The sequence below is a fragment of the Rana temporaria genome, chromosome 9, assembly GCF_905171775.1.
Source record: "Rana temporaria chromosome 9, aRanTem1.1, whole genome shotgun sequence".
NCBI lineage: Eukaryota > Metazoa > Chordata > Amphibia > Anura > Ranidae > Rana > Rana temporaria.
In genome coordinates, this window is record NC_053497.1 from 55,056,426 (window position 1) to 55,200,604 (window position 144,179).

The window sequence follows — 144,179 nt, forward strand, 5'->3', positions numbered from 1 at the left end:
GGATCAGACAGCTTGCAAGATAAGTGAGTGAAGGAAGGTTAAAGGGGTTTTCCACCCTTTTTTTACGTTTATTAAAAGTCAGCAGCTACAAAAAGTGTAGCTGCTGGCTTTTAATAAACTGACACTTACCTGCTCCGCGGCTCCAGCGACGCGCCGGCCGGGGCTCCGCTCCTCGCCCCCCTTCATTCCTAGTGTGGGCACCCGGCAGTGATAGCTTTCGGCTTCACGGCCGGGCACCCACTGCGCATGCGCGAGCGGCAGTGCGCATGCGCGAGCGGCGCGGCGCCGTCCGATTGGACATGCGCTCGCCTACAGGGAGGGGCTGTGAAAAGGCGATTAAGCTAATCGCCTTTCCAGCCCCTCGGCGGAAGGAGGAAGTGGGACAGGGAGTCCCCTTCTCCTGAAGCCCCCACTCCCCCCCCAAAAAAAATTACATGCCAAATGTGGCATGTAAGGGGGCGAGGAGTGGGTTAAGAGGAAGTTCCAATTTTAGGTGGAACTCCTCTTTAAGGTACAAGAGGTTGACTGAGACATCTAGTGAAGGGGCGAAACGCGTCAAACAGGGAAGAACTAAACGAGACCTAGTGATGGCTGAGAGCACGCCAAGGCAGCGTTTTTTACTTATATGCCCTTTCTTTGATGTAAGTGCATCCGGTTTAGATTTTTCAGTAAACCCAAGCAATATTACGCTATACATCTCTCTCTTCATTGGTATATTACACACCCATATCTTTCAATGGAAGCCTGATCCCTGCAGGAGCAGGAAGGGGGAAGGAGGAAGAAAACATCCGAGCCATTGAAGCAGGATAAAGATCATGCGTTTTTAAAGCTTACTGCTGGAGTGGTGACCCAGGAGGGAGCACAGAGTGGCACTGGAATCCTCACCGGCAGGAATTGAAGACGCTTGACACTTTATGTATATGGATAGACTTTTCACCCATGCTTGCACTACTATGTTAATTTCACAAGCACTTTATATATAGTTATGTGATGTATATGAGCAGCACAAAGTTTAATATTTTGTATTACAAGAGGTTACCTACTACACAGCAGGGGAGTTGGGGTGGTCTTTTTTCAAAATGTGTTTCTTAAAGGGGTTGTAAAGGTTCATGTTTTTCACCTTAATGCATCCTATGCATTAAGGTGAAAAAACATCTGACGTTTACCAGCCCCCCCCCCCCCCGTTTAATTACCTGAGCCCTGGAATGTCACACGTCGCAAATGCGCTGGATCTTTGTCCGGGCTTCTCGGCTCTTCATTGGATAGATTGATAGCAGTGCAGCCATTGGCTTGTGCTGCTGTCAATCAAATCCAATGATGCGGGCGCCGGGGCGGGGCCGAGTCCGGCATTCGGCTGCTATGGACGCTGAATGCAGGACTCGGGAGCGCACCCGCAAGGTAACCCCCTTGGGAGAGCGCTTCCCAGAGGGGGTTATCTGAGGCGGGGAGGAGCCAAGAGAGACCAGTTTTAGGGGGTGCTCCCAGGAGGGCTCCATGGCGCATTCGGGGCCACTCTGTGCAAAACAAGCTGCACAGTGGAGGCAAGTATGATATGTGTTATTTAAAAAAAATTAAATGCGAACCTTTAGTATCACTTTAAGAACTGATTTAGTATTATATATCTGTTTTGTTTTGAACCATTCTAATAGGAAGGTCTGTTCTTTCCCAGTGATACACCTATGCTTCACCTATTGTTAGCAAAAAAGACTTAATGCTTGTTTGGTAGGGTGGGCCAAGGGAAAGTTTCATTGTAATTTAAGAAACCCTATTCATTGTAACTTACAATACATTTCAATTCCACCTGGCCATTGCGTAATATCACAAGATAAAAAACAGCAGGCTTCACTTGAGCAGCAGCAGCTTTGTTTTCATGTGACCCTTAGGCCCATTGCACACTAGGCATTTAGCCTCTGTGTGCGTCCAAATCATTGGATTTATTGCACCCAGGAGGCACAGGTGTAGCGTCTAGCCCTGCTGTCTGCAGCCTTTCAAAATCTATGGCAGGCTGAAATATACTGTGGATGAACCAAGTGATACTCCCATTTAGCACAGAATAGTTGTGTTCCAAGCATAGGACCCTGAGCGCATACGGCGCTAAACACAAGTATCACACGGTACAGGGTTCAGCCCCATTCAGCCAGAGTGTATTTCAGCCTGCCATATACTTTGACAGGCTGCAGGGAGCAGGGCTGCACTGTGCATCTAAGCATCCAAAGCACACACAGGCTAGGCTGCAAGGGGCATAAACCTCTCATGCAGATAATAGGACCAGTAAATCAAACATTGTGCAAAGCTACAAAGCAGGGCCGATCCACCCTATAGGCTTACTAAGCAAGCCGCTTAGGGCCCCGCAAAGCTGCAAAGGGCCCCCTAAATTACTAGAGGCCCCGTCTGGTGAGAAGTCATTTTAGGCCCCTCATCCCGCTTCTCAACTCGCTGGCTGCATGGGAGAAGAGGTAAGAAGTCAGCACCCCCCACCTCTCACTTTATTGTAAGATGTCATTTCCGACAGCAGAACACCCCCTCCCCCTGCTTTTCAACTTTAATCTTTAACCACTTCCATACAGGGCAGTTATACACACATCCATACCAGGCCTATTCTGGCACTTCTTTCCTACATGTACAAATCATATTTTTTTTGCTAGAAAATTACACAGAACCCCCAAACATTATATATGTTTTTTTAGCAGACACCCTAGGGAATAAAACGACGGTCATTGAAACGTTTTATCTTGCACGCCATTTGCGCAATAATTTTTCAAACGCCTTTTTTTTGAAAAAAAATAGTTTCATGAATTAAAAAAATAACAAAACAGTAAAGTTAGCCCAATTATTTTGTAAAATATGAAAGATGATGTTACACCGAGTAAATAGATACCTAACATGTCACGCTTTAAAATTGCGCACACTCATGGAATGGCGCCAAACTTCAGTACTTAAAAATCTCCATAGGCAACGCTTTGAAATTTTTTACAGGTTACCAGTTAAGATTTACAGAGGAGATCTAGTGCTAGAATTGTTGCTGGCACTCTAACGCACGCGGCGATACCTCACATATGTGGTTTTAACGGCGTTTACATATGTCGGCGGGACTTGCGTGTGCGTTCGCTTCTGCGCGCGAGCTACTGGGGACAGGGCCGTTAAAAAAAAAAAATTTTATTTCTTTTTTTTTTTTTACATATTTATTTATTTTTTTACACGTTTTTTTTTTTATTTTATTTTTTTATTATCACTTTTATTCCTATTACAAGGAATGTAAACATCCCTTGTAATAGGAATGTGTGTGACAGGTACTCTTTATGGAGAGAGGCGGGGTCAATAAGACCCCACATCTCTCCTCCAGGCTGGAAAGCATGAAATCGGTGAAAAAAAATTCACCGATCTCATGCTTGCTGTTGCTTAGCAGCCGCAATTGCGGCTTTGTTTACTTACGGGGACCCGGGCGTGACGTCATCACATCGCGCCCGGGTCCTCCGACGGTCATAGAGATGACTGGTGACCATCTGGTCACCAGTCATCTCTATGCTTCCTGCGAGCGCCGGACGATTCGTTCTCCGGGCCCCCGATGGCACGGGAGAGCCCGGAGAAGCACCGGATGGCGGCGGGAGGGGGGGGATGTCCCCTCCCACCGCCTGTAAGAACGATCTAGCGGTGGAATCGCCGCTATGATCGTTCTTACGTTGTGCAGAATCGCCGTCAGGAGAGAAGGATATCTGAATGATGCCTCTAGCTGCAGGCATCATTCAGATATCCACCCGGAAAGCCCAGGACGTCACATGACGTCCTCCTGGATCGAGGAGGGGTTCCTGCCGCCGTCATTTCACAATGACGCGGTAAGGAAGTGGTTAATGTGACATTTCACTGCCGGCAGCGTACCCCCCCCCCCCGCTTCTCAACGTTAATGTGACATGTTATTTTGCTTAGGGCCCCAGGGAGGTCAGGATCGGCACTGGTAACAAGCATATATTACTGCCCACATATACAGACATACATATACAGACATACAGCGATCGTTCCCTGCAGTGACAGAACGGGGATCTGCCGGTGTAAAGAAGGCAAACCTCCGTTCTGGCCGGGGAGATCACACAGATCCTGTCTTTCTGCTATGCAGGAGGACGGATCTGTGTGTTTCCCCAGTCACACAGTCCCCCATACACTAAACCAGGGATCTCCAAACTGCGGCCCCAGGGCCGGATGTGGCCCTTTGCTAGCCTTCATCTGGCCCTTGGGGCAGTATTGCTCCCAACGATATTAGGCACTATTCCTCCCAATGGCACCAAGAATAGGACAACATTTCTTAGACTAACACCAATGATGGAGCACTATTCCTCCTCCTACTGCCCACCAACACTGGGGCTGTGTTTATTCTCACTGATGCTCGGCCCTGGGGCATTTTCTACCCCAACAGGTCAGAATCCGGCCCCCCTGAAGTCTGAAAGACCGTAAACTGGCCCTCTGCTTGAAAAGTATGGAGACCCCTGCACTAAACGAACAGTGAGGGAACACATTTAACACCTTGATCGCCTCTGATGTTAAGCCCTTGCCAGTGTGAGTACAATAACTGTAATGCCGCGTACACACGATCGGAGTATCCGATGGTCTAAAATCCGATGGATTTTTTCATCGGAATTCCGTTCAAGCATACACACTATCAGACTAAATTCCGGCCGTCCAAAACACGGTGACGTAAAACACTAATGCCACGTACAGATGATCATTTTTCGGCATGAAAAAAACTTTATTTTTTCAAAAACGTCATTTAAAATGATCGTGTGTGGGCTACACATCATTTTTCAGGTTCTGAAAAAACAACAAAAAATTAATTCGAACATGCCGTATTTTTTAACGTCGTTTTAAACAATGTCGTTTTTCGGGTTGTAAAAAATGATCATCTGTGCGTTAAAACGACGTAAAAAAAACCCGCGCATGCTCAGAAGCAAGTTATGAGATGGGAGCGTTCGTTCTGGTAAAACTACCGTTCATAATGGAGTAAGCACATTCATCACGCTGTAACAGACAGAAAAGCGCGAATCGTCTTTTACTAACACGGAATCAGCTAAAGCAGCCCAAAGGCGAATGGAACTTCCCCTTTATAGTGCCGTCGTACGTGTCGTACGTTACCGCACTTTGCTAGATAATTTTTTTTAAAAAGGTGGTGTGTAGGCAACATCATTTTAATGATGAAGTTGGGAAAACTTTGTTTTTTGGCATGCTGAAAAACAACGTTTTTTTTTTCATGCTGAAAAATGATCGTGTGTACGCAGCATTAGACGAGCCAAGAAAAATTAAGTTCAATGCTTCCGAGCATGCGTCGACTTGATTCTGAGAATGCGTGGATTTTTCTCAGACGGAATTCCACACAGACGATCGGAATTTCCCATCAGATTTTTTTCCGATGGGGCCCACACACGATCGGAAATTCCGGTGAAACAAGTCCATCTGACTTTTTTCATTGGAAAATCCGATCGCGTGTACGCGGCCAAATAATGTCACCGGTTCCCAAAAAAAGTGTCAAATATGTCAGTTAGGTGTCCAATCTCTCAGCTTCAATTTCGCAGTTCTGCTAAAAATGCCATAAATCTTTTGTAGATTCTATAACATTTGCGCAAACCAATCAATATACGCTTATTGCTATTTTTTACCAAAAATATTTAGAAGAATACATATCGGCCTAAACTAATGAAGACATTTTTTTTTTTTTTTTTTTTTTTACATTTTTTGGGGGGATATTGCTTTTTTTTCCAAATTGACGCTCTTTTTTTGTTTATAGTGCAAAAAATAAAAACAATTTTGTTTGGGTACAGCGTCACACGACCACACAATTGTCAGTTAAAGCGACGCAGTGTCTTATCACAAAAAATGGCCTGGTAATAAAGGGGGAAAATCCTCTGGTCCTTAACCTCCCGGCGGTATGATTCTGTCTGGAATTACGTACCAAAAGCGGTACAATTATTTTGCAAGGAAATTTGGCGTTTTATACTGTAGGCCTGCAATTCTTAGGAATAACTCATTTAAATCGGACCAAACAAGAGTCTAGTAGGCATCCCGGGTATGAATTTTTTTAAAAAACAAAATGATAAATTATAATATAATAAATAATTATAACAAATAATAATTTAATTATAATAAAAATTATTCAATAATGTAATCAACTAAAAATCACTGAAATTTGCTCAGTTGCAGAATTGTCGCTGTCATTACTTTAATTTTTTTATACCGAATTTCCCCACAAATCGCTATCGCTCAATTCTGCAAGTGATTATAATTTATTATCGCTTCACGCCAGGAACCCAACTGCACATGCGCGAGGCCCCGCTCCTCTCTCCTATTGGCCCGGCGGAAGGAGGAGAGAGCCCCACCCCAATTGTGGCACCGGAGGGGGGGGGGGGAATCAGATGAGCAGAGGTTACACTTTTGGGTGGAACTTCGCTTTAAGTGGTTAAAGGTAACCTCCTTTTCATTGCACGCAGGGTCATTCTGTCACTAATACACTGAAACCTAGTGCAATGTACATCACTTTTACTTTATGTTCAAAAGGTTTTTTAAGTAAAAAGTGTTATTAGGTAGGTTAGCATATGAATGCAGTATATTAGACATGCACATAATGCTCTTAGAATTAATACTAGGGATAGGTCACTATCCTGATGTAGGTCACAATGTTACTTCACTGTAATAATACATAAAGAATGTGACTAATTCAACGTGTCTTACAAGATTAAACCATAGCAGAGAAAATAATAGAGATGACACTGGTCAGAATCTGATTATCTATGTCTTTTATACGGTTATCTGTCAGGAATAGCCTGTATTGGTGGTAAGTGCCCCAGGCAGATATGTTACATGTTTCAAGACAATATTCTACAAAAGCCTAGATACTTACACACAGGGGTAGATCCATATACATACGCTGCGCCCGGCACAGATGTCAAATATGCTACGCCGCTGTAACTTACTTTGAGTTGGTTTGAATCCTCAACGAATTTGCGCCGTAAGTTACGGCGGCGTAGTGTATCTCTCGCGGCGGAATTCAAATTGGGCGGGTAGGGGGCGTGTTTCATTTAAATGAAGCGCGTCCCTGCGCCGAACGAACTGCGCATGCGCCGTCCGTAAAAACTCCCAGGGTGCATTGCTCCAAATGACGTCGCAAGGACGTCATTGTTTTCAACGTGAACGTAAATGGCGTCCAGCCCCATTCACGGACGACTTACGCAAACAACGTAAAATTTCCAAAATTAGACGCGGAAACGACGGCCATACTTAACATTGAGTACGCCACGAGATAGCAGCTTTAACTATATGCCGGAAAAAGCCGAACAGAAACGACATAAAAAAATGCGACGGCCGGTCGTACGTTCGTGGATCGTTGGAAATAGCTAATTTGCATACTCGACGCGGATTACGACTGAAAGCCACCTAGCGGAAGCCGAAAAATTGCATCTAAGATCCGACGGCGTACGAAGACGTACGCCTGTCGGATCTAACACAGATGCCGTCGTATCTTGTTTTGTGGATACCAAAACAAAGATACGACGCGCCAAATTTGAAATTACGCGGCGTATCAAGAGATACGCCGGCGTAATTTCTTTGAGGATCTGCCCCTAAAACATCAGTCAAAAATAAATATAATGGCTGTTAACTGTCTATACAGTATGTAGAAAACATGACCAACAATCGTGAGAGCCAAGCCCCCAATGCGTCTCCAATCTTTTAGCAATCACTTCCTGTCTGTTACAAGATGGCGGACCGGGATACGTTCCACGCCTCGGTCTGAATATGTGTATTGAATTCCAAGCCTCGTTGTGACAACAGTCAGCGCATGGCGGCTTTCCTGCGCTCCAAGCCTCAATGTAAAAAGGCCGATTGCACTCCACGCCACGCTGTAGCGGAACACACTACAATGGAGACCGCCCATCGTGCTGAGAGCCGTCAATACCCTGTGGAGTCATGCTGCTCGAACTGACAGAACGGCATGTGCTCCACGTATAACAGGAAGAGCGTGCTCTAAGTAGGTGTGCAGAAAGAGTGTGTTTCAAATATTTATATGGTCCAGCACGGATTGTACTGCACAGTTTATTAAAAGGCCATATGGGGGATTGAATGTGGAGCAAGAGGAGACCTTAAAAGATATAGTATACATATAATAACAAGTCCCACTCCTCTTAAAGAGAAAGGAAAAAAAGAGAGGGATCCTTCTAAATCTAGAACGTAAGTCACATTATATTATATGTGAACAATAATAATAATTAAAACTAAGATAAATAAAAAAGAAATGACTAACAAAATACTAGGTAATTAAATGTATAAAGACTCCTGGACTGATAAATAAAAGATATGACATCTTTAAAAAAGGGGTGTATCGAAACCCACAGTTTCACTGGATCTTCCCGCAGATATGAGGGGTTAAAAAATACACATAGTTGTAATGTAGGCTTAATGTTATAACTCCCGTGAGTTGGACTCTCATATGGGGTCATATACTGTATGCAAAAGCTTAAAGCGGGGGGTTCACCCTATGAACGGAAATTTTTTATTTTTTTTTCTACTACCATAAAATCAGGCATTGTAGCGCGAGCTACAGTATGCCTGTCCCGATTTTTTTACCCCCGTACTCACCTTGTAATCGTTCATCGAAGATACCGGGGAATGGGCGTGCCTATGGAGACGGAGGATGATTGACGGCCGGCTCTGGCGCGTCACGCTTCTCCGGAAATAGCCGAAATAGGCTTGGCTCTTCACGGCGCCTGCGCATAGCCTGTGCGCAGGCGCCGTGAAGAGCCGAGACCTACTCCGGCTGTCTTCGGGGAGAGTGACGTGCCAGGGCCGGCCGTCAATCATCCTCCCTCTCCATAGGCACGCCCATTCCCCGCGGGAGCCGAAATCTACGATGTCCGATTACAAGGTGAGTCCGGGGTTAAAAAAATCGGGACAGGCATACTGTAGCTCGCGCTACAATGCCTGTCTCTATGGTAAAAACATGTGGGTGAGGGTGAACTACCGCTTTAAAATGATACCACAATATAGAACAATGACAAGAAGAGCATAAATAAAATAAAACAAATATATAAAAAAAAACTGGAGCACAAAGGACACCCAATTGCCTCTATGATTTATAAATAAAAGAGTTGATGTCCCATTCCACATTTATTCCGAACAAAGAATAGGACTGCAACTCGTAAATCCAGAAGGTCTCTAACCTTGAGACACCCCTGGTTATCGTACCTCTCCTCCAAGAAGGATGAACCGGTCGATCACCACAAACTGTGTCCCCTTGGGATTACAATTATGATGTAATTTGTAGTGTCTGGGTACGGTGTGTTTTGTGTCTCTGCTTTTAATCAGAGCAATATCTTCACCCACTCTGACTGAAAAGGTGCGGATGGTTCGGCCCACATACTGTTTGCCACAGGGGCAAGTGATCAAATACACAATATATTTAGTCCACATGTCCAAAATTGTTTAATGGGATATTTTTTGTGGGTAATAGAAGATGTAACCGTCTTACCTTTCCCTGATGCACTGTGCTGACACACAATACACTTTTTTGCATGGGGAAAAAAACACCAGGTTGTGAAAAAGGATGAATGGACAGGAGGGTTAATGATGTTTGGTGCTATTCTACTCTGTAGAGTGGGAGCTCTCCTGAAAATGACTTTAGCCTGATCGGGTAGAGTAAAGGACACGGTCATTTTTGAGAATGTTCCAATACTTGGTCATGATTGCTTTAATTTTTCTGTGCTGGGTTGAAAAAGAAGTCAGCATGGCCCACTTAAGCCATCATCGGAGTCTTGTTTAGATTTAACTTCCAATAGGGACTCTCTATCCACCTCCAAGGTGTTTTGTAGTTCACGGTCAATATCAACAGGGTTATAACCTTAATCTAGAAAACTCTGTTTGAGGACATTAGCCTGCACTTAAAATATTTGTAGTTTCCTGCAAGAGGTGTGTACAAGGGACTCAGAATAAAGGCCATACCTAGGAACTGACTCAAAGCAATGACTCAGGCAACCAGACCTGTACAAGAAACTGGTTCGACCAGCTCTGGAATGAAAGACACTCCTGAAGAATAGTGATGGCATGTTAATATACTGTTAACCATATGACTGCTCATTGACTTGCCCTGATTACTGTTGTTGCACTGTAAAGAGAAAAAAAGGAAGGTATTACTGATGGAACAATCCAAGAAACAATTCAAAGAACCAATAGAAACTGGGAACTGCTTTGGCCATCTAGAAATCATTACACCTATGCTAATGTCAGAAAGTTTTCTCAGCTTACCTTTAACAGATTTTCTATATATTCTGTTGCGTGACTCAGCAAGCTTTTCACAGTACTTCTGGGTAAAAATGCATTCTTTTGTCACATGTTTTTTTCAATGCGTCCTCTGTCTCTGAAAGCTATAGATTGTATGTTGCAATAATTGCAACCCCTAAAGTGCCCCCGAAATTCCTTTAAAAAAAAAATGTTATATGATTGCATTACTTACAGTTTTGGTGTCTTCCCAGCGTCCATCGTCCGGTCCGGCGTCCGTCTGCGGCCTCGATGGTGTCCTCACGGCTTCTCCAGCGCGCGCCTCACGTCGAGTCCCCGCTTCCCGCGCTCAGTTCGAACGCCTCCGCCGACATATACCGAGTGCAGTACACTCGGGTACATTCGGCAAGGCTCAGCGTCGCTCGCGCTCTGTGACGTTTATGCGTGAGCTTGAGCGAAGCCGAGCCTGGCCGAATGGCAGAGGATCCTTCAACAGTTACTATCACTACCAAGTCTGTGACAGAGACCTATTTTCTTTTCTTTTTTTTTTTTGTGTCCGTTCATCATCCCGGCTGCTAGGCCGGTGAGAGAGGCCTATCCAGGTGAGCAAGATCCAGTGACAGCAAGTGTACCTGTCCCCAGGATCTCAAGTTCTTCAGTCATCTCCTGTAGGTTGGGGCGGCGGAGTGTAAATGGCTTATGCGCCGCCCGCGGGAAATATACGAGAATATGGCCCTAACAATATTGTAATTTGTATATTGAGCTGGAACAGCAAAGATAACCTTGGAGACAGCCAAAAGCAGAGGTTTGTCTTGGAAAACCTTGGTAAAGCTTGTAAATGGACAGGAAAAGCCACTAACACTGGAGAGCGGAGCCAGGGAAGGCCTGGTATGAGCGTAAATGTGGCTTCCTTGGATTCTCAAAATTCGGAATCTACAGCTGAAACAGAATAATTATTCCTACCACTCGCATCCTGGTTCAGGGTTCTGCTATTCCCCCGGGCAAGTCTCTAGTACCTCAGAGGCTCAGAACTAAAGTCCTGCATTGCCTCCAGCGACCCCAGTGTCTTCAGAGATCCCAGTGCTCCTATTGCTTTAGTTAGCTTGTGACGGGTTGCGGGTTTGCCCGCATCCAATTTGCATAGCAGGAGATTGTGACAGACTCTCTCCGCAGGGGCTCTGGTGTGAATTGCACAGGAGCCCTGTGCATGTTTTGGTCCGTTTCAGGTCCGAATTCAGCCCATAATTCAGGCTGAAATCGGACCTGAAACAGTGAATGGAGACCCACCGGACACCTACTGTGAGCGGCAGCCATCTACAGTGTGAATCCAGCCTAAAGGGATATATCATAGAAGAGTTGGGACTTACTTAAAACACCCTGCAAGGCAAAGGCATAATGAGCTAGTATGCATAGCATACTAGCTCATCATGAAGTACTTACCTGAGATCGAAGCCCACGCTGCGGTGCTCGGTCACCTCCTCCATTGGCACCATCTCCACGAGTCTCTTCCGTATATCGCAGTTCCGGCGCTGTGACTGGCCGGAGCCGCGATGACATCACTCCCGCGCATGCGTGCTGGTGCCGTAGACATCAGTGCCTTTCTTTTGCAAATATCTCCTAAACCGTGTAGGTTTAGGAGATCTTTGTTGCACCTACAGGTAAGCCTTAATCTAGGCTTACATGTAGGTTAAAGTGGTCTGTAAGGGTTTATAACCACTTTAATAGAGAATAGTAAAGGGAAAGAAGACACTTATTTAAAATACTCACTGAATCAGGTTAGGCGACTCACATGCAACCAGGGCTACCTTCCAATGGGTACCCTGGAACATCACCCATAGCCTGAACCAAAATAAGCAGTACCAGACCAAATTTATAAAGGCATGCAAAGAGCTTTAATGATGCACAAAATATCCAACATTATTTGGGTGCAAAATATGATAAGCAAGCCGCTGTTCCAGGTCTACCCACACTACAAAACTCAGTAAACTGGCATAAGGTAGCTCAGCTCGTAACTGTTTCAGGTGAGAACAAAGACTTTCCTCTTTACTTTTCAGATAAAAATTAAAGGGTGTCTTTGTTTCACATAAACCTAAAAAAAGCAATAAAATCACAGTGGGGGGGGGGGGGGGGGAAACACAATAACGTCTCAAAACAGAAGAATAAATAAAATCTACTTAGACAAATGAAAAAGCCTGGTACACATGGGGCGAATGTCGGGCGGCATCGGCTGGTTCAGTAGAAACCGGCAAACATTCGGCTGTGTGTACGGCAGCTGGTCTGTTCAGCCGGCTTTGGTTGAAGGGCCATGACCGAAAAAGGCCAATGGCTGAGAGTGTTGACTGGATTGTTCTGGCAGGGGGGCCGTTCTAACATCGGATTTTTAGTACAGTGTCTCCGACCTGAGCTGTCAGTTTTTTTACGTTCAACCCATCCACCCAACCCCAAAACTAGTAGCGTGTACAAGGCTTTACACCAAACTTGGTATAATGTTTTTCCAAAATAACATACCGAATGAAAAACAAAAGCAATCATGTGATTATTCACAATTTTAGTTTTTGACAATTGTTTTTAATTGCACCTTCCACAATTTGTTTTGTTGTCACTAAATCATCTCATATTATTATATGAGATGATTTAGTGACAACAAAACAAATTGTGGAAGGTGCAATTAAAAACAATTGTCAAAAACTAAAATTGTGAATAATCCTTTGCAGTCCTCCTTGCACCAAGCCCACGTTGAAAACAATACATAGCAGAGGTAATAATCCTAAATTACTCATAATGATATATAACGGGATGTAATTATGCTGGGCTTCTCATAATAATGGGTTAAATCCCATTTATGCATTAAGCTTTCCAGAATCCTTGTTTTTAAATGAAATATCCGGGATACTTTCCTTTTACATAATAAAGTCATCTCCCCCTCTCCTTAGGACTATCATTTTGTCAATGCCCTGAATTTGCAAGGCTCAGGGATCGCTCCATGCAAGCCATTAAAATGATTGGCCACATTTGTGGAATGGTTCTTCTCTATATCATACCTGTATATGTGAACATAGAGGTATCCCCACAGCCTCCTGGTGGTACTCTCCACATATTGGATGGAGGAAATTTTACATGTTAACAAATGAACAACATACCGGTTATTACAACTGATAAAAGTATTTATTATATACAGTGCATCTGGAAAGTATTACTAGCTTTTCACCTTTTTCCACTTTTTGTTATGTTACAGCCTTATTCCAAAATGGATTAAATTCATTATTTTCCTCAAAATTCTACAAACAATACCCCATAATGACAGTGTGAAAGAAGTTTGTTTGAAATCATTAAAAATGTATTAAAACAAACAATAATAATAATAATAATAATAATAATAAAAAAAAAAATCACATAAGTATTCACAGCCTTTGCTCAATACTTTGGTGAAGCACCTTTGGCACCAATTACAGCCTCAAATCTTTTTGCGTATGATGCTACAAGCTTGGCACACCTATTTTTGGGCAGTTTCTCCTATTCTTCTTTGTAGGACCTCTCAAGCTCCATCAGATTGGATGGGGAGTGTCGGTGCACATACATTTTCAGATCTCTCCAGAGATGTTCAATTGGGTTCAATTCCGAGCTCTGGCTGGCTGTGTGCTTAGGGTCGTTGTCCTGTTGGAAGATGAACCTTCACCCCAGTCTGAGGTCCAGAGCGCTCTGGAGCAGGTTTTTATCAAGGATGTCTCTGTACATTGCTGCATTCATCTTTCCCTCGATCCTGACTAGTCTCCTAGTGCTTGCCACTGAAAAACATCCCCACAGCATGATGCTCCCACCACCATGCTTCACTGTAGGGATGGTGTTGGCCAGGTGATGAGCGCCACCTGGTTTCCTCCAGACATTACGCTTGCCATTCAGGCCAAAGAGTTCAATCTATGTTTCATCAGACCAGAGAATTTTGTTTCTCATGGTCTCTGAGTCCTTCAGGTGCCTTTTGGCAAACTCCAAGTGGGCTGTCATGTGCCTTTTACTGAGGAGTGGCTTCTGTCTGCCCACTCTACCATACAGTTCTGATTGGTAGAGTGCTAACATCAGGGGCGATCAAAGGGTTAAGTGTGTCCTAGGAGGTGCGTTCTAATTGTGTGGGGGATGCTCAGACTGGATGAAGACAGAGATCTCTAGCTTCTTCCCTGTCGGAATGGTGATCTGCCTTGTTTACATAGGCAGATCGCCGTTCTGCCTCTCTGGGGAGCGATCGTGGGTTGGCCGGTAGACATCAGGATTGCCGGACCCGCTGATTGCCTCCCTCTATGTCCAATCGGCGCCTGTAACACGAAATGACATACAAGTATGTAGTTTTGTGCAATAGAGCCGCCCTGCCACAGTATATCTACGGTAGGCAGTCTTTAAGTGGTTAATAAACACACACTCACCTGTCCCAGAATACAGGGATACGCTCACCCGAGCCATCCCTACCTTCGGTTCTTCTCTGTGATGACTGTGGAGTGGGAGAGGAGAACTTCCACTTGGATTGCCTAGGCAATCTGAGCATATGTGAGAGCGGGTATCTGTTCAAAACCAAGTACCCGCTCCCCATTCCCCTCCAAAAAAAGTGACCTTATAGCAGAATGTCCCCTTTTGGGTGGAGCTCTGCTTTAAAAATAGCTAACTTTTTAATATAAGTGATAGTAGTCCCATTAAAATCTGTTTTTAATATCCACAAAGTGGCCCTAAATGGTGTTTATTGGCTTCAATACATTTTGACAAGCTGGGTGAAAGTTGTGCAAATGCTCACTTTGCATACTGCTTTTCAGACTACCATTTATAGGCCTATGTGCATACCTCCCAACTTTTTGAGCTGGGAATGAGGGACACCTATCAGCAAAAGTATGCAGGTATAGGACCCACCCCTTGCCACGCCCCCTTAAAGGAGAATTGTACAAAAAAACAAGATTGGTTAAACCCACAAGTGCTTGTTTTACCACTACTATTCCTTTATATTGGCTTTTGGAATTTACAAATGTAACAATTTAGAAATCAGATGGCAGGTTTAGGGCTGGAAAACACTTTTTGATAGATAAAAGGTGCATTTTATACACAACTCTAAAGATCAGACCAAAATGAAGGACAAATGAGGAGGAATAAGTGACAGAGGGACATTGCTCCAAATCAGGGACAGTTGGGAGCTATGTATGTGTACTGAGCCCTAGGGTGCCCGAGTGTAACTATTATTGTAGTAACATAAAGGATTATACTCAGTATCGTAGAGAACTCATTAGTCGCAGTTGTAACTGACGAGCTCCATGGGGTAGTAGCTTTAGCAGCAGAGGACATTAGTGGCAGCCTCCATACTTCTTTCAGCACAGGCTTACTTTAAAACACAAAAGACCAGCATTGTCCTTATAATGGTAGTCCACCAATATCTAATTAATTTTCTTTTACAAAGTAAAATAACTTCCTACATTGTTAGCGCCACTGATTAATTTTTAACACATGAGAACAGCTCCATCTATTGTCCACTCCCTGGTATGTTAATTATTTACTCATTTCATTGTTTCTGTCTACAATCTTGCCACAAAGTAATAGTATGTAAACCAGCATACAAGAAAATGCTAATAATAATGTCATATTGTAATAATAATAATAATAATAATGAAAGTATGCACTCTGTGGATACAGACTTTACTTTCACTAAAGGTTCAATAGAAACTTCTCACCAGCCAGTCTGAAACTGTCAGATAGATTAGAGTCAATGATTGACCAATATCCATTCACTGGAAATTACTACAACAATACACTTTTGTTTTGGGAGTTTGGGATTAGGTCACCTTTCAGTACCTAAAGGACAATGTAACAGGCCATCAGCACAGCTTTTTCTTATCAATTCTTGTTTAAAGTGGAACTTCATTCTCCCAATCAACATTGATTATTTTTATTCCTTATGCTGCTAACATTAGTAAATATATAGGAAAGTACAGTATATCATATTTACTTATTTTAAACTTTTTTTATTTCTACAGTTACTTCCTGGCTTCTTGCCTAGGCAAATCACATAATTATTAATATTATGTAGTAAATGTTACATGAATCGTTTGCCCTTACTCAAGATGGCCACAGCCAGAAATGCTAGAAGGTTGTTTTTCAATGTGATTTTTCATCTAAATCAGGGGTGTCCAAACTTTTTTCAAAGAGGGCCAGATTTGATGAAGTGAACATGCGTGAGGGCCGACCATTTTGCTGACATTCTTTGAACCATTAAAATTCAGTGTAAGTGTGTTTGGCCGAGCACTAATACACGGCCTAACAAGAATTCTCCTGCCTTTGTGGGTGTGTGTGGTAAAGAGATGAGCTTGGGCGTGTTATTTGGATATACCGTATTGATCGACGTATAACACACACCTTCACTTTAGGAGGAAAGTTTCAGAAAAAAAATGTAAATATAGAACTGTGAAGCAAAATAAGGGTCATTGCCCATCAATGCAGCCCAATCAGTGCCCATCTGTAGGCTTGCCATTGCCATGAATGTAGCCTTGCCATTGCCATGAATGCAGCCTCTCCATTCCCATGAATGCGGCCTATTCATTGCCATGAATGCAGCCTGATCGATGCCCATCTGCAGCCTCGGAGGGGAGGGGGCGGGACGAGCGCCAACAGATTACATACAGGAGAATCTCCTGTTTACACAGCAGCCTCCTATGATAGACAGAGGAGTCATCCAATGGCAGCCCAGGAGACAAAACTTCCTATTACAGATGCCGCTGGGTAAACAGGAGATTCTCCTGTATGTAATTTGACAGCACTCGTTCCCCGCCCCTCCCTGTCCCCTCCGAGACAGCACCGATAAATACAGTATATATCCAAATTACCAGGGGGGCCACATTAAACTGGAACGGGGGCCGCAATTGGCCCCCGGGCCGGACTTTGGACATGCCTGAACTAAATAAAGCATGGAGACATGGGTGGATGGAGGAATTTGCTTTGGTGCTCAGATACAGTGAAGATCCACTTTAAGGTACTTTAGGTCTTACATATTTATTTTACCGTTACATATACAGTATTTGTTTTATTTATTAGGGGGTAAAGCAGATAAACATGTTCTTTTTCCAGAATTTTCCCTTCTTAAAGTATAGCCCCTTTCACCCCTTTCCAAATAACACATGTAAGTTATCACCACGATTGATAGAGCGAGAGCAATAATTCTAGCCCTCCTCTGTTACTCAAAACATGCAACCTGTAGAATTTTTTAAACGCTGCAAATGGAGATTTTTAAGGGTAAAAGTTTGTCACCATTCCACGAGCGGGCGCAATTTTGAAGCGTGACATGTTGGGTATCAATTTACTCGGCGTAACATTATATTTCACAATATAAAAAAATTGGGCTAACTTTACTGTTGTCTTATTTTTTAACTCAAAAAAGTGTATTTTTTCCCAAAAAAGTGCGCTTGTAGGACCGCTGCACAAATACGGTGTGATATAAAGTATTGCCATTTTATTATCTAGGGTATTAGAAAAAAATGTATAATGCTTGGGGGTTTTAACCACTTAAGATCCGGACCAATATGCAGGTTAATGACCTGGCCCCTTTTTGCGATTCGGCACTGCGTCGCTTTAACTGACAATTGCGCGGTCGTGCGACGTGGCTCCCAAACAAAATTGGCGTCCTTTTTTCCCCAAAAATAGAGCTTTGTTTTGGTGGTATTTGATCACCTCTGCAGGTTTTATTTTTTTGCACTATAAACAAAAATAGAGTGACAATTTTGAAAAAAAATCTATATTTTTTACTTTTTGCTATAATAAATATCCCCCAAAAAATATAAAAAAAACATATTTTTTCCTCAGTTTAGGCCGATACATGTTCTTCTACCTATTTTTGGTAAAAAAATTATCGCAATAAGCGTTTATCGATTGGTTTGCGCAAAATTTATAGCGTTTACAAAATAGGGGATAGTTTTATGGCATTTTTATTAATATTTTTTTTTTACTACTAATGGCAGCGATCAGCTATTTTTTTCGTGACTGAGACATTATGGCGGACACATCGGACACTTTTAACACATTTTTGGGACCATTGTCATTTTCACAGCGAAAAGTGCTATAAAAATTCACTGATTACCGTGAAAATGACAATGGCAGTGATGGGGTTAACCACTAGGGGGCGCTAAGGGGTTAGGAGTGCCCTAAGGGAGTGATTCTTACTGTAGGGGGGCGTGGCTGGACGTGTGACGTAACAGGGAACAGACGATCAGTGACACTGCTACAGAGAAGAACGGGGAAGGTGTGTTTACACTCACCCCTCCCCGTTCTTCAGCTCCTGTGACTGATTGCGGGACACCGGCGGCGATCGGGTCCCACGGGCGCGGTCACGGAGCTTTGGACCAGATCGCGAGCGTGCCGCTGGGGCACGGGACCCACGACTGGGCTCTTAAAGGCGACGTACCTGTACGTGCCTGTGCCCAGCTGTGCCATTCTGCCGACATATATCGGCGTTAGGCGCTCCTTAAGTGGTTAAGTAATTTTCTAGCAAAAAAAAAAATGTTTTAACTTGTAAACAACAAATCTCAGAAAGAGGCTCACTCCTTAAGTGGTTAATGGATCCTAAATGATAACAGGCAATGTATATTATATTGATACATGACCACAAGATGGCAACACAGAGCAATTTATTAGACTGCATCTTCAGCAAAAAAAAAGCTTTTTTTCCTGTGATGTGTGTTTGTAGAAGTGAAGGATTACAATCTCTGTTACGCCGCTGTAACTTTGGGCGCAAGTTCTGTATTCAGAAAGAACTTGCGCCCTTATTTACGGCGGCGTAACGTATGTGTTGCGGCGTAAGGCCTCGTAATTCAAATTGGGTTGTTGGGGGCATGTTGTATTTAAAATTTGACTTGACCCCGCGTTTTAAAAAAAAAATTTGAATGGCGCATGCGCGGTCCGTAAAATATCCCAGTGTGCATTGCGCCAAAGTACGCCGCAAGGACGTATTGGAATCGACGTGAACGTAAATGACGTCCAGCCCTATTCGCGAACGACTTACGCAAACAACGTAAAATTTTCAAAATTAGACGCGGGAACGACGGCCATACTTAACATAGGATACGCCGCACATACCCCTCATATAGCAGGGGTAACTTTACGCCGGGAAAAGCCGAACGCAAACGACGTAAAAAAAAAAACTCCGGGCGGTCGTTAGTTTCTGAATCGGCGTAAATACTAATTTGCATATTCCTCGCGTAAACATATACGGAAGTGCCACCTAGCGGCCAGCCAGAAAATGTCCAAGGCTCGCCCACTGCCAACCTATCTATCTTCGGATACTAGGGCCTCCTGGTCCAGGCCAGAGCTACCAGGATGACAGAGATCATCTTCTCATGGATTCTGCGCAAGAGATGTGGCAGGAGAGGAATCGGGGGGAATGCATAGATTAGGGAGAAGCGGGTCCAGGAAACCACTAGCGCATCCACCCCGATCGCGAGGGGATCCCTTGCTCTGGAAACAAACTGCTGAATCTTGCAGTTGAACCTGGATGGCAACAGATCTACATCCAGGATGCTCCATCGCTGACAAAGCTGCATAAACACCTCGGGGTGTAGAGACCCCCCCCGGTAAAAAGCTTCCACGGTTTGTGCAGCACCATGTGAAACACAGAACAGCAACCCATGCCTTCTAGAGGGCAAAATAAGCATAGCAAGGAAAAGCTCCCGCAGGACTATGACCTAAGCCAGAGGTCCAGCCTTCACCCATCACAGCAGGGATTGCCAGGCACAGACCTTCAAGGACTTGAAACTGGGTACCCTTTCATGTTTTAGGGTCCACTCCCCTGGACCTGTACAGCACCCTGCAGGAATGCCTTAGCACTGTGGTGTCCACGATTCCGCTATGCAGTCTACAGGACCTGGAGGTTGCATTACAGGCAAAATCTTGTAGTTGCTTTGAATCTTTTTTACGAGGCTCGGGTACCATTTATCTTAGCATAGTAGCTTTTTCGAAATGGATCCGATTTGGAAAAGCCATCCCTTGATTCACAGGAACCTGTTTGGGATTATAGCATGGAAGCTCACAGAGAGCTTTAAAGCGGGAGTTGACCCATAACATTTTTTTTACCCTTAGATTGATGCTCATTTTGTCTAGGGGAATCGGCTAGTTGTTTTAAAATCGAAGCTGTACTTACCGTTGTAGAGAGCGATCTTCTCCACCCCTTCCGGGTATGGTGTTCGGGACTGGGCGTTCCTATTTTGATTGACAGTCTTCCGACAGGCTTCTGATGGTCGCATCCATCGCGTCACGGGTAGCCGAAAGAAGCCGAACGTCGGTGCGGCTCTATACTGCTCCTGCGCACCGACGTTCGGCTACTTTCTTAAAATCGTGACGCGATGGATGCGACCGTCGGAAGCCTGTCGGAAGACTGTCAATCAAAATAGGAACGCCCAGTCCCGCAGCCCATACCCGGAAGCGGCGGAGAAGATCGCTCTCTACAACGGTAAGTACAGCTTCGATTTTAAAACAACTAGCCGATTCCCCTAGACAAAATGAGCAGGAATCTAAGGTTAAAAAATGTTATTTCCGGGTGAACCTCCACTTTAAGAGTGACCATCTACCTCCAATACACTGGTAAAAAAACTGAAGTACTTCCTGTATGTGAGGGGTTATATAGAGGGGGACTTCCTGTCTTTTGTTTTTCCAGTGTCCATTCACCTATAGGTGGCGTATAACCCAGGTAGTAATGTATATGGCTGCTCTGTGTCCCGTGATGTTTGAGAAAGAAATTTATATTTGAAACAATTATACAACTTTGCTATGTCAGTTCATTCATGTCAACTACCATTTAAGGTTATCAGTGGCTCGAGAGTCTCAGCTGGCAGTACTCTCCTGTAGAATCCAGGCAATCAGACATGACCTGACTGCCAAAAGAACCTTCCTTGCTTGCATGTTTCTACCTTGGGATGAAGTAGGTGGAGAGCAGCCAGAAGCTCTTGTGTTTTGCTTAATTGTTTTAATTAAAAAAAAACAATAGCTGTACAATGACATAATCCAAGTCAGCCTTTTGTATCACCTCAGCCAGCTGTCATTATATGCTGCCGTCTCCTCTGGTACCTACTGTATAAAAACTGTCAGCCAGTCTGACTGTAATCTGATGGATTAAGCAAGGATATCTCTTTTTACTTTTGACCCAATAGTGATCATTTGTGGTGTGTTGCCCTGGGGCAGGACATTAACCACTTGCTTACTGGGCACTTAAACCCCCCTCTTGCCCAGACCAATTTTCAGCTTTCAGCGCTGTCACACTTTGAATGACAAACAAATTTTCATAATTTTTTTCACACAAATAGAGCTTTCTTTTGGTGATGAAACAAGTGGTGATATCTGCGCTGTGTGACAAAGGGGACAGTGTGACTAATAGGCACACTCTTAGCTAGATTCAGGTAGGGCGGCGCATCTTTCAGGCGGCGTAGCGTATCTTATTTACGGTACGCCGCCGTAAGTCAGAGAGGCAAGTACTGTATTCACAAAGCACGGCCATACTTAACATTGACTAGGCCAGCTATTTGTTCGACTAACTTTACGCCGGAAAAAGCCGAACATAAACGACGTAAAAAAAATGCGCCGGGCGCACGTATGTTTCTGAATCTGTGTATCTAGTCATTTGCATATTCTACGCCGAACTCAACGGAAGCGCCACCTAGCGGCCAGCGTAAAAATTGCACCCTAAGATAAGACGGCTTAGGAGACTTACGCCGCTCGTATCTTAGCCTAATTTAAGTGTATCTGGTTTCCAGAATACGCTTAAATTTAGGACGGCGTAGATTAAGAGTTACGTCGGCGTATCTACTGATACGCCGGCGTAAAGCTATCTGAATCCAGCTATGAGTGTGTTAGAATACAAGGGCAGTATAAATCACACTGGGGTGGATTCAGGTAGGGGCGCGCACTACTACGGAGGCGCAGCGTACCGTTTTTACGCCACGCCTCCGTAAATTACTTGAGCTACGCTTCATTCACGAAGCATTTGCTCCGTAATTTGCGGGGCGTTGCGTAAAAGTGGCGCGCGTAATTTAAACGTTCCCGCGCCGAACGTAGTGCGCATGCTCCGTCGGGAAACTTTCCCGACGTGCATTGCGGTAAATGACGTCGCAAGGACGTCATTTGCTTCGAGGGGAACGTAAATGGCGTCCAGCGCCATTCACGATCCACTTCCGCAATTGACGCAAATTTCACAGTGGGAACGACGTCCATACTTAGCATTGGCTGCGCCTACTAATAGCAGGAGCAGCCTCACGACGGAAGCGCCGTACGCAAACGACGTAAAACTCTAACGCCGGGCGCGCGTACGTTTGTGAATCGGCGTGAGTATGCAATTTGCATACTCTACGCTGATCACTACGGGAACGCCACCTAGTGGCCAGCGTCAGAATGCAGCCTAAGATACGACGGCATAAGAGCCTTATGCCAGTCATATCTTAGGCTACAGTCGGCGTATCAAGCTTTCTGAATACAGAAAGTCGATACGCCGGCGCTACTTAGCAATTACGCTGCGTATCTATGGATACGCAAGCATAATTGCTACTTGAATCTACCCCACTATAAACAGTAGGTGATCCAAATACATCAAATCTTCAGCAAACATACGTAAGTGAATTAAAAGCATGAAACAAACGTGAGTCAAAATGAAAACCAATATACAAATATATATATATATATATATATATATATATATATATATATATATATATATAAAAGAGCCAAAGAATTTGCATGAAAAGCACACAAAGTGTAAATGAAATAAATAAAGAGTCTCTAAATGGTCAACCCAAAGCCAAACGCAGGTGCTGAAAGGTAGGAAACTTCAGTGTGCAGACACCTCTTGTGACTCCTAGCAGCTCACCTCACGGCTGTTGCACTAACAGCCTAACAATCCTCATATATATATATATATATATACACAGCAGATGATACGATAAGCCTATGTGCGGCTAGAGGACCGGATCCCAGATGGTCGCATGTAGAAAGATAACAGAGGAATATATAGCGTAACTCTGTAAATCAATATTGGGCGCAAATGGATCACACACTAAGAGCAAAAGTATGATGGACATATCTCCACGAGCGCCAAGCTCGCAAAAATTCCTCCATATCCTCACTTATTACATACATTCACACTTGTGTGTTGCGGAAATTTGTGCAAAATTACGTGCTTTTCCACAGCGCAAAAAACTGCTGCCCTTTTTTGGGCATGCGGCAACGACATTAAAGTGTTTGTTACCCCAGCATTTCATGATATGTGCCTGCTGTACCATGTACTTGTATGTTCTCCTTGTATTGCTTCCTTTGTGTGGAATACCTGGTGTTCCTGCCAGTCCCTCTGCTTTCCAATTGAAAACTGACCACACTAAGCAGGAAAACACAATTCTCTGGCTATGCTGGGAACTTAGCCTGCTCTCCTCCAATGATCAGACTTGTCCTCCTGATCCCCCTGCACTGCCTTTCACTCCCTAGCTCTTATGCAGCTGAGAACAGAGGGAATGTGATCACTTATATAAAAAGGTATTTAAAAAAAATATATATTTTATATATATTTACAAAAAATGTTTTGCCTTTACATTTTAAACTGAATGGTTAGTTTTATAAGGTCATTGTTCACTTAAATTACTAATGGCACCCCCACACATCTGCTTACGTGCACGTTTTCACACACGCCAAAATGCATGGTGCCGCAATAGAGCGCAATTTCTCTTTTGAACGTTTCTAGTTTGATTGATGAATTGTTTTGCCTCCTGTGTTTGAAACTTCTTTCTTGCCTAAAAACTGCATTTGAGCTTGCTTAGTACGCTGCACATGTCTTCCATATATGGCCTCATCTGACAAGCTCCACTAAAGCCCTACAGAGCATGGCGTGTAAACTAGTCCTGACACCTGAATAAATTAATCAGCCCCCGCTAAGGAATACTGCTGAAGATATCTGTGTACAGCAGGCATTTCATGAAATACACTGTAAGTGGGTGCTACTTTATTCTTTTTCATTTTTGTTTTATGTCAAGCACTTATTATATCAATATGGAATGTTAAAAAAAACAGGTGAGACAATTGGGGTTTTCATAAACTGTCCTAGACAGCCTTTAGAACTCTGTGGGCCTCTGCGCTGAAACTTCTGGTACTTATGCCAGGAGTCTGTTGGGGGCCAGACTCTTCTTTCTCGGATTGCTCTCTTCCTAGTCACTGTGACATCACACAGACAGGCAAATGGTAGTTTTGTAGCAGAGCAGTGAGCTGATATTGAATCCGCAGCGATGGAATCTGCCCACTGTCATGCACTGTCAATCAAATGCAGGACAGACGGGACTTAGAGACGGATTTTCCCCCTACCCAATTGTCCTCTCTTTATCAACTTACTCGCTCTAGCTCTACAGTATTGATTCTAAGATGCAGGAATTGAACTACAAAATATTGATGCGCTGGTACCGGGTACCGGCAGACCTAGCCAGAATTTACCCAACCATTGTTGCTGGAGGGGGTGTGGTCTCAGGGGCACCCTTCTGCATATTTGGTGGGAATGCCCGGCGAATTAGACCCTACTGGGAGGACATTAAGTCCCAGATTAAAGAGATTATGGGCATAGACATCCCTCTCTCTCCGGTCCACTTCCTGCTGCACATTCCTCCCATGCCAGTGAGCCAGTACAAGAAAAGTGTGCTGCCTCACCTGTTGAACGCAGCTAAACGGCTACTTCCCATATATTGGAAGTGTCAGCAAACTCCAGGTCGGGAGGAGTGGCGCCGCAAGGTGGGTGACATCAGGGATGCGGAGGACTGGATTGCCACCTGTAGGGGTGCCCAGTACTGCTTCTCTGCCACTTGGTCGACCTGGGATGCACATGTCTCGGATCGAGGCCATGTGTCCTCCAGCTTCGATGTGGCCCTGTTGGAGCTCGCGGAGCCGTCCTTTAAGGGGCGGCCTCGGGGTCCTCAGGCGGGAGCTGAGGGCTGATGCCCAGGGATATCACGCAGTTGTTTAGCTGATAGTGGGAGTTGGGACGAGTGATCCTTTTTTCTTTTAGCTACCGAGTATGTGTCGATATGCTGACGGGGTTTGGAGTGGTGGCGGAGCTGGACGCGGGATTTCAGGTATGTTCTAACCTTTCCTTTCCCTCTTCCTCTCTCTCCCCCCCTATTTTTTTTTGTATGTGTTTCTATCTGCCGTGGCCGTCTGTCCCAGCGGAAGTCCACCTGCTGGGTGACGGGGGTTATGCGGGCTGGCCGGCTGGCTCGGTGGACTTAGGCAATAGGCCATCATGGAATTTATGGGTCAGTTCCGGGGTCTGACACTTTTGTGTCACCGTGGTGTGGGGGCCTTGGCCTGGGGGGATCTGGGTGGGTTGCGGGGGGAGATCAGCTGGAGGCTTGTAGTCGCCCCCCTCACATACATGACAGCTTCCCAGCACAGACATGACCAACTCTGAGCACTGCCATCTCTCTGTATTTCATCTCAGAGCTTAAAGCGGAAGTAAACCCATCTGTAAAACAGTTTTATTTGTAGCTCGTGCCGGAAATGTAACATTCCCATTGGTTGCAGTGGCGGCTGGTGCTCAAAATCTTTGGGGGGGGGGGGCACAAACAAACTGAAAAAAAAACACATCAATTGCAGCCACTGTGCCATCAAACGCTGCCAGTGTGCTCCATCAAATGCTGCCAGTGTGCCCATCAATTGCCGCTACTGTGCCCCATCAGATGCTGCCAGTGTGCCCATCAATTGCCGCTACAGTGCCCCATCAGATGCTGCCAGGGTGCCCATCAATTGCCACTACTGTGCCCCATCAGATGCTGTCATTGTGCCCATCAATTGCCGCTACTGTGCCCTATCAGATGCTGCCTGCACTTACCTGTCTTGGAGTGGGTCAGCGGCAGTCTCCTGCATGTCCTCCATGTCTTTTTCCATCCTCATCCAGGCGTCCAATGACAGCGCCTGACGTTTCAGCCAATCGGGTGACCGGTAACAGACCCAGCAACCTGATTGGCAAAGAGGCAGATTCAGTTTTAGCAAAGCAAATTCCTAACACAGCATGGCGCCCACTGGTCACATTTTTGGGTGCCTATTAGAGCCTACGCCTCTAATCAGGAGCTTCCAAAAAACACCCCCACCACTGTAATTCAGGTGCCTGAAAAGGGGCCAGACATCTGAATAGGGGATTGTCAGCAGCGACCATAGATAGATTCATGCAATGCATAAATCTATATATGGTGATTAGAGCGGTTCCAGGAGAGAGGGGCGGCGCTCCTGCACCCTTTATGGACGCACTGTCACTGATTGGTTGTGCTCTCAACCAAACTGTCAAACCATCCAATGGCTGGTGTCATAACTGATCACATGTGCAGCATCATGGCAGTAAACAGAGGCAAAGATGGCAGCTTCCATGACTGAAAATGAAAGGGTGGTTTACTTACAATTTAATTACTGCCACTTTCCTAATCTGCACACAGCCAGTAATTTTTTTTAAAGCCATAGAGAGAGTTTTTTTTTAAATGGTGGTAGTTAGAACTACCTGAAATCGTCACACGCGTTGGTACTGTTTTAGGGCTCATTTACACTTGCTTTGATTTTAACACACAAGCGCCTACTGCTTCAACATCCATTTTTAATGCCTCCATGATGCTTTTTTGAAGCTTTAATGAAGACTGGCAAATGCCCTGTGTGTGTGTTGATTTTTATCTGCTTCATCGACTCAGTAGAACCCCAACTCAGTTATATCCTCCACTCATTAGAACCCCCATTTAACAGGTCCCCAGATCATTAGTACCTTCGCTCAGCAGATCCCCAGCTCTTTAGTACCCATGTTTAGCAGATCCCTGGCTCAGTAGTAACCCTAGCTCTTCTAATGCCCCATTCTGTAATACTCCCAGCTCTGCTGATCCCCCACTCAGTAGTAACTCCCAGCTCTGCTGATCCCCCACTCAGTAGTAACTCCCAGCTCTGCTGATCCCCCACTCAGTAGTAATCTGAAACTCTGCTGATCCTCTAGTGTGTTGATCAGGGGCGGATCCAGAGTCTAGTCTCGGGAGGGGCACTGCCAGAAAATTTTGCAGGCAATTTGTCGGGGCAATGGCTGGTGTTGGCGCTTAAATCATCACGGCGCCATGGTTGTTATGGTGTCAGGATGATTGAAGCGCATTATTTGTATTATTACATTGTAATATAAAATGTAATAGTTCAACTCAACATAATGTAAAATCATTGGGAGCCCTGAGCGTGTCACTTGCTACCGTTGCCTGCCACGAAATGCGGATTGTCACTTGCCACATCCCCTGCCACCAGATGTGAATTGTCACTTGCCAGTGGCTGTGTCCCAGAGTGAGTGGGCAGGCGGTGAGAGATGATGTCAGAAAGCTGCTACCCATCAGTTAATGCAACCAAAGTGATGTTGCATTGCGGCCATCTTGGTACACCCACATGCAGTAAACCTAGAGTTAGAAGTCGGCAAGCGGACATCTTTATACACCCTGTGCTTTTCACAGTTATTTTTAACAGTAAACTCAGCTTATATAGTGAAATATAAGTTGGGTTTACTGTTAAAAAAACCTGTGAAAAGCAAGCAAGAACGCTTGTTTGCTCGGTCACCAGCCTCACCGGCACGGCGGCGTGATTCCTCACTCGCCAGCCTGCCTGTCCGCTTGCTCACCCGCTGGCCTGCTCAGTCACCTGCCGGATAACACGCTCATTATTTTCTCGGGGGGGGGGGGATTTCCCCATTGCCCCCCCCTGGATCCGCCCCTGGTGTTGATCTGCCTCTCTCTCTCTCCAGTCCTTGGTTAACTCCCACTATATTGCTCCCATGCTGCACACAATGCGTGACATCTACTAGTTTCTCCCACCCTTGTCCTCCAGCTCTGCTGATTCTCCACCACTCAGTCCTCTCTCTCCATCCTTTGCACACCTCCCCCCACACTCCATTGCTCCCATGCTGCTCACCACCTGGGACTTTCTCCTCACCTGGTGCCCCAGCTCTGCTGATTCTCTGCAGCTCAGTTTTCTCTCTCCAGCCCCTGCTTACCTTCCACAATAGCATTCCCATGTTGCACACCACGTGTGCCATCTGCTCGTTCCTCCGCTCCAGACTCCACTTACTTTCCTCCTGCTCCCCACTGCACACCAGATGGGACATCTGCACCAGACACTCCTAAAATATATACACACGAAGTAGAGGTGACTACTGATTATATCTTTCTGGTTCACTTTTTGGTTTCCCAGTGCATCCTGGGATATCTCATACCTCCAATTCCTCCAAAACAAAGTGCAGCTAACGCTAAATAAATGCCCCTCAAATGCTGTAGGTGCTGTTGTGATAGTCTTTTATGGAGGCTTTGAAGATGCTGTGAAGCACCAAGAAATCGGCATGGGTTCTAATTTTTGAAGCAAAGCAAACACAACAGTGTGAATAGGACTGTAAGGTAACCATTTATAATTAGTGATTGTCATTCATAATGCTTTAAAAAAGTGAGTCAAATGACACATTTTGAAGAAATTATTAACAAGCCGTTACCAAAACTGGTGTAAATGCTTCCCTAAAGTACACACAGGAATTTTTAAAGGGAGCTATTAAAAGAAAATTGTCTGAAAGAACTTTATGTTTTTTTCAAGCTTTCAGTGCCATCTGAGTAACAATCTGCATTTGAAACACTTTTCAGAGGGCATTTGGCAGGCAGGAGGAGGTGTTATTTCATCTTCTCACCACCTGATTTAACCTTGTAATGCCACACAACCATGTGGTGCAGCCCCACTGAACTCAATGGATGAGACTGACAATGTTTCATAAAGACTCTGATTTCACAATGACATACATGTCTAACATAGGCACGACACGTCGGGGGGGGGGGGGGGGGGGTTGGGGTCCTTTGGGGCCTCTGACCAGGTGCAGTACTATACATTTTTAAGGTTGTAGCATAAGCCACTTATACATGAGGTTCTGTTGTTTTTTCTTCTCCATTTTTATTTTGTTTTTACCAAATTTTTTATCTCTACCACATGGTTCGTACTGGTGTTAGGCCGACCATACACGGAGCAAATTTCTTTACTGCAACCATGGTTTGCAAGAAATAAATTTGCTTGATTCCCCTTTCAACACAGACAGTGCTGATGCGGGAATCCCTCCTGACAGGCCATTGTCTTCTCCCAGTGGGGGGGGGGGGGGGGGGCGGTAAGTCCTCACCGCTGGGAGCAGACAGTGGTTAGCGCTAGCAGTTATTGCAGCTGATAGCGTTAATCGCAAGATAATCCAGAAGGCTGGTTGTCCCCAAGTTGATTGATCGATCAACTAACCCAAGTTGTTCAATCAAATCGGTAAATTCAGCCTGCCCGTTAATGGTTTGAATTGTTCAGGGGAAAACTGTTGAGATTTGGACCATGTTAGTTCATGCAAGGGCTATCTCTGTAATGCTTTTCAAAACTTAAAACATGAATTAAGAAGCAAAGCATCACAGTTTGTGCGCAGCCTGTTTTGCAAGGATTGGAGTGAGGCCTGGAGGACATTATAACCACAGCTTGGCTGCCTGATTTTTTATTGCTTTGCCTACCTGCCCCTCGGAAAGAGCCCTTGCTGAATTTCTCAATATGTGATTACACATCATCTGTAGCTGATGAAGACTGCTGGGATTAGTCACGCTTTCTAACTGTTACAATGAATTAAATGAACAAGGTTAGCTACAATCATCTGTGATTTATTCCACGTCATAACACATTAATGCTGTGGGTGGTCACTAACAATAGCAAAAATGCAATTTTTAGCTCTATGTCTTATGCATCACACGGGGTGGCCAGGGGCCGCTGCTGGCGAGAATCATTTGATTCTCAGTAGTGGTATTAAATGCTCACTGTACACACTGTGTGTGACCAGCAGCATCTGTCAAGCTGCACATTTCAGATTTGTACAAATCAAAAGCTAATGGCATCTGAGTGGTTACATGTCAGCAAAGCCTCTGACTGCCCCCCGGACGCAGACAGTATGTGTCTAGGGTCGCTGTTTATTTTGAGTTCTTGCAAACTAGTTGCAGCTAACTAGGCAGTTTGTATGTGGCCACAGCACAGTGTTGGTGCAGCCAGAGCCAGTACTTAGTCGCTTCCGAATGCAGAAAAAAATCCATGTGAATGCAGCCTAATGGCCCATACACACGATTCGAAAATCGTACAAAAATATGCTTTCGACAGGTATACGGTCCCCCTTCCCCCCCCTGAAAGGTGCCAATTGTGGCTCCGGAGGAGACAAATGAGTGAACGTTCCAACTTTGGGTGTAACTCCGCTTTGCAGTAAAATATTTTAGGCTTTAGAACCACTTTAAGGCCCCTTTCACATTGAGGCGTTTTTCATGCGGTACAGCGCTAAAAATAGCGCTGCTATACCGCATGAAAAATTCATGTCCTGCAGGCTTCAATGTGAAAGCCCGAAGGCTTTCACACTGAAGCGGTGCGGTAGCAGGACCGCTCCAAAAGTCCTGCTAGCCGCATCTTTGGAGCGGTATAGGAGCGGTGTGTTTACCGCTCCTATACCACGCCTTCCCATTGAAATCAATGGGAAACCGCGGTATTAACCCTTTTTCAGCCGCTAGCGGGGGTTAAAACCTCACCGCTAGCGCCCGAATATCGCGGTAAATACGACGGTATAGCGGCGCTACAAATAGCGCGGCTATACCGTCACCGCGGCTCCAACGCCCAATGTGAAAGCAGCCTTAGAGATAACTAAATCCAGAAACAAAAATGTAATACATTGTAGCTTACCAATCCATAGATGTGGTGGCTGCCTTAGCTTTTATGTCTCAGGCTAAGAACAGTTTCAGCAAGTATAGAAAAGGCCTTTTTGATCTCGCCAGAATTGTAGTTTTCTTGTCGCCTCCTGTGAGCTCAATTAAACGCTAAAACAAAGTGATCTTTTATTTGCAAACTACTAATCTCCCCATCCCCAATGTACTGGAGATGAACAAAGGCAAACATATCTATAGTTCAGCCTGGGTGTAACCCATGATTCCCTCCATAGACACATTGGAGGAGTGAGCGTAGCCACCCAGAAGCAGGCAGTGTGCTATTCATAGGAATACTAGGTTAAAATAAAGGCAGAAAAAGCCTGAAAAGTGAATTACATTCTGCCTCCAGTTAAAACGTGCTGCATATCCATAATGGGGGATAAGGATCATGCATACCTCCCAACATTTTGAGATGGGAATGAGGGACATCTACCAGCAATCGTATGTAGGCATGGGATACGCCCCCTGACACACCCCCTTAAAGGAAAATTAACCCCAAAAAAAAGGTTAATTAAATCAACAAGGGCTTTTTTTTAACACTACTATTCCTTTATATTGGCTTTTAAAATGTACCAATGCAGCAATTTAAAATTTGGAAGAAAGGTTTAGTACTGGGAAATAGTTTTTGAAAGATAAAAAGTGCATTTTACATACAACTATATGGATCAGACCAAAATAAGGGACAAATGAGAGGGAAAGAGGGACAGAGGGACATTGCTCGAAATCAGGGACAGTCCCTCGAACTCAAGGACAGTTGGGAGCTATGCAAATGCCTTGCGTTGCAGATAGCTCATCACTGTGCTGCTTCTCTTTTCAATGTCCAGTCACAGTAGAGTGGAGACCTGTAAGTAAAGGTGGAGCTGCAGCAGAGAACGAGCAGGTCCCTTCCCCTGATAGAACAGTTGTGTTGTTGGAAAGAACTGTGTAAATCTCAGGACTGGATGAACAGAAATACATATTCTTTGTAAAAAAAAAAAAAAAACTCTTACATATGTGTTTTGTGTATTTAGATGTTTGCCTGGAGCTTTAGGCTTTCAGGAATGTCCACTTTTAAATGTCTTTGGTTACATGCCCTTTAACCACTTTACGCCCACGCTATAGACGAAAGACGGCTACAGCGCGGGCTTAGATTGACGTTTTCTTTCAAACGTTTCTGTCTTTTTTTGTTTGTTTAGCAATAAATAAAACAAATATAAAAATACAAATCCCAGTGGCGATTAAATACCACCAAAAGAAAGCTCTATTTGTGTGAAAAAATGATAAAACATTTCGTATGGGTACAGTGTTATATGACCGCGCAATTGTCATTCAAAGAGTGACAGCCTAGTCCACAGTGGTCTTCTTTCTTCTCCTCCTCGCAATGCCTCCTGGGAAATGGGTAGCAGTGTCTTCTGGGACCTTGTGTGTGTCCCAGGAGACATCCGCCCATTCCCTACTCGCGCATGCGCAGTAGGGAACCAGGAAGTGAAGCTGCAACACTTCACTTCCTCATTCCCTCACCGAGGATGGTGGCGGGGCAGCCGAGACCCGAGCAGTTGCTCGGCTTCGGCTGCCGACATTGCGGGCACCCTGGACAGGTAAGTGTCCTTATTAAAAGTCAGCAGCTAAAGTGTTTGTAACTGCTGACTTTTATTTTTATTTTTTTTAAACGCCGGACCTCCGCTTTAAAACATACACCCAGTGAAGTGAACAGCCTCAGATGATACACAGGGATGAACCAAATCTCCCTATACAAGTATTACATGTATATCTGCTGTCTTCACATTTATATACTGTTTAGAAAGACTAGATCGTGTTAGGAAATGTTCTCTTCTTGTTTAACACAGAGTGTGATGTCTGGGCATACAGCCAAGATAGCTAACATTGCTGATTGGAGGAAAGGCACGCACCCCCTCTCATCATAGGCAGAGACTCTCAGAGGTGTTTTGTAACAGGGCCAGCTTCCTGCTAATCAATTTATAGCAACCTCCCCTGACAGAAATGTCAGGCTGCTTTTATCTGATGTGTCCAAGAATTTGTCAGGAGTTATCAGGCTGATAACAGAGGAACTGTTCAGGGGAGAGCTAATGTACTAGGCTCTTTGAAGAGAGATAACAAAATACTGCAGATATATGTGCCCAGCTCAGATTTCATGAATTGGGTTTACACCACTTTAAGCTTGTTAAATTAGTCATTATAATGTTTTTGTTTCAGATATCTGGCTATGGGACATTCCTTTGGGCCCCTTAATTAATCCTCTTTCTTTGGAAGATTCACCATCAGGGTTACTAAGTGAAGCACCCGCATATCATTGTGGAATGTCCTTTAACCCATTGCACTTCTTCAGCCAACAAGGGAAAAGTGACATGAAATACCCAAAGGCATTCTAAGAGCTGTCCAATTTTCATAGCTGCGTGGCTGCTATAGATGGCAAGCTTAAGAGTTTTAAAACTCAATTTTCTTCAATCAGAACAAATACTTTTCAGCTGTTTTAGGAGCTACCTCTAAGGCCGTGTACACACGGGCAAACATGTACGATGAAACCGGTCCGCCGGACCGTTTTCACCGTACATGTCTGCCCGGGACTTTCTGTACGATGGCTGTACTAACCATCGTACAGAAATCCGCGCGTAAACAATACGCGGGGCGTGTCCGCGGTGTCGCCGCGTCGATGACGCGGTGATGTGGGCGGGCCTGCCAGTTAAATGCTTCCACGCATGCGTCAAAGTCATTCGACGCATGCGAGGGATGGCGGGCGCTCGGACATGTACGGTAGGTCTGTACAGACGACCGAACATGTCCGAGCGGGCAGGATTCCAGCGGACTGTTTTAAAACAAGTCCAGGAATATTTGCCCGCTGGGAAAAGGCCCGGCGGGCAAATGTTTGCTGGAATCCTGCACGCTCGGGCCTACACACGACCGAACATGTCTGCTGAAACTGGTCCGCGGACCAGTTTCAGCAGACATGTTTGGTCGTGTGTATGGGGCCTGATAGGGACAACAGAATTGTCTGTCTGGATTAGAGCTGCACGATTCTGGCCAAAATGAGAATCACGATTTTTTTGCTTAGAATGAAGATCACGATTCTCTCACGATTCTCACGGCGTAAAATCTTTTACATTTATACAAAAAAAATGGGCTAACTTTACTGGCTAGTTTTTTTTAAAATTCATTTAAATAGTAATTGCAATTGCATTTAAAAAGACTGCTGCGCAAATACAGTGCAACATAAAATATTGCAGCAACCACCATTTTATTCTCTGGGGTCTCTATTAAAAAATTATATAATGTTTGGGGGTTCTAAGTAAATTTCTAGCAAAAAAAATAATGATTTTAACTTGAAAAGAGCTGTCAGAAAAAGGTTTGGTGTTTTTAAGTGGTTAAACGTTCCTACTTTACATACAGAGTTTATTCCTTTGATGTACAAGTCAATGTGATACAATGTTTAGACTTAACTTCCCACTGATAAAGAATGTTTTCAAAATTTGGCAGGCTGCCCAGACTTGGCAGATTGCCCAGACTTTGACTTTTGGCTGAAAGCAGACAGGAAATTCTTTGCATACCAAAGTGCAGAGAGAAAATTATTTTCATGTCAAAGATCGTGAAACCCTGTGTCAAGAATCGCAACGGGAAAAAGATCGTGATAAAGATTCTTGACGATTAATCGTGCAGCTCTAGTCTGGATGTCACTGGACATGGCAGAAAAGCAGATTCATCAGTGTTCAGATATTCTGCAATGCGCCTTGCATCTGGAACACTGGGTCTATCTGATGATGTCCATCCATCTTCTTGCTAGCTGCGGATTCAAATGGCTGTGAGAGGGGCAGGGGGGTATCCTGTCAAATATTGCGGATGGTGGTACAGCGCTGCACAGTGCATTCTAGGGCCCTAATTGGATGAAGGCCAATTAAGGCTCAAAACACTGTCAGAGCCCTGATTGGACAAAGCTATGACTTTGTCCAATCACGGCTCAGTGCTCATAGTCCCACACTATAAAAGGTTCCTTCCCACAGGAAGCTTTTGCAGTATGTTGTTGGAGTAGAGATAAAGGAGGGCTCAGTTTCCTACTAGGGAGTTAGTCTGTTCACTTATTGTGACTGTCAGTGTAGAGTGTTAGTATAGTGTGAGTATAGTAAATAAAGATATACTAAAGTAATAAAATCTCTTTTTTCTTCTTCTTTACAAATGTCAGGTTTGCTGTAGCAGGTTCTATACACAGTACAGATGCACCACTTTACAGGCAGATTAAGGGGTCCCCCAGGCACTACATTTAAAGGATTTTTTCATTTTTATTGTTTCACTTTAACCGGTTCAGTAACAAGTCAAATGACGTCGGCAGGAACCTTCCTTCCCTTCGGGAAGGAGGGAAGCAAGGAATAAATGAACAGGATGTTCTTTTATTAAAGAAAAATAGGCATATTACAATAAATGAAGTACAATATAGAAACAAGCTAAGGTACATATACAGAGTCATTCACTTAAAGCGTCATAGGTACAATTTGATATAGTGACAAAATGCTAGCATAGCACACAGAATAATGGTCCCCAAAGAGGGGAAATGTAGAGTGGACTCGAGAGAGCTCTGGCTACCCCTTCAGTTTGGCGCAATAAAAGGGGACTGTTGCTTTCATCTGGTCCAGGGCAGCAACAACAGATATCCCCACAGCCAGCATCACGAGACCCTCCAGCAGCCAGCAACTATAGACCCCTCCCTCAACAGTAGATCTCTCCCAGCAACAACTAACCCCCCCCCCCAGCAACATAAGACCCACCCCCACCAACAATAGATCTCCCACCAGTAACAACAGACTTCCTCAGCAACAATAGACCCCTCCTCATGCTAAAATAGACCCCCCAGCTACAATAGATCCCCCAGAAGCCAGCAGGAGCAGACCCTTCAGCACACCCAAGCACCCCTTGCACACATTTAGTTCTGGAGGTGCCGGACCTGCTGAAAAAAAGCCCTGCATTTTATACATAGGAAGAGCTGAGGCAATGGATCGTTCCCAGTGGTTTTAAATAATCTTCAGGCCTAAAATGATTTTACATGTCTGCAAAATGACTCTGGCAGCAAAAGGGTAAAGGGAATAGTGATTTTTGTACATACTTTGTTCTTTATAAAAATCTGTATAGAATAAAAGAAACTGTTTAAAAATGAATGTGTCAATCTGATATATTGCATATTAATATTTCATATCTCACTTCTGAGCCAGCAGGTGAAGAAGGGAGATTTTGAGCCAAGTGACTCAATATTCATTAATTAGAAATGTTCCACAAAATGACTCCTGCTTTGACATAAGTGGCATAGCCGCGGCGTTCCTGTATCCGCAAAGATTAGCGCTCATGATAACTTGCGTGTCATACAGAATATAAACAGTTACTAATGTTTAAAATAATTTCCAGTAGAAGCTTATAGCTGAGCCAGCAGAACCCAAAGCACCCCATTCCCCAACGTGACAAGTTTGGTTAAGTGAAATATATTGTGCCCTTGCATCATTAATCACGCTTCAACAAATAATTCAGAGTCACGCTGACACCGAGGCGCAATCCTGGAAGTTGGAGGTCAAATAGGACGATTGCCAATATAAACTAGTCCTGCAACATGTGCCAACTGCAATATGGCTGCTGCAGGCAACACAGACTTTTCTGTTATTGGGTTTTTAAAAAGGAGCCTGAAAAAAAATTCTAACTTTATATCAAATGGAACCTGTTAGAAGAGGTATATGAGAGCTTTGTTGACTACCATTTCAGGTGCATGTTCCAGGGCTGTTTTTCTCATTATTGCTTTCCTACTTGGCGAGTCACTGATTTGGAACAAGCATTTTTATAATAGGGGGGTCTATGTATAAAAAAAATTCCACGTAGATGTCTTCAACATTTGCACAGGCACAACAAATAACCATAATAATGCTTGTAATATAGCAGTAAAAAAGTTTGCTTGTTCGAATCCCAACCAGGACACCACCTGCCTGGAGTTTGCATGTTTTCCATGTGCCTGTGTGAATTTCCTCCATGTACTCCGGTTTCCTCCCACACTCCAAAGACATGCTGGAAGGTTAAGTGGCTTCTGTCTAAATTGGCCCTAGTATGTATATGTATGAATGTGAGTTAGGGACCTTAGATTGTAAGCTCCTTGAGGGTAGGGACTGATGTGAATGTATAATATATATGTAAAGTGCTGTGTAAATTGATGGCGCTATATAAGTACCTGAAACAATAATAATATAATTATTTCTCATAATTGTCAGCTCCATCTAGTGGCCATAATGCAGTATTTATTGTGTTGTGGTATTTATTAACCACTTGCTTACTGGGCACATATACTGTACCCCCCTCCTGCCCAGGTGAAATTTCAGCTTCCGGCACTGCGTCGCTTTAACTAACAATTGCGCGGTCGTGCGACGTGGCTCCCAAACAAAATTGACGTCCTTTTTTCCCCACAAATAGAGCTTTCTTTTGGTGGTATTTGATCGCCTGTGCGGTTTTTATTTTTTAGCTATAAACAAAAAAAATACAATATTTTTTACTTCTTGCTATAATAAATATCCCAATTTTAAAAAAAAAAAACACATTTTTTTTTCTCAGTTTAGGCCGATACGTATTCTTCTACATATTTTTGGTAAAAAAAAAAAAAATCGCAATAAGCGACTGGTTTGCGCAAAAGTTATAGCGCCTACAAAATAGGGGACAGAATTATTATTATTATTTTTTTTTTTTACTAGAAATGGCGGCGATCTGCGATTTTTATTGGGACTGCGACGTTATGGTGGACACATGGGACACTTTTGACACATTTTTGGCGCCATTCACATTTATACTGCGATCAGTGCTATAAATATGCACTAATTACTGTATAAATGTGACTGGCATTGAAGGGGTTAACACTAGGGGGTGAGGAAGGGGTTAAATGTATCCCTGCATTGTGTTCTAACTGTAGGTGGAGGGGGGGTGACTGGGGGGGGTGACCGATCTGTGTCTCTATGTACAAGGGACACAGATCGGTCTCCTCTCCAGAGACAGCACCGCTGTCTCTGTGTAAAACGGCAATGAGAGATGATCTCATATGTTTACATATGAGATCATCTCTCATTGGCCGCACAGATCGCATCGCAAACAGCCACTCTGATTGGCCGTTCGCGGCAATCTGTAATTGGCTGTGTCCAAGGGACACGGCCAACACAGAGTTTTCCCGCTGCGCACTCTGGAGCGCGCGCGGGGAACGCCCAAAGGGGCGGACGTCAATTGACGTCCTGTTGGATTTTGGTATCCGCGCTGTAGCCGTCATTTGACTATAGCGCGGGTCCCAGGAGGTTAAAGGGTCACTAAAGGAATTTTTTTTTGCTGAAATGACTGTTTACAGGGCATAGAGACATAATAGTTAACTGATTCCTTTTAGAAACGATTAAAAATAGATAGAAATCAATCATATAATGTGCCTGTAGTTTTTTAGTTTCGTTTTTGCATTTAGTTTCGTTTTAGCATGTTATGCTGTACAGTATTTGTGCTGGACAATGCCATAGAGCAGTATTGGTTTGAAAACAAAACTAAAATCTCCCAGTACTGTGGTGATCAGGAAACAGACAACCAGAAAGTGTCCAAAACAGAGGAGAATTACAGCAACATCAGAGCAAAAACGAACAATGAGGACATGAAACCAGTACTGCAGTACAGTAAAGGAAGCTATTTAGCTAAAAAAAAAATTCCTTTAGTGACCCTTTAAATTAACGATAATATGGCCACTAGATGGAGCTGACAGCCTTAGAAGGTAATTATATTACAAACAATACAGTGATGATTCGTTGTGGCTGTGCAAATGTTGAAGACATAAGCACAATTCAATGTTTTTCTTTTTGATACGCACAGGTCTGTTTGGAACCAGTGACTCACCAAATACAGGATAGGATAGTCTGACAACACTGAGGCATGCACATTTATAACCCAAGTAAGCAAATACTGTATTTATTGGCGTATAACACACACTTTTTTTACCCTGAAAATATAGGGTAAACTGTGCCTGCGTGTTATATGTCAAAAAAATTTTTTTATTATAAAAAGGGGGGCGGGGGTGGTGCACTCCGCCACGGGTGCCACCCGTTGAGGGCCGGCTGCCCCAGCCTCTCCTGTCCCTGGGACAGCGCTGCCAGCATAGCTTAAAGTTAAGAAAACGTTACTGCTAGTCCTTTCTCCTGTGCCACCCTCAATGTAAATTGAAGCCTCTAAATACCTCAATTAACTCTGCTCTATCTTTGTGGCGGCGTAGCGTATTGTATTTACGCTACGCCGCCGTAAGTCAGAGAGGAAAGTGCTGTATTCACAAAGCACTTGCCTCCTAAGTTACGGCGGCGTAGCGTGAATGGGCCGGCGTAAGCGCGCCTAATTCAAATGAGGATGAGGGGGGCGTGTTTTATGTAAATTACTTGTGACCCGACTTGATTGACGTCCAGTCCCATTCACGGACGACTTACGCAAACGATGTAAAATTTTCAAATTTCGACGTGGGAACGACGGCCATACTTAACATTGACTAGGCCAGCTATTTGTTCGACTAACTTTACCGCGGAAAAAGCCGTACGTAAACAACGTAAAAAAATGCGCCGGGCACATGTACGTTTCTGAATCGGCTTATCTAGTCATTTGCATATTCTACGCTGAACTCAACGGAAGCGTCACCTAGCGGCCAGCGTAAATATTGCACCCTAAGATACGACGGCGTAGGAGACTTACGCCGCTCGTATCTTAGCCTAATTTAAGCGTATCTGGTTTCCAGAATAAGCTTAAATTTGCGACGGCGTAGATTCAGAGTTACGACGGCGTATCTACTGATACACCGCCGTAACTCTCTGTGAATCTAGCTATAAGTGTCCCTTTATAGATTTAGAGAAGATCTGTAGAGAAGAGTGGACCAAAATCTCCCCTGAGATGTGTGCAAACCTGGTCACTAACTACAAGAAACATCTTACCTCTGTGCTTGCCAACAAGGGTTTCTCCACCAAGTACTACAGTTAGGCCCCTTTCACAAGTGCGGACTGTATGGCCGCTTTTTCATCCATCGGTTTGCGGAAGAAAAAGGGACATACATTGGTCCCTATGAGATTGCGGGTGTCAGCGCATGAACATCCGCTGACACCCGATCTCGCCCGCCTCCGTAATGATCCGATTCTGCAGACGGAAGAAAACCCTATTTTTCCTTCCGTCTGCAGATCAGATGAACACGGACATACGGTCCGTGTTCATCCGATCCCCCCATAGGGGGGAGCGGAGAAAAGACAGGGCGGTCCCTGCACAGTGTACGGGGGCCGCCCTGTCATCCAACGGCTCAGCGGGGATCAACGGAGCGATCCCTGCTGAGCATATGGAGGCGGATCATTACTGATCCGCCCCGTGTGAAAGGGGCCTAAGTAATTTTTTGCTTGGGGGTCAAATACTTATTTCACTCACTAAACTGCAACTTAATTTATAACATTTGTTTTATGGTTTTTTTTCTGGATTTTTGGTTGATATTCTGTCTCTATCATTTAACCACTTCCCGACGCCCGTAGACTTTATACGGCCGCAGGGTGGTTGTAAATCTCTGAGCCGCCGTCTTTTTACAGGCTCCGCTCCTCCTGGCCACTGGGGGGCGTGCCCGCTGCATCACTGAGATGCCGATGCGTGTGCCTGGCGGCCGCGATGTCAGCCAGGCGCCCGCGATCGGCGGTTACAGAGACAAGGACGTGGATCTGTGTGTGTAAACACACAGATCCACGTCCTGTCAGGGAGAGAGGAGACCGATCTGTGTCCCTTGTTGCTCTATTTTTGTTTATAGCGCAAAAAATAAAAACCGCAGAGGTGATCAAATACCACCAAAAGAAAGCCCTATTTGTGGGAACAAAAGGACGTAAATTTAGTTTGAGAGCCACGTCGCACGACCGCGCAATTGTCAGTTAAAGCGACGCAGTGCCGAATCGCAAAAAGTCCTCTGGTCAGGAAGGGGGTATATGTGCCCAGTAAGCAAGTGGTTAAAATACACCTATGATAAAAATGATAGACCCTTCATTTCTTTTTTAAGTGGGTAAATTGACAAACTCTATAAGGGATCAAATAATTATTTTCCCCAGTGTAAAAATGTGTCTGTATTTTCTGCCTACTGGATTGGCATGACAGCCAGGCATGTGATTTGTAGAATGAGAGCCCAGCAATGGCATCCCTCATATCTCTTTTAGTGCAGGTTTCCTTTTATTTCTTCTAGGAAACCACCGTCATAAAACTCCAGTGTGGGTGGATTATACCCCATTCCGGAGATAAAAGCTGGACACAAAAAACAGAGACATCCCATTGAGAATGACTGCTAGTTAGATTCCGGTTTGTATCCCCGTGCGACCAGGATCTCACCGCATTGCTCTTCTTCGGTGTTTAGTATAGGCTTTATGTTATGTGACGCTTTTCCCGGTAATCCCAGGCAAAGATCTGCTTCTCATGTTTACTCAAAGGCTGGATCAACCAGTCACACTACTAAAATGTCAGCAGACGGATCTCTTTGTTTGTATAATACTACTTTTAATGTGAGCTGCTACATAACATAAGAGATTTTAAGTAGGGCAATTGAGTGGCTGATCTTCCCCGATCGCACAATGCCGCAATTGATCATTTTAGCAGAAACCATTAATGATTAATCTGTCTTCTCCTTCAAAGACTTGGATGAGCGCTGGAGATCACTTGATCAACAATTGCGGATTGAGGACATTCTTGGGTGGTTTTTCCATGGAGACTCATTCACATGGGCGCAGAGTGTCTGGGAGTGATGCCGCATACACACCATCACTTTATGTGATGAAAAAAAACGTCATTTTTTTGTGAAGTAAAAAAACGACGTTTTTGAAACTTAATTTTTAAAAACGACGTTGCCTACACACCATCGTTTTTTCAAAATGCTCTAGCAAAGCGCGGTTACGTTCAGCACTTTTGTTCCATTGAAGCTTGCTTCATAACTAGCTTCTGAGCATGCGCGGGTTTAAAAACGTCGTTTTAAACGTCGTTTTAGCTACACACAGTGATTTTTTGTGACACAAAAAAACGACGTTTTGAAAAACGACACCAAAAATTGAAGCATGCTTTAATTTTTTTTGTCGTTTTTCACAAGACATAAAACCACGTTTTCCCCACACACGGTCATTTTAACCACTTAAGCCCCGGACCATTTTGTTGGTAAATGCCCAGGCCAGGTTTTGCGATTCGGCACTGCGTCGCTTTAACAGACAATTGCGCGATCGTGCGACGTGGCTCCCAAACAAAATTGGCGTCCTTTTTTCCCCACAAATAGAGCTTTCTTTTGGTGGTATTTGATCACCTCTGCGGTTTTTATTTTTTGCGCTATAAACAAAAATAGAGCGACAATTTTGAAAAAAATTCAATATTTTTTACTTTTTGCTGTAATAAATATCCCCCAAAAACATATATAACAATTTATTTTTTCCTCAGTTTAGGCCGATACGTATTCTTCTACCTATTTTTGGTAAAAAAATCGCAACAAGCGTTTATCGATTGGTTTGCGCAAAATTTATAGCGTTTACAAAATAGGGGATAGTTTTATTGCATTTTTATTATTTTTTTTTTTTACTACTAATGGCGGCGATCAGCGATTTTTTTCATGACTGCGACATTATGGCGGACACTTCGGACAATTTTGACACATTTTTGGGACCATTGTCATTTTCACAGCAAAAAATGCATTTAAATTGCATTGTTTATTGTGAAAATGACAGTTGCAGTTTGGGAGTTAAACACAGGGGGCGCTGTAGGATTTAGTGTTCACTTAGTGTGTGTTTACAACTGTAGGGGGGTGTGGCTGTAGGACTGACGTCATCGATCGAGTCTCCCTATAAAAGGGATCACTCGATCGATGCAGCCGGCAACAGTGAAGCACGGGGAAGCCGTGTTTACATACAGCTCTCCCCGTTCTTCAGCCCTGGGGAGCGATCGCGACGGAGCGGCTATAAACAAATAGCCGCGCCGTCGTCCCGGATCGCTCCCCGCGGGAATACGACCGCCGCATGTAGCGGGGGGGGGGGGGGGGGTCCCGATCGGACAGATCAGTGACAGGCAGAGGCTGTACATTGCTAATCGCACCTCCAAGCGTTTAATTACGTATAAGCGCAGAAGAATGGCATAGCCCTGTTCCCGTGCACACATTGAAATGACCCATAAACCCATTTACTAAAACTGGTGCACACAGAATCTGGTGCAGCCGTGCATAGTGAACTGTCAGCGTCTAGGTTTTAGGCTCCATTCACACTTGTGTGACTCCAAAATTGTGCGATTTCCATTACATTACAACTTTGATGCAACTTTGGCAGACATTTCCTGATCTCTGCAACCGCGCATCAGGACAATGTCTCATTAGCTTGTGATTTGCGCAGCGCAGTGCCGACTTCCTCGCGGGCTCTGCACGTGGACTGTGCAAACACACCGGAGCGCATCCTTAGTGGTAACAGTGAAAACCACCATTTAACAACCGATTTTCTAGCCGTAAACGGTGCACTAAGACCCCTTTCACACTGAGGTGCTTTGCAGGCGCTACAATGCTAAAAAAAGCGCCCTGAAAGAGCGGCTCCTTTCACTTCAGTGTGACAGCCCAAGGGCTGTCACACTGGAGCGGTGCGCTGGCAGGATGTTAAAAAATGATCTGCAAGCCGCACCTTTGGACCAGGGAAGGAGCGGTGTGTATACCTCTCCTTCACTGCTCTTGTCTATTAAAATGAATGGGCACCGCTGCTTTGCTGATGGTTTTAACCCTTTTTCGCCCGCTAGCGGGGATTAAAAGTGCCCCGCTCGCAGCCGAATACCTCCGCAAACATGACGTTAAAGCGCCGATAAAAATAGTGGTGCTTTGCCGCCACCACCTCAGTGTGAAAGGGGTCTCAAGTGAGCTCACCATACACTAAACAATCCAATTGTGCAATCGTTAGCTGTACCATCAGCTGCAAGGTCCTGCCAGATTGGATAGATTGGGTGTGTCCTCCTATCCTATTATAGAAAAATAAAGAATATATGATGTTGCACTTTGCTTGCAATGTGTGATTTCAAACAAAAAAATGCCTCAATGTTGCAAAGAAAATACTAGATATGTGTGCATCTTTTTGATATATAAACAATTTCCGTGAGTATGTCCCCAATTCTTCTACTTGAAACAAACTAAATAAAGTGCATCAAAGTTCATATATAGAATAAAAGAGTACATAATACATTCATATAAGTAGAAATTATTAAAACATAGATGAGTCCTGTTTGAAAACAGAAAAACTTGATTCATATGCTATCTAGTTAGTCTATATTCTCATTAAGGCTGGATTCACACCTATGCATGTTGCTTTTGAGCGTTTTTGCGGTGCTTGCTGCGTTTTTCGACACGTGTTTTTACTGCGTTTTGCATTTTTTTTTATATATATATATTTTGTTACCGGCAATTTTAATTTTTTTACATTTCCTTTAACAACCAGCTATAAACAGATTAAAAAAAAAACGCAAATCGCGGCAAAAAAAAGGTAATTGCGTTTTGGATGCGGGTCCAAAAAATTCCCTGCATTTCTGCAGAGATCCCCCTCCACTAAGCAAGAGGATTGCGTTAGCGGGGGCACCCATCTAAAAAGGGGCCTAAAGTAGATTGTACAGAGATTGTACAATCCGATTGTTTAGTGTATGCCTACTTTTCAGGCTGTTTTGTAGCTTGAAGCCTGAATCTCCAAATCGATGGAGGAGAACAAAAAAAATCAATTATTCTCTATGGAGATGGTTCACATCGCCACTCCATGTCGCCTAAAGCGCCAAAAAGTTCTGGAGCTTTTTTTGTTGCTCAATTCAGGCAGATTTGGTGACTTTTAAACCTGTACAAGATCGCGGCAAAAACGCGCATTTTTCTGCTTGAAAATTAAACGCTCAGGTGTGAATGCAGCCTTATGCCGCGTACACGCGATCGGTTTTCCCGTCGGAAAAACCTCAGATGATTTTTCCAAAGGAATTCCGCTCAAGCTTGTCTTTAAAGCGGTAGTTCACCCTCACCCACATGATTTTACCATCGAGACATTGTAGCGCGAGCTACAGTATGCCTGTCCCGATTTTTTTAACCCCGGACTCACCTTGTAATCGTACATTGTAGATTTCGGCTCCCGCGGGGAATGGGCGTGCCTATGGAGAGGGAGGATGAATGACGGCCGGCCCTGGCACGTCACTCTCCCCGAAGACAGCCGGAGTAGGTCTCGGCTCTTCACGGCGCCTGCGCACAGGCTATGCGCAGGCGCCGTGAAGAGCCAAGCCTATTTCGGCTATTTCCGGAGAAGCATGACGCGCCAGAGCCGGCCGTCAATCATCCTCCGTCTCCATAGGCACGCCCATTCCCCGGTATCTTCGATGTACGAGTACAAGGTGAGTACGGGGGTAAAAAAATTGGGACAGGCATACTGTAGCTCGCGCTACAATGCCTGATTTTATGGTAGAAGAAAAAAAAAAAAAAAAATTTGCGTTCATAGGGTGAACCCCCGCTTTAAGGATGAGCTCCAGCGTGTTCGCATAGTACACGTGCAGAGCCCGCCAGGAAGTCTGCACGGTGATGCGCTAATCACAGCCAGGGAGACATTTCCCGATCTCTGCAGCCGAGCAACGGGACAATGTCTCCCTGGCTGTGATTAGCGCAGAGCCGTGCAGACTTCCTGGCAGGCTCTGCACGTGAACAATGCGAACACGCTGGAGCTCATCCTTACTTGTCTTGCAAAAACACAGTCACACCAAATTCCGCCTATCAAGAACGCGGCGACGTACAACACTGCAACGAGCCAAGAAAAATTAAGCTCAATGATTCCGAGCATGCGTCGAATTGATTCCGAGCATGCGTGATTTTTTGCACGTTGGAATTCCATACAGACGATATTTCTGCTAGGAATTTTTTCCGTCGGGGAAAATAGAGAACCAGCTCTCAAACTTTTTCTGGCGCAAATTCTGACAAAAAAAGTCAGATGTAGCATGCACACGGTCAGAATTCCTATCCTAAAGCTCACATCTGACTTTTTCCGACGGGAAAAACGATCTTGTGTACGCGGCATAAGGGCTCATGCACATTTGCCCATACAGTGTAAAGGCGTTTGGTGCCCAAGATGTCCTGGCGCTTTATATAGCTGCCCATAAACATGTACACGGCTGTATGCAGCTGTGCGCTACTACTTGCGTTAAATGGCATGCGCTAACAGATGTCAGGCTGCATTCACACCTGAGCGTAGGTCTTTTTTTCCGGGGGGTTTTATCGCGCGTATTCATGCTTATTTGCGCGTTTGCATACAGCGTCGTCCGACGTTTTTGTACTTCGACGTTTTATATTTTAGCCAATAGGAAAAATTATCATCTTTTCATCACTTGTTGCTATGTTGGTAGATTTTTTTTATCTTCTGCCTGGGTGAAATGTTCTATTGATTAAAGCGACAAAACGCCCGTAGCAAACGGTCGTTGTCGCACTAGTCGCTTGAATCAAATAGAAAAAAATTAAAATTGATGAAAAAAAAAATGCAAATCGCGGTAAAAACACGGCAAGCACCGCAAAAAAGCACTGCAAAAACGCTCAAAAGCAACATGCATAGGTGTGAATCGAGCCTTAGCCCGCATTCACACCTGAGCGTAGCGTTTTCGGTCATTTTTCACGTATTAACACGTATTCGCGTGTTTGCATACAGTGTTGTCCGACGTTTTTGAACTTCGTCGTTTTTTATTTTAGCCAATAAGAAAAATGATCTCATTCTTCATTTATTGCTTTGTTTGTAGATTTTTTTTATCTTCTTCCTGGGTGAATATTCTATTTCACAGAACAGATTAAAGCGACAAAACGCCTGTAGAAACGCTCGTTGTCGCGCTAGACGCTTGAATCGAGCGTTTCCATGGGAATACAAACGTTCATAAACGCCCAAATCAGCCCGATTCGCGCGACAAAAAAGGGTCCGGAAACTTGTTTGAGCTTCAGACGTTCGGTGTCAGGCGTTTTTGTGAACCATCTCCATAGGGAATAATGCATTTTTCCCCTCTAGCGTTTTTGAGCGTCGCGCTTCAGGCGACAAAACGCTCAGGTGTGAATGCAGCCTAAATGGCACGCGCTAACAGACGTAAATTCCCGAACACACACTACCAGCGTTATGTCTGTGTGCGAATGTATCATTTTACGTGCGTAAAATAAATTCAGCTCTCTTCGCCCATTCATGTCTATAGGCAGCTGTACACAGTACCACCAGGACACCCAGATCAGAAAAATATGAAATTACGTTCTGCAAAATGGGCATAAAACCAAAAAATGATTGGTACGGGTGGAGTCATCATCTCCTAAAATGTCAGTAATATGGGGTCACACTGCAGTGACAGATGGAAGGTTGCTTGTGTGCCGCCTATGACCAGGGCACATGTGCACGAGAGGTCTTTTATATCCTGTCTGTGTACAAAGAGAAGGGAGGTCTGTGTCCTGCTGTCTAGGGACATATAACAGCATTTGCTGCACAATACAATGATTTTTTTTTTTTTTTTACAAGGGCCCCTCCCCTTAGACTCAGAGACATTGTGCAGGGCTATGCAGTGTCAGTCTGAGAGCAGCTGGGCTGGGGTGTACATGGCTACGGCACAGAGCAGCACCAAAACCAGCATGTGATAGAGGAGACAGACTCAGAGCACCCCCAGGACCACAGCAACCCAACACTGGGACCACCGCTCCATCCAGCACAATAGGACCATTGGATTCCCTGCACACGTGGAGACAGCACTGTCAGGTCTGATTGCACATCTGATAATGGATTTACCTTTAAGTCAGTGACTGGATCACAAGACCGATCACTAAAACTGGAGATCAATACTTTCCAGCTATATATCTGTACTTAATGCCTGTATCGTTATTACATTTTTTTTAAATATAGACTTTTCAGTTTAAGCTAAACTTTATTTCTAAACAGAATTTCACACCTGAAGCTGTTGTTCTGGCTTAAGTCAAGCGAATTGTGATTTTTATTTTTATTTTTTTGTTTTTTTATGATTTTGTTGCTCTGAGCAGGAAGGACCACTGACCTTCGACGGCAAAAAAAAAAAGGACTTAGGATGGCGGCGAATAAGGTTGGGAAGAGGATGATTAATAAAACCCACTCTCCGTCCAGGAATAGAGACTCCGGAGGGCATGCCATACAGAGGAGGCAAGCCCGGGTCACGGTCAAATATGACCGCAAAGAGCTACAGAAGAGGCTGGACGTGGAGAAGTGGATCGACGAAAGTATTGAGCGCCTTTATGAGGGCAAGGTAAGCGCTAAAGGTTATGAATGCTAAAGTATACATATAAGCTGCTAAAATTATTAAGGGATTTATTTAGTGCCACCAGTTTGCGCAGCACTTTACAACATGAGGGCAGAAAGTACAGACACAATACAATTCAATACAGGAGGAGTCGTCAGAGGACCCTGTAAAAAAAATAATAATAATAATTTTTTATATATAATAATAATGTGTGTGTGTGTGTGTGTATGTGTATATATATATATATATATATATATATATATATATATATATATATATATATATATATTCACACTATGGGCCAGATTCAGGTATATCTTTGAGTGTGAGGCGTCGTATCTAGGCGCCTGATTCAAAGAATCAGATACGCCAGAATTTGTCTAAGATACGACCAGCGTAAGTCTCCTACGCCGTCGTATCTTAACTGCATATTTACGCTGGCCGCTAGGGGCATGTATGCTGATTTACGCCTAGAATATGTAAATCAGCTAGATACGCCTATTCACGAACGTACGCACGGCCGTCGCAGTACAGATACGCCATTTACGTAAGGCTTTTTCCGGCGTAAAGTTACCCCTGCTATATGAGGCACAGCCAATGTTAAGTATGGACGTCGGGCCAGCGTCAAATTTTCAGTTGATTATGTCATTTGCGAATAGGGCTGGGCGTAATTTAAGTTCACGTCGAAAACATTGGCTTTTTGCGGGTTAATTTGGAGCATGCGCACTGGGATACTTTCACGGACGACGCATGCTCCGTTCGTAAAAAGCGTCATTTACGTGGGGTCACAATGATTTTGCATAAAACACGCCCACATCTTACAGATTTGAATTAGGCGGGCTTACGCCGGCCAATTTACGATATGCCGATGCAACTTTACGGAGCAAGTGCTTTGTGAATAATGCACTTGCCTGTCAAAGTTGCGGAGGCGTAGCGTAAATAGGATACGCTACGCCCGCACAGAGTTACGCGCTCCCTACCTGAATCTGCCCCTATGTGTGTTACCCATGATCTTTTATGTTTTGTCTGATTTTGTGTTTATACCAATTACATCTATAATCTATTTTTGTTGCAGCCCTGATGAAGGGGGAGTGTTTTCTGACCCCCTAAAACATGTTGGTTGTCTTTTTAGTGCAAACCAATAAATTAAAGGGGTTGTAAAGGTAAAAAAAAAAAAATCCCTAAATAGCTTCCTTTACCTTAGTGCAGTCCTCCTTCACTTACCTCATCCTTCCATTTTGCTTTTAAATGTCCTTATTTCTTCTGAAAAATCCTCACTTCCTGTTCTTCTGTCTGTAACTCCACACAGTAATGCAAGGCTTTCTCCCTGGTGTGGAGAAAGTCTCTTAAGGGGGCGAGCAGGAGTGTCAGGATGCCCACTAACACACAGCTCCTTTCTCTATCTGCAAAGTAGATAGCGTCCTGACACTCCTGCTCGCCCCCTCTCCCCTCAAGAGGCTTTCTCCACACCAGGGAGAAAGCCTCGCATTACGGTGGTGAGTTACAGACAGAAGAACAGGAAGTGAGGATTTCTCAGAAGAAATAAGGACATTTAAAAGCAAAATGGAAGGATGAGGTAAGTGAAGAAGGACTGCAGTAAGGTAAAGGAAGCTATTTAGGGGAATTTTTTTTTTACCTTTACAACCCCTTTAAAGCGGAGGTTCACCCAAAAAAATATTTTTTAACATTACATTCAGCCGAGTTGTCCTAATGACAATCGGCTGTTTTTTTAAACTTTATCCCCGTACATACTGTATTTTCACCGCCGCTTCCGGGTATGTCTTCTGCGGGACTGGGCGTTCCTAATTGATTGACAGGCTTCCGACCGTCGCATACAGCGCGTCACGAGTTGCCGTAAGAAGTCGAACGTCGGTGCGCAGGCGCCGTATAGCGCCGACTCGCAGTCCTTCTTCTTTCGGCAACTCGTGACGCGCTGTATGCGACGGTCGGAAGCCTGTCAATCAATTAGGAATGCCCAGTCTCGCAGAAGACATAACCGGAAGCGGCGGTGAAAATACGGTATGTACGGGGATAAAATAAAAAAAAAAACAGCCGATTGTCATTAGGACAACTCGGCTGAATGTAATGTTGAAAATTTTTTTGGGGTGAACTCTCGCTTTAATTTGGACCTTTTATCATTTTGGTCCAGTGCTCCCTCTACTGTTTTATATATGTATTTTTTTTTTTTTTTAATATATAGTAGAGGGCGGTCAAATGTGCAAACACGATCCACACTCCAACCCCCCCCCCCCCCCCCCCCCCAAGGCACATGTGCCACGGTCAGGCCCCTAAACATGGATGGTAGCCGCAACCTCTGCAGAGAGGGGGAGGAGGCGCACTGCAGACCCCTCCAATATCCGCTTATCAGGGAATTGTGGTCAGATCAGGTTTTATAACCGTACAATCGCTACGCCCTCCTCTGGGAATCTTCATCTGGGGGTGTCTATGGGTACCACATACACATTAGATCTTTGCCTGATCTGAAAGAAAAATAAGTGGTCATTTGTTGTCTATAAGGCAAATAAAAAGCTTACCGTAGAAAAGCAGATACTTGCTGTTCTTCTACGACTCTGAACAATGCCAGGAACCGCCGAGATAATCAATCAATAGAGACAGCAGTGCACAAGCGGTAATCTTGGTTCTTCACTCTTCTACATGGAAGAACGAGGGATTGGGACCTGCTTCTCCCTCTAATAATGAGCATCTTTGTCTTCAGCAACCCCTGGGGAGAGGAAGACTAGTCCGATAATTGTAAAGCTGGTTATACATAGCTTGAATTTTATCCGATCCCGGAGAATCGGACAAAATTTGAACCGTGGGTGGCCCTGATGGCTCAACAAACTTTGACTGAGAAATCAAAGGAGTTGGGTAGAAGAAAAAGCAGCTGAACGGTGACTGCAGCCAAAGTAATTGTATTTCTTTTTTCCACCAGCATTTCCGATAATGTGGGATTTATGACCCGCCCTGAAATGTTTGCCTGATGTTTATTGAGAAGTAATTTGTACTGATTGCAAATTCTGATCTCTTAATGATCATCTTGGTACATGTATGGAGTTACCATGTAAGATTTTTATTGTCTTTTAAAGAGGAAGTAAAGCCTCTGGGGAAAAAATAAATAAAAATTTACACCCTGCAATACTAGCTCATTATGAATTGCTTACCTGAGAGCGAAGCCCCCGCAGCGGTCCTCGTTCCCCTCCTCCGTCGCCGCCATCTCTCCCGGAGTGACTTCTGGGTATCGCGGCTCCGGCGCTGTGACTGGCAGGAGCCGCGATGTCATCACTCACGCGCGAGAGCCGCCAGTCATGGCACGATCGCAGTTAGAAACGGCACGCTCAGTGCGCCTGCGCCGTTGTCTACGGCGCATGCGCCTGTCTTTTTTTTGTACATATCTCCTAAACTGTGTAGGTTTAGGAGCTATTTCTTGCACCTACAGGTAAGCCTTAATCTAGGCTTACCTGTAGGTAAACGTGGTCTGTAAGACCCCCTTTCACACTGAGCCGCCCATAGCGTCAGCGGTAAAACTCAACTATTTTTACTGCGACCCTATGGGTGGATTTGCGGCGCATTTTGGCAACTAGCGGGGCACTTTTAACCCCCGCTAGCGGCTGAGAAAGGGTTAAAATCGTCCGCGATGTGCTGCTGAAGCGGTGCATTACGGGCAGCATAGCTGCGATGTCCCATTGATTTCAATGGGCAGCAGCGGTGGATGAGCGGTAAACATACCACTCCAAAGATGCGGCTAGCAGGACTTTTTTTTTTTTACTGTCCTGCTAACGCAACGCTCCAGTGTGAAAGCCCTCTCACACTGGAGACAATGGAGCAGCTGTTTGAGGGCGGATTGCAGGTGCTATTCTTAACGCTATAGCGCCTGCAATGCGCCCTCAGTGTGAAAGGGGTCTAAGGGTGTACAACCGCTTTAAATGACAAGAGCTTGTTTAGGTGTGCGCATGTGTGGTCAAATCTGTATAAGATCAGAAATGGGTCATGTGACTCCGTTTTTGTGTGTATGGCCAATCTAATGGTGCCCATAGCTAACTGCTTTAAAATCCATGCAACGGTATCTGCCATTTCAGCATACATTTTTAGCAGAGCACCTGGGGTGAAAATATTGGTTACATCCTGGATTTTTTAGCATATAAACAATTTTTCCCCTATGGATTCCAGCAAAGTCTACTATTAACATACATGTGCGTCCTTACGTGGTGTAGACATGCATGATTATTGGAGTACTGGCAAAATGGGGGTTGAGCAGCTGGATAATTTCAATGACCAATGCCCTTTGAGTTTGGGTAGCTTGTTGTTTTATACAGTAAGTAGAGTAGATACCCAACAGAACTCATATACAACTATTCTAGTGCTGACTGGCTACTCTGGTCGTACCTGTTTTTTCACGTTTGAAAACAGACTTGTAAAAGAAACTGATAACACAAAAAAAGCACAAATAGAACAACTGGTTAAACATAAATAAATAAACTATAGCCAAAATTTTAGAGAAGCCTAAATACTAGTCTAAACTATTCTTTTTACAGTTAGCAGCTTCTACAAAGGCCAAACTCAATAGTTTTTAATGTGTTTTTTTTATTATTAATAATAATAATAATAATAATAATAATAATAATAACATTATTATTATTATTATTATTATTATTATATTTATTAAAATGTATAAGTATATTTGTATTCACTCTTTACAATTCAATTTGCATAGGGAAGGGTTTTGTAAAATGTCCTTGCTTTCTGCATTAGGGTTGATATTATGTTGATAATGTACAATGCCTCACATGAAACCAGTAGGACACTGGAGCTATGCTGCTCCTTTAGGCCCCTTTCACGTTGAGGCGTTTTTCATGCGGTACAGCGCCAAAAATAGTGCTGCTATACCGCATGAAAAATCATGCCCTGTAGTGTTCAATGTGAAAGCCCGAAGGCATTCACACTGAAGCGGTGCGCTAGCAGGAGCGCTCCAAAAGTCCTGCTAGCCGCATCTTAAAGCGGTTCTCCACTCTAAAGTGAAGTCCCGCTGATCGGAACCCTCCCCCCCTCTGGTGTCACATTTGACACCTTCCAGGGGGGAGGGGGGTGCAGATACCTGTCTAAAGACAGGTATTTGCACCCACTTCCGGCCCGGCATTCACGGGAAAAAGACGGGCGTTCCGTCACATCCCGTCGCCCCCCCCATGGTGTGCTGGGAACACTCGGCTCCCAGCACACAGCGGGAGCCAATCGGCGGGGCGCGGCGCGACTCGTGCATGGGCCGTAGGGAACCGGGCAGTGAAGCCGCAGCGCTTCACTTCCTGGTTCCCTCAGCATGGATGGCGGGGGGAGCAGCAGAGAGACGAGCGATCGATCGTCCTCTGCTGCGATCGGCGCTGGACTCCAGGACAGGTAAGTGTCCTAATATTAAAAGTCAGCAGCTGGAGTATTTGTAGCTGCTGGCTTTTAATATTTTTTTTCCCATGGCACATCCGCTTTAACTGCGGTATAGGAGCGGTGTGTTCACCGCTCCTATACCGCGCCTTCCCATTGAAATCAATGGGAAACCGCGGTAATACCGCCCGCAACGCGGGGGTTAAAACCTCACTGCTAGTGCCCGAATATCGCGGTAAATACGACGGTATAGCGGCGCTACAAATAGCGCGGCTATACCGTCACCGCGGCTCCACGCCTCAATGTGAAAGAGGTCTTGGGGCCGGTTCACACTCCTGCGTGGAGCGAGATCACATGTGATTTGCACTGCACTGCTGTGCAAATCACATGCAATGTCCGTGCAATGTTAATTCAGCCATATAGATAGTATGGCTGAATTTGCATTGTATTTTGGACCAAACTCACAGGACTTTTTTTTTTTTTTTTTTTTTTTGGTCCGCAGCAGAATCGGATCGCATGGGTGTCACCCTAATTTGCAGATCGCACTGCGATATGCAAACTGATTTGGGGGTGTCATTAACTTTTTTAACTGACACTCCCAGCAGTTCGCATAGGGCAGTGTGAACTGCCGCCAGGAGACATGCGGTGCGGGAACCCTCATTGGATTTGCAGGGTTCCTGCATTGCTGCAGTGTGAACAGGCCTTTACTGTTACCTTAAGGGCCGGTTCACACTGCAGCAAGAATGCGAGAACCCTTTAAATCCACTGAATTTGCATCGCATGGACATCGCAATGTGATTTGCACTACAGTGTGGTGTGAATCGCATACGATCTCGCACCACGCAGCAGTGTGAACCAGCCCTAAGTACCAGTTCACACAAGGGCGACCTGTCAGACGACTTGTCAGCTTGACAAGTCGTGCTCAGTTCAGTACAATGGAACCGTTCTAACAGGAGCGACGCAAGATTCCTGTACTACTCTGGGGTGACTTGGGAGTGGCTTGCATTGACTTATATTAAAGAAGAACGTTTGCAAGCCGCGGTGAGGGTGAGGTCGCGCTGTGCAGGACGGCTTCAGAGTCACACAACTTTGAAGCCGCCCCTGTGTGAACCAGCACTAAGATTGGGTTCACACTAGTGTGATGCCAGACATCCCATGTGATTTGTACCACATTGCTGTGCACATCACATGCAATGTCTGTGCTGTGCAAATTCAGCCATTCAAAGTGTATGGCTGAAACCGCATTGCATCACATTTCGCACCAAAATGGTGTAAGACCCCTACAGTGCTTTACAAAGCAGCTCCTGAGTGGTTAGGCAAAAAAATAAAACAAATGGTGTGGTGTCATAAGTATCGGTATACCACTTAATAATCTAAAAAAGGAAATGTGATACCACAAGTCAACACGTGTTTAATGGGTAGCCAACTCTATACAAATAAATGCTACACTGACAGGGGAGTGCTGCAGCCCACAAACATACTCCATCTAGAATGCACACAAGGCAAGAGAGAAAAAAAAAACGGGCACAAGGGCCCTCATGGTGCAGAAACACTTTTATTACTATAGTAAGTAGGAGATAGGAGGAAGCTCCTCCACGTCCATAACTTGGTATCTTTTTTAACTGTCACCCCCCCCCCCCCACTTCCCTGCTGGGTTCCCTGGCTTGGCACTCATAGATACTCCTCAAGTGTCACCCCTGCTGACCCGCTATGTCCCTGGCTTGGCTCTCTGATGCTCCTCAAGCTACACCTCTGCTGTCCCATTGGGTTCCTGGCTTGGCACTTGCTGAAGTTTTCCCACTTCTTCACTGTCCCCGGCTGGTGAGAAGACTGCTCTGGTACTGGCTCCAGCTTACTCACAATGGTCTCCGGTAACAAGGTGGATGGTGCCTTAGTGGCGACAAATTCCCCTCTACCTCCGACCACAATTGGTTTCCCGTCCGGCTGACCAGCTGCTTTCAGTTCGACTCCAATGGCGAAGTCCCAACCCTGCGCTACTTCTGGGTAGGCTCTCAGACAGCCTAACAGCCAGATTTCCCCGGGATAGGCCTCAGGCTTCATAAGAGCAGCATAACACATGTCCACCCAGACAGCCATCCAGGTGGCACACAACCCCGATCACCTGACTCCACCCAAATAAATAGGCTCTCTCCCATCAGGCCAAGGGACTAAAGAAACCCCCACCAATTGGCTGAGACACCCCATCCATTCATAACCTGACCTTGCTAAGCCCTTGTCTATCTAATGTCGCCAGCATAACGCCACCTAGCGACAGAAGAGATAAGGTGCAGAATAGAGAGGAATCAGTGGATCTACTAACAATTAACCAGGGCAACTACCACCTGGCAAACTAAATTTACTAGAAACCCTGCCCAAAAATCAGGGTGCTAGACTTGTGCATCCCTTCACATGGGGCACAGATGCATATGCCCCATGTTAATGAGACCTAAAAGCCTTGGTCCAATTGCCTCTTTTTGCCACCCCCCAACTACAAATGTAAACTTATCCCTAGGCCTCATTAACACCGAGCTCAGAATTTCCGTATGCCTATGCAGAGCTGTGTTTTCACAGCTGTTCCGTGCATCCCTGTGCAGGAAGTCTCATTGAGTTCTATTGGGACACAGCGGCCGTGCTTGTGCAGCCACTGTATATAGGTGACATCAATGAGCCATTAATATGTCATTGATGCTTCTCTAGTGTCTGTTGAATTGATTGGATGGTTCAGCACTCAAAAACGTCTTCTGCCACAATATGGAATTGAAAGATCCACCTACAAACAAAACGTGAATGGTCAGATTTATTATTCATGTTTGATGTCGGACACATTTCAATGTTAGAAAAGAAGGAAAGTGCTCACTGCGACCATGCTGATATGACAGCGTTATTGGAGGTTCTTCATCCAATCACATGGGAGCGATTAAGCTCTGACCACGTGGTATACAGAGTTTTCAAAGCTAATCACTCCCATGTGAAGTGAGTGGGCCCGGCTCCTTTCTGTATGTCGTTGTGGCAGAAACTAATAGTCCTTTTATGGTAGCCAATTTTCTGACCACATAACAGAAGTGTGAGGAGTGAACATCGGACATCACAGACAAATCAGGCTTAAAACAAATGTCAGAATCTCTGCAGACTGATTGTTACCACTTGCATATGATTACGTCTCTTCCATAAGGCTTTCTATAGACGGCACAAATTTCGGCAGACCTCCTGAACAGGAGGGTATCAATTGATTCCTCCATCCTTGATCACAGCATAGAGGGGGGGAGTCTCCACTGGCAGCTATTGTGTTTGGACAGCCCTGGCACTGGCGCTGCCTAAGAGCCGGTTCACACAGGGGCGACCTGTCAGGCGACTCAGCCGCCTGACAAGTCGCGATCCGCTCTATTCAATGGAACCGTTATAATAGGAGCGACGCAAGTCGCTCCAACTTAGAAAAAGGTTCCTGTACGACTTTGGGGGCGACTCAGGGGTGACTTGCATTGACTTCAATACATTTTGCAAGTTGCCTCTCAAGTCGTCTTGAGATCGCCTTGCCGAGTCGATCCCAAAGTCATGCCGCCTGTGTGTGAACCGGCTCTTACTGTGGATATATCTGATAAAATTCAGTCACTATTCAGTTCATAGTTTGTAACTAGGGTTGCCACCTCATGCCTTTAAACCCGAACACACATGAATTACACAGGTTCTGAGGCTAATTTAATGCAAATAAGGCACCAAGTGAGTTTAATTCCCACCTTAATCAACCACAGAACCTGTATAATTCATATGTGTTTGGGTTTAAAGGGATGAGATGGCAACATCATTTGTAACCCAGATCAGTCGATTTTTGGTGAGCCAGGCGGTGCTGGCGGAGCCACCAAATATATTCAATTTTCAGCCTATCCAGCAGGATTTGGCCGAAATTCAGGATGTCTATGGGGGGTAATTTTACAATCTTCTTTGAATCCACTAACAATTGATCAGAAGACTGATGAGGTTCTCTGTCTCCTTCTATAAGCATGTTTCTTGTCCGCACATGTGCACTGCAGCACACCTAATTGGTTCTTTTGGATGGCTGATACAATGACAAACTCAGATACTTTATGCTAGTTTAATTTACAAATATAATGAATTTTTATTAAAGTGGAGTTCTACCCAAAAAAGGAACTTCCACTTTTTGGAATCCCCCCCCCCCCTCCGGTGTCATATTTGGAACCTTTCAGGGGAAGGGGGGAGCAGATACCTGTGTAATACCGATATTTGCTGCCACTTCCTGGCATAGATCACTTTTGACGCCTACACTGTCCTTCCCCGCTGTCTTCTGGGAAACACACAGGTCCCAAAAGACTGCAGGGACTGGTGAGAATGCGCAGCGTGACCTTGCGCATGCGCAGTAGGGAACTTGGGAAGTGAAGCCACAAGGCTTCACTTCCTGATTCCCTCACCAAGAATGGCGGCGGGGAGAGACGATCGGTTGATTGGTTTCGGCTGCCGACATTGCGGGCACCCTGGACAGGTAAGGGTCCATTTATTAAAAGTCAGCAGCTGCAGTATTGTGGGTATTTTATGTTTGCCTGGAGTCTAGTTGGCACATTGGCATTATTTAAACGTAACAATAGCCATTGTCCTAGAAAATTTCCTGTAGCCAATCGGCCCTTTTCACTAAAGGTGGCCATAGACTGACTCTGTGACCATCCCCAGGCTCAGATTTACTCCCTTTGCCGCTCACCCGCCCCCAAAAAAAATGAAAGTCCCCCAACCCATGCCCATCATTGCCGCCTCACCGTGCCCATCATTACCGCCTCACCATCATTGCAGCCTTACCGTGCCCTCATTGCAGCCTCACCATCACTGCCGTCTTACTGTGCCCTCATTACAGCCCCCCCTCACCATCATTGCAGCCCCCCTCACCATCATTACAGCCCCCCTCACCATCATTGCAGCCTTACTGTGCCAAACAATGTAGCCTCACCAGTCAGTGTGTGCATTACGCACATCGGGCATCTCCTGCTATGTCACGGAGCTCACTGTAAAAAGTTTGGGTGCACTGTGATAAAAGTCCCGCCCTCCTCCTAGACCAGCTTGTGTGATAGACAGAACACTGCCTCTATCACACAAGCTGGTCTAGGAGGAGGGTGGGACTTTTATCACAGCGCGCCCAAACTTTTCACAGTGAGCTCCGTGACACAGTCTCCCACTGTGTGGTACAACCGGCTCTGCCCCTGCACCCACTGCCGCCCCGAGGCCTGGCCTTGGTGGCCTTGTCGGGAATCCGGCCCTGACTGTCCCTCCTCGGCAGAAGTCAAACATTTGATCGACTTCTGTTCAAAGGACATGCTGAAAAACGTTAGACGATCAGCGTCCACAGCTGCTGATCAGTGTATTGTGACGCCAGGCCTGCTCTCAGAATACAATGTTCTGGCGGGGGCCTGGAGGGTTTGTTCCATCGACATTGTTTGTGTGAATGGAGTAATCTGTCTTTTTTTTTTTTTTGTTTTTTCAGCCTTCTGGCTGCATGGAAAAAATTACCCTTCTATGGCCAGCTTTACATTGGTTGGTCAATGGTTGTCTGCAGACTGGTCATAGTCTCCACTATTTGTCTTTGGTAAATATACAACTTGGCCTTTACAATGGGTGGTGTGTCCGTTTTTTACATTTATATAATCAAGTGTGACAATGAATCTATACAGTAAGTAGCATTTTACAGGCCTTGTGACTGATGGACTTTTATTTATACTGTATAGTTTAAGTACCTATCACATAGGGTTGTTGGAAAGAAATTATAAGGCCTTAGAGGCAGTAGATGGGAAGAATTTAAGGGTCACTAAAGGATTTTTTTTTTTTTTTTTTAGCTAAATAGCTTCCTTTACCTTACTGCAGTCCTGGTTTCATGTCCTCATTGTTAGTTTTTGCTCTGATGTTGCTCTAATCCTTCTCTGTTCTGAACACTTTCTGGTTGTCTGTTTCCTGATGGAAAAAGTCATGGGAGCTTTCTCTCTGTGGTCACTAATCAAGGAGGTGTGATTACTGTGTGTCTAAAACCCCTCAGCACCAATCAGTTTCGTTTTACAAACCATCACTGCCCTGTATTGGCTCTGTTTCTCTGTACATCACAGAAGCAGGAAACAGCATGCAAAAACGAAACTGAAACTGTAGGTACATTATATGATTGATTTGTATCTATTTTTAATCATTTTTAAAAGGAATCAGTTAACTATTATGTAAACAGTCATTTCAGCAAAAAAAAAAAATTCCTTTAAGTCTCTATGGGAGGGGTGGTGGAGGAATGTACATGTTTGCTCTGTATGCGTCACGTATACAGATATAGACTCTGTTATACTGTATAGTTATAGAGTCTGAGAATATGTTCAGCGACAAATGACAGATTGGAGATAGTCTGGGCAGTTCCTGTTTATGGGGTCGAAAATGTATGTGGAAAGTCTACTATGTAACTATTATCAGACTATGAGTGCATTTCCCACATTTATCATCTGGGGTGGAGGGGAATCATTTCTCAACCTCCCGGAGCAGATTTGTGAGTTTATGTGATAAGACAACGGAAAGAAAAATGATCATGTAGATAGTCCAGTAGTCTTCAGTTTACAATCGGGTTTTGGTTTACTATAGTCAGCAGGTTAAAGCAAACCTGGATCCGGCAAAGCAGGGCCTGCTGATCAGACATTACAGTTGGCCCTCCTGTACTGGATCTCATCAGTTTGAAAGGGGGGCCCAGGTACCTGCTGAGCAGGAGGTTCGGCTGTACTGTCTTATTGCGGACACCAATCTTCTTCTGCATCTTCCTGCAGCACTTTCAGCTTCTCCTCCTCCGGCTTCACTGCAGAGGGATTGGTTCTAGCACATGCACACCTTCCATCTGCTGTCCGGGTCCCCCTGTGTGCCCCTTTCCCCCGCATCGCTGCCTGCTTCCCTCCTTTCCTCTCATGCGGGCACACAGGAGGACAGCTAGGCAGTCAGCTTCCTGAAGATAGGAGCTCTGTGATTGGCTGTTATCATATGTTATTTTATACAGTTAAAAACAGGCACCAAGAGCAATCCGCTACTTTTTTGGATCTTTCAGATTTGACTGGGAGTCTAGGCAGGGCTGTCTTAATGAGAGGGCACACCTGGGCACTACCATGCCATCCAGCATACTAGCGCGAGCTACAGTATGCCTTTATTTTATTTTTTTGCGCCGTACTCACAGTTTAATCCCGTAGTTACGTTTCAGCCTCCCCGCGAGGAGTAGGCGTTCCTATGCAGAGGGGAACATGATTGACGGCCGGCTATGGCGCGTCACGCTTCCCGAAAATAGCCGGAATAGGACTTGGCTCTTCACGGCGCCTGCGCAGTCAGCTCCTAGTCTGTGCGCAGGCGCCGTATAGCGCCGTGAAGAGCCGAGTCCTACTCCGGCTATTTTCGGGAAGCGTGACGCGCCATAGCCGGCCGTCAATCATGTTCCCCTCTGCATAGGAACGCCCATTCCCCGCGGGGAGTCTGAAACTTAAATACGGGATTAAACTGTGAGTATGGCGCAAAAAATTTAAATAAAGGCATACTGTAGCTCACGCTAGTATGCTGGATTTCATGGTATAAACTTGTTTTTTAGGGTGAACCACCGCTTTAATGTCTGTTAACCTGCACTGTAGGGTAGGGTAACCAGACATCCCCAGTTTCAGGGGACAGTCCCCTGATTGAGGACACTGTCCCCGATCCAAGTCTGTCCCTGGTATTGTCCCCAGATTGGATTCAATAGGGGACAAGGGCAATTTCAAAGACAGTCAGAGCAGAATTAAAATAAAAAAATTAGAATTGCACACCTCCGCCATGCCTACTAGCATAGGGGGGTTGTATTTTTCCCATTATCTGTGCCCCTTTCTGATGATCATGTGCTGGTCGGAGCGGAGGGAATATTTCTTCAGTTTTGGGCGCATGCCTATTCAGCTCCTCTCGCATGTTCTTCTGCCTTGGCTCAAATCCTGGCCAGCCACCTGCCTATCTCCTTGCCTTCCCTGGCAGAGTGATCTCCCTCCGCTCCCCATCCAGTAGTAGCCGGGGCCTGAAGAGTAAGACTTGAGAGGCTGTGAGGCGGGCAGCAATGGGCAGAGAGTCGCTGATTGTTGCCATTACTAGTAAAGAAAAAAGATGTCCCCGGATTTCATTTTAAAAATCTGGTCACCTTACTGTAGGGGCCCCAGAGCATTACTTTGCCCAGGGGCCCATGATGCTATTAAGCCGACCCTGAGTCCAGGTAGAGCTTAGTACGAACTTGACTTTCCAGGCTCAAAGCTGTGCAATATGTGCCTCTCTGCTGTTAGGCCTCGTACACACGACAGAGTTTCTCGGCAGAATTCACCGAGAAACTCGGTCAAAACCCGGATTCTGCCGAGAAACTCTGTCGTCTGTACAGTTTTGGCTCGATGGAGCCGCCGAGGAACTCGACGAGAAAATAGAGAACATGTTCTCTATTTTCTCGTTGTCCGCGTTGTTCTATGGGAGAAGGCGGCCCGCCGAGCTCCTCGGCGGCTTCATCCCAAAACTCGACGAGGAACTCGACGTGCCAAGCACGTCGAGTTCCTCTGTCGTGTGTACGGGGCCTTAGAGAAAGTAGGAAGTTGGAGCATTATAATGAGTGATGGGGGATTGGTGAACTACTTGGCTAGAAGGGCCTATTGCATGTTGACACTACGGGCTTACAGGCAAATGAAGCTCTGAAAGCTAAGACGTACGGGCAAATTTTAGTGCCAGCTTTTATTAGATTAAATCTAATTTTAACCCTGTTCTTAATGAAAAGTCTGCAGGCATCACAGAGGTTTTCGGCATATGAATATGAGCTGTGCCTCTTGTTCAGAAAATAGTTATTACAAAAATCTAGGTCCAAGGGGCAGACAGCTCGTTAGTCTGTAGACTTTGGCTGGATAATCCTGGGATTTGGCGGCTAATACATATTTAGCTTGGTATCCTGAGCATTATCATGGACCCGGCTGTACAACATTTTCCTTTATGACAAGTTTACTGAATTTCTTATGAAAATGGTTTATTTTGGGGCTCCAGGTTTGTTATACATGCTTGGAGTGGTTTTCCGGTGTACAGCTGTGCTCACTCTCAGAAATACCTCAGGGATTTGGGATAACATAAAGATTTCTAGAAGGAGCTTTCAGCAGATGGGGGCTTAAAGGGAAGTTGGTTGTGAAATATTGATCATACACGAGCTAGAGGATTTCTGGAAGCCATGGTGGGAGGATATGTGTGTGGCTAGGCCTCCCAATTAGCCCTATTTGGAAGAAATGCCCCTCTTCAGGCCCATTACCCTCCAGGCCTGTGTACATTTACTAATAAGGAAAGTAGGTTTTACTTTGCTTCAAAGCACAACTGATTTAGTTCATAATGTATTTTAAAAAACCAAGTCGAAAGGAAATGGACAGAACTCTACTTTCAGCGGCCATTCAGATGTTTGTTTGAGTTTTTAAATAAGAATGTGTATTTTGTTACTATACAAAATGCTATATTTTCCCCTTTCCCCTTTAGGGTTTTGTGTGTCTTTTGACAGCAGCAGACAGTTGATGGCTAAATGTAAAAATGAACACTAAACACTGGTGTGAAAAAATAAATAAATCTATTCATACGTATTCCTAATTCAAAAAACACCTTGTGAACCTATTCGGCCTCCCCAATTTATTTATTAATTTTTTACTGCTGCGTTCCCGACTTCCTGTTAGACAGTCAGCCCTCCATCTAGCCCACGAGAATTGGGCCTGTGGCAGGGGTCTGTCCGGAGCCACTTCACCGACTCTGACTGGAGTGGCGACATATTGATGAAACTACAGAATAGCAGGATTGCTTTTCTCTATCCAAAGCCTGATACTGCAGAGTTCCTTTATTTCATCAACCTTTCCTGTCCACCTCAAGTTGATGTTGGTCGTGTTTGACCAAGGAAATAAAGGAAAAAGAGAATGTCAAGGATATGGTGCAATTTACCTCTTGGCACATGCAATAGGTAAAGGTGTCTGTGTAGCAGCTGTAAAGTAGTAGTGTTGACTCTTTACTTCTCAGCTGACTAGCATTGGGGCCCAGTTGTACTGTTGGTGCACATGAGAATAGTCCCAGTCAAGTCTGCAGGCAGCAATAAGCCTACAAGATGGTGGTATGGCCAGTTCTTCATGGGCTCAGTCTCTGTAGCAGCAGATAGTAAGGGTCCATCCACATGGCATAAAAAAAGCTGCCTTTACTGGTCTTTTGGCATTTTTTTAATGCAGCCTGCATAAGGGCATTTACAGGCATATTTTGCAGAGAAGTGTTTTTCTGGCTGTTGGCACATATGGACTCAACACTCTAGATCCTGCTCAAGCCAACATTATGCAGTAGTGGTGGTGCACATTGGACAGCGATGTGCACTCTCTGGGCTCCTTCATAGCAAGAGGAGTCTGTTTCCTATACAACCTAACAAAATGCAGCGCTTTCCCTTTTCTCCTGGCAATCTTCCTCTGGGAAATGCAGTTCAAAAGCTCACACCCAACGCCCACAGCGGTGCATGTAACCGCACTTCTGATACTTCACTGAAGAGGGTAGATCGGTCCTGCTTACATTTTCCAGCTTTTGTACTAACATGTGTCCGACCACCAGAGCCATAATTCCACCCTGGAAGGTCAGCAATGTTCTTTGTCCTGCAATTCCTCTGGACACAAAGGCCTAGAATACACACGACTATGAAAGGGCAAATAGTCCTATAATTTTTTTTATAGCTGTATAATTTACTGAACTGTGAAAATTACAATTTTATAGCTTTGTTTGCAGAACACCAGACGTTGGCGTGCCTATAGAAAAGGTCATTTTGCAGTTTTGTTCACTCACATGAGCATACATAAATACAGCTCATAAAAGCAAGCTGTATGAATTATTCATCCGGTGCCAGGCTGGAACAGCTCTGGGATGCCTATCATTCGTTTTCCAGCAAGGACGAATGGATGTCGTGTGTGCTGGTGACATTAATCGGTGTCTCAGGGGACAGCACATCCCCCTCCACCAAGTGTCACCTCTTCCCTATGGGGGTATCTGCTCATTATCTAGTAATTGGGCAGCTGTGTCCATCCTATCAGCTGCATTGTGACAAGGTGATCAGTGATTGGCTTACTCTAAACACTACATATCTACCATAAACAGGTTTATTTAATAAAGTATTGCAAGGCATAATGGGCAACCAAAGGTAAATTTGGTGAAATCTAAAGAAAAATCTGCTTGCTATGGATTGCCTTTCTGTACGTTGTTCTTTGCCTTATTGATTATGTCTGATTTTAAATCCTGTACATTGAGACACTACATGGCAATTGTCCCTGCAACATATGTGCCTGTATTAATTGTCATAGGCACAAAATCACCTGTATAGCAATGCCCAGAAAGAATGCTTATCACCTACTGCTAAACTGTTTTTCTCTTGACCACCACCCTATATTAAAATTTAAAACGGATCCTGCCAACCGGTCTGCCCCTGGTCATGTGACCAATGCCAAGGCATTGATTACGCACTCTCTTACAGTGAGATATGTTTAGGCAGAGCTTACCAATGCGGCTCTTTGAGTACTAAATACCTCTTTGTCAATTAAAGTGGAGGTTCACCCGAAAACGTAATTTTTAACATTAGATTGATGCTCATTTTGTCAAGGGGAATCGGGTAGTTTTTTTAAAATCGAAACCGTACTTACCGTTTTAGAGAGAGATCTTCTCCGCTGCTTCCGGGTATGGGCTGCGGGACTGGGCGTTCCTATTTGATTGACAGCCTTCCGACGGTCGCATACATCGCATCACGATAATCCGAAAGTAGCCGAACGTCGGTGCACAGGCACCGTATAGAGCCGCACCGACGTTCGGCTTCTTTCGGCTACTCGTGACGCGATGTATGCGATCGTCGGAAGCCTGTCCGAAGACTGTCAATCAAATAGGAACGCCCAGTCCCGAAGACCATACCCGGAAGCAGCGGAGAAGATCTATCTCTAAAACGGTAAGTACTGCTTCGATTTTTAAAAAAACACCTGATTCCCCTTGACAAAATGAGCATCAATCTAATGTTAAAAAAAAAATTTCGGGTGAACTCCCGCTTTAAAGTGGTTGTAAAGGCAGAAGTTTTTTTTTTATCTTAATGCATTCTGTGCGTTAAGATAATAAAAACCTTCAATGTGCAACAGCCCCTCTCAGTCCCTGTAATATTTACCTTGGGGCCTATCTCGATCCAGCAATGTGCACAAGTGCCTAGGCTGTCCAGAACTCCCCCTCCTGATTGGCTGAGACACTGCAGTGGCGCTAGTGGCTCCAGCTGCCGTCGATCAATATCAGTTAGCCAATGATGGGAAGAGAGGGGTCAGGGCCGAACCTTGGCTCCGTGTTTGAATGGACAAACAGAGCTGTGGCTCGGGTGCCAATCTAGCAAGCTGCTTGCTATGGGGGCACTCAACAGGAGGGAGGGGCCAGGAGCACAGGCAAGGGACCCGAGAAGAGGAGGATCCAGGCTGCTTTATGCAAAACCACTACACAGGGCAGGTAAGTATAACAGGTTTGTTATTAAAATAAAAAAAAATAAAAAAACAATACTTTAGTATTTTAATTACTGATGGCAGTGCCTGGCCACACGCCATACCCATGCCTCTCATCTTTTTGAGATGGGAACGAGGGACACCTATTAGCAAAAGTATGTAGGCATAGGACACATCCCCCTGCCACGCCCCCTTAAACGCTTCAATACCAGGCACTTTCGGCCATTCTTGCCCAGGACAATTTTTAGCTTTCAGCCCTGTCGCACTTTAAATGGTCATACTACATTGTACCCAAACTACATTTTTAACATTTTCTTCCCACAAATAGAGCTTTCTTTTGGTGGTATTTGATCACCTCCTGGGGTTTTTATTTTTTGCTAAACAAACTAAAAAAGACCAACATTTTTTTATTTTATTTTTTCTATTAGTTTCTGTCAAAAAAAAAAAATTCCCCTTCATTGACGGGCACTTTTTTTTTTTTATCACTACTATTCTTTTATATTGGCTTTTAAAATTTACAAACGCAGAAATTTAGAAATTGGGTTAAAAGATTAACACTGGGAAACACTTTTTTTGAAAGATAAAAAGTGCATTTTATATACAAACTATATAGATCAGACCAAAATGAGGGACAAATGAGGAGGAAAGAGGGAAAGAGGGACAGAGGGACTTTGTTCTAAATTGGGGACAGTCCCTCGTAATCGGGGACAGTTGGTAGCTATGCATACCTCCAGTAAGGAAGAGAATTGGTTCCCTAAAGTAAACCCTAACGAACTTCTCCTTTTGGCTCCCTTCTGGTCCGCTAAATATACCATTATTAGTGTTTTGTTATATCTGTTCGATAAGTGCAAAAAAAATATACTTTTTGATTCTGCCAGAAATCTTGTGAGCCGATACAGTATAGATGGCATAGTGCTGCAACTTTATAGCTTCCTATTCACTACCAAAAGAAACCATTTAGCTGGAGTTCCACTTTAACCTTTAACCCATGCACTGCCTGTCCAAGTCAATATTCAGATCTGCTCAGCTGCTTTGCGCCTATTGTTGACATAAGTAGCCTAGATCCTTGGCAACCTATAAAATCATTTTATCGAATGAAGGACTGCTGTTCTGGTCCAGCAGTTTATTGATCTGTGCTTTGATTGATGTGTTGCCTTTGTGATTGTAGATTTGGTTAGCATTTATTATTATACAGATGGGTCTTGGAGATTCAATAGATGGGCAACTCGTATCATAGTATTGATCAGTTGTTCCAAATTTTAATAAAAACAACTGAAATAGGGAACAAAGACAAAAAGCTAAACTCTGCAGCTTTCCAAATAACTGTTCTGTTTATTTCATGTATTTGTGTGTTGTTTTTTTAATTTTTTTTTAGATATCGCATTAATATTACATTGTACAATTGTAAGCAGTACAATCAGGGTCTTGGCAATGTGAGGAATGCAGCTATAAGATTTTGCAATCACTTAGGGCCAGATTCAGAAAGGACTTACGCCATCGTAAGTCCTAATCTGGCCCGTCGTATCTATGCGACTGATTCTTAGAATCAGTTACGCATAGATATCGTTTAGATCCGACAGGCGTAAGTCTCTTACGCCGTCGGATCTAAACTGCATTTTTTTTTCCCCGCAAGTGGGCGCTTCCGTCGATTTCCGTGTTGAGTATGCAAATTAGCTAGATACGCGAATTCCCGAACGTACGCGCGGCCGACGCAGTAAAGTTACGACGTTTACGTTAGGCTTTTCCCGGCGTATAGTTGCTCCTGCTATATGAAGCGCAGCCAATGTTAAGTATGGCCGTCGTTCCCGCGTCAAAATTTAAAAAAGTTACGTCATTTGCGTAAGTCGTCCGTGAATGGGGCTGGACGTCATTTACGTTCACATCGAAACCAATGACGTCCTTGCGACGTCATTTGGAGCAATGCACACTGGGAAATTTTAGGGACGGCGCATTCGCAGTTCGTTCGGCGCGGGGACGCGCTTCATTTAAATGATACACGCTCCCTACCCACCGAATTTGATTTCCGCCGGGTGATTTACGCTACGCCGCCGCAACTTTACAGGCAAGTGCTTTGTGAATAAAGCACTTGCCTGAAAAACTTGCGGCGGCGTAACGTAAATCGGATACGTTGCGCCGCCGCACAGATACGCCCGCTGTACCTGGACCTGGCCCTTGGCTCCCCCCCCCCCATATCAACACAGCCAGTATTAATGGTGGATTCCCTCTACAGCGCTATTGTGTTGTGCTGACTGGGAGCACATGGAGAACACAATGGTCACTTCCGGCAGCATGAATTTTTTTTTAACAGGCTGGTTGTACTGAAGTCGAATAAAGGATTGACTTCAGTACAACCAGCCAGCCCATAGAGGGATTGAATCTCGGTGGATCCCTGCTGATCCGGCTGAGATTTGATCCATCTATGGCTGGCGTAAGTGGCAGAGTTACGCAGTCCATAGAGGATTCTTCTTTCCCCCCAACCGCTTGAATGAAAAAAAGGCTTGATTCTCCAATCCACACATTTGAGGTGGATGGGGAATCCTCACACTGTTCCCTTTGTATTCTGACAGTGGAGAGAAAAATCCAACAGGGTGGATAGGTAAGAAAGGTGGATCTACTTCTGTAGTGGCGGCTGGTGTTTTTTTTGTTGGGGGGCAGCAAACAAGCACCCACCCCCATGCTGTTTGCCGGTCAGTCTAGCACTTACCCCATGGTGGCAGGCAGCGTGGTGCAGCGACTCCATGTCCTTTCTTCCATAGCGGCTTCTAGCTCCTCCCCTCCTCCTCCTAGACATCCAATGGGATCGCTTGTCCTTTCAGCCAATCGGGTGACCGGTGTCAAAGCCGATTATCCTGATTGGCCTGTAGGAGGATCCGTGTTACAACAGCGAATATTCATTCGCTGTTGTAACACACCTAGGTGCAGGGATGGACTGGCCATTGGGACTACAGGGAGTTTCCCGGTGGGCCGATGGCTCAGTGGGCCGACTTCAGTGACAGCAGACTGCCGCCACCCTCCGCTCCTCTGTCTCTCCCTTCCCGCAGAGCTCACCTCCTCTCCCTTCCCACAGCGCTCACCTGGGGGGAACAGAGAAGCAGGAAGAGGGCCAGAGGAGCAGGGGGGACGACAGAGGAGCATGGGGAAGGGGACAGACAGCTGACTCAACAGCTATGGCCTGGGAGTTTCTCACTTCTGTCTAATCTTGTCCCATAAGGGGGGCACCGAACTGATTCTTTTCCCCGGGTGAAATAATGTCTAGCTTCCCCACTGGTACTGCCTATAAGAGTACCAGTACCAGCCGTTCTACTCTAATAAAGTAGAACGGCTAGTGGCTAGTGAAGGGGGAGAGGGGGCTTGGGTGGCCGGGGGGGGGGGGGGGGGAGTTGTCCGGCCGCCATGGGAGAGACCTCTCAAAGTGGGCCAGTCTGGATGAAGTCCAGGGCCAAATTTTTGTCCCAGTCCAGCCCTGCCTAGGTGGAATCGGAGCACACACTCTGTGACCCAAACCTACCCTATATTGAAGTCTATTAGAGCCTCTGGTGTATTGAATCGGTGCTTCAAAATAAAAACAGCTCTCCCACATTGGAATGCATGCGCCGGTGTCCTGAAGGAGGGTGGTGATAGACGGGGGGCCAGCACCCGTACACCCTTAATGGACAAGCCACTCCTGTTACCCACCCTTCCCATACATGGATCAATGAAACTACCCAACTTGTCAAATTTTGATCCATGTATGGACAGCTTTAGCATGATGCCAAGGAACTTGGCTGCAGTGGACAAAGCGTGTGTGGGGGGGAAAAAAAATTATATAATCTCTCTATAAATAATAATTTCACCGATGTGAATGGGGTGGTAAATGTAATGGTGTTGTGCTGTACACAGCTGGCTTTTTTGTAAAAGCAAATTGGATAGTTGGGGACACAAACGAGAACATATGGACAATCCATTGCAATAGACAGATCTTTATCTCTGATGGCTCTTGGCCTGTAAAATATATAGGCAGTGTTTCAATAAAAAAAAAAAAATATGTGTCTCAATAGAAACATTTTAAAGAAGGCAAATATGATGTAATGGTTTCCTGTTTATATAGCCATGTATAATGAATGAATTATCTGGATTAATGACCTGTCTCTGAAAATGGTCGCACTAGCTATTAGGTTTAATATACACCGCTCTGCAAGCCTAGGCCCTATTAAATCAGAACTGAACCCATCAATTTAATGGTTTAAAAAAAAAACGGTTAAATTCAAGGCATGCTGGGAATGCTAACTGTCACATTTTGCTTCTGCTCTCAACCAAACTGTCAAACAAACCATCAAATGGCTGGTGTCATAAATGAACATGTGCAGCACTATGGCAGCTACAGATCATACAGAGGCTAAGATGGCAGCTTTTTTGGCATAGGGCAAGGTGGCACCAGACAGATTTTGACAGATCTTACTGCAATACATTTAAATCTAATTGGCTATTTATGGTTTATTACACTTTCCAGATCATGTTTGCTCTTTTCATTGGTTTACTAAGGGAATGATCCTTTTTTCCCAGTGAATGGCTGGGGGGGGGGGGGGGGGGGGTCATGACAAGTCTGATCATTGGAGGAGCAGGAAAGCAGAGGGACTGGCGGGAATCTTTCTTTTCTCTTCCGTTCATAGACGGACACAGCCTTCATTGACATTAGGGTTATGCTTCTTCCTACCAGGAGAGTTTAGGCAGAATTTAACAGCACTTAAAGTGTTAAAACCTTTCCTTCGTGCCGCTCCTCCCAGGGGGCGTGGCTCCCCCAGGCATAACTGGCGGGAATCTTTATTTTTTCTCTTTCTGTTTCTCTTTCGTTTTCTTTCTCTTTTTCTCTCTTTCTCTTTTTCTCTTTCTCTCTTTCTCTTTTTTTCTTTTTCGTTTTTTTTTTTTTTTTCTTCCCAGCAATATCTTTGGGTGTGATTGCTTGGTAACATACATATTAAGGATTCCAGACACTTGGTCATACAGGCACTGATCAAATGTTTTACTTTAATGCAAATGTTGTACCTGGGTGGCTATTTATGAATTGATCAGTTTTCCTCAAATGATATTTAATTTGCTCCTATTGGATTACTAAGCAGACCATGGCATCAGCTTATAGTATATGTAGATGACAGGCCCACTTAGTTTGAATTTATTTACAGAAGCTAGGCTCTCATTACACTCAATAAACATGGTTGTGAGTGAGGTCATTTAGCTAGGAAAACGGTGTGACCTCTGAATGTCTCAGAAGTGACTTATCTCCAGCATATTGGTTCCCATTGGAGATCTGACGTCTTCCAGGAACTGTGCAGCTCTGGTGATTACTGAATAATAACCCTATTAGTGGGTTTAGGGCCCCTGAGAGACCCAGCAGCCATCCTGCAGGCTCACTATACAAACACCTCCTCTTTCCTCTATGGCTTCCTGCACACAAATCTGATCAGATTAAAAAAAAGCTGGAAATGAGTCGGTGGAATACTCTGATAACCAACCTTTTCTTTGCTAATCGGATTCTTGTTCCATTTTGCAGGAGGTGGACATGCCGGATGAGGTGAACATTGATGATCTTCTGGACATGGAAACAGAGGAACAGAGAAGAAGCAACCTACAGGTTAGGAGATGGAAGATCAAACTGTTTTTGGCATTCTTGCCTTTGTCCATGACTTGTTGTCTAATGCGTTTTGCAAAAATACCTCGAGTTAAAGCAGCGTTAAAACCCAAAACAAAGAGGAGTGGTTAACTATCGCAGGTTTTGTATAACTTTCTGTTCAGCTCACATTTGCCCCTGTTTATAGTCACCTTGTTTCTCGTCTTGTCACATTTGAGGAATATAGACCTGCTATAGACGGTTTAGCAGCAACCAGCCAAAATTCGAACCATGTGTGGGCCAGCTAAATGTACCCCAGGTGATCAAACGATCAACTTGGGTACAACCGGTCTGACAGATTTTACATGCGATTGTTGTTGCTATCAATAATCACTGTGTTCTGTCGGGAGAACACAATGGCCTGGATTCACGTAGAACCGCGTTTCTTTAAGCGGGCGTAACGTATCCTATTTACGTTACGCCTCCGCAACTTTGACAGGCAAGTGTGGTATTCTCAAAGCAAAGTTGCGGCGGCGTAGCGTAAATAGGCCAGCGTAAGCCCGCCTAATTCAAATGTGGTAGATGTGGGCGTGTGTTATGTAAATTTAATGACACTTTTTACGAACAGCGCATGCGCCGTCCGTGAAAGAATCCCAGTGTGCATGCTCCAAATTAACCCGCAAGAAGCCAACGCTTTTGACGTGAACGTAAATAACGCCCAGCCCTATTTGCGAATGGCTTACGCAAACGACGTAACATTTTAAAAATTCTACGCGGGAACGACGTCCATACTTAACATTGGTACGCCTCATGTACGCCTCATATAGCAGGGGTAACTTTACGCCGGGAAAAGCCTAACGTAAACGGCGTATCTGTACTGCGTCGGCCGGGCGTACGTTCGTAAATTGGCGTATCTAGCTGATTTACATATTTCTAGGCGTAAATCAGCGTACACGCCCCTAGCGGCCAGCGTAAATATGCAGTTAAGATACGACGGCGTAAGAGACTTACGCCAGTCGGATCTAATACAAATCTATGCGTAACTGATTCTAAGAATCAGGCGCATAGATACGACGGCTCGGACTCAGAGGTACGACGGCGTATTTGGAGATACGCCGGCGTAACTCGTACGAGAATCCGGGCCAATGGCTCTATGGAAGGGATTCCCGCATCAACACAGTTTGTGTTGATTGGGGAGGAGGGGGGGGGGGGGGGGGGGGATGAAGCAAATGGTCCCAGAATGTGGCTCTGTCTATGGCTAGTCTTAGTCCGAAAGAAAATCTGCTTTGCAAATTTGCTTTGTGTAAGATATTCTAATAATTGCCATTGGCAAGAGACTTTCAAGGGTTGAGCTTCAAGTTGCCCCCCTCTCTGTAAAAAGGATGAACAGCTCCCCATTTTTAAACAAGTGTGTGTGTGTGTGTGTGTGTGTGTGTGTGTGTGTGTGTGTTTTTTTTTTAATTAGATCGGAATTCTTTTTTAATTGAGAGTACTAATATGAGAGAATCACTTAATTACTTTCAAGCTATTTCCTTCACAGATCTGTTTCCAGACATTGTACAGTTTACTGGTTTCAGATGTTATTCCAAGTTTTATTTGTAGATACAGGCAGCAGTCTAGCTGTGATAGAGGTCGCAATCCACTAAAAAGACAGGCCACAGGCATCTGTGCATAGATGAGTAAACTTGTGCTGACAGCCATAATCTGTGTTTGTCCTTATTGGGATTTTCTTAGGAACCAGTGTCGGCTTTGATGTGGTCTGTAACTGAATTCGCTCCCACAAGCTCAGGGCAGATTAAAGGTTAGAAAGCTAGTGAAAAATAAAGGGGTTATCCAAAAAACTGTCTACTGTGTAGGCAGTTAGATTTTTTTTTTCCTTCCCCCGCAGAACACCCATCATATTTGTTTTTCAAAAAGCATTGCTTTACCCATGGGAAAATAATGCTTAATTTTCTTATTATGCATCCAAGTTTATGACACCTAATTCAGACAGATAATGGGGCCATTATATGACCAGTGTCTATGGAGTCTCGTCCCTTATTGTGCCCACAGCTATCAGAGGAGGACTGGGAACATTTGGCCTGGGATGTAAAAAAACAAAACAATTGGCCCTTTCATGGTGGGGAGGGTTTCCCATAAGGAAAGTGTACCGCAAAGAATGTGGTGCAGTAATTAATGGGAAAAAATGGGAGTTGTGTTAGAAAACATGGTTTATTGTAATGCACCATAAGTATATAGATGACTGCTGTTCTGTAAAAATGATATAATCCAGTATATAGACTTCTCAACCTTTTTACAGTCAAGCCACCCTTTAAAATTCTGAACAATCTTGAGGCACCCCATTTTAAAATGCAAAAAACTAAGCTATCTTCGGAGGTTCTTCCTTGACTGTTACTCCTTGATCTCCGGGATGACCCAGTGTTGCCAAAGTCAATATATGTGCTGTTTGTTATATGCTGTAACTGCCTAGAGAGTTCATTGTGTACTTGATACTTTGGCATTACTTTATTTGTCTTGTTGCAATGTTCTAAGTCAGTGGTCTCCAAACTGTGGACTGGGGGCCAGATGCGGCCCTTTTGCTTGCTTTTATCCGGCCTTTGGGGCACCATTTCATCCACTGATAGCAACAATGGGGCACAATTACTCCCAAAGACACCAATGATGGGGCGCAATTTTCTCCTAATGACACTAACCATCGGGTCCAATGGCTCGAATGATGGGACAATTTCCCCCAATAACATCAATGATGGGGCACAATTCCTCCCACTGACAACCAAAGATGGGGCATTTTTTTTTCCCAGTGACGTCGGGACCTTTTCTACTTCCAATGGCGACAATCCGGTCCACCTAAAGTCTGAAGGACAGGAAACTGGCCATTTGTTTAGAAAGTTGGAGACCCTTGTTCTAAGTTGTTGAAAAAAAAATTGAAAAAACAAATCTAATAGTTTAACATAAGACAGCCACACACTTGGGATAGCCAATGTTTTTTCCACAGGATTCGGGTCAACTTTGGGGGTGCGCGGTATACGCGGGAGCGTGTTATACCGCGATAAATACGGTATTTCAAAGTTTCTCTTCTCCCTCACTCAGCTAATGTGACCCCATTGTTTATTAAGTGGGGCAGGGGAGAGCCAAATAAGAATGCTGTGCAAGGTGCAGGACGTCTTCTTTATCAACTAATGACCTCATTGCTTGTTATGACGCTGGCAGTTAGAAGGTTGTAATGGTGTACAATGAAAACTTGTGACTTTGTGTAACTAAGAGGCAGACTTGATCCACTTTCTGGCTTGTATACAATTATTGGACAATTTTTAGGCATATTGCAAGGCACCCCTGAAGAAACCTGAAAAAAGCTGCTATAGACTCCCCTAAAAAAATATATAATTTCATCATTACCAGTAATCCTTGTTATCCAATTTTTTTTTCTTTTACAATTAAGTACGACGCATTTTATAGTATAAATTCTTCTAAGAAGGAGGTTTGTGTAAACTTCCCTGTGTAAGGTTAATGCAGGTCTGAACAGGGAGCTGATAACTGTATTGCACCAAGCAGCAGTTACTGACTGTGGGTCCTCTTTGAGATCTGAATTGTAGTGCATCTCCATTCAGGGCCACCATCACACTTTAATCTATGGCAGCCTTCCATGGATTAATGTGAAAGACAGAATGGAAACCTTTGGTTAGCCTCAGCTGTGTCTGGTATGAATAGAATGAGGTCATAAAATGTTGTAAATGTTTAACAATAGTAATAAAATATGTACGGAATATGTCTTATTGTGTAATATTTTCTATATTTTCCAGATCCTCCTGAGGTTGTGTACAAATAACACAGAGGTATGTGATTGTACTTTGATGCTCCTTTGTACATGTATTTAGTTGCTCATTATGGCATAAAAGGGAGGAGCTGTACTTGGGCACTATGAATTCATAGGCCCTGTTATTTATACCAAGCACTCTTTGTAGTAACACCCTAGCCTCGCCTCCACTGACTTATCTTAAAGAAAATCTACAGTCTTAAGCCTAGTACACCTGTGTCGAACGTCGGGCAGCATCGGCCAGTTCAATTTGAAGCTGGACGTTTGGCCGGCTTGTGTCGAAGGGGCATGACCGAAAAAGGTCCGCCAATGGGTGCGCTCAGCCAATGGTTGAGAGTGCTGACCAGAGCGTTCTGGTGGAGGGGCCATCCCCCTGTCAGAACACAATAGCACAGCAGGGGAGAGCTGTCCCCGCCGAAAAACAAAGTAATTAATGCTAGTGGCTATAAGCTGTTTGGAATAGTTGCATGTAAAATCTGTCAAGTTGGTTGTATCCAAGTTGATTGATCGATCAACTTTGGTACATTTAGCCTGCCCATACATGGTTGGAATCTTGGCTGGCTCCTCTGCTGAGTTAGAGACACAGTTCTTCAATCCACCGCGAGCATTAGCTTTGCTGATTGCTAAGCTATAGGGGTTGTATTGACCTTCTTCAACAAGACCACCATTTTCATGCAGAGAACAGTTTTTTTTTCTACTCCGGCTTTGGCAAAAAATAAGCTGCTGACTTAAACCGAAGATTCAGTTGGGCTTTACCTTGGCCCAATTCTTTTTAATTGATGCTGACTCCCTATTATGGGGCAATCCTATAACCCAAATTTGCACAGAAAGCCAACAGGATAGACCAACAAAAGAGTGAGCTACAGTGAAACCTTGGTTTGAGAGTAACTTGGTTTGAGAGCGTTTTGCAAGACAAGCAAAATGTTTTAATACATTTTGCCTTGATATACAAGCAATAACTTGATATAAGAGTAGCGTCAAGTCACAACTAAGTATAATAAACAAAAAGAGAATATGGGATTCCCACCTAATTTTAAACTGAGTATAACAAATAAGAGGAGCCTCTAAGGCCCGGTACAAACGGTCGGACAAAACCGATGAGAATGGTCCCAAGCATGCGTCGACTTGATTCTGAGCATGCACGGGTTTTGAACCGATGCTTTTCTGTACTAACCATCGGTTTGGTCCGATGGGGCAGTGGTCCATCGGTTCGGTTTTGAAGCATGTTTTAAAATTTTGGACCGAAGGAAAACAGACCGATAGCCTATACAGACGGTCGGTTTGGTCCGATGAAAATGAACTTCGGTTCATTCTCATCGGACCAAACCGACCGTGTGTACAGGGCCTAAGTGTAGCAATATGGTTACATTTAATGAAGGTACAACATTTAGCAACTTATTGCTACACTTAGAGGTGCCTCTCTTCTCTTTTATACCCTAAAAAAATTGCTTTGATATACAAGTGCTTTGGATTACAAGCATGTTTCTGGAACGAATTATGCTCTCAAACCAAGGTTTTACTGTATATGCGATTTGCGGAGCTCCGCAGGCTCTGTAATCAAAAATAGCCCTTTTGCTGGTCTATCTATCCCATCCTTTTTTGTGGTTCTAAAGTCTATATTTAAAAAAAAAAAATTATATTTTTAATCCATTCTCTGCATTTAAGGTAAAAAACGCCCCACTATTTGTCATACTCGCCCTAAATGCTTACCTGACTCCTGTCACCACTCCAGCACTATGTTGTCTGCAGCACTGCTCCTCACTTCTTGGTCTCATGGAAGACACTGAAAGCAGTGATAGGACCACTTTGTGATATATGTGCTCTGTGAAAAGAGTAGAAAAGTATAACTTTTTTTATTTTAACAAAAAAAAATGCCTTTTAATATTATCTTAAAATGAAAATTGCTCTTCATAGTGGTTGAGAAGGCAGCTCAGCTAGTGAGGTGTATCTTGTTTATTCTTCCTCATGTGTTCAGCAGCAGAAATTTGTATTTTTCATATCTAAGCAGCTGGTCAGTATAGATTGCCCAATAGGTCAATATGAAGCATTAGGAGGATTCATGTCATAGGTGGATAGAGGCAACGCTGTATCCTGGCCTAGGCCAACAAGACCCAGGCCTAGGGCAGCACTTTGCAGGGGGGCAACACGGAAAGAGTTCCCGCCGGATAGCGCCAGTCTTATGGGGTGGACTGGGCTGAGAGGCAAATTGGTCTAGTGCCCCATAAAGCGGCCGCACTGCTTCCAGTATGTGGGGGAGGATGGGGGGGCGTGGGCTGCTTCTAATTTGGACTGTCCCATCATCCTGGACCACAAACCTTCCTCGCTGTGCTATGTTTTTTGCTGCACCATTGGCATGGTTATATCTTCTTAGTCCTCTCCATAAAATTATCTGAAATTTGTGATTAAAAGTAGAACTATAGGGAACACTTTTTATTTTCATTTTGGATAGAGTAAGTGAGGGTTATAGCCACTATCATTTTATTTTTTAGCATTCCTGTCCCATTGCAGAAATTTCCCTTAACTTCCTGCCCCATAGCCAAACAGGAAGTGAGAGGAAATATATGCAAATTAAGGGAATCCATTGCCCCCACCCCAGGCCCCTTAGAACTAGTGTCCCCCACTCTAAAATTTCAGGGCGGGTCTTAAACAGAAAGAGGTGTGTCCTTGACAGGAAGTAGTGGATCATATTTAAATTAGGGGGTGCATGAGTTTAGTCAGGCCTAGGGCAGCAAAAAAACTAAATACACTACTGGATAGAGGCCTGAGTGCCTGGTGTATAATTTATTGTACATTTCATGGTATCTTCCTTAAGAAAAAACAACCACAGTACAAAACAACCACAGTACATTATGATGTTTTGGTTTGTGTGTGTATATATATATATATATATATATATATATATATATATATATATATATATATTAGTGCTGTCAAGCGATTAACATTTTTAATCGCGATTAATCGCATTAATGTCATAGTTAACTCACGATTAATCGCGCGATTAAGGAGGTTCACCCTTTAAAACATTTTTTTTTGTTTTCTTATTTTTTTTTTTTTTTTTTATAATATTAAATTGTGTTTTTTTATTTTTTTACATTTTGATCACTTTTATTGCTGTCACAAGGAATGTAAACATCCCTTGTGACAGCAATAGGTGGTGACAGGTACTCTTTATGGAGGGATCGGGGGTCTAAAAGACCTCCGAGCCCTCCTTTGCACTTCAAAGTATTCAGATTGCCGAAAACGGCGATTCTGAATACTGTGTACTTTTTTAAATCCGGCGCCATTGGCAGCCAAGAAACCCGGAAGTGACGTCATGACGCCGCTTCCGTGGTTTCAATGCGGAGACTGAATCAAAGCCGCTTACGGCTTAGTGTCAGTCTCCAACCTGCACACAGAAGGCAGCGGATCGAGGATTGGGTCTCCTGGTGGGACGGAAGGCCCGGTCAGAGTGGCGAAAGGCGGCGGGAGGGGGGGATGTCCCCTCCCGCTCCTCCGGCATAACAACCGAGCGGCTTTTAGCTGCATCGGTTGTTATGTTTGGATAGCCGATCGCCCGCTCTAAACAACGGTACCGGGATGATGCCTGCGGCTGCAGGCATCATCCCGGTATAACCCCCGGTATAACCCCCGAACGCCGCCTCATTACATGGGTTTGCGTTAATAGCGCGTTTAACTGACAGCACTAATATATATATATATATATATATATATATATATATATATATATATATATATATATATATATATATATATTAATGTGTGTGTTTAAAAGGAACTTAAGTCTCCTTTTAAAGTTCTATGCTGTTAAATTGATTTTGTCAAGGTATTGTAGACTTTGCCTGTTTTCATTTTATTTATTTTTTTTATTTTTATTTTTTATCACAAATCCAGTCTGCGTTTTGAAGCTTTAGCTTTTTCCTGATATGGGCAAAGCCAGAACAACCCAAATATTCCCATTACTCAGGGGATCAGCAGGACGTATGAAAGGCCAGGTCCATGTTTGTCTGCTCCTTTGGGAACAATTATACCGGCCTGTCGCTGTCCATGTATGATTTGTCAATGCTGAGGGGAAAAATGTTAACGCCCGGGCGGTCAATGTTCAGAGACTTGTCCTATTAAGTTATTTCAGACTTGTGGGAAATTCAGTTTTTCTGAGTAATTTCAGCCTAATGCCCTAGGATGCCGAGATTGATGCTTCCTAATGTTCTCACACTAGGAAAACATCATATTGTGGCACAATAATGACATTTATTGCAGAGCAAAACATTTTTTTATGGAAGAATGTGTACATTATGAATTCTTGAATCAAGTCTTGCTGATCCGTATTTCAGGGGAAAATGTTAGCTGCTGCTTTCTGTGCTCTAAAAGGACCCACATCTTTATTAATCACTGAAATAGTGAATAGGAAGCTATAACGTTGCAGCACTATGTCATCTATTCTATACTGTATGGTTTTCCCTATACTCCTTAGCTAGAACAGCACCATGAATTAACTTTTTAAGCTCACCATACATGTTACTGTACAATCTGTGTATAGTTTATTTTATATTTACCAGAATCGGCTAAAACATTATAATGACTCCCCGACCATTGCGTGGGCCCCCCTTTTTGCTGCCAAAACAGCCCTGACCCATCGCTGCACGGGTGCCACTAGACCTCTGAAGGTATGCTATGGTATCTGGCATGTGGTGTCAGTAGCAGATTCTTGAAGTCCTATAAGTTGTGACGTTGGGCCTCCATGGATCGGGCTTGTTATACCAGCACATCCCACAGCTAAAAAATAGGATCAGTGAAGTGCTAGCCCCCTGTTAAATGCTGATATAATATACACAATGGTGTTGATAATGCAGAATAAACTCCAACTGCTGATAATAATGATGCATACACAGAAAAATTTGAGTATATTGCAGTTATACAACAATAGTGGAACCCCCTTTAGCAAAATCTATATAACTGTAGCACTTACCCCCGAAGGAGCTGCTGGTAATTGATTGGGCCTGTACTCTGCTTTTCTACCCCCAAATAATTCGTCTCAACCCGCTTGACACAGCTGTGTAACAGTGTGGATGTGAAACCTTCACTAAACGGAAAAAACCCCACATAACAGTGTGTATATAGTGTACCTTTATCGCTATCTGGGCATCCGTTGTTCCACCTGTTAGAATAATGAACAAGCCTCACACCAATTGTGATCAACCAAAATGTAAGTTTACTGGAACTAGTATAGAGACAGTAGTTATAATAACTGTATCAACATACAACTTACTATAATAGTGCAATGAGTGTACACAAATTATTAACACTTCAAGGTCCCTTGAGCCTCTACTGCGGCGCGTCTCCAAGTGGGACTAGTGCTCAGAGTGACAATGCCTTGACACTGGTCACCTTCCCACTTCCAGTACGGCCGCACCAAACATACCAATGCAAAGATATCAACACAGCACAATACAGTTTCTCAAGAGCTTCCCCTGAGGTATAAGGCAGCCTTTTGTCTTACTGTATCCACAGCACAAACCCTCCCAATGAGAAGTGTAGTCTCTGGTCTTCTTTGTCTTCGGCTAGCGATTATACTGCAGTGTTTGTAATCCAATGGTTTAACAAGTAATGAAGTAACATATCTGAAGAGTGATAACAATTCCTGCTATACAACACACTTGTAGATGCCTTCGGAGTAGGTATAACTTAATCATCAGTCAGCCCTCAATGAAGCATAGGCTTTTAAACCTGGTTGAACTCAGTCTATTTGAATGAGGCCTCCCTGTAGGACTACAGGTCCCAGCAACACTGTGAAATGAGTCTAAGTGTGTTAAGGGTGTTAAATAACTTCTGGGCGACAGCCCTCTCACCACACCAGGTCTGGAAAGTTGTGAACCTCCGCTCCGGCTGTCTCAGTCCTGCTGCCAGTCAGCACTGTCACACTGCTCCGCTCCGCAAGCAAACCGGACATCCACTTTGCTCCTTCAAGGGTCCTGGGTCCTCAGACTCGATCACACTGCCTCTCCAGCACACTGTGGTAAGGCAGAGTCAATGGATGTTGTTCTGCTCTGCACGATGTAGGCCCTCTTCTGAACACTCCTTCACAGATCCTTGCAGGCAGACCATGCATCCAGAAGAGACAGAAAATGGCTGCACTCTGCCTTTTATTTCCCACCCAGCATGCAGTTCAGCCATTTAGTGTTCATGGGTAAGTGAGTGAGCATTATGGGTAAGTGAGTCACTTCACAGTCAATAAACATTTTCTGCTCTGCATGTGTAAGTTAAAGTTCACATTGGCATTTGGCTCCCTCTAGTGGTATGCAATCTTTAGCATTACATGACAAAAATTCCAGTGCTACATACTCCCCCTGCTTTAAGTCTTTGGTCCCCAAAGATATTCAAACTCTTAGCTCTATTACACATTTTTGCCTCTAGGCGATTGCACAATACTGACAGAGGAGCCTCCCACCAGTTCTCATGTGATGGGAGACTGTTCTGTGCACTCACAGCTGACACTGTAGTGTCTGGTACAGATGTGTCAAGGGGTGAGTTGGGGTTCTCTCTTTCTGAATTGACAGTAGAGAGACCAGGCATTTCAGAATTTCTTTTGGCAGTAAACCCAGTCTGGTTGGAGCATTCACCCAGCACATCATAAGTTAATCTTTTGGGTGCATGAATCTCTCTTTTAACTCTTTGTCTCTTGGGTGTAGGCACTATCTTCGAGCAGGTACTATCCTCTCCCACTTCAGACTCTTGTACTTCAATGTCATTAAAGGACGAGTGATCCTCAGAATGTCCATTTTGTGGCACAAATTCTGGGGCTTCTGGTCTAAGAATTCCATTGTCCTTTCTTCTTCTGTGGGGTGAACAGTTTGCATCAACTCCTGGCATTTCAGGTGACCACAACCAGCTTATCTCCATCTCCTCCTCCTCACTACCTTCTGTGGCAAGGGATCCAGATTGAGACCTAGTTACAGGTCGAGGTACAGCAGTAGACGTGGACGGTAGTTCCTGTCGTGAAGTTATTCGGACTGCTTCTGTTAGAGGTAGGAGGTGATTCCGGTGCCACATTTTTAATGGTCCTGTACTCCCTTCCGGTTTGATCTGATATACCGGCAGTCCTGGGAGTCGTTTGCATACAATGTACGGCTGTGACTTCCAGCGATCAGCCAGCTTGTGTTTCCCTGGTATGCCCAGGTTTCTCAACAAGACTCGGTCACCAGGTTGTAGATCTTGAATCCGTACCTTGAGGTCAAAGTTCCTCTTGTTTCTACTTCCTCTTGTGTCCGATGTGGCTTGGGCTTTTTCATATGCGGCCTTCAAACTTCTCCGCAATCTGTCTACATACCCTCGGTGAGAAGTCTCTGAGGTGTGGTCCAGAGAAGTGCCAAAAGCCAAATCCACCGGTAGTCTGGCTTCTCGTCCAAACATCAGACGATAAGGCGAATACCCTGTAGCATCACTTACGGTGCTATTGTAGGCGTGTACCATGGCTGTGATGTGTTTACTCCACTGTTGTTTTTGTTCAGAGGCCAGAGTCCCCAACATGTTGAGAAGGGTTCGGTTAAACCTCTCTGGTTGAGGGTCCCCTTGTGGATGGTAGGGAGTAGTCCTGGATTTTTTTATGCCTAGTAGATCCAACAGTCGTCTAATAAGGGTACTCTCGAAGTCTCTTCCCTGATCTGAGTGGATCCGTTGAGGCAAGCCATAGTGAATGAAGAATTTTTCCACTAAGGTCTTCGCCACTGTAGATGCCTGCTGATCCCTGGTGGGAAATGCCTGAGCGTATCGGGTGAAGTGATCAGTGACTACCAGGATGTTTCCTTGCCCACTCAGGTCAGATTCCAAACATAGGAAATCTATGCACACTAGATCCATTGGCCCTTGACTCTCTAAATGGCCCATTGGGGCGGCTCTCTGGGGTAAGGTCTTCCTTTGTATGCACCTGAGACAGGAATGACAGTAGCTCTCCACTTCAGTCCTCAAGTATGGCCAATAGAACCTGTCCCTCACCAGTTGGAGAGTCCTTTCTGATCCCAGGTGGCCATGGTGATCATGCAGGGCAATTAATACTTTCTCTCTATGCTTCTCTGGCAAAAACAACTGCCACTTCTCTTCAGAATCTTCAGAGGGGCCCCTTCTGTAGACCACCCCTTGCTGCAGCTGCAACCGATCCCACTCTTTGCGAAGCAGGCGAGCTTCCTTCTGAGCGCTCTGGAGAAGTAGATCAGGGTGTTGGCTCTCCAAAGCCTTCAATACCAGGCCACAAAGGGGATCTTCCTGTTGGTCTCTCTGGAGGTCCTTCCTAGATAGCTTAGGTAGACCCTCCTCCTCAATTTGAGTGACATTACAATAGCACTTAGGCACCCCCGCAGCGGACACTCCGACTTCTTCAGCCCTGGCTCCACCTTTCACTTGTTGTTCCGCCCCCTCACAAAGGGCTCTCACACTCTCAGGGGTAAGCTGGGTCCATCCTCCTGAGTGGTCCTGGGAACAGTGGGGCCTTCTGGACAGTGCATCAGCGTCTCGATTCCCAACTCCTGGTCGATATTTCAGGCTGAAAGTAAATGAAGAGAGGGCAGCCAACCATCTATGGCCTGTGGCGTCCAATTTTGCTGTAGTGAGCAAGTATGTGAGAGGATTGTTGTCCGTCTTAATCACAAACTCTGCGCCATATAGATAGTCTTTTAATTTGTCTACTACCGCCCACTTCAAGGCCAGAAACTCAAGCTTGTGAGTTGGGTAATTCCTCTCAGCAGGTGTCAGACTCCGGCTCACATAAGCAATAGGTCGTAAATGTCTGCCGTACTCCTGATAAAGCACTCCACCTAGTCCATCTCGGCTGGCATCCACGTGCAGTTCGTAGGGTCTGGTAGGGTCTGCATAGGCCAAGACCGGGGCAGTGGTAAGGCTCCACTTCAGCTGTCTAAAGGTCTCTTCGCATTGCGGAGTCCACTGGTCTTCAATGGACTCTTTCTTCTTCCTAGGTCCCTCTTTTGGTTTTCCAGGTTTGTCTGAGTCTAAACCAGCTTCCTCTTGGTTCTTCAACAGCTCAGTGAGTGGATGAGCTATCTTGGCAAACCCTTCTACGAACCTACGGTAGTATGAACAGAACCCCAAAAATGACCTAAGCTCGGTCACATTCTTGGGTCTGGGCCAAGAGGTGACAGCTTCCAGCTTCTGAGGGTCTGTGGCCACTCCTTCGGCGGACACAATGTGGCCCAGGTAACTCACTGAAGGTTGATAGAATTGGCACTTCTCCATGGAGAGCTTCAGGCCTTCATCATGGAGTCTCCTCAAGACTTTCTCCAGGCGCTCTTCGTGCTCCTCCAATGTTCTGCCAAACACTATGACGTCATCCAAATATACCAGCACTTCAATCAGGTTCATGTCACCTACAGTCTTCTCCATCAACCTCTGGAAAGTGGCTGGGGCTCCAGACAGACCTTGTGGCATGCGATTGAATTCAAAGAATCCTACAGGAGTAATGAAAGCGGTCTTCTCCCTATCTTCGGGGTGCATGGGGATCTGGTAGTACCCACTTTTTAAATCCAGCACACTGAACCACTTTGCCCCCGACAGGCTCTGTAAAGCATCTTCTATTCGGGGTGTGGTGTATTGGTCGGGAATGGTCCTTCGGTTCAGTGTCCTATAGTCAATGCACAGTCGTAAAGACCCATTCTTCTTCCTGACTACCACTATTGGGGAAGCATACGGACTCCGAGACTCTCGGATGATTCCTGTCTTCTTCAACTCAGCCAGCTGTTCCCGCAGATCTTCCAAGTCTCCCAATGGAATCCGCCTGACCCTCTCTCTGAAGGGTTTATCTTCCTCCAATCTAATCTTGTGTTCAGCACTTTTTGCAAGCCCCACATCAAACTCACTTTTTGAAAATGCAGTTCTCCATCTCAGGAGCTGGGTTTTTGCTCTCTCCATCCAATCAGGTGTTAGGGGGGTGTTTTTCGGGTAGAACTCTTCCATAGGAATCTCTCCCTCTTGTCCACCCACGATACCATACGATAAGACTGGGGTTGCTTGATTTACCTGCCCCAGCAACACTCTAGCTGGCATCTTCACAGGTGAGGTTGTGGTGTTCCGGACACTGACTGAGACCTTCCCTCCGCTCCGCTTCAGCGCCTTGGTCGATAACAATTCTGGGATTATTTCCAACTCCTTATCTTCCTTCTCTCTGTCCGTCTCAAGGACGATGAAAGGGCCAGGTTGTCTCCAAGTCAGTTTGATAGAAGCTTTCAAACAGACTACTTCACCTGGTTGCACAATCTTCTCACTTCTGTCTAGGCGCCAGATTTTTCCCACTCCTTCCGCCGGGGCTTTCTGCTCATGCAATAGATTCTGGTACACTTGTGCTAGCATTGGGTGTACCTTCGTGGCTGGAGTGCTCTGTACTTGGACAAGCGGTGTCAAAAGTCTTCGGACCAGGTCGGTATTTGTCCCAATGATGAGAGAACTTCTATCAGCCCCTGGGGGGCGGGGACACACCACTGCCAGGGTATCGAAGGTTTCGGCCTTTCCCGCCACACTCGGGTCGAAGGTGAGCTTAATGGGTAGGTAGCCGTCATAAGGGAAATTCTGGGTCCCTAGGCCCCATATCTCCAATTCCTCCAGCTTCTGCAGTGGCAAGTGTCTGAGATGTTTTTCATAAAAGTCACTGTAAAGTAAAGTCACTTGGGCTCCAGTATCCAACAGGGCTTTAGTATAAATCCCTTCCACTTGGATGGGGACAATTGGAGAAGGTCCCACTAGCTCAGGAGGGAATCCATGGGGAGTGGCAGGTTTAGCCTGTTTGGTAGTTTGCACTTTTACGCCTCGCTTCTGTGGGCTCTTGCCCGGATTCGGCCTAAGTGTGTCCCCAGGGACCTGGTATGTATGAGGTTGTTTGGAGCTGGCTGTTGTAACAGGGCGCCCAGCTGGCTCCTTCACTGGGGCCCTCTGGAGTTTTCCGCCGGCTTTTGACGTTTTGTTTCAGGCTTTGCCGGGCTTGGGCATACTTGACGGTAGTGTCCAACTCCCCCGCAGTTGAAACAGGTTTTTGGCTTCGCCGGTTTCTCAGTCTGAGCGGCTGTAGGATCCATCGGGGTCTTAGGTGCCAGGACTTCCTCCCTCTGTGGTCCAACCAGCTTAGCAGTCAACAGGGCCATCATTTCCAACATCTCTTTCTGCATTTGAAACAGTTTTCCAAATTCAGACTGGGGCAGATGTTGTACAGGTAAGGACCAGGGCATTTGATCAGTGTTCACCGTCAGGACACTGGGTTCCTGGGGGCCCTGTAGAATTTCAGATTGATGCCCTTTGGTTCTTACTGTGGCGCTGGACTGAATTTTCCTTTGTTTCTTCTCCCTTTCCATCTCCATCTTGGCTGCTTCATTAGTCTCTTCAATGAGCACCTCATCTGTAGTGAAAGGATCGTCCAAGTACTGCCTTAACTGGAACTTGATATAGTCACTTCTCAGTCCTGTAGCTACAGACCTCAGGAATTTCTTCTGGATCAGTTCAGCCCCAAAGTGTTCATCTGAATCTTCTCCTTTCGAGACAGACAACAGGCGGTCTTTCAACTCAATGGCCCTGAATAAGAAATTCTGGGGGGTCTCCTGACTGCTCTGAGCCATATTTATCAGTTGATGATATAGCTCAGCAGCATCTTCCTCTTTGTAGTAGCTCTTTAGTATTCTCCTGAGTTGTACTAAAGTCAGTCCATTTTTCATTTCCAGCATGCCTTTGATACTTAGACCTGGGCTAATGGCGTTGACTACAACCTCTACAATTTCGGATTCAAGATATCCTCTTTGGAGTCCCAGTTCAATCTGATGCAGAAGATTTGTATAGGACAGGTTGCCTTTGTGTTCCTTCTCTCCTATCTGACCTTCAATCTTGAAATCTTTCCGGATCGTCACCTCTGGCAAGTGGCTATGAGTGCGTCTCTGGATGACTGAAGCAGGTCTTTGCCTTTGCTTACCACCGCTCGAGTCCTTGCACGGGACACTTAACTCTTCAATGTGTCCTGCGATCATGCCGGAGGTCTCCTTGAACCTTTCTTGTATATTGTGGTACTGCCGTTTTAGGTCAGCTAGTTGTCGTTCCGACTGGGAACCTCTCCTGTGCGTGTCAACCACGGCCTCTTCCTTCTCCAAAGGGGGCCTTGTACTGATTTTGATTGGAGTTGACCCAAAACTAACTCCCAGCATTGTTGGCTTAACATGCCTAGAGTTGGCAGAGCTCCCTCCGAGCCCTTCTGGGTGCGTCAGGTAAAACTTGGTTTTGCCAGCTAGCTGCACACTCGAGCCTCTAAAGTTCTCCGGAATTCCCTTTCTCCATTCCAATAGGGCGTAGGTGTGAGAGGTCCCACAATCTGGTCTGATGGCAATCACCCAGGCCTTTCTATCTGGGGACAATGCCTTTACAATCTGGCTGACCTGTTCTTCCTCCCAAGCTCCTCCTGGGAGTGCGATTGCCACGCTCGCTTCTGAGCGAGTGCCTTCTGCTTCACACCACTGCTCCACTGTGATGGGGTCCATACTGGTGCCAAGAGGGTGGGCTTAATTTCAGAGTAACAGGATCCCGGACGAGCCCCCACTTGTAGCACTTACCCCCGAAGGAGCTGCTGGTAATTGATTGGGCCTGTACTCTGCTTTTCTACCCCCAAATAATTCGTCTCAACCCGCTTGACACAGCTGTGTAACAGTGTGGATGTGAAACCTTCACTAAATGGAAAAAAACCCACATAACAGTGTGTATATAGTGTACCTTTATCGCTATCTGGGCATCCGTTGTTCCACCTGTTAGAATAATGAACAAGCCTCACACCAATTGTGATCAACCAAAATGTAAGTTTACTGGAACTAGTATAGAGACAGTAGTTATAATAACTGTATCAACATACAACTTACTATAATAGTGCAATGAGTGTACACAAATTATTAACACTTCAAGGTCCCTTGAGCCTCTACTGCGGCGCGTCTCCAAGTGGGACTAGTGCTCAGAGTGACAATGCCTTGACACTGGTCACCTTCCCACTTCCAGTACGGCCGCACCAAACATACCAATGCAAAGATATCAACACAGCACAATACAGTTTCTCAAGAGCTTCCCCTGAGGTATAAGGCAGCCTTTTGTCTTACTGTATCCACAGCACAAACCCTCCCAATGAGAAGTGTAGTCTCTGGTCTTCTTTGTCTTCGGCTAGCGATTATACTGCAGTGTTTGTAATCCAATGGTTTAACAAGTAATGAAGTAACATATCTGAAGAGTGATAACAATTCCTGCTATACAACACACTTGTAGATGCCTTCGGAGTAGGTATAACTTAATCATCAGTCAGCCCTCAATGAAGCATAGGCTTTTAAACCTGGTTGAACTCAGTCTATTTGAATGAGGCCTCCCTGTAGGACTACAGGTCCCAGCAACACTGTGAAATGAGTCTAAGTGTGTTAAGGGTGTTAAATAACTTCTGGGCGACAGCCCTCTCACCACACCAGGTCTGGAAAGTTGTGAACCTCCGCTCCGGCTGTCTCAGTCCTGCTGCCAGTCAGCACTGTCACACTGCTCCGCTCCGCAAGCAAACCGGACATCCACTTTGCTCCTTCAAGGGTCCTGGGTCCTCAGACTCGATCACACTGCCTCTCCAGCACACTGTGGTAAGGCAGAGTCAATGGATGTTGTTCTGCTCTGCACGATGTAGGCCCTCTTCTGAACACTCCTTCACAGATCCTTGCAGGCAGACCATGCATCCAGAAGAGACAGAAAATGGCTGCACTCTGCCTTTTATTTCCCACCCAGCATGCAGTTCAGCCATTTAGTGTTCATGGGTAAGTGAGTGAGCATTATGGGTAAGTGAGTCACTTCACAGTCAATAAACATTTTCTGCTCTGCATGTGTAAGTTAAAGTTCACATTGGCATTTGGCTCCCTCTAGTGGTATGCAATCTTTAGCATTACATGACAAAAATTCCAGTGCTACATAACAATCTACATAAATGTAATATATTGAATAAAAAAGTGATGGTGACACCCTCTAGTAAAAAAACTGGGTGTATCAAAATGCTCCTATATTCAATGAAGGTGAACTACGTCATTATAAATAATCGTTCTTCTGTGAATGCTTGTTCTTAGTGAGAATCCACCTTGTGTCCCGCCACCAGCCAATTTATGCCCTCACCTTACAATAGGGTGACTAGATGTCCTTGTTTTCCGGACCAAGTCTGTCCCTGGTTTTGTCCCTGGCCAGATTGGCTTTCAAGTTTTTTCTCTATCTTATCTTCTTAACATTTGGTAGTCCATAAATTCTAAAAAGTATCATTTTTTTTTTCATTTCTTTTTATTTCATGGACGAAATGTGAAAAATAATGTGTATGTATAGAGAGAGAGCGAGAGATCTATATTGCATTCCATAAACACATACCACATACACTGCATATATAATTTGAGGAAAATATGCTTATAAAATAGTTTACCATTTACCAATAAAAAAATAGGATTTTTATAAACGCTTACCTGTAAAATCTTTTTCTTGGAGTACATCACGGTACACAGAGCACCATAGTAATTACTATGTGGGTTATAGGCCACATAGTAATTACTATGGTGCTCTGTGTCCCGTGATGTACGATAAAGGAAAAAAATATGTCCCCTGATTTCATTTTAATAATCTGGTCACCTTACCTTACAATAAATCCTACAAAAGAACTAAACATGCCTTCCCTTTAGGCCGGGTTCACCTATGCGAATTGAATGCACGTTTCCCTGCATTCAATTTGCATAGCAGGTTTACATATCTGGAGGCGGTTTACATATCTCTGCAGTGTGCCGGAAAAAATGCGTGCTTTTTTGTTGCGTTTTAGGTTCGATTTCAGCCCAAAATGCGAAGCTGAATTCGGACCTGAACCAGTGAACCTGCACGCACCAGACCCCTGCTGTGCGCCGCTTGCGGCGGTGTGAACCCGGCCTTAAGGGTATTTAATCCAATGGTAAGCAGCTTCTAAGGGATCTCGGCTTTCCTCCTGTATTGGGGAGGTTTGCTGTTGGTTGCGCTGTAGCCTTCATGCATGTGGTGCGCAAAAAGTTTAAAAAGCCAACCTAGTGCTGAACTGCATAAAACCAATGTTTTATTCATAAACCATAAAATCACACTCACATTTAGAAGTGCACACACTGCAGTGCACTTGGGTAAAAGGCTTGACACTTTAGGGATACATGGTCCACCTTAAAGTTGGAGTAAACACCCTTGTTTGAATTTTATCTATAGATAAGCTTATAATAAGGCTTACCTATGGGTACAGTAAATATCTCCTAAACCTGCTCCGTTTAGGAGATATTTACTTGTGAGGCCGCCAGTGGCATGTGCTCTGAAGGAACGGCATACCCGCGCCATTCCTTTAGAGTCCTGTGCCACAAACAGCGGCTTCCATGCTCATGCACAGAGTAATGTCACAGTGGCTCATCCAATCAAAGGACTGGGGCCCTACAGACGGTAAGGAGGACCGGTGAGGATGGAAGCCTTGTCAGCGCCGCTGAAGGGCTTTGTTTTAAGGTAGTAAAAAGGTAGTAGTAAAAAAAAAAGCTGGCAGTTTACAACCGCTTTAAAAGTAATCTAAATATATGCAGATGCTGCGCCAATCAAGAGGAATTGTTTGGTAGATCAACTTCTGTACAGCCAGTGTCCATGCATGGACCGAAATTCTGCAGGTCCCTGCTGAACCAGCCGAATTTCAATACATGTATGGGCAGCTTTAGAGTTTGATAACCAGCCTGTGTAAAATTCAATGCTGAGGATTTCATATTTGCCTGTGAAATATAGCGACGCAGTGATATCTGCCCAGGTCATTTCCTCCTCCAGGAACAGAATATATGGCTTTTTTTGGCCATACTGCCCCTCCTTGCTACCTCATTACAAATGTTTCCTGTTCAGAATTTGCGTGAGCAGAAAATCGCACACTGTCAGCATAATTCGGGCTTACTCTACAGAATTTCCAACAAGGGCATATTGGAACCACAGGTTCATTGAAAAGTTCTAAACAGCTGTACGGTACTCTGAACATTACAACCACTTGTTTCAATTAAACAAGTTAAACAGGATATCCTGACAAAAGGAGAAAGAAAATCTATTGTTTTTTAGGCATTATTACCATCCAACATCTTGATTCAGTGAGGTCCTTCAATGCTTGACACTGGCTCAAGGTAAACCTGTTGCAATATCTACTGGAATAAACTAAAATGAAATACCGGTAAGCCCATGCTATTTTTTATTTTTTTTTTGTTTTGCAGCAATATCCATCTCACGTGTGGCTTGGCATTGGCATTTTCTGAGCATTTTTTAGTACATAAAGAAGGGGGAAAAAAAGATGTTATGAGCATCTTGGTAGCATTCTTGTTTTCTGCTCCATTAACACTAGTGGTTTTATTTTTAATTCTTTTTTTGTTTAAGCCCCTAGCAGCTATAAGCATTTTTTTTCCTGCTCCTTGAAGCTAAATAGTGCACACTACTTTAGGCTATTGCCATTTTTTGAGCTTCAGCAGAAAAAATATATATATAATTTTTTTTTTAGGAGCGTTTTCCAGCAGAAAAAAACACTGAATGCTCCTGACTACTTCTAAATACTACGAAAATGCTCCTAATGTCCCGTACACATGATCGGAATTTCCGTCGGGATAAACTCCGACAGATTTTTTTGACGGAATTTCGTTTAAGCTGTCTTGCATACACACTGTCACATCAAATTCTGACCGTCCAACACTACGACGAGCTGAGAAAAATGAAGATCAATACTTCCATGCGTCAACTCGATTCTGAGCATGCTTGTTTTTTTCTCCGTCGGAGTTCCATAGAGACGAACGGAATTTCATCAGGAAAAAAAGAGAACATGTTCTCTTTTTAAGCCTGTCGGAATTTCCGATGGAAAAGCTCAGATGGGGCACACACAAGGTCGGAATATCCGATGAAAAAATTCCGTCTGACTTTTTCCATCGGAAATTCCGGTCGTGTGTACATGGCATAACACCTTGTTTTCTTTTTTTTTTTTTTTTTTAGGTACTGCAAAAATGCAAATAAAATTCTAATGCTACTAGAAGCTGACCCGACAATGCTATTATCGGCAGTTTTTTCGCCTGCTTTTTTTAAAGCTTATGAAAAACGCTAGTGTGCATGGAGCCCAAAAAAACTCTACAAAAACATATTTTATTTATTTTTTGCTCCTAGATGCTGAAGCTCCAAAAATGCTAATAGCCTAAAGTAGTGTGTTTGGACACGTAGGATAACACTATTTAGCATCTAGGAGCAGAAGAAAAAGGTAATGGCTTTCAGGAGCTTTAAAAAAGCTTTATTACCTCCACTCTTCTGACAAAATGCACTCCACTGGCCTCTAACCGACAATGCAATGCCACCTATCAGCAAAAGTGATGACGATTATAGACCTGCCAAGGGTGACCTATTTCAGACAGCGGAATTGGCCAATAGTTCCATAAACAGGAACGCTTTGCTAGAGACGATGGGCCAGATTCACAGACATTTGCCCTGGTGCAGTGTTTTAGAGATACGCTACGCCGCCGTATCTTACCTGGCGGAATTTCGAATCCAGGAAGATTTCGAATTGGGCGGGTAGGGGGCGTGATTCATTTAAATGAAGCGCGTCCCAGCGCCGATTGAAATGCGCATGCTCCGTTTTGAAATTTCCCGCCGTGCTTTGCGCGAAATGACGTTGCACCGTCATTTTTGGAACTTCGACGTGCGTTACGTCCTTTCCTATTCACAGACGACTTACGCAAAAAAAAATTAAAATTCACCGCGGGAACGACGGCCATACTTTAACATGGCAAGTCTATCTATACGCCACAGAATAGCAGCTTTAACTATACGCCGGGAAAAGCCGACTAGCGACGATGTAAGAGAACACGACGGCCGCGTGTACCTTCGTGGATCGCCGGAAAAAGCAAATTAGCATACCCGACGTGGAAAACGACGCAAACTCCACCCAGCGGGCGCCGAAGTATTGCACCTACGATCCGAAGGCGTACGAAGCCGTACGCCTGTCGGATCGAAGCCGCCGTATCTTGGTTTGAGGATTCAAACTAAAGATACGACGCAGCAAATTTGAAAGTACGCCGGTGTATCAGTAGATACGCCGGCGTACTCTTACTGTGAATCTGGCCCAAAGTACTTTAGCCAGCAGGTCAACATAACCAGGGAACATGCATTTTTTTAGAAGAAAAGGCCAGTGATGACCCTCTACATATTTTGTTCTTTATGGATTTCCTTTAAAAGTATTTTTGCTAAAGATCTTTATGTAGCTACAGAATACACACAACCGTCAGCTTGCTTGTAAACAAGTGGATGAACTGTGAGAATTTGAAAAATGCTGCCTGGTCAGATCAACTGTTACGGTAAAAAACAAAAAGGAAGAATTTTAAAATCCTCTCTACAAAAGCCATCTTCTTCCCCATATTACATGACTTGCAGATTCTACAGAAAAGTTTAACATTTATAACAAGGTAAAAGTTACAGATCTGGCCGTGTGACACTAGCGCAACAATGACACCAGAATGAATCACAGCTACAAAGAGTTCACTGGCAAAATGACATCAATGGGGCCAACTCTATTTTGGGATATGAAGCACTCACTATTGAGCAGAGACTTTCCAATAACTTAACATATTTGAATGTGGAAAAAATAAATAGAATTATGACTTACTAGTAAAATCCTTTTCCTGAAGTACAGTACAGGACCCAGAATCTTGGTCTTAAGGGGTTTGTAAACTCTTGCGTTTTCACCTCAATGCATCCTATGCATTAAGGTAGAAAAACACCTGACAGTGACCGGCCCCCACAATTTACTTACATGAGCACCTTCATTCAGTCAGCAGAGACACGCTTTCCCTCTCTCCTCGGGTCCGGTTCTTGATAGCAGCACAGCCATCAGCTGCTGGCAATCAAATCCTATGACGCAGGCGGTGGGGGCGGGGCCGAGTCCGGCATTCGTGTCTATGGGCTCAAATGCTGGACTCGGTACCACCCGCAAGGTAACCCCCCCAGTAGAGCGCTTCTCCTAGAGGGGTATTCGGATGTGGGGAGGAGCCAGGAGAGCCACCGGGGGACCCCAGAAGATGATGATCAGGGCCACTCTGTGAAAAACGAGCTGCACCGTGGAGGTAAGTATGATATGTTTGTTATTTTAGAAAAATAAAAAAAAGTGAGGGTTTATAATCACTTTAACCACAAGCTTATATGCAGCTACCTTTAGGTGAACACTGACAAAAAAGATGAAAGGACATCCCCTAAAAAACTCCCCTTCCCCCACCCCAGCAACCCTTAGCTTCGTAGCAAGCAATAAGGAGAATATAAGTAATGGGAGGGACTTGTGGCCTTTGGGTGCGATTTTCCTCTCTGATACGCTGCGCTAGGGCAATTCTTTGTGAATCTGGCCCCAAATGTTTTGTTCATTGTCACAGGTTACATATACTTTAATGGTAGTACATAAGTGTGTTTCTTAGATAAAATAGTGTAGGGCACCTTTTAGGCCGTTTTTTCACAAGAACTGTTTGTTCCAACCAGCGGGGGTTTCGGGAACCGATCAGAATAGATGTGACTTTTGTGACATCCGTGTCCATTCGTTTTCGGCTGCATTTTAAACCAGAACTTTCCAGGCATATGTTGGATCTCTTGAGTGATGCAGACCTTTTCTGTGTTTTTTTTTTTTTTTTTTGGATCTCAATGGACTCTGATGTAAATGAATGCAAGTCTGTTTACATCTGGCTACCCATAGAGCAATGTGGAGCTTCCGATCAGGTCCACCGTATCGGATCGTATCGTGTGAATGGGGCCTAAGGATCCTTGTAAAATAAAACTAGAATAAATTAGAGTGATTGTAAAGGGTTTTTTAAATACCAAACATACCAAAAAAATAACAAACATGTCAAACCTGGTCTGAACAATGAGATTGCGCAGAGAAGCCCAAACCTCCACTTCTGGGGTCAACTGGCTCCTGGCTCATTCTGCCTTCTGAGTGGCCCCAAGGCAAGCAAGCTATGGAGGCACACGTGTGGGCCTGATCCAGAGCTGCACTGATTGCATCTATTGACACACACAGTGTGGCTCAGAACCCACCAGACCAACCCCCCCCCAGCTTCCTTATCACTGGATCTGATTGACAGCAACAGGAGCCAATGGCTCCCACTGCCCTCTCGTAGTTGAGAGAGAGAACGAACGAACAGTGCTGCTACTCTCAGGGCACCATGCTGGATCAAGATCAGGCTCCAGTAAGTATCTGGGGGCTGGTGAGAATGCAGTAAATGCATTAAGGTAAAAAACCTTTAGACTCCTTTCACACTGGGTCGTTTTGCAGGCGCTATTGCGCTAAAAATAGCGCCTGCAAACCAATCTGAAACAGCTGCTGCAGTCTCTCGGTGCACTAGCAGGATGGTAAAAAAAGGTCCTGCTAACCGCATCTCTGGAGCGGTGATGGAGCAGTGTGTATACCGCTCCTGCCCATTGAAATCAATAGGGCACCGCGGCTATACCACGGCTCTTTGCAGTGGTTTTTAACCCTCTCTCGGCTGCTAGCGGGGGGGTAAAACCGCCCAGTAGAGGCCGAAAAGCCCTGTGAAATTGGCAGTAAATCGCCACTAAAAATAGCAACGCTTTACCGCCGACAACGCCCCAGTGTGAAAGGGGCCTTAGCCTTTACAACCACTTTAAGATTTCTACCAAATTAATAACCTGTCTTTAAAAAAAACTTAAAAAAAATTATAATTTTGTTAGGATTTCTACAAATATAATTTAGCAAGAAAACATCTCTGAACAAATTGTCCTTACAGGAAGCTATACATAGTCTTCAGATACAAAGTGATTAATAGCCGCCTGTTCTTCAAGCTGCTGCATCTAATTTGAATCCTCTCTTTTTAAGAAGTGCTTGAAAATGTGTTGGTTACATGACTACCCTTTTGTTCAGTGAACAGCTAAATATTAGCATAATTAATATTATTCTTTTTTATATATACAGGAATTCATTCAAGACCTTCTCTTCAAGCTAAAAGGGCTACAGAAACAAACACTTTTGAGGAAGAACGGACTAGAGGTCACCAACGAAGACCCAATTCTAGAGCAAGCGTGACCCTGTCAGAATAACAACTGTGGTCATTGGTCAAAGAGCACAAGTTCTAAATGAAGCCAGAGACTTTGATTTTCGTGTTTTTTAGATTATCATTTCATGACCTGTAAACCCTGAGGACTTTTCTTGAGGAGTATTCTTGTAACAGGACCACACCTGTGTGCCACATTTTCTGTTATGCTTCTTCACCATAGGCCTCACCATTTTCCTATCACAGGCCTGAAGCCTAAAGCTAGAGTTGACGTGACCTCACAGAGCCCTCCTTTTTTACTTGTTGATACAGAGTTTCCTGTATTATGCAGCAATAGAAAAACTTCTCATGAAACTTGAATACAGAATGTGAAATAACAGTTCAGCCTGTACGGAATTATGGCACTGCCACTAGTGTGTTTTTAAATTGAGGTCAATTCATTGTCCCTGGGTATGGGTTATGCCAGTGGCTCCCGTATTCCTCTTGGAGGTGTAATATGCAGTATTTACACATTGGTGATAAACCATTAATTGGTGCAGCCCTAATGATTCGTAATGACCGGTTTAGTCCTCTGTAACATATGTAAACTGTTATATACACTATAATGGTCATAATAATAAATTCTGCTCAACAGAAGAACCTTATTTTGAGGCAAAACGCCAGGAAATATAAAAAAGATTTAAAAAATACCAGTTATGTATACATTTAAAACACACATTTTTTTCTTGAGGGGGGTAGACATTTTTTTTATATAAGGAGAAAACAGTGATGATGCCCTTGTAAACCCCAGGCAGGTGACCAGGGATGGTGCATGACTGGAGCGGTCACCTGACTGGCTTGCAAAGTATCAAGGCTGTGTGAAACACAAGATCATTTAAACAGAAGTACAGGTATTTTGGAAGATGAAATGTTCAAATGAATGTATTTCAGACGTATTTACCTGGAAAGCACTAAAGGGCTGAGATGTGATGTGCCTGGAGGTCAGGCAGATCATTGTATTGCTGCAGTTAATTTGCTATTATAAAAAAAAATGGATTTTTCTTTTTATAGATGACTCTATTTAAAGGAAGAACTTTCACTAAAAGGTCTCAGAAAAGCATGCCTTGACACCAGAGCATTGGAACACAATATCATTCCAGTGTATGAGTAAAATGTTGTAATGGAAAATGATGTGTCTTAAAAATTTTAAATGTAGGGGTGAACTTTGCTTAGTTTTTTAATGTTTGAAAACTTAAATTTAGGTACAGGAAGTGGAGCTGTCACCAATAGAAGCCAGTAAGATACCAGCTGCCATTTTTCAAGAGCAACACCAGGAAGGGGGTTCTGGAAAGCATATGTGTCTGAAAGGGGTTGTAAAGGTTAGTTTTTTATTTTCTAAATAGGTTCCTTTAAGCTAGTGCATTGTTGGTTCACTTACCTTTTTCCTTTGATTTTTTTTTTCATTGTCTGAATTTCTAACTTCCTTTTCCTCCTCAGTAAGCTGTTCTGGCTTGACTCTGGCAAGACATAGCAGTCGTGGTGGGAACAATTGTTAACTCCAGGCTGGACTATGCAAATGCCCTCTATCTCGGACTCCCAAAGTACCAAATCACGCGCCTGCAGGTCGTTCAGAATACGGCCGCGCGTCTGGTGACTGGGAAAAAAACATGGGAATCAATCTCCCCATCACTGAGAAGCCTTCACTGGCTACCAGTGAAAGACAGAATCCCTTTCAAAGCACTCTGTCTAACGCATAAATGTATTTGGGGAAATGCCCCCCAATACCTATGCGACAAAATAAAAGCCTACAACCCCAATCGCGCTCTGCTATCCTCCAACCAAAATTTACTCCAAATCCCCAAAACCAGATACAAGTCCAAAGGAGAAAGAAGATTTGCTGTCCAAGGCCCTCGACTTTGGAAAACTTTGCCAACCTCCATTCGGTTGGAGGAGAACCACTTGGCCTTTAGGAGAAAGATCAAAACCCACCTCTTCTGAGCTCAAGGGAGAAATGGTCAAGCAAGCGCCCAGAGGCGATTCAGTTCGCATGTGTAGCGCTATATACATTTTTTACTCACTCACCCCCAGGGGGTGATGGGGGGAAGCTTACAGGAAGCGAGAGATTCAGACAAAGGAAAAAAACATTTAGATGGGAAATCGAAGGAAAAGGTAAGTGAACCCCAACAATGCACTAGCTTAAAGGAACCTATTTAGAAAATAAAAAACAAACCTTTACAACCCCATGAAGTCTGTACATTTTTTTTTTTTAATTGTACCACATGCAAGAATTTAACTTTTATAAAACAAATCAACTTGGGTCAGAAGTATTAGGATCAGTGGTTTTCAGAATTGGGATGTTGGGGTTAATGATTACATTAAAGGATAAGTGCACTCATTTAAAATGTATTTTTTAAAACTGGAGCCTGGAAAGCATTGCACCATCAACGCAGGACTCCTGCAGACTTGTCAGTGTTTCTGTCTGTTCGTACCTTGTACGGGCAGACAGATACACACGGACAGGAAGAATTAATTGCCTACTGGAGGACTCTACAGTACCATGGTAGTTAATTGATACTACAAGTGGGGTCCTGTGTTTAGTATCACTTCAATGAAATTCAGCATAGAACAGTATTTTAAGAATGGGGGCTTTAATGCTGAGTGGTCCACAGTAGCAACATATCTGATCTTTGCTGCAAGAGGGAATAATGTAAAAAATGCAAAGCTCGAAGCAAGAATTAATCGGTTTTATCTTCTACAAGAAAGGTAGTCTACTGTTCTAATAGGTGTTTACAACCTAATGAATTAGAGTGTGCACCCTAAAGCTCAAACACGTGTGTGTGTGTGTGTGTGTGTGTGTGTGTGTGTGTGTGCGTGTGTCTACATACATATATATGATGACCCCAGCACATTATTTGAGAAATGCGTTAACACTTTTCTCTTATCACAGAGCCAAAAACAGGGAGATCTTTCCCATCTTCCTGATGACACACCCAGAACGATAATGCTAATGCGTTTAGGGTGTGCCCAGGCCCACCTGGCACACCCTGTGCATACGCCTATGATTGTTGGTTTTACGAAGAACTGTGACTGAGTGCAATGATTTTTATAGGGACGGTGACATCAGTTAAATTACTTATTTTTTGAGCAAGTGAAACATGAAGGGCATTGTCTTCATCCCACTGATGGCCCAGGAGGCATTTTCCCATTTGCCCTCTGCCGTCCTCAGCTGAAAGAAGAGGGTTATAGTGATTTTTTTTTTTTTTTTTTTAAATAACCAATTTTGTATATACAAATACATACGTTTGAATATGGCCATTAAACCTTTTTAAAGGCACTTATAATTCACCCAATGTTACATTTCAGCAGTAAAATATTTGTCTGTTTTGCTCACCTTGTGACAGCGTGTAACATAAACAAGAACACCCCTAATCTGCATGTCTCGTGATTTACAAATGGTTCACCCGTTCTTACCATATTAGTACTGCCGCCATGTTTTCTTACACAGCTTTAAAGCTCTTTGAGACTATTTATAAAGTTTGTTACTTTTTCATGTGAGAAATAACTTGGATGCTTATTCTGTTTACTTATAATAAATATGTTTTTACTTTACATGTTTAGTTTGTTAAAGTGTATCTATGGTCAAGATGTAAAATCATTATGTTCACTTCCACATTTAGTATTGATTATTACTAGCCTACTCGTATTAATCTGAATGATCTTGAAATTTGTAAAATTACTTTGTGAAGATCTCTACACATTTACCTGCTTGAATTCTGCAACACATAGGGCCAGATCCACAAAGAGCCGCCGTAACTTAAATATTCTGATTTAAGTTACACTGCTGCAAAATTTCTACCTAAGTGCCCGATCCACAAAGCACTTACCTAGAAATTTTCGGCTGTGTAACTTAAATCCGTCCGGCGCAAGGCGTTCCTATTTTCATGGGGCGAGTCCCATTTAAATTAGGCGCGCTCCCGCACCGGACGTACTGCGCATGCTCACGACGTCATTTTCCCGACGTGCATAGCGCGGTTTTACTTTACGCCGAGTTTTGTGAATCGCGCCGGGTAAAAAAAGTTGCGTTGGAAAAAAAAAAAGATACGGCGGAAAAAAATAAATAAATAAATAACAGCGTCGCGGGTAAGAAGGGTCTACTTTTACAAGGTGTAAACAGTTTACACTTTGTAAAAGCAGCCCTAATTTTACACATGCAACTTAATACTTACGGAGAAAAAACGAAGCGTAAAAGCTTCGTGGATCTCCATAAGTGCTAATTTGCATACCCGAAGCGGCATTTCGACTCGAAATGCCCCCAGCGGCGGCTGCGGTACTGCATCCTAAGATCCGGCAGTGTAAGTCCCTTACACATGTCGGATCTTCTGCCTATCTTTTGGAAACTGATTCTGTGGATCAGTTCCAAAGATAGAAACAGGGATACGACGGCGTATCAGTAGATACGCCGTCGTATCCCTTTTGAGGATCTGGCCCTTGGTCTCTATCAGGGGTCAAGTCCTGGGGAAAAAAGTGTGGGAACTCCCACCCAAGATCCACTCCCCCACCATAAAAAAAAAAAAAAGAATAACCCTCATATGCATAATTACTAAAACGCATGTTTTTTTTTTAAGCAAGTTCTTTCTAAATCCCGCGATAACTCGCGGCAGATCTCGGCAAAGTCTCCTGGGAACAATGACAAAAGCTCCCAGGAGACATTGCGGCATTGAGGAAGTGACGGAATACACTACCCGATTAATCCATATACAGGAATCGGCCAGTAACATAAAGGATTACTAAGGTTCGCCTGCCCCTGACAGTTACTCGAGCTGGGCATCGCCGCATAGTGAAGGATTGGCTCGGGCGGCTCGGCTGCTCTTGGCTTCTCTAGTCCTGCAAAGGGAACTGCGTTCCTGCTGTGAAAAAAGTGCAGGAACTCCGTTCCCACAGGACTTGAGCCCTGGTCTCTATGCCCAGTGAGTAGGCACTGCTGTGTCATACATTTCACAGAACCTGCCTTCTTAATTACGGAGGTGCTTTCAGGGGGCGGAGTCAGTACAGAAATTGGTACTCAATGTGCAGAGACAAGCGGCTCGGGAGGTGTGGCTGTCCTGGAAGGGATCCCAACAAGGTACCAAGAATTGAAAGTAAACTTTTAAAGTGGAAGTTCAGGCAAAACATACTCCTGACACATTTTAAACCTAAAATATCTTACACGGTAAAGCAAAAATCACTATACTTGCCTGTAAGTCATACACTTCACTAATGACCTCCACCACTGACTCCCAAAAAGTGATCCCTTTGTTTACATTCAGCCACCAAATCTCCTGGCGCATCTGCTAAATGAGGCCAGGGATACGTCATTGTTTGCTAGGACGTATGCGAACGAACACGAGCCCTGTGTGGGAAGCTGTCACGTTAAAGACAGCTTCTCGGTACAAAATGCCTCACTGAGCACTGCTATCTCTCTGTACACCTCAGAGCTGGTCTAAATTACCATCAGTTTCTTAATCTGCTATTTTTTGGCAATTCTTTAACCGCTTGCCGACCCGCTCACGCCGATATACGCCGGCAGAATGGCACGTACAGGCATATTAACGTACCTGTACGTTGCCTTTTAAGATGCGGCATTGTGAGCACGCGTGAATGTGATCGTGGGTCCCAAGGACTCGATGTCTGCTGGGATATCTACGATCGTCGGAGAGGAAGAACAGGGGAAATGCTGATGTAAACAAGCATTTTCCCTTGTGACAGGACACTGATCACTGCTCCCTGTAATCAGGAGCAGTGATCAGTGTCGTGTCACATGTAGCCCCGCCCCCTACAGTTATAACACATCCCTAGGACACACTTAACCCCTTCAGAGCCCCCCTCCTGGTTAACCCCTTCACTGCCAGTCACATTTACACAGTAATAAGTGCATATTTATAGCTCTGATCGCTGTGTAAATGTGAATGGTCCCAAAATAGCACCAAAAGTGTGTGATATGTCTGCCATAATGTCGCAGTCACGATAAAAATTGCTGATCGCCGCCATTACTAGAAAAAAAATATATAAAATAAATAAAAATGCCATAAAACTCTCCCCTATTTTGTAGACGCTATAACTTTTGTGCAAACCAATCAAACGCTTATTGCTATTTTTTTTTTTAACCAAAAATATGTAGAAGAATACGTATCGGTCTTAACCAGGGGTCTCCAAACTTTTCAACACGATGGCCACATTGTAGATTTTACAAGTTTAAAATATCAACGGTGTCCCCATCAGCGTTGTCCCCATCAACAGTAAACCAATGATGGGGACGCCGCTGATGGGGACACCGGTGTCCCCATCAGCAGTGACCCCATGTCCCCATCAGTGGTGTCCCCATCAACAGCATCCCCATCATTGCTGATGGGGACACTGCTGATGGGGACACCGCTGATGTGTCCCCATTAGCGCTGTCCCCAGTAATGTTCCCATCAGCACAGCAATGCAACACAATAACAAGATCAGCCTCTGACCTCCGAACTAGATGACTTCTGGTCTTCTGCAGCTACCCTCACCGATGCGCGGCACCTCCCTTCTTCCCGCCTGCTGTTATAAGTTGCGATCCCATGAGTGACGTCACAGGCGCGGCACCTCCCCTCTTACCGCCCGCTGTTTGAAGTAAAGAGCCTTCCACGAGTGACGTCACAGGCGCGGCACCTCCCCTCTTCCCGCCCGCTGTTTGAATTAACGATCCTTTCACGAGTGTAGCAGCGGGTAGGAAGAGGGGAGGTGCCGCGCCTGTGACATCACTCGTGGAATCGCAACTTCAAACAGCGGGCGGGAAGAGGGGAGGTGCCGCGCGGCGCCTCGGCTTCTCTTGTTTAAAAAAAAACGGCGTGGCAGCATGGGCGGCTTTGTTTACACTGCGGGCCGGATAAAACACACAAGCGGGCCGGATGTGGCCCGCGGGCCGGGATTTGGAGACCCCTGGTCTAAACCGAGGGGGGAAAAATCATTTTTTTTATATATATTTTTTGGGGATATTTTTTATTTTAGCAAAAAGTTAAAAATATTGCTTTTTTTTCTAAATTTACGCTCTTTTTTTTTGTTTATAGCACAAAAAATATCACCAAAATAAAGTTCTATTTGTCGCTCTTTTTTTGTTTATAGCGCAAAAAATACCACCAAAATAAAGCTCTATTTGTGGGAAAAAAGTATGTTAATTTTGTTTGGTAGCCACCTTGCACAACCACGCAATTGTCAGTTAAAGCGACGCAGTGCCGAATCGCAAAAAGTGCTCTGGTCTTTGGCCAGCCAAATGGTCCGGGACTGAAGTGGTTAAGAATCTGTCGCAGCCATAATTGCAGCATGTTAAAAGTGATTTGTAGTAAGAACTGAAGAACTGCTTGAATTTGTTGCAGCTGTAATCTTACTGAAACTGCTGCACATGCTTGTCTGAATTAGGTGCAGGTAGTTTTAAAGGGACCTACCTCCAGAAAAGTGTTGTGAATGCTTTATTGAATTCTCCAAGGTATGTCTCTTCTGCAATAAAAAAAAAAACCTCCTTGATTGCACAATTTGAATTTTAAAGTTTCACTTCATCTAAAATGTTTTAAACTTCTAAAGAAAGGACGTTTTGAAATAAGCAAAGCTGAAAATAAACTTGCCTGTGAATCATTGGGGTTTTAAAGAAAAGAGAGTGTTACTAAATTGGTGTATTCATCCTGTAATATGGAAGTAAGTAGTAGACTTTGGCTTTTTTATCACTGTTTCCATGGATTTGGAAATTAATGCTTTTGCAAAAGTACTTCCACGAGTTTGTAAAAAGAACCCTGTCACCAGGGTGTGGTGGTAGTACGTCACTCTGGCTATGTACCATTAAGCCGCGTACACACGATCGGTTTGTCTGCTGAAAACGGACCGATGGACTGTTTTCACCGGACAAACTGCTCTTACAAGCAGGCAGGTGATGATGACATAAGCGCACGCTCTAGGGGAGCTCACCTAGGCCGCTGCCGGGTGTACTAAGATGGCTGCCGCTCCGGAGCTAGGCTGAAGCCGCGGCCTTTCCTAGGAGCTTAAAGGGTCACTAAAGGGAATTTTTTTTTTTTTAGCTAAATAACTTCCTTTACCTTACTGCAGTCCTGGTTTCATGTCCTCATTGTTAGTTTTTGCTCTGATGTTGCTGTAATTCTTCTCTGTTCTGGACACTTCCTGGTTGTCTGTTTCCTGATGACCACAGTACTGGGAGTTTCTAGTTTCATGTTCCAAACCATCACTTCTCTATGGCTCTGTATAGCACAGAGGCAGGATAACATGCAAAAACAAAACTACCGTATTTATTGCGGTATAACGCGCTCCCGCGTATACCGCGCACCCCTAAAGTGGCCCCCAATCCTGTGGAAAAAAAGTTTTTTTTGTACTTACAGTTTTGGTGTCTTGCGCGGCGTCCATCGGCGGCCTCGTCTGGTCCGGCGTCCTTCTGCGGCTTCAGGTGTCCTCTTCCGCGGGTCCGGTGTCCTTCTGTGGCTTCTGGTGTCCTTCTGCGGCTTCGGGTGTCCTTCTGCGGCGGGTCCGGTGTCCTCTTCGGCAGGTCCGGTGTCCTCTTCGGCAGGTCCGGCGTCCTTCTGCGGCTTCGGGTGTCCTCTTCGGCGGGTCCGGTGTCCTCTTCGGCGGGTCCGGCGTCCTTCTGCGGCGTCCTCGCGTCCTCCCCGCGCCGAGTTTTGAATACTGCGCCGACATATACAGAGCGCAGTACACTCGTGTATTGTCGGCAATACTCGGCTACCCACGCTGACATCCTGTACGTCCAGGACGTGAGTGCGGAAGGAGCCGAGACTGCCCGACTATACCCGAGTGTACTGCGCTCGGTATATGTCTGCGCAGTATTCAAAACTCGGCGCGGGTATCGGCGTATACCACGCACCCACGATTTTGCCCTGATTTTCAGGGCAAAAAAATGCGCGGTATACGCCGATAAATACGGTAGATGCAAAAACGAAACTAAAAAACTACAGGTACATTATATGATTGATTTTTATCTATTTTTAATCGTTTTTAAAAGGAATCAGTTAACTGTGTGCGCCGTCGTTTAGCATGTCAATCAATTGGCATGTCAATAGGAACGCCCACTCCCACGGGATTCCCTACCCAGAAGCCGCGGTGAATTCTAAGGCTAAACGCTATCTACGGCAAAAAAAAAAAGGTCAGTGTCATTTTATTTGCAGAACTGGGCTGGATGTAGTGTTAGAATTTTTTTATAGGGTAAACCTCCACTTTAAAGTAGAATTATAGGCAACACTTTTTTTTCATTTTGGATAGAGTAAGGGTGGGTTATAGCCCCTGTCAGTTTATTTTTTACCATCCCTGTCCCATTGCAGAGATTTCCCTTCACTTCCTGCCCCATAGCCAAACAGGAAGTGAGCGTAAATCTATGCAAATTAAGGGAATCCATTGCCCCCCCCCAGGCCCTCAGAACTAGTGTCCCCACTTACAAATTTCAGGGCGGGTCTTAAACAGAAAGGGGTGTGACCTTGACAGGAAGGGGTGTGTCATATTTAAATTAGGGGTGCACTAGTTTAGTTAGGCCTAGGGCAGCACAAAACCTAAATACACTACTTTATGTTGTCTTTTAAGCACTGGTATGTAACTTAAAGCCCAACTTCAGGATATTAGCCCAACTTCAGGATAACTAACTCCTGAGTTAAAAGTTTAAAAAAAAGGACGAAAACGTACTTACAAAATGTAGCGTTTTTAAAAGCAAGTATACAAATGCCGGCCGGCACTACAGGAGCCCTTCCTCCATACGTTCAGCGCGGTGACGTCAGTGTGCGCTGAACGTCATTTGTATACTTGCTTTTAAAAACGCTACATTTTGTAAGTACGTTTTCGTCCTTTTTTATTAAAATTGTATACGGAATCACACTATGGTCCGTCTTCTTTTATATCCATGAACCGAGGACCTGTCTACTTATGAGGATCATACCCTGGACATCTGACCTTTGGAGTCTCTGTTTGGTCCGGTGCTTCAGTCCGTGGATGGAGTTTCTTACAGGCCTTTAAACCTCATGGTTGTGGTAAGCGGCTTTCCATTAGGTGGTGGTTTCCTCACAAGAAGTCATTCTCACAGTGGTGCTGTTTTATCCTGTTTGCAGGGCCTGCCTTGATCCCTACCATTTGGGACTTTTTTATTATTTATACCCCTATTATGCTACTAGTATTGGGGTTCAGTGACTTTGTTTCTCTTTATTAAAGGATCACTAAAGGAAAAAAAATGTTCCCTAAAATTAATGTCTGCAAGGTAGACAGACAGAATAGTGTAATGATTCTGTTAAAAAAACGAGAAAATACCTATTGAAATTCCTTCATCTATATCACCTCCGGCATTCTAGTTTCTGTTCTCTCATTCACTTCCTGGTTTGCATTGCTCGTTCATGTAAGAACTACATTTCCCAGTATGCATTGCGGCAAGCCCAGTAATTCACACCTCCTTAAAGTCTCTAACACATAGAGAGCGTCCTGCCACACAGATGTAGTTCCCAGGAGGGGGTGAGCACGTTACTGACCACCGCAGTAAAGCCTCCCTTCACAGTGGTCAGTAAAATCAGACAAGCAGTAGTGAACAGAACAGAGAAGAAATAGAGCAACTTCTGAGCAAAAACAAACAATGAGGAAGTGAAAAGAGGAATGCCTGCAGGTAAAGGAAGCTTATTATGAAAACAAATGTTTTCCTTTACAACCCCTTTAAGCACTGGCATTCTGTTGCTTGTTTGTTTTATTGGCGCAATTTATTTTTGTACTATGTTATTTGTGTTTATCGCTTTTAATTTCTGCCTTTGATCTTTATTGATGTCATTTATATTTGTTTAGCGCAGTCTTTTTTCCTTATACTACTTAGTTTATGGTTGCTTGCAAATTATTTGTTCGATTGTTATAAGCTGAATGTCTGAGACTGGAAAAGATTCTGGTACTCCCTGGAGATGGACCCTATTGTATTTGGCTGTCCTCTTCTCTGACTCCCACCGTGAATGAGTTATTGTTCTTCCTGTAGGGTCAGAGACATGTGGCCCCCATCAGTGCCCCTGTGACAGCCAGAGCCTAGTCTAATAGGGCTAATGAGCATTTTGCTTTCCTTCGGTAATAAGAAACATTTCTTTATACACAAAAACATCTTGTGTTTGTGGTAAACATCACATGCTGCATCTGAGTGTGAACCAGACCCTTAGCGTGACTTTGCAGCTCCTCTGTACAAGTTCATATCCTCAATGCGAGGATCCTGAGATCCACCCAGAATTGAAAATGGATGTGTTTTCTCTAGTTTAAATGTCTATGGTATGTTTCAGCTGTCTGAGATCCACCCAGAATCTGAAACATTGATGTCTGTTTTGTTTATGTCTATTTGATAATACTGGCATGTTATTTTTGCTTAACCCTCTGTAGATCTGTCCACCTTACAATGCTTTATTATCTCCCTTGACTTACCCAAAATCACAGCCCATTAATTTTATTGCCCTCTTGCTGATCTGTTTTTGAACTTAGAATTTTGCCCTGTTGATCAGCATAGCTTTATTACCTCCTGATTAGATAATTGAAATGCACCCACCCCCTATCTCTGTCAGTATAAATGTAAGCATCCTTTTGGGGGAAGCATTAGCAGGGGGCTCATAGCGTCTGGGGCTCTTCTTCAAGTGGGGCTTTTCTATAAGTGGAAGCACTTCTGCCTGTGCACTTCAGTGATTGCACAAAACAAAATTTTAGTTTGCTGTTCATGATACAGGTATACATTTTTTATTTTTTAATTCACATTCCTCCCCTTCGAAAATGCACTCTCTACCACTCCTTCTGACAGTTGTGTCTTCTATCCTCAAACTTTCTTCCAGTCACCCCTCTGGTCCACCCTACACCCTCTATATATCGCCCTCACTTCTGTCCTCTCCTTATTACTGCACTCACCAACTCATGCTAATTCTAAAGTCAAACGCCCAATGCTCCAAATCACTGGGGCAGGTCCACTCATATAAATCGCATTCCCACATTACCTCCCTCACCCTCCTGCTTCTCCTATCCTCTGGTGATATCTCCCCAAACCCTGGGCCTCCTTCATCCAACTGTGCTCAACGCACCCATTACCCTACACCCTCTGGGTGCAGCCGCAATGCACACAATCTAGTTCCCATTTCTCTTCTTCCCATGACCAAACTCCCTTTCTCCTGCGCCATTTTGAACGCTCGCTCCGTCTGTAACAAACTCACGTCCCTCCATGATCTCTTTATCGCAAACTCATTTAATCTACTCGCCATTACTGAAACCTGGCTTCACGAATCCGACACTGCGTCTTCTGCTGCTCTATCCCACGGTGGTCTTCTTTGGACTCACTCCCCCAGACCCAGTGGACGCAAAGGAGGGGGTGTTGGAATCCTTTTAGCCCCACATAGCACCTTTCAGGTACTTCACCCACCTCCCTCTCTGTCACTCTCCTCATTTGAGGCGCATTGCATTCGTCTCTTCTCCCCAGTTTCTCTAAGGATAGCTGTGATCTACCGCCCCCCCAGTCCAGTATCCTCCTTTCTTGATGACTTCTCTGCCTGGCTACCCTACGTTCTCTCTTCTGAAATCCCCACAATCATTCTTGGCGACTTCAACATCCCTACTAATGCTAACACTCCTGCAACTTCCAAACTTCTCAGTCTAACCTCCTCTTTTGACCTGAAGCAATGGATACATGCTCCTACTCACTCTGAAGGCAATACCCTTGACCTTGTTTTTTCCCACCTATGCACTCCATGCAACCTCTCCATCGATCCTTACCCCCTCTCTGATCACCACCTTATTAATTTCATGCTCTCCCTCTCCTCCGTCTCCTCTCCCTCCAAATACCTAACAGTCACTCGTAGAAACCTTCAGCATATCAACCCTTCTCTTCTACACTCTGTGACTGACCACCTCTATGACAAAATCGCACCCCTGTCCTGCACCGACCTAGCCACTTCTGTCTACAACACTTCACTTCTAGCATCCCTGGACAGACTGGCCCCCCTCACCACATGCAGAATAAGGCCCCGCCCCCTTCAACCCTGGCAAACTGATGATACTAGAAGTCTGAAAAAACACAACCATGCTCTCGAGCGCCAGTGGCGCAAGACTAAGTCCCAGGAAGACTTCGTCCAGTATAAATCTGCCCTCCAAAAATACAATTCCAGCCTCCTCGCTGCCAAGCAGACCTACTTCATTACCCTCATTAAAAAATTATCGTGTGTACGCGGCATTAGTGCTGGTACCTCAGTCTGGGAACACCTAGATCCTAAAGCTGGCCATACAATGATTGCATTTTGTCTGGTTCCTGATGAGCTGGATAAAATTCTCTCCCTGGGTGGCCCTGTCAGCTGCCTCCTGCTCCACATCAGTTGATATAGAGAGGGAAATGGGTGAAAAATTGTTGGCTGAAAAGTAGCTACATCCAATCAGATGCAGATGCTGTTTGGGTATTTTGACAGCCTGCAGGAGCCAAATGTCAAAATACAATAAGCACAGTGCAAAATTTGTCCATCTGTGCTGTAAAATGTGGATGGAGGAATCTGCTAGTTTCTTCTTTTTTTTTTTTTTTTGCAGACTGGGAGTGTAAGGCCAGCTTTCAGATTGTGTCGGGGTCATCTGTGCATGTGTGGGGTAGCTTTCGCGCAGAGCACGCTTATCAATGCCCGGGCCCAGGCCGAGACTGCAGTCATGTGAAGAATCCCACATTAAGTCCAGTTCCCGGACTTATGCCTCGCACACACGACCAGTTTTCCCGTCGGAAAAACTGCCATTAAAGCTTTTGGCCGGGAAAACTTTTGTGTGTATGCCGCAAATTGCCTATGGGAAACACTCCGGTGGAGCATAAACGTGGCTGGGATTCCCGGCCAAAGCTCTCACCGCAGTTTTCCAAAAGGGAAAACCTCTGGTGTGTACACTGGGAAAGTTACCGAGCAGGTTTTCGGTTTTCCCCCGGATTCTTGGCTGACTTTTTGCCGCCAAGAATCCCGGTCATGTGTACGGGGCATTAGGCTCGGTTCACCCCTATGCAGTTTTGGCCAATTTGTTGCTGTGCAGATTAAAAAACGTAAATTCCCTGTAAAATCGCTGCAAAATTAATGGTAAAAACACACTACATGCTTTTCTGCAGCTTCTCCATTGAAGTCTATTGAACCAAAGCAGCAAAAAAGTCCCTTTAGCCACCCTTTCTAAAAACACAGTGGCTAAAAAAAGAATAGATGTGAATGTGTTTCATAGGGCACCATGTTAAATGAACTGTAGTGCGTTTCTGCAAAAAGCACCACAAAACGCATAGGTGTGAACCAGGCCCAAAGCCCTGTACACACGATCAGATATCTGATGGAATCTAATCCGATGGATTTTTTCGTCGGATATCCAATGAAGCTGACTTTCATCAGTCTTGCCTACACACCATCAGTCAAAAATCCGATCGTACCAAAACGTGGTGACGTACAACACTACAACGAGCCGAAAAAAATGAAGTTCAATGCTTCCGAGCATGCGTCGACTTGATTCTGAGCATGCGTCGATTTTTGTCCGATGCACTTCTATCGTTTTTTTATCTATAGGAAAAATTTAAAGCATGTTCTATTTTTTTTCACCAATGGAAAAAAAACTATGGGGCCCACATACGATCGGTTTGTCCGATGAAAACAGTCCATCGGTCTTTTTTCATTGGACAAAACGATCGTGTGTACACGGCTTTAGAGGTGAGCTTAGATGTGCAGTAGAGGACAGAGTTTCTCTGAAAGCATCTTGTACCATGTCACTACACACTGTAACTTGCATGTTTGCATTAAGAGGGATATGCTGAGCCTGCACTCACTCCACTAGTCCAGCATACCCCTGTTACCTCACTCCCAGAAAAATAATGGGATCCCGCCGAGCCCCTAGCACAGACATTGCGTTCACTTAACTCTTTCCTTCCCGTACCTCATGACTAGGCCATAGATCAATGTATTGCGTGTTCGGATCCAGTTGCTATTGGATACTGACCTCTAGAGAGAAAGTCAGAACATTAACCGCCCCCCCCCCCCCTCCTGATACCAGAGGACCTTTTACCTTACCAGGTACCACGTTTAACAACTGGTTGCTTGTAGCTTGTTCCTTTACTTAGTTACCCATAGCAACTATGGGCCAGATTCACATAGAATTGCCCTGGCGCAGCGTATGAGAGATACGCTACGCAGCCGTATCTTACCTGGCTCTAAGTCGACGGTCTAAGGAACGACGGTCATACTTTAACATGGCAAGTCTATTTATACGCCACGAAATAGCAGCTTTAACTATACGCCGGGAAAAGCCGACTAGCGACGACGTAAGAGAATGCGACGGCCGCGCGTACCTTCGTGGATCAACAGAAAAAGCTAATTAGCATACCCGACGAGGAAAACGACGCAAACTCCACCCAGCGGGCGCCGAAGTATTGCACCTACGATCCGAAGGCGTACAAAGCCGTACGCTTGTCGGATCAAAGTCAGAAGCCGTCGTATCTTGGCTTGAGGATTCAAAATAAAGATACGACGCAGCAAATTTGAAAGTACGCCGGTGTATCAGTAGATACGCCGGCGTACTTGCTCTGAGAATCTGGCCCTATATTCCCTTTCTTGCCTTGGCGAGCTAACCCTTTTATAGTAGTGTTACTTTGTGCCCCACATGTGCTTTACACCAGGTTCTTTGGAATACTCCAGATTTTTTTTTTTTTTAAAAGCCTAATATTCATTTTTCTTGACTTTCTGTAAAGTAATAACAAATTTGAAACCTTTTTTCTTCATGTTTTGATTTGGAATAGACCGTGCAGTGTTCCCAATGCATTTGCGTGTATGGAAATAAAAGCTATTATAAGGATTTTGAGCTTTACTCACTTAAACACACTGCTATTATTTTTAACACTACTGTACATATGTTAGCATTACTCTTTAGGACTTTCCTGTAAATGCTGAAGACGGGTGGAGGAGTGAAAAGAATGCTCCAAAATGAGCCAGAAATGCTCTTCGCCTCACATATGTTCACATTTACTGGCCTCAATATGTTTGTTCTTATTTAGACATTTGTGTAAATCCGCCCTCATAAACACATGGGAGAATTTACCACTTAATATAATTATTACTATATAAGGACTTTGTATTTCTTTTCCATGTACAAGACACAACAAGGAAACGACTTTATTTCTTGCTCCCAGAAACCGATGCTCATCACTTTGCAACAATAAAGTGGTACTAAAGGTTTGTGTCATTTAAAAAAAAAAATATATATCATACTTACCTCCACTGTGCAGTTTGTTTTGCACAGAGTGGCCCCCAACATCCTCTACTGGGGTCCCACAGCGTCTCTCGCGGCTCCTCCCTGCAAGAGCTAACCCCTCTGGGAAGCTTTTTCCAGAGGGAGTTGGCTTGCGGGCACGCTCCTGTGTCATACACTCGGTGGCCATAGTCGCAGGGTGTATGACTCGGCCCCGCCCCCCGCTGCGCCGCACCATTGGATTTGATTGACAGCAGCGCGAGCCAATGGCTACGCTGCTATCAATCTATCCAATGAACAGCCGAGAAGCCCAGGCAATGATCAAGCGCGTTCGTGACACAGGAATTTCCAGGGCTCAGGTAAGTAAACAGGGTGCTGGAGGGGTGCTAATCGTCAGATGTTTTTTCACCTTAATGCCTAGAATGCATTAAGGTGAAAAACATGTACCTTTACAACCCCTTTAAAAGCTGCAACCTACCAAAGACCTAATAGAAAAATTAAGTCAGCTTTTTCCTTGACATTACATAATCACTCTGCATACCGCTATAAGGAACACTCACTTTCTGAAGGTCATGAATCAAGGTGAGATCTCATTTCTAAAACTGTCCTTAAGGGCAAAATTTCTTTTAAGAATATCGTTACAGAAAGAAGCTCAGTTCAGCCAGAAATATTCATAGCATTTCTGAGGTTGCAGCTTAGAAGAATTTTTTTCTCCCCGAAGGCTAGGTTCACACGAGTGCAACTGCATCTTGATCTGTGAGATTTTGTAGTGAAACATTGGTGCATTTTTACACATTTATTATGCTTTTTTTCATGCTGCTGCATTTTTTTTGTAGGCAAAGGAGACTGCTGAATTGATAGATGCTGGTTGTTAAAGTGATTGCAACTTTTTTTTTTGTTTTTTTTCCCTAATGCATTCTCTGCATTAGGGAATAAACTTTTTTATATGAAAAACAAAAACAACAATCTGACAGGGTACATACATGTTGTCAGATCAGCAAGACAAAATAGCAACAATTATAAAGAAGAATCGTTTACATGAGTACACTAGTATTATACATAAAATAACCGATACAATGATAACAAAAAAGCTGGTGATTAAAACATTTTAAAGAAGTCCCACACTTCATTTAAGGTACACAGTTATGCAAATAAGCAAAGATAAACAGCACCAGGCACATTCAACTAGTTCAATACGGAAATGTATCCTACAGTGGTGGCTGGTGCTCAAAAATTTTTTGGGGGGGGGAGCAAAAAACTGAAAAAAACAAACATCAATTGCCGCCACTGTGCCCCTCATATGCAGCCAGTTTGTCCCCAAATGCAACCAGTTTCCCCCCAAATACAATCAGTTTCCCCCCAAATACAACCAGTTTCCCCCCCCCCCCAATACAGCCAGTTTCCCCCCAAATACAACCAGTTTCCCCCCAAATACAACCAGTTTCCCCCCAAATACAGCCAGTTTGTCCCCAAATGCAACCAGTTTGTCCCCAAATGCAGCCAGTTTGTCCCCAAATGCAACCAGTTTGTCCCCAAATGCAGCCAGTTTCCCCCTAAATACAGCCAGTTTGTCCCCAAATACAGCCAGTTTGTCCCCAAATACAGCCAGTTTGTCCCCAAATGCAGCCAGTTTGTCCCCAAATGCAACCAGTTTGTCCCCAAATGCAGCCAGTTTCCCCCTAAATACAGCCAGTTTGTCCCCAAATACAGCCAGTTTGTCCCCAAATACAGCCAGTTTGTCCCCAGCCAGGCACTTACCTTCCTCGGGTCAGCGCCATCCTCCTCCAACGCTCCCTCGATGTCTTCCCCCGTCCTCGATGTCTCTTCAGTCAATCAGGTGACCGGTAACCAGACCCGGTGCACCTGATTGGCTGAGAGGCGGGTCAGTGTTAGGGAAGCGACTGCCTAACACAGCATGGTTTAAACAGGGAACGCACAGCTGTGCACCCTCTGTTTAACCATTTGGAAGCCGATTAGAGCCCACAGGCTCTGATCAGGAAGCATATTGGAGCCTCTGGCTCTAATTAGGCACTCCCAAAACACACCCACCGCTGTTATTCATATGGCCGGCGCTCAACAGGGGGCTGGACACCTGAATAGTGGACGGCAGCAGCGACAATAGATATATTCATGCAATGCAGGTGCGTGCAGGAGAGAGGGGGCGGCCCTCCTGCGCCCACTATGGATGCACCGCCACTGGTATTCTACCCCCTTTAAATTTCAATCTCTCCCGACACTTTGTTGGTCCAACCGACCAAATTTGATCAAATTTCTTTGGACATCCACTTGCAGCATAGGTAATTTTGTCCAAAGGCAGAGCATTATTGACCAAATCCACCCACATCGGTAGACTAGGAGGGTCTGACCTCTTCCAACATATTGCAATAGCTTTGTTAGCATAAAAAAAGAGGAATCGAGTCAGCGCTTTTTGGGGGGCACCAAGGTCGCCTTTGACTTTACTAATGGTTTGGGGACAAAAGACTAGAACTTATATTCTGAAAAATGTATAGAAGTATTTAAAAACAATACCCATAAGGGTAAAATCCCTTGTGAGGCCTGAATATGAGGCCTGCTAAGATGAAGTCACAATTTAAGTTTATTTATTATTTTACACCCTATCCTCTCTCTGACACTCATTCTACTACTTAAAAATAAACCTGCAATTAGATTTACACGAAAATATTTTTACCAACAAGTGTAGGTCAAATACCACTTTTTTGGAAAGCCTCTTGTCTTTCTTCTCTCTGGTCTCAGTCTTTTCCAAGTCCTTGGTCTCTATGCTTTTCATCTGATGGCAATGTCAGGGGCTTTGTCAGTAGACCCTGAGAAAGTCTTCCCGGATCTTTGATGACTTACCTGCTGGATTTTAAATTAAACCATTATCCTCACCACACACTTTTCTACATTGCATTCACTTTTCTCTAACTCCTGGGCATTGACTTTTTATGTCTTGAATAACTTTTTCTCTAGTCTACGCTTGACAATTTCTGGGATTTTTGTCTAATCAGAAAATTAAGCCTGCACCTGAGACAGGAACAATGAAAACATAAAGCCTAAGGCCCCATACACACCATAGAATCTATCCGCAGATAAATCCCATCAAATGGGTTTCTGCGGATAGATTCTATGGTGTGTACACTCCGTCGGATATTTATCCGCGGATAAATCTCCCCTGGGATGGATTTCCAGCAGATGGATATTTGCTGACATGCTCAACAAATCCATCTGCTGGAATCCATCCCAACGGATGGATCCGCTCGTCTGTACAGACTCACCGGATCCATCCGTCCAAAGGGATTCCCCGCACGCGTCGTAATGATTTGACGCATGCGTGGAATTCCTTATATGACAGCGTCGTGCCCGTCGCCGCGTCATAATCGCGGCGACGGCGCGACGCGTCATCGCCAGAGGATTTCCGCGCGGATTTCAATGCGATGGTGTGTACGCGCCATCGCATAGAAATCTGCTGAAATCCTCGAGAGGATTTATCCGCGGATACGGTCCGCTGGACCGTATCCGCGGATAAATCCTCTCGTGTGTATGGGGCCTAAGATTTGTTCATGTCTACCTGAGACAGGCAAGGATGCAGAACTGCACCCTCTCCCCCACTCCTAGTGCATGCCATAAAATGGGTGAACCACCTTGTGCCCATTCACTGCCTCCTTTGCACCAGCTGTCCATGGTTGGCATGGAGTCTGAACTGCATATTTGTGGCCATTTTCTGGATTTCTACAGCAGTAGCTGCCAAAGCAGATGATGCTACATGTATACACCTGTATACTAACCACTGATCTAGAGCAGTGGTTCTCAACCCTGTCCTCAAGTACCCCCAACCGGCCATGTTTTCAGGTTTTCCTTTACCTTGCACAGGTGCTTTACATCAGAGTCAATGGTATTTTGGACTGCTATTGGGCACACTAGGCGGTTGACCCTCCTGACTACCCCTTGTTCCAGCCCTGAGTTCCGTGGTCAATAAACTTGTACGAATTAGAGATCTTGATCCATCTCTGAAAGATAATAAATAAGAAAATTTCCAGGAAAGTCCTGGTTCTACTTGCATGAATTTCCATTTACACCAGAATGCAAATATCTTCTCTTAGGCCCCGTACACACGTCCGAGAAACTCGACGAGCAAAACACATCGTTTTGCTCGTCGAGTTCCTTGTGAAGCCGCCCAGGATCTCGGCGAGCCATGTTGCCTTTAGGGCGCATTCTATAGATCACCCATTGTTACTATCATGTTTCCTCATTGACTAACGAGGAAATAGAGAACATGTTCTCTATTTGGCCCGACGAGATCCTCGTCGGTTTCCTCGGCCGAAAGTGTACACATGACCGGGTTTCTCGGCAGAATACGGCTCCGATCGAGTTTCTGGCTGAATTCTGCTGAGAAACTCGGTCGTGTGTACAGGGCCTCAGAGTATGTTTAAACTTTAATTTCCTAGGTTGTTGAACTGAAACTTCTGGCCTGGCCTCTCCATCCCCTTTTTCTTTCTTTTCCTCTTTCTTCTATTTTAGGCCAAGTTACCCCCTCTATTTCCTTCTTGGTTCTATTTTCACCTTTGTGAACCCTAAGTATCTTAGCTCTTTATCCTTTTGCTCCTGTTTTTTTGTCTTCTTTCTCCTCACAACTGATTTGGTCATCCTTCCCTTTCTCCCCACCCTTAAATAAAAAAGAGACTTTACACATTATCTACACTGGAATTTATTTCATCATAGCGTCAAAGAACTTGTGTACTGTTTAGGGGCATTACAATTTTATTTCACTACCCTTAAGCTGGACATATGCCAACATTTTTTAAAAACATTTTTTTTTCAGAATTCCAAATGAGCCTCAGCAATGATGTCATCACAATGTTAGGTTTTGGTACCCGGGTCTCACAGGACAAATGTCTCTTATGGGTACAGTGTTGATAAACTCAATTTCAGAGGAAATACAGATTGTAGGTTCTTAACTGGGGCTTCTGGCCTCAAAACATTAGGAAAGTAGTTTATATTAGAGCAAACTTCTCAAGAGATTACAATTAAAACATGAGACATGTATGCCTTGCACGAGCCAACCAAATCTAGACACCTTTTCCCATACTTGGAAGAATTCGGCTGCACTTTTCACAGTGTCAATGCTTTTTATCTTATTGAACAAATCTGACATTTTCCACAGCTATACAGCACTACATGCAATGTGGGTGTTTATGATATCAATTATAGCCTTAGCTTTGAGGGATGAAACCCATGCATTTTGAAGAAACAAGACCTTTATGAAGATTCATGATGTGAGGATATGAAGCAACACAGAGCTGGAAATTTCAGCAATTCTACAAGGTAAGATAACTGCTTACTTCAGCCTGTGCTCCCCATGTGTAATTCCAATTACTATCAGATGTTGGTATGTGAGGAATTCTTACTGGTTACACTGGTTTTACTTGAGTTTGACCAATTACTGTGTAGTACAAGACCCTATATACTGCGGTATTGCAGTATATAGCTTTTGGTAGTAAATTATTACAATGGTTATCTTCCATTTATTCCTGTCCATCGGCCAGAGTAAGGGTTAATGGGATACTATCAGAGACTTTTGATATCTCAAACGGGACACGACAGGGATGCCCCCTGTCTCCACTTCTTTTCGCCCTGTTGTTGGAACCTTTTCCCTGCATGATATGTCGGAATCAGGATATTGGAGGAGTACAAATAAAGAATATTCAGTATAAAATTTCGCCATATGCAGATGACATGTTATTTACACTCATTAACCCAGTGTTTACAATACCGAAACTGATGAGAGAATTTGAACGATATGGTTTGATCTCAAACCTACGTATTCATTTTAATAAATCTGAGGCAATGGCGGTTTACCTTCTACAAACAGCGATAACACAGTTGAAGAAAAATTTCAAGTTTAAATGGACGGACAGAGCCCTAACGTATTTAGGTACCCTAATCCCAACAAACGTAGCAAAGATTTTTGATTTACATTTTCCACCCCTACTACAAAAGGTTAAGATGCTATTAGACAAATGGAACCCGGGTTATCATACTTGGTTAGGGCGCTGTAATATCATAAAGACGAGTATACTCCCTAAATTTCTATATTTATTTCAAGCACTGCCAGTATATATCCCTTTAAGTTACTTTAAACAGTGTCAGAGGATAATATTTGAGTTTATATGGGCACACAAACACCCTAGGATACAGCGTAAACAACTGACCCTTACTAAGGCTCAAGGAGGTCTATCAGTACTGGATATACGGAAATATTATCAAGCAGTACACCTTAACAGAATTATAGACTGGAACAGACACAGGGAGACTAAACTATGGGTCCAAATAGAACAAGCCCAATCACGGATCCCTTTAGGTGGATCCCCCTGGTGTTATACGGTACTGCCTAGAGAAGTGAGGGAGCACCCGGTGGTGGGAAACACGGCTAAGCTTTGCTCGACGTTGTTCCCCACCCTGGGGATAGTCTCTTCAACCTCGCCCCTGTACCCGGTACTAGGTAACCCTATATTTCAACCAGGTTGTGAAGGAAATTATTGATGTATATGTTAACGGTATATTAAGGTGTTATTATTGCGAACATGTATCTGCCTATCTTTTTGAAAATAAAATTAATATTTGAAAAAAAAAAAAAGACCCGATGACCTGTTAACTGTTTGCAACAACATTGTCTGAGACCTTTTGGTCGAAGTTTAGAAATCTGAGCTTGATTTTGTAGAGATTAAAGTGTGCCTATCATCTAACTAAAGCTCAAGGACAAATATGAGGTAGTGAGTTCAAATCTTTCTCTTGTCAAATAGGGAAGGGGGGCAAAAGTAGAGGCCACCTGAGTTCCTAATCCTTTATTGTTGATAACTATGTGAAAACAAGAATAAAAATAATAGCCAATGCATTTCAGGGGCCAAAAGATCCCCTTCACCAGGGCTTGCGCACAACAGCAGTGTTTTTTTAAATGGACTCCATAAAAACTCTATACAAACACCAGGGATACAATCTCTGCCAAGACTAGTGAACAACATGGATTTATTGCACAAATAAGGTGACAAAACCAATAAAAGAAGCCATTAATCCACAACTTGTTACAGCAGAGGCATTCCCATCTTTTTGAAAGTGGAGGCACCATTTTTAATTATTTTTTGAAAACTGACAGTTTTATTATATAATATATATTGCGCTGAATATTAACTAAGATAATGTGAAAACCAAATAATGCGTGATTCAATATGTACACAAATCCACAAACAAAAAGAAAAGACAATTAGTCCAATTGTATGGATACACCAGTGTTTCTTCCGTGAACAACACCCTGTGTGATGATTGAGAGATGTGAGATCTAATCACACTATGTAGACATCTGTTTCATATGTGCAGCACTTCCTCCACACTGATACAGCTCATAGAAAAACAACAAGAGAAAAAGATCTTCATAGCGCAAATAGCATGAACAAATATGGGTAAATAATTTCTGATCAGGTCTCACTCACGAATCCGCCGAGTTTAAACAGCGTTTAAGGACAACCTAGCACCAATCCTTCAAATAAACCGCTCAGCGTCTCTGATGCACTCTCCTCATTCGGATCTGCGATCCGTCCCGCTCGTAACTCCTCCCCCACGCGTTACGTCACTAGACACGTGACTTAGTAATGGGTAACTGCTTGCCAGGTCTCAGCTGATGTTATTTATAGTCAGCGAGATACTTAGGCACCAACGGGATATGCAGTAAGGGAGTGTTTCATCTTACATCATCGCAGGCTCATAAGGATTGGTAACATATTCATATGTATAATTTTTTAATACAAGTACAATTTAAAAAATACAAGTACAATTTAAAATTATTTAAAAACAATCAGTTCAATTCCGACAACTGGGGATATGTATATACACATAGCAGCCTCCAGTGGTCACAAGTGGTCCAACACTATAACCTCCAAAAACATTATCAATTTATATGGACAACTGTGGGTATATGACAGCCTCGATTGGTCATTAGTGGTACTACACATAAAATTTATAAAAGAAACTCCAGCAACTTCTCAATACCCATATTTGCCGGCCATAACAAAACATAGAATATGTATTTAAAACCATATTAAATTACATATTAAAAATTAATTAATTTTTAAAACCTTAATATCAAAAATTAATTTAATAAAAATTAATTATTAGAAATTAAAAACAAAGAGGAAATTATCTAAAACATACAATATAAACAAACTATAAAAATTTATTATATATATATATGTATAAAAAATCAGTAATCAGAGATGAAACAATTGAGATCAAATTCAATATTTAACCCATTCGGTGATAATGATCTCATTTCATGTATCCATCTTGATTCAGTCTGACTCAATTGCCGTACCTTATGGCTCCCCCTCCAATGTGGATTATATTTGGCAATAGCCCAAAATTTAAGATCTTTGGGATTATTTTGATGACACATGGAGAAATGCCGTGACACATTATGGTCAGGGAAGCCCTTTTCAATATTTTGAACATGCTCCCTCAGGCGTTTCCACAAGGGCCTTTTGGTACGGCCAATGTACTGAAGAGAGCATGGGCATTGTAAGGCATAGACTACACCCTCAGTTCTGCATGTTATTAGATCTTTAATTTGGTATTCTATTTGAGTAACATTAGATACAAAACTGGAACATTTTTGTCCATTGAAATTAGTCTTTTTGCAGGCAAAGCATCTTTTACAAGGGAAAAAACCTTTTCCTTGGAAGAAAGTTAGTCTGTTTGATTTAGTGGGGGGATCCGGAACATTTTTAGCCACTAAATCTCTTAAAGTGGGTGCCCGTCTATATATTATTCTTGGCATACTTGGCAATATACATTGTAATTGTTTATCCGCCTGTAATATAGACCAGTGCCTTTTGAAGATAGTCTCCACTTGTTTATGTTGGACGTTATAATTCAAGATGATTGGTACTTGATCATCCAAAACTGTTCTTTTGATCTTATCTTCTATTAGTGTTTCTCTGGGTATTTCCAACACTTTTTGGATCTGTGCCTGTATAAAACCAGTGTCATATCCTTTATTCACAAACTTTTCACCAATCATATTAGCTTGTTCCTTGAATATTCCTGGGTCTGTACAGTTTCTCCGGATCCTAACCAGTTGCCCCTTCGGGATATTTATTAACCAGGGGTCATGATGGCAGCTGTCTACCGGTATATAGCTATTTCGTTCAACCGGTTTGAAATAAGTTTTAGTGGTAATTTGTTGAGCTTCAAGTGTGATTTCTAGGTCCAAAAATTGTATGGTTTTCTCATTAATCATGTGGGTGAGTATAATATTTTTCTGGTTCATATTGAGTTTTTCAAAAAATTGTATCAACGAACCTTCATCACCACTCCATATGAGAATGCAATCATCAATGAACCTTTTATAGAGAACTAATTGCTCAGGTGGGTCTTCATAAATAGCAGTTTCCTCCCACTCAGCCATAAACACATTGGCAACACTTGGCGCATATTTTGCCCCCATACCTATGCCATTCAGTTGGCGATAATATTTCTGTCTATGCCAGAAATAGTTGTGTTGTAGGCCGAATGCCAGACATCTCAGCACAAACCTGTTTTGTTTCGACACAAGTGACCCAAATTTATTCAATGCCCATTTTGATGCCTGAATCGCCTCTGCGTGGTTAATAACCGTGTAGAGCGAGGACACATCAGCAGTGGCTAATAGATATTTCTTAGATCTATCTATCCTCACTGTATCCAAAATCTGAATGAGATGTTTCGTGTCCCTTAGATAGGCCCTTGTTTGTGGAACTAATGGCTGAATAAACTTATCTACATATTGTCCAAGTCTTGAATTTATGGACTGAATTCCATTGATAATGGGTCTACCTGGAGGTCTGAGTGGGTCCTTATGAATCTTTGGTATTGTATAGATTATAGGTACCCTGCAGTTTTCTGGAACCAAATATTTTTGTTCTCTTTTATGAAGTACTCCTTTGTCCCTCCCTCTTTGAATCAAATCAATTAGTTCTTCCTTGTATTCACACGTAGGGTTTCCCCTGAGCTTAATATATGTATTTTGATCTTCCAGTTGATTTTCCAATTCTTCGAAATAATATTCCTTGGATAATACCACTATAGCTCCTCCTTTGTCCGCAGGTCTAATAATGACTTGTTTATTGTCCTCCAGTTCCTTTATTCCTTTGTGTATATATTTAGGATCTGGGACTTTTTTAGTTTTTAATTTCTCTAGGTCTCTCAGGACCATTTTGTTAAAAACTTGAACATGTTCATTATTATGAACCTGGGGATTAAATAATGACTTATTTCTTAATTGACTATGCTGAACTCTCCCCAAAAGGGTTTGATCCGATGGTCCCTTTATGGGTTGATTCATCATATATTTCTTGATATTTAATTTCCTGGTATATTTTTGTATATCTACATATACATCAAATTTGCTCAGATTTCGTTTTGGAGCAAACTTCAATCCTTTATCCAAGGTTAAGAGTTCCGTACGTGTTAGTTCTACCCCACTAATATTATAGATCCCTTCCCCTACTTGACCTTTCTTCTTTTGGATCTTGTGTCCCCCTCTGCAGCCTCTCTTTCGTTTGGACTTCGCGGGTGTGTCATTTGTTCGTATCGTGGAGGTGTTCTGTCGCTCCGACGATACTCTAAAAAAGATCTAGAATCATTTTCCTCTCTGTAATTACCCAATGGTTCATATTTATTATACATTGGGACGGGACTTCTTCTGTTATCATATTGATGATAGTCCCTAGGAGTTGAGCTCCCTTGTTGGTATTGTTGGGGCGGGGCTCTGGACTGTTGCTGTAAATGATTATCCCTGGGGTCCCTATAGTCATGGCTATAGTACTGATGTTCCTGTTGATAACCATATTGATGCCCCCCTGAATGGTCCGGTCGATTTTGTGGAGCTTTAGATTGTTTTTGGTTATTCTTATTTTTCCAAAAGGTCTTTTTAGGTGATTTGGACCTTGGTTTTTGATTGCTTTTATTACCCCACCAAGGTTTAGGAGTCCTAGGTTCATTCTGATCATGTCTTGTGGACCGACCTTGACTATTGGGGTATTGACCATTAGGGTTATCCCTATAGGGTCTTCCATATTCCCCTCCATTATGACTGGTGGGTTCTGGAGATCTATATCTCATCTCCCTCCTAGGAGATACTAGACGTACCTCCCTTTCAGGGGATGATGAGACTGATCCCCTTTTACCATCCTTAAGGTTAATCTGCCATTTAAAGATCTGGTGCTGTTGGTAATCAAACGTGTCCCTGAGATATTTTCTCTTCTTCCGTTGTTTAATCTCAAGATCCTTTTGCTCCAATACTTTGTTAAGTTGAGCAGTGAGTGTTATAAAAGAAGGAGTATCCTTATGTCCTTCTAGGGATACTTTGCATTCAGCAATTTGTTTATTGATTATTGCAATTTTTCTTTGTTTCCGTTTCATTGTAAATTGCACTAATTCAAGCCCTTTTTCATTAAAAAACTTGTACCATTCTTCTATAGAGTCCTGGTCTAGAAGACCATCATTAATTGGTACCTCCCATCTGAGTCTCCGGGGTACAATACCCTCTTTAATATATTGTTCATGAGTGGTTAAATCCCACCATATGCTAACCTTCTTCTCCATTAGATGGCCAAACTTTCTAAAAGTAGTATCAAGATCTCCTACTTCAGAAACAGGTTTGGTAGTAAACACATCTTTCAAATCAACTGTGCGGTTTTCCATAAATTTAAATATATCCATAATAGCTGCTGAATAGTGATAAAGTGACTACTGAGAAAAATATAAAAATGGTACTACAGCGCTAATTAAATATTAAAAAAATGTCATTAACAAAATTACCAAATAATAAACGCAGCAATAAGGTGATGTATGTCAAACAAAATAGTGCAAAAATTATATAATATATATTGCGCTGAATATTAACTAAGATAATGTGAAAACCAAATAATGCGTGATTCAATATGTACACAAATCCACAAACAAAAAGAAAAGACAATTAGTCCAATTGTATGGATACACCAGTGTTTCTTCCGTGAACAACACCCTGTGTGATGATTGAGAGATGTGAGATCTAATCACACTATGTAGACATCTGTTTCATATGTGCAGCACTTCCTCCACACTGATACAGCTCATAGAAAAACAACAAGAGAAAAAGATCTTCATAGCGCAAATAGCATGAACAAATATGGGTAAATAATTTCTGATCAGGTCTCACTCACGAATCCGCCGAGTTTAAACAGCGTTTAAGGACAACCTAGCACCAATCCTTCAAATAAACCGCTCAGCGTCTCTGATGCACTCTCCTCATTCGGATCTGCGATCCGTCCCGCTCGTAACTCCTCCCCCACGCGTTACGTCACTAGACACGTGACTTAGTAATGGGTAACTGCTTGCCAGGTCTCAGCTGATGTTATTTATAGTCAGCGAGATACTTAGGCACCAACGGGATATGCAGTAAGGGAGTGTTTCATCTTACATCATCGCAGGCTCATAAGGATTGGTAACATATTCATATGTATAATTTTTTAATACAAGTACAATTTAAAAAATACAAGTACAATTTAAAATTATTTAAAAACAATCAGTTCAATTCCGACAACTGGGGATATGTATATACACATAGCAGCCTCCAGTGGTCACAAGTGGTCCAACACTATAACCTCCAAAAACATTATCAATTTATATGGACAACTGTGGGTATATGACAGCCTCGATTGGTCATTAGTGGTACTACACATAAAATTTATAAAAGAAACTCCAGCAACTTCTCAATACCCATATTTGCCGGCCATAACAAAACATAGAATATGTATTTAAAACCATATTAAATTACATATTAAAAATTAATTAATTTTTAAAACCTTAATATCAAAAATTAATTTAATAAAAATTAATTATTAGAAATTAGAAACAAAGAGGAAATTATCTAAAACATACAATATAAACAAACTATAAAAATTTATTATATATATATATGTATAAAAAATCAGTAATCAGAGATGAAACAATTGAGATCAAATTCAATATTTAACCCATTCGGTGATAATGATCTCATTTCATGTATCCATCTTGATTCAGTCTGACTCAATTGCCGTACCTTATGGCTCCCCCTCCAATGTGGATTATATTTGGCAATAGCCCAAAATTTAAGATCTTTGGGATTATTTTGATGACACATGGAGAAATGCCGTGACACATTATGGTCAGGGAAGCCCTTTTCAATATTTTGAACATGCTCCCTCAGGCGTTTCCACAAGGGCCTTTTGGTACGGCCAATGTACTGAAGAGAGCATGGGCATTGTAAGGCATAGACTACACCCTCAGTTCTGCATGTTATTAGATCTTTAATTTGGTATTCTATTTGAGTAACATTAGATACAAAACTGGAACATTTTTGTCCATTGAAATTAGTCTTTTTGCAGGCAAAGCATCTTTTACAAGGGAAAAAACCTTTTCCTTGGAAGAAAGTTAGTCTGTTTGATTTAGTGGGGGGATCCGGAACATTTTTAGCCACTAAATCTCTTAAAGTGGGTGCCCGTCTATATATTATTCTTGGCATACTTGGCAATATACATTGTAATTGTTTATCCGCCTGTAATATAGACCAGTGCCTTTTGAAGATAGTCTCCACTTGTTTATGTTGGACGTTATAATTCAAGATGATTGGTACTTGATCATCCAAAACTGTTCTTTTGATCTTATCTTCTATTAGTGTTTCTCTGGGTATTTCCAACACTTTTTGGATCTGTGCCTGTATAAAACCAGTGTCATATCCTTTATTCACAAACTTTTCACCAATCATATTAGCTTGTTCCTTGAATATTCCTGGGTCTGTACAGTTTCTCCGGATCCTAACCAGTTGCCCCTTCGGGATATTTATTAACCAGGGGTCATGATGGCAGCTGTCTACCGGTATATAGCTATTTCGTTCAACCGGTTTGAAATAAGTTTTAGTGGTAATTTGTTGAGCTTCAAGTGTGATTTCTAGGTCCAAAAATTGTATGGTTTTCTCATTAATCATGTGGGTGAGTATAATATTTTTCTGGTTCATATTGAGTTTTTCAAAAAATTGTATCAACGAACCTTCATCACCACTCCATATGAGAATGCAATCATCAATGAACCTTTTATAGAGAACTAATTGCTCAGGTGGGTCTTCATAAATAGCAGTTTCCTCCCACTCAGCCATAAACACATTGGCAACACTTGGCGCATATTTTGCCCCCATACCTATGCCATTCAGTTGGCGATAATATTTCTGTCTATGCCAGAAATAGTTGTGTTGTAGGCCGAATGCCAGACATCTCAGCACAAACCTGTTTTGTTTCGACACAAGTGACCCAAATTTATTCAAGTGTTGCCAATGTGTTTATGGCTGAGTGGGAGGAAACTGCTATTTATGAAGACCCACCTGAGCAATTAGTTCTCTATAAAAGGTTCATTGATGATTGCATTCTCATATGGAGTGGTGATGAAGGTTCGTTGATACAATTTTTTGAAAAACTCAATATGAACCAGAAAAATATTATACTCACCCACATGATTAATGAGAAAACCATACAATTTTTGGACCTAGAAATCACACTTGAAGCTCAACAAATTACCACTAAAACTTATTTCAAACCGGTTGAACGAAATAGCTATATACCGGTAGACAGCTGCCATCATGACCCCTGGTTAATAAATATCCCGAAGGGGCAACTGGTTAGGATCCGGAGAAACTGTACAGACCCAGGAATATTCAAGGAACAAGCTAATATGAGTGGTGAAAAGTTTGTGAATAAAGGATATGACACTGGTTTTATACAGGCACAGATCCAAAAAGTGTTGGAAATACCCAGAGAAACACTAATAGAAGATAAGATCAAAAGAACAGTTTTGGATGATCAAGTACCAATCATCTTGAATTATAACGTCCAACATAAACAAGTGGAGACTATCTTCAAAAGGCACTGGTCTATATTACAGGCGGATAAACAATTACAATGTATATTGCCAAGTATGCCAAGAATAATATATAGACGGGCACCCACTTTAAGAGATTTAGTGGCTAAAAATGTTCCGGATCCCCCCACTAAATCAAACAGACTAACTTTCTTCCAAGGAAAAGGTTTTTTCCCTTGTAAAAGATGCTTTGCCTGCAAAAAGACTAATTTCAATGGACAAAAATGTTCCAGTTTTGTATCTAATGTTACTCAAATAGAATACCAAATTAAAGATCTAATAACATGCAGAACTGAGGGTGTAGTCTATGCCTTACAATGCCCATGCTCTCTTCAGTACATTGGCCGTACCAAAAGGCCCTTGTGGAAACGCCTGAGGGAGCATGTTCAAAATATTGAAAAGGGCTTCCCTGACCATAATGTGTCACGGCATTTCTCCATGTGTCATCAAAATAATCCCAAAGATCTTAAATTTTGGGCTATTGCCAAATATAATCCACATTGGAGGGGGAGCCATAAGGTACGGCAATTGAGTCAGACTGAATCAAGATGGATACATGAAATGAGATCATTATCACCGAATGGGTTAAATATTGAATTTGATCTCAATTGTTTCATCTCTGATTACTGATTTTTTATACATATATATATATAATAAATTTTTATAGTTTGTTTATATTGTATGTTTTAGATAATTTCCTCTTTGTTTCTAATTTCTAATAATTAATTTTTATTAAATTAATTTTTGATATTAAGGTTTTAAAAATTAATTAATTTTTAATATGTAATTTAATATGGTTTTAAATACATATTCTATGTTTTGTTATGGCCGGCAAATATGGGTATTGAGAAGTTGCTGGAGTTTCTTTTATAAATTTTATGTGTAGTACCACTAATGACCAATCGAGGCTGTCATATACCCACAGTTGTCCATATAAATTGATAATGTTTTTGGAGGTTATAGTGTTGGACCACTTGTGACCACTGGAGGCTGCTATGTGTATATACATATCCCCAGTTGTCGGAATTGAACTGATTGTTTTTAAATAATTTTAAATTGTACTTGTATTTTTTAAATTGTACTTGTATTAAAAAATTATACATATGAATATGTTACCAATCCTTATGAGCCTGCGATGATGTAAGATGAAACACTCCCTTACTGCATATCCCGTTGGTGCCTAAGTATCTCGCTGACTATAAATAACATCAGCTGAGACCTGGCAAGCAGTTACCCATTACTAAGTCACGTGTCTAGTGACGTAACGCGTGGGGGAGGAGTTACGAGCGGGACGGATCGCAGATCCGAATGAGGAGAGTGCATCAGAGACGCTGAGCGGTTTATTTGAAGGATTGGTGCTAGGTTGTCCTTAAACGCTGTTTAAACTCGGCGGATTCGTGAGTGAGACCTGATCAGAAATTATTTACCCATATTTGTTCATGCTATTTGCGCTATGAAGATCTTTTTCTCTTGTTGTTTTTCTATGAGCTGTATCAGTGTGGAGGAAGTGCTGCACATATGAAACAGATGTCTACATAGTGTGATTAGATCTCACATCTCTCAATCATCACACAGGGTGTTGTTCACGGAAGAAACACTGGTGTATCCATACAATTGGACTAATTGTCTTTTCTTTTTGTTTGTGGATTTGTGTACATATTGAATCACGCATTATTTGGTTTTCACATTATCTTAGTTAATATTCAGCGCAATATATATTATATAATTTTTGCACTATTTTGTTTGACATACATCACCTTATTGCTGCGTTTATTATTTGGTAATTTTGTTAATGACATTTTTTTAATATTTAATTAGCGCTGTAGTACCATTTTTATATTTTTCTCAGTAGTCACTTTATCACTATTCAGCAGCTATTATGGATATATTTAAATTTATGGAAAACCGCACAGTTGATTTGAAAGATGTGTTTACTACCAAACCTGTTTCTGAAGTAGGAGATCTTGATACTACTTTTAGAAAGTTTGGCCATCTAATGGAGAAGAAGGTTAGCATATGGTGGGATTTAACCACTCATGAACAATATATTAAAGAGGGTATTGTACCCCGGAGACTCAGATGGGAGGTACCAATTAATGATGGTCTTCTAGACCAGGACTCTATAGAAGAATGGTACAAGTTTTTTAATGAAAAAGGGCTTGAATTAGTGCAATTTACAATGAAACGGAAACAAAGAAAAATTGCAATAATCAATAAACAAATTGCTGAATGCAAAGTATCCCTAGAAGGACATAAGGATACTCCTTCTTTTATAACACTCACTGCTCAACTTAACAAAGTATTGGAGCAAAAGGATCTTGAGATTAAACAACGGAAGAAGAGAAAATATCTCAGGGACACGTTTGATTACCAACAGCACCAGATCTTTAAATGGCAGATTAACCTTAAGGATGGTAAAAGGGGATCAGTCTCATCATCCCCTGAAAGGGAGGTACGTCTAGTATCTCCTAGGAGGGAGATGAGATATAGATCTCCAGAACCCACCAGTCATAATGGAGGGGAATATGGAAGACCCTATAGGGATAACCCTAATGGTCAATACCCCAATAGTCAAGGTCGGTCCACAAGACATGATCAGAATGAACCTAGGACTCCTAAACCTTGGTGGGGTAATAAAAGCAATCAAAAACCAAGGTCCAAATCACCTAAAAAGACCTTTTGGAAAAATAAGAATAACCAAAAACAATCTAAAGCTCCACAAAATCGACCGGACCATTCAGGGGGGCATCAATATGGTTATCAACAGGAACATCAGTACTATAGCCATGACTATAGGGACCCCAGGGATAATCATTTACAGCAACAGTCCAGAGCCCCGCCCCAACAATACCAACAAGGGAGCTCAACTCCTAGGGACTATCATCAATATGATAACAGAAGAAGTCCCGTCCCAATGTATAATAAATATGAACCATTGGGTAATTACAGAGAGGAAAATGATTCTAGATCTTTTTTAGAGTATCGTCGGAGCGACAGAACACCTCCACGATACGAACAAATGACACACCCGCGAAGTCCAAACGAAAGAGAGGCTGCAGAGGGGGACACAAGATCCAAAAGAAGAAAGGTCAAGTAGGGGAAGGGATCTATAATATTAGTGGGGTAGAACTAACACGTACGGAACTCTTAACCTTGGATAAAGGATTGAAGTTTGCTCCAAAACGAAATCTGAGCAAATTTGATGTATATGTAGATATACAAAAATATACCAGGAAATTAAATATCAAGAAATATATGATGAATCAACCCATAAAGGGACCATCGGATCAAACCCTTTTGGGGAGAGTTCAGCATAGTCAATTAAGAAATAAGTCATTATTTAATCCCCAGGTTCATAATAATGAACATGTTCAAGTTTTTAACAAAATGGTCCTGAGAGACCTAGAGAAATTAAAAACTAAAAAAGTCCCAGATCCTAAATATATACACAAAGGAATAAAGGAACTGGAGGACAATAAACAAGTCATTATTAGACCTGCGGACAAAGGAGGAGCTATAGTGGTATTATCCAAGGAATATTATTTCGAAGAATTGGAAAATCAACTGGAAGATCAAAATACATATATTAAGCTCAGGGGAAACCCTACGTGTGAATACAAGGAAGAACTAATTGATTTGATTCAAAGAGGGAGGGACAAAGGAGTACTTCATAAAAGAGAACAAAAATATTTGGTTCCAGAAAACTGCAGGGTACCTATAATCTATACAATACCAAAGATTCATAAGGACCCACTCAGACCTCCAGGTAGACCCATTATCAATGGAATTCAGTCCATAAATTCAAGACTTGGACAATATGTAGATAAGTTTATTCAGCCATTAGTTCCACAAACAAGGGCCTATCTAAGGGACACGAAACATCTCATTCAGATTTTGGATACAGTGAGGATAGATAGATCTAAGAAATATCTATTAGCCACTGCTGATGTGTCCTCGCTCTACACGGTTATTAACCACGCAGAGGCGATTCAGGCATCAAAATGGGCATTGAATAAATTTGGGTCACTTGTGTCGAAACAAAACAGGTTTGTGCTGAGATGTCTGGCATTCGGCCTACAACACAACTATTTCTGGCATAGACAGAAATATTATCGCCAACTGAATGGCATAGGTATGGGGGCAAAATATGCGCCAAGTGTTGCCAATGTGTTTATGGCTGAGTGGGAGGAAACTGCTATTTATGAAGACCCACCTGAGCAATTAGTTCTCTATAAAAGGTTCATTGATGATTGCATTCTCATATGGAGTGGTGATGAAGGTTCGTTGATACAATTTTTTGAAAAACTCAATATGAACCAGAAAAATATTATACTCACCCACATGATTAATGAGAAAACCATACAATTTTTGGACCTAGAAATCACACTTGAAGCTCAACAAATTACCACTAAAACTTATTTCAAACCGGTTGAACGAAATAGCTATATACCGGTAGACAGCTGCCATCATGACCCCTGGTTAATAAATATCCCGAAGGGGCAACTGGTTAGGATCCGGAGAAACTGTACAGACCCAGGAATATTCAAGGAACAAGCTAATATGATTGGTGAAAAGTTTGTGAATAAAGGATATGACACTGGTTTTATACAGGCACAGATCCAAAAAGTGTTGGAAATACCCAGAGAAACACTAATAGAAGATAAGATCAAAAGAACAGTTTTGGATGATCAAGTACCAATCATCTTGAATTATAACGTCCAACATAAACAAGTGGAGACTATCTTCAAAAGGCACTGGTCTATATTACAGGCGGATAAACAATTACAATGTATATTGCCAAGTATGCCAAGAATAATATATAGACGGGCACCCACTTTAAGAGATTTAGTGGCTAAAAATGTTCCGGATCCCCCCACTAAATCAAACAGACTAACTTTCTTCCAAGGAAAAGGTTTTTTTCCCTTGTAAAAGATGCTTTGCCTGCAAAAAGACTAATTTCAATGGACAAAAATGTTCCAGTTTTGTATCTAATGTTACTCAAATAGAATACCAAATTAAAGATCTAATAACATGCAGAACTGAGGGTGTAGTCTATGCCTTACAATGCCCATGCTCTCTTCAGTACATTGGCCGTACCAAAAGGCCCTTGTGGAAACGCCTGAGGGAGCATGTTCAAAATATTGAAAAGGGCTTCCCTGACCATAATGTGTCACGGCATTTCTCCATGTGTCATCAAAATAATCCCAAAGATCTTAAATTTTGGGCTATTGCCAAATATAATCCACATTGGAGGGGGAGCCATAAGGTACGGCAATTGAGTCAGACTGAATCAAGATGGATACATGAAATGAGATCATTATCACCGAATGGGTTAAATATTGAATTTGATCTCAATTGTTTCATCTCTGATTACTGATTTTTTATACATATATATATATAATAAATTTTTATAGTTTGTTTATATTGTATGTTTTAGATAATTTCCTCTTTGTTTCTAATTTCTAATAATTAATTTTTATTAAATTAATTTTTGATATTAAGGTTTTAAAAATTAATTAATTTTTAATATGTAATTTAATATGGTTTTAAATACATATTCTATGTTTTGTTATGGCCGGCAAATATGGGTATTGAGAAGTTGCTGGAGTTTCTTTTATAAATTTTATGTGTAGTACCACTAATGACCAATCGAGGCTGTCATATACCCACAGTTGTCCATATAAATTGATAATGTTTTTGGAGGTTATAGTGTTGGACCACTTGTGACCACTGGAGGCTGCTATGTGTATATACATATCCCCAGTTGTCGGAATTGAACTGATTGTTTTTAAATAATTTTAAATTGTACTTGTATTTTTTAAATTGTACTTGTATTAAAAAATTATACATATGAATATGTTACCAATCCTTATGAGCCTGCGATGATGTAAGATGAAACACTCCCTTACTGCATATCCCGTTGGTGCCTAAGTATCTCGCTGACTATAAATAACATCAGCTGAGACCTGGCAAGCAGTTACCCATTACTAAGTCACGTGTCTAGTGACGTAACGCGTGGGGGAGGAGTTACGAGCGGGACGGATCGCAGATCCGAATGAGGAGAGTGCATCAGAGACGCTGAGCGGTTTATTTGAAGGATTGGTGCTAGGTTGTCCTTAAACGCTGTTTAAACTCGGCGGATTCGTGAGTGAGACCTGATCAGAAATTATTTACCCATATTTGTTCATGCTATTTGCGCTATGAAGATCTTTTTCTCTTGTTGTTTTTCTATGAGCTGTATCAGTGTGGAGGAAGTGCTGCACATATGAAACAGATGTCTACATAGTGTGATTAGATCTCACATCTCTCAATCATCACACAGGGTGTTGTTCACGGAAGAAACACTGGTGTATCCATACAATTGGACTAATTGTCTTTTCTTTTTGTTTGTGGATTTGTGTACATATTGAATCACGCATTATTTGGTTTTCACATTATCTTAGTTAATATTCAGCGCAATATATATTATATAATTTTTGCACTATTTTGTTTGACATACATCACCTTATTGCTGCGTTTATTATTTGGTAATTTTGTTAATGACATTTTTTTAATATTTAATTAGCGCTGTAGTACCATTTTTATATTTTTGACAGTTTTATTGATTTTCAACAATGTCGAACAGAAAAAACAAGATAGCATATGAAAGTTTTGGTAGGCAAAGAACAGATAAGATATTCCTTTAGAATACAACCGGTGGGAAGACTTGGTTAAGGCATGTAAGTAATATAGACAATAACAATGTATATTAACGCAGGGCCGTCTTTAATATGGTTTGGGCCCAGGGCAAACATTTTTTTTTGGCCCCCCTCCAGCTTATTTTGGGCCTGGCTGGTTCACATGTATGTTTTGGCGGCCCTCATTTGTGCAGGTACAGCAGCCCATTGATTTGAATGGGCTGCCATGCCTTTGTTTCCTGCAGAAAAAAGGTGCATTCAGCATTTTAAAAATACAGTTGCCTTGAAATCCATTCTGCTTTTGCACCATGCTACTTACCTGCAGTTCTTGCACACACAAACGCACCGTGTTTTTAAAAGCGTGACCTAAACATCTAAAAATGCAGCAAGTTTGACAGTGCGGGAACTGCAGATAAGTCACAGCAGACAGCAGAATGGACAGACAGTGCTGTATTTCAGTGCTTGATGGGCATAGGCGTGCCGTGTGCGCAGCCTATTACATGAGGCATGCGCTTTTCTTTGCAGGAAACGCAGGCATGGCGGCCCATTCAAATGAATGGGCTGCTGTGCCTGCGCAAATGTGGGCCGCCAAAACACATACATGTGAACCAGCCAGGCCCAAAATAAGCCCATCAAGCAGTTAAATACAGACAGTAATGTCATGTACTCTGAGGCCTTACTCAGCCTGGACTGCAGGTCTGGTCTGTGATTTAAAGAGTTCCTCTATTTTACACATGGCATGGCATGGGGTCCCATGGTGCTAAAGCAGAATGGACAGACGGTGCTGTGACCCCATGCCATGCCATGTGTAAAATAGAGGAACTTTTTAAAACACTGACCAGACCTGCAGTGAATCATCAAATATTATAAAGACTTTGGGCACACTCTACAGAAAACTTCAATTTACAATATAGATTAGCAAACAGTGACATACCTTGAGGAGCAGGACATGAAGAAGTCAGCCTCAGGAAGAGCAAACTGGGGATGTTATAAAATCACATTCTAATTCACTTTTATATGCAAGCAGCACCCAGTGACAGGAAGGGAGAAGTGTGCGTCTAAAGGGAAGCCAGGGGTGCTGTACATTTTAAAACACTGGGAAGGGAAGCAGTACTGTCACTGGCTGCGTGCCGCTGATGATTTTCAGCCTGATTTGTGGGCAGCACAGGGGCTTAACGGGAGGCAGGGCCGCCATCAGGAATTATGGGGCCACTTACACAGCTTCAGGCATGGGCCCCCTGGAGCAGAGAACCGGGATGGGGGGTGCTGCCGCCTGAAATTGAGAAGCAGGGGGGGGGCTGCCGCAAATTTAGAAGCGGGGGGGCCCTTTACAAAAAAAGAAATAAAGAAAGAAATAAAGAAAAATATATATAAAAAAGGGGTGTAGCCATCCGGGGCCCTGGGGACCTCTGGGCCCTTTAATAAAAAGAAAAAAAGAAATAAAATATATATATAAAAAATATATTTTAAAAGGGGGGTTGCCATCTGGGGCCCTGGGGAACTCTGGGCTCTTAAATATTTTTTTTTTAATAAAAATAAATTACAAAAAAAAGGGGGTTGCCATCCGGGACCTCTGGGCCCTTTAATAAAAAATATATATAAAGAAACATTTATTAAAAAAAAAGGGGGGGGTTGCCATCCAGGGCCATGGGGACCTCTGGGCCCTTAAATAAAAAATAAATAAAAAAAATATATAAACAAAAATAAAAAAATAAACATTTATAAAAAAGATAAAGGGTGTTTGCCACATGGGGACCTCTGAGCCCTTTAATAAAAAAAAAAATATATATATATATATATATATATATATATATATATATATATATATATATATATATATATATATATATATAAAAAAAGAAAAAAATGTTTTTTATATAAAAAAAGGGGGGTTGCCATCTGGGGCCCTGGGGACCTCTGGGTCCTATAATAATAATAATAATAATAATAATAAACATATATATATATATATATATATATATATATATATATATATAAATAAAAAGATTTTTTTTTATAAAAAAAGGGGGGTTGTCATCTGGGGCCCTGGGGAACTATGGGCCCCTGGGGACCCCCAGACCTCTAAAAAAAATTGGCTCTTTAATAAAAAATATATTAAAAAATTGTCCCTTTAACCACTTAAGGACCACCGCATGTACATATACGTCCACAATATGGCACGTACAGGCACATGGGCGTATAGGTACGTCCTCGCCTATTAGCGGGTGGGGGGTCCGATCGGGACCCCCCCCGCTACATGCGGAGGTCGGGTCCGCTCGGGGAGCGATCCGGGACCACGGCGCGGCTATTTGTTTATAGCCGCTCCGTCGCGATCGCTCCCCGGAGCTGAAGAACGAGGAGAGCCGTGTGTAAACACGGCTTCCCCGTCCTTCACTATGGCGGCGCATCGATCGCGTCATTCCCTTTATAGGGAAGACACGATCGATGACGTCATTCCTACAGCCACACCCCCAAACAGTTGTAAACACATACTAGGTGCACCCTAACTCCTACAGCGCCACCTGTGGTTAACTCCCAAACTGCAACTGTCATTTTCACAATAAAGAATGCAATTTAAATGCATTTTTTGCTGTGAAAATGACAATGGTCCCAAAAATGTGTCAAAATTGTCCGAAGTGTCCGCCATAATGTCGCAGTCACGAAAAAAATTGCTGATCGCCGCCATTAGTAGTAAAAAAAAAATAAAAAATAAAAATGCAATAAAACTATCCCCTATTTTGTAAACACTATAAATTTTGCGCAAACCAATCGATAAACGCTTATTGCGATTTTTTTTACTAAAAATAGGTAGAAGAATACGTATCGGCCTAAACTGAGGAAAAAAAATGTTTTTATATATGTTTTTGGGGGATATTTATTACAGCAAAAAGTAAAAAATATTGCTTTTTTTTCAAAATTGTCGCTCTATTTTTGTTTATAGCGCAAAAACTAAAAACCGCAGATGTGATCAAATACCACCAAAAGAAAGCTCTATTTGTGGGGAAAAAAGGACGCCAATTTTGTTTGGGAGCCACGTCGCACGACCGCGCAATTGTCTGTTAAAGCGACGCAGTCCCGAACTGTAAAAACACCTTGGGTCTTTAGGCTGCATATTGGTCCGGGGCTTAAGTGGTTAATAAAAATATATAATTTTTTTTTATTTAGAAATAAATAAAAAAAAGGGGGGGTTGCCATCTGGGGGCCTGGGGTCCTCCGGGCCCCTGGGGGCCTCCGGACCCCTAAAAAATAAAAAAAATAACATTTTTTTTTTTTTTTTCAAAGGGGGTTGCTTTGGGCCCCCAACAGTGACAGGGCCCAGGGCACCTGCCCCATTTGCCCTGCGGTAAAGACGGCCCTGTATTAACGTCAAATCATCTGGTTACAATTCATAACACTGGTGTATCAGCTACGTCTAAACCACACAAATACATGTAGCCTAATAAAGAAGAAAGGAAGAGGAGGATCAGGCAGACTAAGAACCAAGAGGGTACAAGAACAGAAAGAGGATAGAGAGGAAGAGATAGAAAGAAAAGAATAGGAAGGGACAGCCTCCCATAACAGGACCGCTCCGAAATCCGGAGTCTAAAGACCGCCTCCCCAAATCAGGGAGTCATTGGGATATAGGGGCCTCCAACTGATCCCACAGCTCCCAGAACTTATTATGAATGCTCTCTTTTTCAATTAAAATCTAGCCAATTTTTTTTTATCTCCTTTGGGATAACTTAGGGTAGGAATTTATTACTGTCTGTCACTGGAAAATGTGTCCCTATTAAAAGATTTCCACACACCTTCTGTTCCAGTGAAAACTGTAAATCTAGTGTTCCCCCTTGCTTTCTTAGTGGCAAAAAAGTTTGATTAAGGCTCTACTGCAGGCAGAGGAACTGAGGTTCACCCTAAAGATCAATATATATTACATTTGGAAAATTTGGTTTGATTTTCAAAAGAACAATGGCGTTAAATAGTTTTTTAAAGGTGTTTGCAATGTGTGTGAGGAGGGGGGCAAGGAGGCTGAATCGTGTGTGAGGAGAGGGCAGGGAGTTTGCATCGTGTGTGAGGAGAGGGCAGGGAGTTTGCATTGTGTGTGAGGAGAGGGCAGGGAGGTTGCATCATGTGTAAGGAGAGGGCAGGGAGGTTGCATCATGTGTAAGGAGAGGGCAGGGAGGTTGCATCGTGTGTGAGGAGAGGGCAGGGAGTTTGCATTGTGTGTGAGGATGGGGCAGGGAGGTTGCATCATGTGTAAGGAGAGGGCAGGGAGGTTGCATCGTGTGTGAGGAGAGGGCAGGGAGGTTGCATCATGTGTGAGGAGAGGGCAGGGAGGTTGCATTGTGTGTGAGGAGAGGGCAGGGAGGTTGCATCATGTGTGAGGAGAGGGCAGGGAGGTTGCATCGTGTGTGAGGAGAGGGCAGGGAGGTTGCATCATGTGTGAGGAGAGGGCAGGGAGGTTGCATTGTGTGTGAGGAGAGGGCAGGGAGGTTGCATTGTGTGTGAGGAGAGGGCAGGGAGGTTGCATCATGTGTGAGGAGAGGGCAGGGAGTTTGCATTGTGTGTGAGGATGGGGCAGGGAGGTTGCATCATGTGTGAGGAGAGGGCAGGGAGGTTGCATCATGTGTGAGGAGAGGGCAGGGAGGTTGCATTGTGTGTAAGGAGGGAGACATAGGGACTGCTTTGTGTGTGAGGAGGAGGGGCAAGGAGGCTGCATTGTGTGTGAGGAGGAGGGGCAAGGAGGGTGCATTGTGTGTGAGGACAGGGGGCAGGGGTGCTTTATTAAGTGTGAAGAGAGGAGGCAGGGCAGCTGAACTAAGTGTGAGGAGAGGGGCAGCATTTTATGTGAGGAGTGAGGCAGGAAAGCAGTATTAGGTGTGGGATGGGGCAGAGAGGGCAGCACTGTATGTGAGGAGAGGGTATGGGTTCTGTATTGTGTATATGGAATGGGACAGTGGGGAAAGCCCTGCCTAAAGCTGTGTAAGGGGCCCACAAAATTTGTGATGGCTGCCCTGATTGTGTATGGTGGAGAGGGGTGTTATTGTTAAGGCTCCATTCACACCTAGGCGTTTTAACGCCTGAAGCCCGACACTATTGCAGCCCAAGATACGCTGGAGGGGTGATTTAACACTGTTCCCTATGGAGATGGTTCACATCTCAACGCCGAAACGCCGTACGCCTGAAGCTTAAAACAAGTCCCTGAACCTTTTTTTCAGGCGGCTTCGGCGTTCGGCATAGCCAACAATGTGTAATCACCCCTCCAGCGAAAACAAGGCTGAAAAACGATGCGTTTTGTCGCGGCAAATCGCGGTACGAAACGCCACAATTTGTCGCGGCAAATCGCGGTACAAAACGCTGCGGTTAGGTGTGAATGCAGCCTTAGGGTGGAGAGGTGGGGAAGGTTGTTTGTAAATGCAGGAAGGGAGGGGGGAGGGGGGGGTATGAACATCAGGACCATCCCTAATCACTGGAGTGGCAACATTTAGCACCTAAAGTGGTGCTTCAATCTATACCAGGTCACAGTGAGTAAAACCTAACCCACCCACTGGAAGGGGGCTGCAGTGGGCAAGGAAGAGACAGAAATATCTGAGTAAGAAGGAGAAAAAAGGAGGGAAGCAAAAGGGTGGTGAAATAACCTCCACATATCACTAGATGGCAGACCATATCTGGGGCCAGCCAACAGCGAATGTTTATATGTAATCTGTACAGTGTTATATCAATCCACAGACAGCAATTTTCCATCCAGTTAATTCTCCTTTGCTCTCTGTCCAGGGATTTCCCTGCCATACTATGTTAATACAACATGTTATAAGTTGATATAACTATGTTGATTAAACATGTTGGTATAGTTTCACAGAACCTGAGGAAATGGACTTATTGACCCACAAAGCGTGTTGCGTATTCGCCAAGACCCCACAACTTGATCAGCATGTACAACTGCTTGCGGTCAAACTGCCTCATGAAACATGTACAAGTCGTCTTCTGAAAACCATCCATACTACAACTGGTGTATCCCTTACAAATAAAACCATGAGAGTTTAACTTTAATGGTGGTGTCAGGGACTCACCTTCCAAAATCGTCAGCCCAGCATTGGGCTGAGACAGCGGCGTGCATCAGCGGGACGCGCGCGTGCGTCAGCGGCGCGCGCACGTGCAGCGGGAGCGCGCGCGTGCACGTGAACCCTCCTTGGCGCCAAAACGCCTTTAAAAGCTCAGTCCTTGCTTCCTGCAAGTTGCTGTCTGATCTGCAGTCCCTGATTGAACTTGAACCTGAGAACCTGCTTACCTGATTTGAACCTCTGATTGAACTTTTACCCGGCTTGCTTGACCATCCATACCTCTCCGATCCTGACCTCGGCTTCCATTGACCACCTCTTCTGATTGACCTACCATTGCCAGACCCTCCTGCTTGTACCCTGGTTACTCTTCTGCCTGCTGCACCTGATTACCTGAACCATCTGTTGTGACCCGGCTTACCTGACTCCGCTTCCGTCTGCTATCAGTGATCCAATCACCTTCCAGCCTACCCGTCCAGAGGAAGTCAGCACCTGCTTCACCTACCCAGCACGCCGGCACTCCTACCCCGCCAGGCTCCTGAGTCTGCTGTTCCCAATCCGGCAGCTCACGAGCCGGAGCTGTAAGAGAGGCCTTCTCCTACCATCGGGCTCTGGCTACCAGGTACGTGATACATAACAGTATCAGACAGCCATGACAGAGCCCTCAGGAATGGCCCCGGCCATGGAGGAGATTTGCAAACACCTCGCATCCCTCACACAAGCTGTAAAGAACCTACAGGACGGCTACATGCGACTGGAAGGTCAAGTACAGAACCTATCCGGAGACACAGCTTCTACATCCGCTGCCAGATCATCTCCATCGGCCTCTGCTCCATCCGTAGTAATGCTACCGCCCGAACCCAGAGTTCCGATGCCAGAGCGATTCACCGGGGATCGTTCCAAATTCCGGGATTTTCGTAATGCCTGTCAATTATATTTTGCCCTTCAACCAAGGACTTTTTCCCTAGAAGCCACTAAAGTGGGATTTGTGGTTTCTCTTCTTCAAGGAGAGCCCCTAGCTTGGGCACACCGATTATTGGAAGAAAATGGCACCAACACAGAGACTTTACTAGCCTTTTTTCGGGTCATGGCACAAATGTATGATGATCCTCAGCGGACTACCACTGCCGAGGCCGCCCTGCTCGCACTTCAACAAGGCCGCCGAGCAGTGGAGGATTATGTCGCGGACTTTCGCCGCTGGAGTGCGGACACTCAGTGGAACAGCGCAGCTCTGCGACACCAGTTCCGCCTGGGACTTTCAGAGGCCTTAAAAGATGAACTGGCTCGCATCGGGGTTCCTGATACCTTAGAAGATTTGATCGACAAGGCTATTCAGATTGATCGACGCTTACGGGAACGACGGACCGAACGTTCTTCTCATTTAAATCGTCCAGTTTGGGTCACTACCAAAGCACCCATGCCTGCATCCCGATATCAACCACCTGTCTGCCCAAGTCCTGCCAGCTCCCCTCCAGATACTTCTGAGCCTATGCAACTCGGAGTCATGCGACCCACATTGCCTCCAGAAGAACGAGCACGCCGTCGTCAACTGAATCTATGCCTATACTGCGGTGAGCTCGGTCATTACGTCGCCAACTGTCCCACCAAGATGCGTAAGTGCCATTCCTCTGTTTCTCTCAACGTTTCCGCTCTCCCAGTCAATACAAACCACCTTGCTCTCTCTCTGTCTTTTCAGCTCCAAGGAAGAACGATTCCGGTCAACGCAATTATTGACTCCGGGGCCTGCAGCTGCTTCATTGATGCCGCCTTTGCCAACCTACACAATATTCCTCTCCGAAGGAAGAACTTCAAACTTTCCGTTTTTCTAGCTGATGGATCCCACATTAAATCAGGACAAGTAACACAAGAAACCCTTCCTCTACCCGCTACTACTTCCGCTCATCATAAAGAATTATTAATTTTGGATGTGATCTCCTCTCCTCTTTTTCCTGTAATTCTTGGCATTCCCTGGCTCCGGATTCATAACCCTCAGGTTGATTGGTCCTCTGGAACTTTGCGATTTCCTTCTCGGTACTGTCAAGAATATTGTTTACCTAAAGTACCTAGTTTTTCTCCCACTCTGCTATGCCTGAACACCGATCCCAGTTTACTCCAGTCCGTCCCGGAACATTATCACGAGTTCCTCGATGTGTTCAGCAAAAAGGGGGCCGACTCCCTACCACCTCACCGTCCTTATGACTGCCCGATAGAACTGCTTCCTGGGGCTGAGATCCCTTTTGGGCGCATCTTTCCATTATCCGAGAAAGAACAAGATGCTCTGAAAATTTACATTGATGAAAACCTAAACAAGGGATTCATTCGGCCATCCACCTCGCCGGCGGGTGCTGGAATATTTTTTGTTGCCAAGAAGGATCAAACCCTTCGCCCATGCATCGACTATCGGGAGCTCAACAACATCACGGTTAAAAACCGATACCCGTTGCCCCTAATACCTGAATTATTCCAAAAACTAAGATCCGCCACCATTTTCACCAAGCTGGACCTGAGGGGGGCTTATAATTTAATTCGCATCAGAGACGGTGATGAGTGGAAAACTGCCTTTCGCACTCGGTATGGCCACTACGAGTACCTCGTCATGCCTTTTGGGTTATGCAACGCTCCTGCTACCTTTCAGCATTTCGTCAACGACGTGTTTAGAGACTTTTTAGACATCTTCGTCATCGTCTACCTGGATGATATACTGGTTTTCTCTGGCTCGTTAGACAAACATCGGGAGCATGTCTGCAGAGTTTTAAACCGGCTCCGCCTGCACGGCTTATACGCAAAGGCAGAAAAATGCGAATTTGAGTTACACACCATTCAGTTCCTGGGTCTGGTGATCTCCCCGACGGGAATCGAGATGGACCCAAAGAAAGTGTCTGCCATTCTGGACTGGCCAGTACCTCTAGATAAAAAGGGGGTACAAAGATTTATAGGATTTGCAAATTTCTACAGACGCTTTATTAAAGGTTTTTCTTCCATCGTGGCTCCCATTACACAACTCACCAGACAAAATTTCCGTTTCCACTGGAATTCCGAGGCTCAGAAGGCCTTCGACACCTTGAAGGGACTCTTCACTTCTGCTCCGATCCTCAGTCACCCCAACCCGGTTCTACCTTTTCTCCTTGAGGTGGATGCTTCTGAAGTCGCTGTAGGGGCCGTTATATCTCAACGACTTGGGAACAAGGACTTAGTACACCCGGTGGGCTTCTTCTCCCGAAAACTCTCCCCTGCGGAGAGAAACTACGACGTAGGTGATCGTGAATTATTGGCCATCAAGGCCGCATTAGAAGAGTGGAGATACCTGTTGGAAGGTGCTGCACATCCAGTACTAATTTATACGGACCATAAAAACCTGGAATATTTAAGAACTGCTAAACGATTGAAACCTCGACAGGCCCGCTGGGCTCTCTTCTTCTCCCGTTTCTGTTTCCACATCACCTACCGTCCTGGATCAAAGAATGTCAAGCCAGACGCTCTGTCCCGAATGTTTGACAACCCAAAGGACACCTCTACCCCTGACACCATTCTTCCAGAAAACAGCTTTCTGCTAGTACATGCCGATCTTATATCATTACTTAGAGGAGCGTCATCTGAATCTTCAAAACCTCCCAATATTTCTCTAGAGTCCAGAGATGGATTATTTTGGAAAGGAAGCCAAATTTTTGTACCTGAAAAGACCCGAGTCGAAGTTTTAAAACATC

General features: G+C 43.7%; 1 protein-coding gene across 1 annotated transcript; it reads left to right on the top strand.

The window, feature by feature from the left end:
- The first annotated feature begins 47,541 nt into the window (after window positions 1–47,541).
- On the top strand, window positions 47,542–97,229 carry PPP1R14A (protein phosphatase 1 regulatory inhibitor subunit 14A). Its single transcript, XM_040323531.1, has 5 exons — window positions 47,542–47,752; window positions 48,031–48,269; window positions 71,661–71,741; window positions 75,518–75,550; window positions 96,515–97,229. The coding sequence occupies exons 2-5, from the start codon at window positions 48,075–48,077 to the stop codon at window positions 96,623–96,625; spliced, it is 420 nt and encodes a 139-aa protein (XP_040179465.1). The 5' UTR covers window positions 47,542–47,752; window positions 48,031–48,074; the 3' UTR covers window positions 96,626–97,229.
- Window positions 97,230–144,179: the final 46,950 nt, after the last annotated feature.

What these genes read in the sequence shown, in the direction of transcription:
- PPP1R14A (XM_040323531.1), top strand. Translation starts at nt 48,075, where the DNA reads ATGGCGGCGAATAAGGTTGGGAAGAGGATGATTAATAAAACCCACTCT. An exon ending in AGCGCCTTTATGAGGGCAAG is followed by an intron (nt 48,270 to 71,660) that starts GTAAGCGCTAAA and finishes TCCATTTTGCAG; the next exon opens with GAGGTGGACATGCCGGATGA. An exon ending in TGTGTACAAATAACACAGAG is followed by an intron (nt 75,551 to 96,514) that starts GTATGTGATTGT and finishes TTATATATACAG; the next exon opens with GAATTCATTCAAGACCTTCT.